This window comes from Schistocerca serialis, unplaced genomic scaffold, assembly GCF_023864345.2.
Source record: "Schistocerca serialis cubense isolate TAMUIC-IGC-003099 unplaced genomic scaffold, iqSchSeri2.2 HiC_scaffold_1362, whole genome shotgun sequence".
Classification (NCBI taxonomy): Eukaryota; Metazoa; Arthropoda; class Insecta; order Orthoptera; family Acrididae; genus Schistocerca; species Schistocerca serialis.
In genome coordinates, this window is record NW_026047583.1 from 44,856,785 (window position 1) to 45,000,963 (window position 144,179).

Here is a 144,179-nt window from a genome sequence, read left to right on the forward strand (position 1 = left end):
AATGGTCAGTAGGAAGAGTCAGTCTTCTTGCCCTTAAATCGGCATTGTGCCTTTTGTATTTAATTCCGATGCAATTTCTGTGTTTCATCGTCAATAAGAAGGCCCAAGGGATACAGTAAACCTGGTGTGAAGAATCGGAATCTATAACTAGTGTCACAGGAATGGTCAGTAGGAAGAGTCAGTCTTCGTGCCCTTAAGTCATCATTGTGCCTTTTGTATTTAATTCCGATGCAATTTCCGTGTTTCATAGTCAATAAGAAGGTCCAAGGGAAACAGTAAACCTGAAGTGAAGCATCGGAATCTATAACTAGTGTCACAGGAATGGTTCAAAACTTAGGCATTATTAAGAGTCAGTCTTCTTGTCCTTAAGTCGGCATTGTGCTTTTGTATTTAATTCAGATGCAATTTCTGTGTTTCATCGTCAATAAGAAGGTCCAAGGGATACAGTAAACCTGGAGTGTAGCATCGGAATCTATAACTAGTGTCACAGGAATGGTCAGTAGGAAGAGCCATTCTTCTTGTCCTTAAGTCGGCATTGTGCCTTTTGTATTTAATTCCGATGCAATTTCTGTGTTTCATCGTCAATAAGAAGGTCCAAAGGATACAGTAAACCTGAAGTGAAGCATCGGAATCTATAACTAGTGTGAAATGAATGGTTCAAAACATAGTCAGAAGGAAGTGTCGGTCTTCATGTACTTAAGTCGGCATTGTGCCTTTTGTATTTAATTCCGATGCAATGTCTGTGTTTCATCGTCAATAAGAAGGTCCAAGTTATACAGTAAACCTGAAGTGAAACATCGGAATCTATAACTAGTGTCACAGGAATGGTTCAAAACATAGTCAGTAAGAAGTGTCGGTCTTCATGTACTTACGTCGGCATTGTGCCTTTTGTATTTAATTCCGATGCAATTTCTGTGTTTCATCGTCAATACGAAGGTCCAAGGGATACAGTAAACCTGAAGTGAAGCATCGGAATATATAACTAGTGTCACAGGAATGGTCAGTAGGAAGAGTCAGTCTTCTTGTCCTTAAGTCGGCATTGAGCCTTTTGTATTTAATTCCGATGCATTTTCTGTGTTTCATCGTCAATAATAAGGTCCAAGGGATTCAGTAAACCTGAAGTGAAGCAACGGAATCCATAACTAGTGTTGCAGGAATTGCTCAAAACATAGTCAGTAAGAAGTGTCGGTCTTCATGTACTTATGTCGGCATTGTGCCTTTTGTATTTAATTCCGATGCCATTTCTGTGTTTCATCGTCAATAAGAAGGTCCTAGGTATACAGTAAACCTGAAGTGAAGCATAGGAATCTATAACTAGTGTCACAGGAATTCTAAGTAGGAAGAGTCAGTCTTCTTGTCCTTAAGTCGGCATTGTGCCTTTTGTATTTAATTCCGATGCAAATTCTGTGTTTCATCGTCAATAAGAAGGTCCAAGGGATACAGCAAACCTGAAGTGAAGCATCGGAATCTATAACTAGTGTCACAGGAATGTTTCAAAACATAGTCAGTAAGAAGTGTCGTACTTCATGTACTTAAGTCGGCATTGTGCCTTTTGTATTTAATTCCGATGCAATTTCGGTGTATCATCGTCAATAAGAAGGTCCAAGGGATACTGTAAACCTGAAGTGAAGCATCGGAATCTATAACTAGTGTCACAGGAATGGTCAGTAGGAAGTGTCAGTCTTCTTGCCCTTAAGTCATCATTGTGCCTTTTGTATTTAATTCCGATGCAATTTCCGTGTTTCATCGTCAATAAGAAGGTCCAAGGGAAACAGTAAACCTGAAGTGAAGCATCGGAATCTATAACTAGTGTCACAGGAATGGTTCAAAACTTAGGCATTATTAAGAGTCAGTCTTCTTGTCCTTAAGTCGGCATTGTGCCTTTTGTATTTAATTCCGATGCATTTTCTGTGTTTCATCGTCAATAAGAAGGTCCAAGGGATTCAGTAAACCTGAAGTGAAGCATCGGAATCCATAACTAGTGTTGCAGGAATTGCTCAAAACACAGTCAGTAAGAAGTGTCGGTCTTCATGTACTTATGTCGGCATTGTGCCTTTTGTATTTAATTCCGATGCAATTTCAGTGTGTCATCGTCAATAAGTAGGTCGACGGGATACAGTAAACCTGGTGTGAAGAAACGGAAACTATAACTAGTGTCACAGGAATGGTCAGTAGGAAGAGTCAGTCTTCTTGGACTTAAGTCGGCATTGTGCCATTTGTATTTAATTCCGATGGAATTTCTGTGCTTCATCGCCAATAAGAAGGTCCAAGGGATTCAGTAAACCTGAAGTGAAGAATCGGAATCTATTACTAGTGTCACAGGAATGGTTCGAAACCTAGACATTAGGAAGAGTCAGTATTCTTGTCCTTAAGTCGGCATTGTGCCTTTTGTATTTAATTCCGATGCAATTTCTGTGTTTCATCGTCAAAAAGAAGGTCCAAGGGATACAGTAAACCTGGAGTGAAGCATCGGAATCTATAACTAGTGTCACAGGAATGGTTCAAAACTTTGATAGTTGGAAGAGTCAGTCTTCTTGCACTTAACACGGCATTGTGCGTTTTGTATTTAATTCCGATGCAATTTCTGTGTTTCATCGTCGATAAGAAGGTCCAAGGGATACAGTAAACCTGGAGTGAAGCATCGGAATCTATAACTAGTGTTACAGGAATGGTCAGTAGGAAGAGTCAGATTTCTTGTCCTTAAGGCGGCATTGTGCTTTTGTATTTAATTCAGATGCAATTTCTGTGTTTCATCGTCAATAAGAAGGTCCAAGGGATACAGTAAACCTGAAGTGAAGCATCGGAATCTATAACTAGTGTCACAGGAATGGTCAGTAGGAAGAGTCATTCTTCTTGTCCTTAAGTCGGCATTGTGCCTTTTGTATTTAATTCCGATGCAATTTCTGTGTTTCATCGTCAATAAGAATGTCCAAGGGATACAGTAAACCTGAAGTGAAGCATCGGAATCTATAACTAGTGTCACAGGAATTTTTCAAATCATAGTCAGAAGGAAGTGTCGGTCTTCATGTACTTAAGTCGGCATTGTGCCTTTTGTATTTAATTCCGATGCAATTTCTGTGTTTCATCGTCAATAAGAAGGTCCAAGTTATACAGTAAACCTGAAGTGAAGCATCGGAATCCATAACTAGTGTCACAGGAATGGTCAGTTGGAAGAGTCAGTCTTCTTGTTCTTAAGGCGGCATTGTGCCTTTTGTATTTAATTCCGATGCAATTTCTGTGTTTCATCGTCAATAAGAAGGTCCAAGGGATACAGTAAACCTGGAGTGAAGCATCGGAATCTATAACTAGTGTCACAGGAATGGTCAGTAGGAAGAGTCAGTCTTCTTGTCCCTAAGTCGGTATTGTGCCTTTTGTATTTAATTCCGATGCATTTTCTGTGTTTCATCGTCAATAAGAAGGTCTAAGGGATACAGTAAACCTGAAGTGAAGCATCGAAATCCATAACTAGTGTTGCAGGAATGGTTCAAAACATAGTCAGTAAGAAGTGTCGGTCTTCATGTACTTAAGTCGGCATTGTGCCTTTTGTATTTAATTCCGATGCAATTTCTGTGTTTCATCGTCAATAAGAAGGTCCAAGGGATACAGTAAACCTGGAGTGAAGCATCGGAATCTATAACTAGTGTCACAGGAATGGTTAGTAGGAAGAGTCAGTGTTCTTGTCCTTAAGTCGGCATTGTGCTTTTGTATTTAATTCAGATGCAATTTCTGTGTTTCATCGTCAATAAGAAGGTCCAAGAGATACAGTAAACCTGAAGTGAAGCATCGGAATCTATAACTAGTGTCACAGGAACGGTCAGTAGGAAGAGTCATTCTTCTTGTCCTCAAGTCGGCATTGTGCCTTTTGTATTTAATTCCGATGCAATTTCTGTTTTTCATCGTCAATAAGAAGGTCCAAAGGATACAGTAAACCTGAAGTGAAGCATCGGAATCTATAACTAGTGTCACAGGAATGGTTCAAAACATTTTCAGAAGGAAGTGTCTGTCTTCATGTACTTAAGTCGGCATTGTGCCTTTTGTATTTAATTCCGATGCAATTTCTGTGTTTCATCGTCAATAAGAAGGTCCAAGTTATACAGTAAACCTGAAGTGAAGCATCGGAATCTATAACTAGTGTCACAGGAATGGTTCAAAACATAGTCAGTAAGAAGTGTCGGTCTTCATGTACTTAAGTCGGCATTGTGCCTTTTGTGTTTAATTCCGATGCAATTTCTGTGATTCATCGTCAATAAGAAGGTGCAAGGGACACAGTAAACCTGGAGTGAAGCATCGGAATCTATAACTAGTGTCACAGGACTGGTTCAAAACAAAGTCAGTAGGAAGATTCAGTCTTCTTGTCCTTAAGTCGGCATTGTGCCTTTTGTATTTAATTCCGATGCAATTTCTGTGTTTCATCGTCAATACGAAGGTCCAAGGGATACAGTAAACCTGAAGTGAAGCATCGGAATCTATAACTAGTGTCACAGGAATGGTCAGTAGGAAGAGTCATTCTTCTTGTCCTTAAGTCGGCATTGAGCATTTTGTATTTAATTCCGATGCATTTTCTGTGTTTCATCGTCAATAAGAAGGTCCAAGGGATTCAGTAAACCTAAGTGAAGCATCGGAATCCATAACTAGTGTTGCAGGAAGTACTCAAAACATAGTCAGTAAGAAGTGTCGGTCTTCTTGTACTTATGTCGGCATTGTGCCTTTTGTATTTAATTCCGATGCCATTTCTGTGTTTCATCGTCAATAAGAAGGTCCTAGGTATACAGTAAACCTGAAGTGAAGCATAGGAATCTATAACTAGTGTCACAGGAATGGAAAGTAGGAAGAGTCAGTCTTCTTGTCCTTAAGTCGGCATTGTGCCTTTTGTATTTAATTCCGATGCAAATTCTGTGTTTCATCGTCAATAAGAAGGTCCAAGGGATACAGTAAACCTGAAGTGAAGCATCGGAATCTATAACTAGTGTCACAGGAATGTTTCAAAACATAGTCAGTAAGAAGTGTCGTACTTCATGTACTTAAGTCGGCATTGTGCCTTTTGTATTTAATTCCGATGCAATTTCGGTGTATCATCGTCAATAAGAAGGTCCAAGGGATACAGTAAACCTGAAATGAAGCATCGGAATCTATAACTAGTGTCACAGGAATGGTCAGTAGGAAGAGTCAGTCTTCTTGCCCTTAAATCGGCATTGTGCCTTTTGTATTTAATTCCGATGCAATTTCTGTGTTTCATCGTCAATAAGAAGGCCCAAGGGATACAGTAAACCTGGTGTGAAGAATCGGAATCTATAACTAGTGTCACAGGAATGGTCAGTAGGAAGAGTCAGTCTTCGTGCCCTTAAGTCATCATTGTGCCTTTTGTATTTAATTCCGATGCAATTTCCGTGTTTCATAGTCAATAAGAAGGTCCAAGGGAAACAGTAAACCTGAAGTGAAGCATCGGAATCTATAACTAGTGTCACAGGAATGGTTCAAAACTTAGGCATTATTAAGAGTCAGTCTTCTTGTCCTTAAGTCGGCATTGTGCTTTTGTATTTAATTCAGATGCAATTTCTGTGTTTCATCGTCAATAAGAAGGTCCAAAGGATACAGTAAACCTGAAGTGAAGCATCGGAATCTATAACTAGTGTGAAATGAATGGTTCAAAACATAGTCAGAAGGAAGTGTCGGTCTTCATGTACTTAAGTCGGCATTGTGCCTTTTGTATTTAATTCCGATGCAATGTCTGTGTTTCATCGTCAATAAGAAGGTCCAAGTTATACAGTAAACCTGAAGTGAAACATCGGAATCTATAACTAGTGTCACAGGAATGGTTCAAAACATAGTCAGTAAGAAGTGTCGGTCTTCATGTACTTACGTCGGCATTGTGCCTTTTGTATTTAATTCCGATGCAATTTCTGTGTTTCATCGTCAATACGAAGGTCCAAGGGATACAGTAAACCTGAAGTGAAGCATCGGAATATATAACTAGTGTCACAGGAATGGTCAGTAGGAAGAGTCAGTCTTCTTGTCCTTAAGTCGGCATTGAGCCTTTTGTATTTAATTCCGATGCATTTTCTGTGTTTCATCGTCAATAATAAGGTCCAAGGGATTCAGTAAACCTGAAGTGAAGCAACGGAATCCATAACTAGTGTTGCAGGAATTGCTCAAAACATAGTCAGTAAGAAGTGTCGGTCTTCATGTACTTATGTCGGCATTGTGCCTTTTGTATTTAATTCCGATGCCATTTCTGTGTTTCATCGTCAATAAGAAGGTCCTAGGTATACAGTAAACCTGAAGTGAAGCATAGGAATCTATAACTAGTGTCACAGGAATTCTAAGTAGGAAGAGTCAGTCTTCTTGTCCTTAAGTCGGCATTGTGCCTTTTGTATTTAATTCCGATGCAAATTCTGTGTTTCATCGTCAATAAGAAGGTCCAAGGGATACAGCAAACCTGAAGTGAAGCATCGGAATCTATAACTAGTGTCACAGGAATGTTTCAAAACATAGTCAGTAAGAAGTGTCGTACTTCATGTACTTAAGTCGGCATTGTGCCTTTTGTATTTAATTCCGATGCAATTTCGGTGTATCATCGTCAATAAGAAGGTCCAAGGGATACTGTAAACCTGAAGTGAAGCATCGGAATCTATAACTAGTGTCACAGGAATGGTCAGTAGGAAGTGTCAGTCTTCTTGCCCTTAAGTCATCATTGTGCCTTTTGTATTTAATTCCGATGCAATTTCCGTGTTTCATCGTCAATAAGAAGGTCCAAGGGAAACAGTAAACCTGAAGTGAAGCATCGGAATCTATAACTAGTGTCACAGGAATGGTTCAAAACTTAGGCATTATTAAGAGTCAGTCTTCTTGTCCTTAAGTCGGCATTGTGCCTTTTGTATTTAATTCCGATGCATTTTCTGTGTTTCATCGTCAATAAGAAGGTCCAAGGGATTCAGTAAACCTGAAGTGAAGCATCGGAATCCATAACTAGTGTTGCAGGAATTGCTCAAAACACAGTCAGTAAGAAGTGTCGGTCTTCATGTACTTATGTCGGCATTGTGCCTTTTGTATTTAATTCCGATGCAATTTCAGTGTGTCATCGTCAATAAGTAGGTCGACGGGATACAGTAAACCTGGTGTGAAGAAACGGAAACTATAACTAGTGTCACAGGAATGGTCAGTAGGAAGAGTCAGTCTTCTTGGACTTAAGTCGGCATTGTGCCATTTGTATTTAATTCCGATGGAATTTCTGTGCTTCATCGCCAATAAGAAGGTCCAAGGGATTCAGTAAACCTGAAGTGAAGAATCGGAATCTATTACTAGTGTCACAGGAATGGTTCGAAACCTAGACATTAGGAAGAGTCAGTATTCTTGTCCTTAAGTCGGCATTGTGCCTTTTGTATTTAATTCCGATGCAATTTCTGTGTTTCATCGTCAAAAAGAAGGTCCAAGGGATACAGTAAACCTGGAGTGAAGCATCGGAATCTATAACTAGTGTCACAGGAATGGTTCAAAACTTTGATAGTTGGAAGAGTCAGTCTTCTTGCACTTAACACGGCATTGTGCGTTTTGTATTTAATTCCGATGCAATTTCTGTGTTTCATCGTCGATAAGAAGGTCCAAGGGATACAGTAAACCTGGAGTGAAGCATCGGAATCTATAACTAGTGTTACAGGAATGGTCAGTAGGAAGAGTCAGATTTCTTGTCCTTAAGGCGGCATTGTGCTTTTGTATTTAATTCAGATGCAATTTCTGTGTTTCATCGTCAATAAGAAGGTCCAAGGGATACAGTAAACCTGAAGTGAAGCATCGGAATCTATAACTAGTGTCACAGGAATGGTCAGTAGGAAGAGTCATTCTTCTTGTCCTTAAGTCGGCATTGTGCCTTTTGTATTTAATTCCGATGCAATTTCTGTGTTTCATCGTCAATAAGAATGTCCAAGGGATACAGTAAACCTGAAGTGAAGCATCGGAATCTATAACTAGTGTCACAGGAATTTTTCAAATCATAGTCAGAAGGAAGTGTCGGTCTTCATGTACTTAAGTCGGCATTGTGCCTTTTGTATTTAATTCCGATGCAATTTCTGTGTTTCATCGTCAATAAGAAGGTCCAAGTTATACAGTAAACCTGAAGTGAAGCATCGGAATCCATAACTAGTGTCACAGGAATGGTCAGTTGGAAGAGTCAGTCTTCTTGTTCTTAAGGCGGCATTGTGCCTTTTGTATTTAATTCCGATGCAATTTCTGTGTTTCATCGTCAATAAGAAGGTCCAAGGGATACAGTAAACCTGGAGTGAAGCATCGGAATCTATAACTAGTGTCACAGGAATGGTCAGTAGGAAGAGTCAGTCTTCTTGTCCCTAAGTCGGTATTGTGCCTTTTGTATTTAATTCCGATGCATTTTCTGTGTTTCATCGTCAATAAGAAGGTCTAAGGGATACAGTAAACCTGAAGTGAAGCATCGAAATCCATAACTAGTGTTGCAGGAATGGTTCAAAACATAGTCAGTAAGAAGTGTCGGTCTTCATGTACTTAAGTCGGCATTGTGCCTTTTGTATTTAATTCCGATGCAATTTCTGTGTTTCATCGTCAATAAGAAGGTCCAAGGGATACAGTAAACCTGGAGTGAAGCATCGGAATCTATAACTAGTGTCACAGGAATGGTTAGTAGGAAGAGTCAGTGTTCTTGTCCTTAAGTCGGCATTGTGCTTTTGTATTTAATTCAGATGCAATTTCTGTGTTTCATCGTCAATAAGAAGGTCCAAGAGATACAGTAAACCTGAAGTGAAGCATCGGAATCTATAACTAGTGTCACAGGAACGGTCAGTAGGAAGAGTCATTCTTCTTGTCCTCAAGTCGGCATTGTGCCTTTTGTATTTAATTCCGATGCAATTTCTGTTTTTCATCGTCAATAAGAAGGTCCAAAGGATACAGTAAACCTGAAGTGAAGCATCGGAATCTATAACTAGTGTCACAGGAATGGTTCAAAACATTTTCAGAAGGAAGTGTCTGTCTTCATGTACTTAAGTCGGCATTGTGCCTTTTGTATTTAATTCCGATGCAATTTCTGTGTTTCATCGTCAATAAGAAGGTCCAAGTTATACAGTAAACCTGAAGTGAAGCATCGGAATCTATAACTAGTGTCACAGGAATGGTTCAAAACATAGTCAGTAAGAAGTGTCGGTCTTCATGTACTTAAGTCGGCATTGTGCCTTTTGTATTTAATTCCGATGCAATTTCTGTGTTTCATCGTCAATACGAAGGTCCAAGGGATACAGTAAACCTGAAGTGAAGCATCGGAATCTTTAACTAGTGTCACAGGAATGGTCAGTAGGAAGAGTCAGTCTTCTTGTCCTTAAGTCGGTATTGAGCCTTTTGTATTTAATTCCGATGCATTTTCTGTGTTTCATCGACAATAAGAAGGTCCAAGGGATTCAGTAAACCTGAAGTGTAGCATCGGAATCCATAACTAGTGTTGCAGGAATTGCTCAAAGCATAGTCAGTAAGAAGTGTCGGTCTTCATGTACTTATGTCGGCATTGTGCCTTTTGTATTTAATTCCGAAGCCATTTCTGTGTTTCATCGTCAATAAGAAGGTCCTAGGTATACAGTAAACCTGAAGTGAAGCATAGGAATCTATAACTAATGTCACAGGAATGGAAAGTAGGAAGAGTCTGTCTTCTTGTCCTTAAGTCGGCATTGTGCCTTCTGTATTTAATTCCGATGCAAATTCTGTGTTTCATCGTCAATAAGAAGGTCCAAGGGATACAGCAAACCTGAAGTGAAGCATCGGAATCTATAACTAGTGTCACAGGAATGTGTCAAAACATTGTCAGTAAGAAGTGTCGTACTTCATGTACTTAAGTCGGCATTGTGCCTTTTGTATTTAATTCCGATGCAATTTCTGTGTTTCATCGTCAATAAGAAGGTCCAAGGGATACAGTAAACCTGAAGTGAAGCATCGGAATCTATAACTAGTGTCACAGGAATAGTCAGTAGGAAGAGTCAGTCGTCTTGCCCTTAAGTCGGCATTGTGCCTTTTGTATTTAATTCCGATGCAATTTCTGTGTTTGATCGTCAATAAGAAGGTCCAAGGGATACAGTGAACCTGGTGTGAAGAATCGGAATCTATAACTTGTGTCACAGGAATGGTCAGTAGGAAGAGTCAGTCTTCTTGTCCTTAAGTCATCATTGTGCCTTTTGTATTTAATTCCGATGCAATTTCTGTGTTTCATCGTCAATAAGAAGGTCCAAGGGAAACAGTAAACCTGAAGTGAAGCATCGGAATCTATAACTAGTGTCACAGGAATGGTTCAAAACTTAGGCATTATTAATAGTCAGTCTTCTTGTCCTTAAGTCGGCATTGTGCCTTTTGTATTTAATTCCGATGCAATTTCTGTGTTTAATCGTCAATAAGAAGATCCAAGGGATACAGTAAACCTGGAGTGAAGCATCGGAATCTATAACTAGTGTCACAGGAATGGTCAGTAGGAAGAGTCAGTGTTCTTGTCCTTAAGTCGGCATTGTGCCTTTTGTATTTAATTCCGATGCAATTTCTGTGTTTCATCGTCAATAAGAAGGTCCAAGGGATACAGTAAACCTGGAGTGAAGCATCGGAATCTATAACTAGTGTCACAGGAATGGTCAGTAGGAAGAGTCAGTGTTCTTGTCCTTATGTCGGCATTGTGCCTTTTGTATTTAATTCCGATGCAATTTCTGTGTTTCATCGTCAATAAGAAGGTCCAAGGGATACAGTAAACCTGAAGTGAAAGATAGGAATCTATAACTGGTGTCACAGGAATGGTCAGTAGGAAGAGTCAGTGTTCTTGTCCTTAAATCGACATTGTGCCTTTTGTGTTTAATTCCGATGCAATTTCTGTGCTTCATCGTCAATAAGGAGGTTTAAGGGATACAATAAACCTGAAGTGAAGCATCGGAATCTATAACTAGTGTCACGGGAATGGTCAGTAGGAAGCGTCAGCCTTCTTGTCCCTAAGTCGGTATTGTGCCTTTTTTATTTAATTCCGATGCATTTTCTGTGTTTCATCGTCAATAAGAAGGTCCAAGGGATACAGTAAACCTGAAGTGAAGCATCGGAATCGATAACTAGTGTTGCAGGAATGGTTCAAAACATAGTCAGTAAGAAGTGTTGGTCTTCATGTACTTAAGTCAGCATTGTGCCATTTGTAATTAATTCCGATGCAATTTCTGTGTTTCATCGTCAATAAGTAGGTCAAAGGGATACGGTAAACCTGGAGTGAAGCATGGAAATCTATAACTAGTGTCACAGGAATGGGTCAAAACATAGTCAGTAAGAAGTGTCGGTCTTCATGTACTTAAGTCGGCATTGTGCCTTTTGTATTTAATTCCGATGCAATTTCTGTGTTTCATCGTCAATAAGAAGGTCCAAGGGATACAGTAACCCTGAAGTGAAGCATCGGAATCTATAACTAGTGTCACAGGAATGGTTCAAAACATAGTCAGTCAGAAGCGTCCTTCTTCATGTACTTAAGTCGGCATTGTGCCTTTTGTATTTAATTCCGATGCAATTTCTGTGTTTTATCGTCAATAAGAAGGTCCTAGGTATACAGTAAACCCGAAGTGAAGCATAGGAATCTATAACTAGTGTCACAGGAATGGAAAGTAGGAAGAATCAGTCTTCTTGTCCTTAAGTCGGCATTGTGCCTTTTGTATTTAATTCCGATGCAATTTCTGTGTTTCATCGTCATTAAGAAGGTCAAAGGGATACAGTAAACCTGAAGTGAAGAATCGGAGTCTATAACTAGTGTCACAGGAATGGTCAGTAGGATGAGTCATTCTTCTTGTCCTTAAGTCGGCATTGTGCTTTTGTATTTAATTCAGATGCAATTTCTGTGTTTCATCGTCAATAAGAAGGTCCAAGGGATACAGTAAACCTGAAGTGAAGCATCGGAATCTATAACTAGTGTCACAGGAATGGTCAGTAGGAAGAGTCATTCTTCTTGTCCTTAAGTCGGCATTGTGCCTTTTGTATTTAATTCCGATGCAATTTCTGTGTTTCATCGTCAATAAGAAGGTCCAAAGGATACAGTAAACCTGAAGTGAAGCATCGGAATCTATAACTAGTGTCACAGGAATGGTTCAAAACATAGTCAGAAGGAAGTGTCGGTCTTCATGTACTTAAGTCGGCATTGTGCCTTTTGTATTTAATTCCGATGCAATGTCTGTGTTTCATCGTCAATAAGAAGTTACAAGTTATACAGTAAACCTGAAGTGAAACATCGGAATCTATAACTAGTCTCACAGGAATGGTTCAAAACATAGTCAGTAAGAAGTGTCGGTCTTCATATACTTAAGTCGGCATTGTGCCTTTTGTATTTAATTCCGATGCAATTTCTGTGTTTCATCGTCAATACGAAGGTCCAAGGGATACAGTAAACCTGAAGTGAAGCATCCGAATCTATAACTAGTGTCACAGGAATGGTCAGTAGGAAGAGTCAGTCTTCTTGTCCTTAAGTCAGCATTGAGCCTTTTGTATTTAATTCCGATGCATTTTCTGTGTTTCATCGTCAATAAGAAGGTGCAAGGGATTCAGTAAACCTGAAGTGAAGCATCGGAATCCATAACTAGTGTTGCTGGAATTGCTCAAAACATAGTCAGTAAGAAGTGTCGGTCTTCATGTACTTATGTCGGCATTGTGCCTTTTGTATTTATTTCCGATGCCATTTCTGTGTTTCATCGTCAATAAGAAGGTCCTAGGTATACAGTAAACCTGAAGTGAAGCATAGAAATCTATAACTAGTGTCACAGGAATTGAAAGTAGGAAGAGTCAGTCTTCTTGTCCTTAAGTCGGCATTGTGTCTTTTGTATTTAATTCCTAATGCAAATTCTGTGTTTCATCGTCAATAAGAAGGTCCAAGGGATACAGCAAACCTGAAGTGAAGCATCGGAATCTATAACTAGTGTCACAGGAATGTTTCAAAATATAGTCAGTAAGAAGTGTCGTACTTCATGTACTTAAGTCGGCATTGTGCCTTTTGTATTTAATTCCGATGCAATTTCGGTGTATCATCGTCAATAAGAAGGTCCAAGGGATACAGTAATCCTAAAGTGATGCATCGGAATCTATAACTAGTGTCACAGGAATGGTCAGTAGGAAGAGTCAGTCTTCTTGCCCTTAAGTCGGCATTGTGCCTTTTGTATTTAATTCCGATGCAATTTCTGTGTTTCATCGTCAATAAGAAGGCCCAAGGGATACAGTAAACCTGGTGTGAAGAATCGGAATCTATAACTAGTGTCACAGGAATGGTCAGTAGGAAGAGTCAGTCTTCTTGCCCTTAAGTCATCATTGTGCCTTTTGTATTTAATTCCGATGCAATTTCCGTATTTCATCGTCAATAAGAAGGTCCAAGGGAAACAGTAAACCTGAAGTGAAGCATCGGAATCTATAACTAGTGTCACAGGAATGGTTCAAAACTTAGGCATTATTAAGAGTCAGTCCTCTTGTCCTTAAGTCGGCATTGTGCCTTTTGTATTTAATTCCGATGCAATTTCTGTTTTTCATCGTCAATAAGAAGGTCCAAGGGATACAGTAAACCTGGAGTGAAGCATCGGTATCTATAACTAGTGTCACAGGAATGGTCAGTAAGAAGAGTCAGTGTTCTTGTCCGTAAGTCGGCATTGTGCCTTTTGTATTTAATTCCGATGCAATTTCTGTGTTTCATCGTCAATAAGAAGGTCCAAGGGATACAGTAAACCTGAAGTGAAAGATAGGAATCTATAACTGGTGTCACAGGAATGGTCAGTAGGAAGAGTCAGTGTTCTTGTCCTTAAATCGGCATTGTGCCTTTTGTATTTAATTCCGATGCAATTTCTGTGTTTCATCGTCAATAAGGAGGTTTAAGGGATACAATAAACCTGAAGTGAAGCATCGGAATCTATAACTAGTGTCACAGGAATGGTCAGTAGGAAGAGTCAGCCTTCTTGTCCCTAAGTCGGTATTGTGCCTTTTGTATTTTATTCCGATGCATTTATTGTGTTTCATCGTCAATAAGAAGGTCCAAGTTATACAGTAAACCTGAGGTGAAGCATCGGAATCCATAACTAGTGTTGCAGGAATGGTTCAAAATATAGTCAGTAAGAAGTGTCGGTCTTCATGTACTTAAGTCGGCATTGTGCCTTTTGTATTCAATTCCGATGCAATTTCTGTGTTTCATCGTCAATAAGTAGGTCCAAGGGATACGGTAAACCTGGAGTGAAGCATGGAAATCTATAACTAGTGTCACAGGAATGGGTCAAAACATAGTCAGTAGGAAGTGTCGGTCTTCATGTACTTAAGTCGGCATTTGGCCTTTTGTATTTAATTCCGATTCAATTTCTGTGTTTCATCGTCAATAAGAAGGTCCAAGGGATACAGTAATCCTGAAGTGAAGCATCGGAATCTGTAACGAGTTTCACAGGACTGGTTCAAAACATAGTCAGTCAGAAGTGTCCTTCTTCATGTACTTAAATCGGCATTGTGCCTTTTGTATTTAATTCCGATGCAAATTCTGTGTTTCATCGTCAATAAGAAGGTCCTAGGTATACAGTAAACCTGAAGTGAAGCATAGGAATCTATAACTAGTGTCACAGGAATGGTCAGTAGGAAGAGTCAGTCTTCTTGCCCTCAAGTCGGCATTGTGCCTTTTGTATTTAATTCCGATGCAATTTCTGTGTTTCATCGTCAATAAGAAGGTCCAAGGGATACAGTAAACCTGGTGTGAAGAATCGGAATCTATAACTAGTGTCAAAGGAATGGTCAGTAGGAAGAGTCAGTCTTCTTGTCCTTAAGTCATCATTGTGCCTTTTGTATTTAATTCCGATGCAATTTCTGTGTTTCATCGTCAATAAGAAGGTCCAAGGGAAACAGTAAACCTGAAGTGAAGCATCGGAATCTATAACTAGTGTCACAGGAATGGTTCAAAACTTAGGCATTATTAAGAGTCAGTCTTCTTGTCCTTAAGTCGGCATTGTGCCTTTTGTATTTAATTCCGATGCAATTTCTGTGTTTCATCGTCATTAAGAAGGTCCAAGGGATACAGTAAACCTGGAGTGAAGCATCGGAATCTGTAACTAGTGTCACAGGAATGTTCAGAAGGAAGAGTCAGTGTTGTTGTCCTTAAGTCGGCATTGTGCCTTTTGTATTTAATTCCGATGCAATTTCTGTGTTTCATCGTCAATAAGAAGGTCCAAGGGATACAGTAAACCTGGAGTGAAGCATCGGAATCTAAAACTAGTGTCACAGGAATGGTCAGTAGGAAGAGTCAGTGTTCTTGTCCTTATGTCGGCATTGTGCCTTTTGTATTTAATTCCGATGCAATTTCTGTGTTTCATCGTCAATAAGAAGGTCCTAGGGATACAGTAAACCTGAAGTGAAGCATCGGAATCCATAACTAGTGTTGCAGGAATGGTTCAAAACATAGACAGTAAGAAGTGTCGGTCTTCATGTACTTAAGTCGGCATTGTGCCTTTTGTGTTTAATTCCGATGCAATTTCTGTGATTCATCGTCAATAAGAAGGTGCAAGGGACACAGTAAACCTGGAGTGAAGCATCGGAATCTATAACTAGTGTCACAGGACTGGTTCAAAACAAAGTCAGTAGGAAGATTCAGTCTTCTTGTCCTTAAGTCGGCATTGTGCCTTTTGTATTTAATTCCGATGCAATTTCTGAGTTTCATCGTCAATAAGAAGGTCCAAGGGATACAGTAAACCTGAAGTTAAGCATCGGAATCTATAACTAGAGTCACAGGAATGGTCAGTAGGAAGAGTCAGTCTTCTTGCCCTTAAGTCGGCATTGTGCCTTTTGTATTTAATTCCGAGCAATTTTTGTGTTTCATCGTCAATAAGAAGGTCCAAGGGATAGAGTAAACCTGAAGTGAAGCATCGGAATCTATAACTAGTGTCACAGGAATGGTTCAAAACTAAGATAGTAGGAAGAGTCGGTCTTCTTGTACTTAAGGAGGCATTGTGCCTTTTGTATTTAATTCCGATGCAATTTCTGTGTTTCATCGCCAATAAGAAGGTCCAAGGGATACAGTAAACCTGAAGTGAAGCATCGGAATCTATAACTAGTGTCACAGAAATGGTTCAAACTTAGACAGTAGGAAGAGTCAGTCTTCTTGTACTTAAGTCGGCATTGTACCTTTTGTATTTAATTCCGATGCAATTTCTGTGTTTCATCGTCAACAAGATTGTCCAAGGGATACAGTAAACCTGAAGTGAAGTATCGGAATCTATAACTAGTGTCACAGGAAAGGTTCAAAACATAGACTGTAAGAAGAGCCAATCTCCTTGTACTTGAGTCGTCATTGTGCCTTTTGTATTTAATTCCGATGCAATTCCTGTGTTTCATCGTCAATAAGAAGGTCAGAGGGATACAGTAAACCTGAAGTGAAGCATCGGAATCTATAACTAATGTCACAGGAATGGTTCAAAGCATAACCAGTAAGAAGTGTCCGTTTTCTTATAATTAAGTCGGCATTGTGCCTTTTGTATTTAATTCCGATGCACTTTCTGTGTTTCATCGTCAATAAGAAAGTCAGAGGGATACAGTAAACCTGAAAAGAAGCATCGTAATCTATAACTACTGTCACAGGAATGGTTCAAAACCTAGACAGTAAGAAGAGTCAGTTCTCTTGTACTGAAGTCGGCATTGTGCTCTTTGTATTTAATACCGATGCAATTTTTGTTTTTCATCGTCAATAAGAAGGTCCGAGAGATACAGTAAACCTGAAGTGAAGAATCGGAATCTATAACTAGTGTCACAGAAATGGTTCAAAACATAGAGAGTAAGAAGAGTCAGTTTTCTTGTACATAAGTCGGCATTGTGCCTTTTCTATTTAATTCCGATGCAATTTCTGTGTTTCATCGTCAATAAGAATGTCAGAGGGATACAGTATACCTGAAGTGAAGCATCGGAATCTATATCTAGTGTCACAGGAGTGGTTCAAAACATAGACAGTAAGAACATCAGTCTTCTTGTCCTTAAGTCGGGATTGTGCCTTTTGTATTTATTTCCGATGCAATTTCTGAGTTTCATCGTCAATAAGAAGGTCCAAGGGAGACAGTAAACCTGAAGTGATGCATCGGAATACATAACTAGTGTCACAGGAATGGTTCAAAACATAGACAGTAAGAAGAGTCAGTTCTCTTGTACTTAAGTCGGCATTGTGCTCTTTGTATTTAATACCGATGCAATGTTTGTGTTTCATCGTCAATAATTAGGTCCGAGGGACACAGTAAACCTGAAGTGAAGAATCGGAATCTATAACTAGTGTCACAGGAATGGTTCAAAACATTGACAGTAAGAACAGTCAGTCTTCTTGTCCATAAGTCGGGATTGTGCCTTTTGTATTTAATTCTGATGCAATTTCTGAGTTTCATCGTCAATAAGAAGGTCCAAGGGAGACAGTAAACCTGAAGTGATGCATCGGAATACATAACTAGTGTCACAGGAATGGTTCAAAACATAGTCAGTAAGAAGTGTCGGTCTTCATGTACTTAAGTCGGCATTGTGTCTTTTGTATCTAATTCCGATGCAATTTCTCTGTTTCATCGTCAATAAGAAGGTCCAAGGGATACAGTAAACCTGGAGTGAATCATCGGAATCTATAACTACTGTCACAGGAATGGTCAGTAGGAAGAGTCAGTCTTCTTGTCCTTAAGTCGGCATTGTGCCTTTTGTATTTAATTTCGGTGCAATTTCTGTGTTTCATTGTCAATAAGAAGGTCCAAGGGATGCAGTAAACCTGAAGTGAAGCATCGGAATCTATAACTAGTGTCACAGGAATGATCAGTAGAAAGAGTCAGTCTTCTTGCCCTTAAGTCGGCATTGTGCCCTTTGTATTTAATTTCGATGCAATTTCTGTGTTTCATCGTCAATAAGAAGGTCCAAGTGATACAGTGAACCTGAAGTGAAGCATCGGAATCTATAACTAGTGTTACAGGAATGGTTCAAAACATAGTCAGTAAGAAGTGTCGGTCTTCATGTACTTAAGTCGGCATTGTGCCTTTTGTATTTAATTCCGATGCCATTTCTGTGTTTCATCGTCAATAAGTAGGTCCAAGGGATACAGTAAACCTGGAGTAAAACATGGAAATCAATAACTAGTGTCACAGGAATGGATCAAAACATAGTTAGTAAGAAGTGTCGGTCTTCATGTACTTAAGTCGGCATTGTGCCTTTTGTATTTAATTCCGATGCAGTTTCTGTGTTTCATCATCAATAAGAAGGTCCAAGGGATACAGTAAACCTGAAGTGAAGCATCGGAATCCATAACTAGTGTTACAGGAATGGTTCAAGACATAGTCAGTAAGAAGTGTCCTTCTTCATGTACTTACGTCGGCATTGTGCCTTTTGTATTTAATTCCGATGCAATTTCTGTGTTTTATCGTCAATAAGAAGGTCCAAGGGATACAGTAAACCTGAAGTGAAGCAACGGAATCTATAACTAGTGTCACAGGAATGGTCAGTAGGAAGAGTCAGTCTTCTTGTACTTAAGTTGGCATTGTGCCATTTGTATTTAATTCCGATGCAATTTCTGTGTTTCATCGTCAATAGGAAGGTCCAAGGGATACAGTAAACCTGAAGTGAAGAATCGGAATCTATAACTAGTGTCGCAGGAATGGTCAGTAGGAAGAGTCAGTCTTCTTGTCCTTAAGTCTGCAGTGTGCCTTTTGTATATAATTCCGATGCAATTTCTGTGTTTCATCGTCAATAAGAAGGTTCAAGGGATACGGTAAACCTGAAGTGAAGCATCGGAATCTATAACTAGTGTTACAGGAATGGTCCAAAACATAGTCAGTGAGAAGTATCGGTCTTCATGTACTTAAGTCGGAATTGTGCCTTTTGTATTTAATTCCGATGCAATTTCTGTGTTTCATCGTCAATAAGAAGGTCCAAGGGACACAGTAAACCTGGAGTGAAGCATGGAAATCTATAACTAGTGTCACTGGAATGGGTCAAAATATGGTCAGTAAGAAGTGTCGGTCTTCATTTACATGAGTCGGAATTGTGCCTTTTGTATTTAATTCCGATGCAATTTCTGAGTTTAATCGTCAATAAGAAGGTCCAAGGGATACAGTAAACCTGAAGTGAATCATCCGAATCTATAACTAGTGTCAGAGGAATGGTTCGAAACATAGACAGTAAGAAGAGTCAGTTCTCTTGTACTTAAGTCGGCATTGTGCTCTTTTTATTTAATACCGATGCAATTTTTGTGTTTCATCGTCAATAAGTAGGTCCGAGGGACACAGTAAACCTGAAGGGAAGAATCGGAATCTATAACTAGTGTCACAGGAATGGTTCAAAACATAGACAGTAAGAAGAGTCAGTCTTCTTGTCCATAAGTCGGCATTGTGCCTTTTGTATTTAATTCCGATGCAATTTCTCAGTTTCATCGTCAATAAGAAGGTCCAAGGGAGACAGTAAACCTGAAGTGATGCATCGGAATACATAACTAGTGTCACAGGAATGGTTCAAAACATAGTCAGTAAGAAGTGTTGGTCTTCATGTACTTAAGTCGGCATTGTGGCTTTTGTATTTAATTCCGATGCAATTTCTCTGTTTCATCGTCAATAAGAAGGTCCAAGGGATACAGTAAACCTGGAGTGAAGCATCGGAATCTATAACTACTGTCAAAGGAATGGTCAGTAGGGAGAGTCAGTCTTCTTGTCCATAAGTCGGCATTGTGCCTTTTGTATTTAATTCCGATGCAATTTCTGTGTTTCATTGTCAATAAGAAGGTCCAAGGGATGCAGTAAACGCGAAGTGAAGCTTCGGAATCTATAACTAGTGTCACGGGAATGGTTCAAAACATAGTCAGTAAGAAGTGTGTGTCTTCATGTACTTAAGTCGGGATTGTGCCTTTTGCATTTAATTCCGATGCAATTTCTGTGTTTCTTCGTCAATAAAAAGGTCCAAGGGATACAGTAAACCTGAAGTGAAGCATCGGAATCTATAACTAGTGTCACAGGAATGGTTCAAAACATAGTCAGTAAGAAGTGTCGTTCTTCATGTACTTAAGTCGGCATTGTGCCTTTTGTATTTAATTCCGATGCAATTACTGTGTTTCATCGTCAATAAGAAGGTTCAAGGGATGCAGTAAACCTGAAGTGAAGCATCGGAATCTATAACTAGTGTCACAGGAATGATCAGTAGGAAGAGTCAGTCTTCTTGCCCTTAAGTCGGCATTGTGCCTTTTTTATTTAATTTCGATGCAATTTCTGTATTTCATCGTCAATAAGAAGGTCCAAGGGATACAGTAAACCTGAAGTGAAGCATCGGAATCTATAACTAGTGTTACAGGAATGGTTCAAAACATAGTCAGTAAGAAGTGTCGGTCTTCATGTACTTAAGTCGGCATTGTGCCTTTTGTATTTAATTCCGATGCCATTTCTGTGTTTCATCGTCAATAAGTAGGTCCAAGGGATACAGTAAACCTGGAGTGAAACATGGAAATCAATAACTAGTGGCAGAGGAATGGTTCATAACTTAGACAGTAGGAAGAGTCAGTCTTCTTGTACTTAAGTCGGCATTGTGCCTTTTGTATTTCATTCCGATGCAATTTCTGTGTTTCATCGTCAATAGGAAGGTCCAAGGGGTACAGTAAACCTGAGGTGAAGCATCGGAATCTATAACTAGTGTCACAGGAATGGTTCAAACTTAGACAGTAGGAAGAGTCAGTCTTCTTGTACTTGAGTCGGCATTGTACCTTTTGTATTTAATTCCGATGCAATTTCTGTGTTTCATCATCAATAAGATTGTCCAAGGGATACAGTAAACCTGAAGTGAAGTATCGGAATCTATAACTAGTGTCACAGGAAAGGTTCAAAACATAGACTGTAAGAAGAGCCAGTCTCCTTGTACTTGAGTCGTCATTGTGCCTTTTGTATTTAATTCCGATGCAATTCCTGTGTTTCATCGTCAATAAGAAGGTCAGAGGGATACAGTAAACCTGAAGTGAAGCATCGGAATCTATAACTAATGTCACAGGAATGCTTCAAAGCATAAACAGTAAGAAGTGTCAGTTTTCTTATAATTAAGTCGGCATTGTGAATTTTGTATTTAATTCCGATGCACTTTCTGTCGTTCATCGTCAATAAGAAAGTCAGAGGGATACAGTAAACCTGAAAAGAAGCATCGGAATCTATAACTAGTGTCACAGGAATGGTTCAAATCATAGACAGTAAGGAGAGCCAGTTTTCTTGTACTTACGTCGGCATTGTGCTTCTCGTATTTAATTCCGATGCAATTTCTGTGTTTCATCGTCAATGAGAAAGTCAGAGGGATACAGTAGACCAGAAGTGAAGCATCGTAATCTATAACTACTGTCACAGGAATGGTTCAAAACCTAGACAGTAAGAAGAGTCAGTTCTCTTGTACTGAAGTCGGCATTGTGCTCTTTGTATTTAATACCGATGCAATTTTTGTTTTTCATCGTCAATAAGAAGGTCCGAGAGATACAGTAAACCTGAAGTGAAGAATCGGAATCTATAACTAGTGTCACAGAAATGGTTCAAAACATAGAGAGTAAGAAGAGTCAGTTTTCTTGTACATAAGTCGGCATTGTGCCTTTTCTATTTAATTCCGATGCAATTTCTGTGTTTCATCGTCAATAAGAATGTCAGAGGGATACAGTATACCTGAAGTGAAGCATCGGAATCTATATCTAGTGTCACAGGAGTGGTTCAAAACATAGACAGTAAGAACATCAGTCTTCTTGTCCTTAAGTCGGGATTGTGCCTTTTGTATTTATTTCCGATGCAATTTCTGAGTTTCATCGTCAATAAGAAGGTCCAAGGGAGACAGTAAACCTGAAGTGATGCATCGGAATACATAACTAGTGTCACAGGAATGGTTCAAAACATAGTCAGTAAGAAGTGTCGCTCTTCATGTACTTAAGTCGGCATTGTGCATTTTGTATTTAATTCCGATGCAATTTCTGTGTTTCATCGTCAATAACAAGGTCCAAGGGATACAGTAAACCTGGAGTGAAGCATCGGAATCTATAACTACTGTCACAGGAATGGTCAGTAGGAAGAGACAGTCTTCTTGTCCTTAAGTCGGCATTGTGCCTTTTGTATTTAATTCCGATGCAATTTCTGTGTTTCATTGTCAATAAGAAGGTCCAAGGGATACAGTAAACGTGAAGTGAAGCTTTGGAATCTATAACTAGTGTCACATGAATGGTTCAAAACATAGTCAGTAAGAAGAGTCTGTCTTCATGTACTTAAGTCGGCATTGTGCTTTTGCATTTAATTCCGAAGCAATTTCTGTGTTTCATCGTCAATAAGAAGGTGCAAGGGATACAGTAAACCTGAAGTGAAGCATCGGAATCTATAACAAGTGTTACAGGAATGGTTCAAAACATAGTCAGTAAGAAGTGTCGGTCTTTATGTACTTAAGTCGGCATTGTGCCTTTTGTATTTAATTCCGATGCAATTTCTGTGTTTCATCGTCAATAAGAAGGTCCAAGGGATACAGTAAACCTGAAGTGAAGCATCGGAATCTATAACAAGTGTTACAGGAATGGTTCAAAACATAGTCAGTAAGAAGTGTCGGTCTTTATGTACTTAAGTCGGCATTGTGCCTTTTGTATTTAATTCCGATGCAATTTCTGTGTTTCATCGTCAATAAGAAGGTCCAAGAGATACAGTAAACCTGAAGTGAAGCATCGGAATCTATAACTAGTGTCACAGGAATGGTTCAAAACATAGTCAGTAAGAAGTGTCGTTCTTCATGTACTTAAGTCGGCATTGTGCCTTTTGTATTTAATTCCGATGCAATTACTGTGTTTCATCGTCAATAAGAAGGTCCAAGGGATACAGTAAACCTGAAGTGAAGCATCGGAATCTATAACTAGTGTCACAGGAATGATCAGTAGGAAGAAGCAGTCTTCTTGCCCTTAAGTCGGCATTGTGCCTTTTGTATTTAATTTAGATGCAATTTCTGTGTTTCATCGTCAATAAGAAGGTCCAAGGGATACAGTAAACCTGAAGTGAAGCATCGGAATCTATAACTAGTGCTACAGGAATGGTTCAAAACATAGTCAGTAAGAAGTGTCGGTCTTCATGTACTTAAGTCGGCATTGTGCCTTTTGTAATTAATTCCGATGCCATTTCTGTGTTTCATCGTCAATAAATAGGTCCTACTGATACAGTAAATCTGGAGTGAAACATGGAAATCAATAACTAGTGTCACAGGAATGGATCAAAACATAGTTAGCAAGAAGTGTCGGTCTTCATGTACTTAAGTCGGCATTGTGCCTTTTGAATTTAATTCCGATGCAGTTTCTTTGTTTCATCGTCAATAAGAAGGTCCAAGGGATACAGTAAACCTGAAGTGAAGCATCGGAATCTATAACTAGTGTTACAGGAATGGTTCAAGACATAGTCAGTAAGAAGGGTCCTTCTTCATGTACTTAAGTCGGCATTGTGCCTTTTGTATTTAATTCCGATGCAATTTCTGTGTTTCGTCGTCAGTAAGAAGGTCGATGGGATACAATAAAACTGAAGTGAAGCAGCGGAATCTATAACTAGTGTCACAGGAATGGTCAGTAGGAAGAGTCAGTCTTCTTGTCCTTAAATCTGCATTGTGCCTTTTTATTTAATTCCGATGCAATTTCTGTGTTTCATCGTCAATAAGAAGGTCCAAGGGACACAGTAAACCTGGAGTGAAGCATGGAAATCTATAACTAGTGACACAGGAATGGGTCAAAACATTGTCAGTAAGAAGTGTCGGTCTTCACGTACTTATGTCGGCATTGTGCCTTTTGTATTTAATTCCGATGCAATTTCTGTGTTTCATCGTCAATAAGAAGGTCCAAGGGATACAGTAAACCTGAAGTGAATCATCGGAATCTATAACTAGTGTCAGAGGAATGGTTCAAATCTTAGACAGTAGGAAGAGTCAGTCATCTTGTACTTAAGTCGGCATTGTGCCTTTTGTATTTAATTCCGATGCAATTTCTGTGTTTCATCGTCAATAAGAAGGTCCAAGAGATGCAGTAAACCTGGTGTGAAGAATCGGAATCCATAACTAGTGTCGCAGGAATGGTCAGTAGGATGAGTCAGTCTTCTTGTCCTTAAGTCTGCATTGTGCTTTTTTTTTTTTAATTCCGATGCAATTTCTGTGTTTCATCGTCAATAAGAAGGTCCAAGGGATACAGTAAACCTGAAGTGAAGCATCGGAATCTATAACTAGTGTTGCAGGAATGGTTCAAAACATAGTCAGTAAGAAGTGTCGGTCTTCATGTACTTAAGTCGGCATTGTGCCTTTTGTATTTCATTCCAATGCAATTTCTGTGTTTCATCGTTAAGAAGAAGGTCCAAGGATACAGAAAACTTGAAGTGAAGCATAGGAATCTATAAGTAGTGTCACAGGAATGGTTCAAAACATAGTCAGTAAGAAGTGTCGTTCTTCATGTACTTAAGTAGGCATTGTGCTTTTTGTATTTAATTCCGATGCAATTTCTGAGTTTGATCGTCAATAAGAAGGTCCAAGGGATACAGTAAACCTGAAGTGAAGCATCGGAATCTATAACTAGTGTCACAGGAATTTTTCAAATCTAAGATAGTAGGAAGAGTCGGTCTTCTTGTACTTCATTCGGCATTGTGCCTTTTGTATTTAGTTCCGATGCAATTTCTGTGTTTCATCGTCAATAAGAAGGTCCAAGGGATACAGTAAACATGAGGTGAAGCATCGGAATCTATAACTAGTGTCACAGGAATGGTTCAAACTTAGACAGTAGAAGAGTCAGACTTCTTGTACTTAAGTCGGCATTGCACCTTTTGTATTTAGTTCCGATGCAATTTCTGTATTTCATCGTGAATAAGGTTGTCCAAGGGATACAGTAAACCTGAAGTGAAGTATCGGAATCTGTAACTAGTGCCACAGGAAAAGTTCAAATCATAGACAGTAAGGAAAGCCAGTTTTCTTGTACTTACGTCGGCATTGTGCCTTTCATATTTAATACCGATGCAATTTCTGTGTTTCATCGTCAATGAGAAAGTCAGAGGGATACAGTAGACCAGAAGTGAAGCATCGTAATCTATAACTACTGTCACAGGAATGGTTCAAAACATAGACAGTAAGAAGAGTCAGTTTTCTTGTACATAAGTCGGCATTGTGCCTTTTCTATTTAATTCCGTTGCAAATTCTGTGTTTCATCGTCAATAAGAAGGTCCAAGGGATACAGTAAACCTGGAGTGAAGCATCGGAATCTATAACTACTGTCACAGGAATGGTCAGTAGGAAGAGACAGTCTTCTTGTCCTTAAGTCGGCATTGTACCTTTTGTATTTAATTCCGATGCAATTTCTGTGTTTCATTGTCAATAAGAAGGTCCTAGGGATACAGTAAACCTGAAGTGAAGCATCGGAATACATAACTAGTGTCACAGGAATGGTTCAAAACATAGTCAGTAAGAAGTGTCGCTCTTCATGTACTTAAGTCGGCATTGTGCATTTTGTATTTAATTCCGATGCAATTTCTGTGTTTCATCGTCAATAACAAGGTCCAAGGGATACAGTAAACCTGGAGTGAAGCATCGGAATCTATAACTACTGTCACAGGAATGGTCAGTAGGAAGAGACAGTCTTCTTGTCCTTAAGTCGGCATTGTGCCTTTTGTATTTAATTCCGATGCAATTTCTGTGTTTCATTGTCAATAAGAAGGTCCAAGGGATACAGTAAACGTGAAGTGAAGCATCAGAATCTATAACTAGTGTCACATGAATGGTTCAAAACATAGTCAGTAAGAAGAGTCTGTCTTCATGTACTTAAGTCGGCATTGTGCTTTTGCATTTAATTCCGAAGCAATTTCTGTGTTTCATCGTCAATACGAAGGTCCAAGGGATACAGTAAACCTGAAGTGAAGCATCGGAATCTATAACAAGTGTTACAGGAATGGTTCAAAACATAGTCAGTAAGAAGAGTCTGTCTTCATGTACTTAAGTCGGCATTGTGCCTTTTGTATTTAATTCCGATGCAATTCCTGTGTTTCATCGTCAATAAGAAGGTCAGAGGGATACAGTAAACCTGAAGTGAAGCATCGGAATCTATAACTAATGTCACAGGAATGCTTCAAAGCATAAACAGTAAGAAGTGTCAGTTTTCTTATAATTAAGTCGGCATTGTGCCTTTTGTATTTAATTCCGATGCACTTTCTGTCTTTCATCGTCAATAAGAAAGTCAGAGGGATACAGTAAACCTGAAAAGAAGCATCGGAATCTATAACTAGTGTCACAGGAATGGTTCAAATCATAGACAGTAAGGAGAGCCAGTTTTCTTGTACTTACGTCGGCATTGTGCTTCTCGTATTTAATTCCGATGCAATTTCTGTGTTTCATCGTCAATGAGAAAGTCAGAGGGATACAGTAGACCAGAAGTGAAGCATCGTAATCTATAACTACTGTCACAGGAATGGTTCAAAACCTAGACAGTAAGAAGAGTCAGTTCTCTTGTACTGAAGTCGGCATTGTGCTCTTTGTATTTAATACCGATGCAATTTTTGTGTTTCATCGTCAATAAGAAGGTCCGAGAGATACAGTAAACCTGAAGTGAAGAATCGGAATCTATAACTAGTGTCACAGAAATGGTTAAAAGCATAGAGAGTAAGAAGAGCCAGTTTTCTTGTACATAAGTCGGCATTGTGCCTTTTCTATTTAATTCCGATGCAATTTCTGTGTTTCATTGTCAATAAGAATGTCAGAGGGATACAGTATTCCTGAAGTGAAGCATCGGAATCTATATCTAGTGTCACAGGAGTGGTTCAAAACATAGACAGTAAGAACATCAGTCTTCTTGTCCTTAAGTCGGGATTGTGCCTTTTGTATTTATTTCCGATGCAATTTCTGAGTTTCATCGTCAATAAGAAGGTCCAAGGGAGACAGTAAACCTGAAGTGATGCATCGGAATACATAACTAGTGTCACAGGAATGGTTCAAAACATAGTCAGTAAGAAGTGTCGCTCTTCATGTACTTAAGTCGGCATTGTGCATTTTGTATTTAATTCCGATGCAATTTCTGTGTTTCATCGTCAATAACAAGGTCCAAGGGATACAGTAAACCTGGAGTGAAGCATCGGAATCTATAACTACTGTCACAGGAATGGTCAGTAGGAAGAGACAGTCTTCTTGTCCTTAAGTCGGCATTGTGCCTTTTGTATTTAATTCCGATGCAATTTCTGTGTTTCATTGTCAATAAGAAGGTCCAAGGGATACAGTAAACGTGAAGTGAAGCTTTGGAATCTATAACTAGTGTCACATGAATGGTTCAAAACATAGTCAGTAAGAAGAGTCTGTCTTCATGTACTTAAGTCGGCATTGTGCTTTTGCATTTAATTCCGAAGCAATTTCTGTGTTTCATCGTCAATAAGAAGGTCCAAGGGATACAGTAAACCTGAAGTGAAGCATCGGAATCTATAACAAGTGTTACAGGAATGGTTCAAAACATAGTCAGTAAGAAGTGTCGGTCTGTATGTACTTAAGTCGGCATTGTGCCTTTTGTATTTAATTCCGATGCTATTTCTGTGTTTCATCGTCAATAAGAAGGTCCAAGGGATACAGTAAACCTGAAGTGAAGCATCGGAATCTATAACAAGTGTTACAGGAATGGTTCAAAACATAGTCAGTAAGAAGTGTCGGTCTTTATGTACTTAAGTCGGCATTGTGCCTTTTGTATTTAATTCCGATGCAATTTCTGTGTTTCATCGTCAATAAGAAGGTCCAAGGGATACAGTAAACCTGAAGTGAAGCATCGGAATCTATAACTAGTGTCACAGGAATGGTTCAAAACATAGTCAGTAAGAAGTGTCGTTCTTCATGTACTTAAGTCGGCATTGTGCCTTTTGTATTTAATTCCGATGCAATTACTGTGTTTCATCCACAATAAGAAGGTCCAAGGGATACAGTAAACCTGAAGTGAAGCATCGGAATCTATAACTAGTGCCACAGGAATGATCAGTAGGAAGAAGCAGTCTTCTTGCCCTTAAGTCGGCATTGTGCCTTTTGTATTTAATTTAGATGCAATTTCTGTGTTTCATCGTCAATAAGAAGGTCCAAGGGATACAGTAAACCTGAAGTGAAGCATCGGAATCTATAACTAGTGCTACAGGAATGGTTCAAAACATAGTCAGTAAGAAGTGTCGGTCTTCATGTACTTAAGTCGGCATTGTGCCTTTTGTAATTAATTCCGATGCCATTTCTGTGTTTCATCGTCAATAAGTAGGTCCTACTGATACAGTAAATCTGGAGTGAAACATGGAAATCAATAACTAGTGTCACAGGAATGGATCAAATCATAGTTAGCAAGAAGTGTCGGTCTTCATGTACTTAAGTCGGCATTGTGCATTTTGAATTTAATTCCGATGCAGTTTCTTTGTTTCATCGTCAATAAGAAGGTCCAAGGGATACAGTAAACCTGAAGTGAAGCATCGGAATCTATAACTAGTGTTACAGGAATGGTTCAAGACATAGTCAGTAAGAAGGGTCCTTCTTCATGTACTTAAGTCGGCATTGTGCCTTTTGTATTTAATTCCGATGCAATTTCTGTGTTTCGTCGTCAGTAAGAAGGTCCATGGGATACAATAAAACTGAAGTGAAGCAGCGGAATCTATAACTAGTGTCACAGGAATGGTCAGTAGGAAGAGTCAGTCTTCTTGTCCTTAAATCTGCATTGTGCCTTTTTATTTAATTCCGATGCAATTTCTGTGTTTCATCGTCAATAAGAAGGTCCAAGGGACACAGTAAACCTGGAGTGAAGCATGGAAATCTATAACTAGTACCACAGGAATGGGTCAAAACATTGTCAGTAAGAAGTGTCGGTCTTCACGTACTTATGTCGGCATTGTGCCTTTTGTATTTAATTCCGATGCAATTTCTGTGTTTCATCGTCAATAAGAAGGTCCAAGGGATACAGTAAACCTGAAGTGAATCATCGGAATCTATAACTAGTGTCAGAGGAATGGTTCAAATCTTAGACAGTAGGAAGAGTCAGTCATCTTGTACTTAAGTCGGCATTGTGCCTTTTGTATTTAATTCCGATGCAATTTCTGTGTTTCATCGTCAATAAGAAGGTCCAAGAGATGCAGTAAACCTGGTGTGAAGAATCGGAATCCATAACTAAAGTCGCAGGAATGGTCAGTAGGATGAGTCAGTCTTCTTGTCCTTAAGTCTGCATTGTGCTTTTTTTTTTTTAATTCCGATGCAATTTCTGTGTTTCATCGTCAATAAGAAGGTCCAAGGGATACAGTAAACCTGAAGTGAAGCATCGGAATCTATAACTAGTGTTGCAGGAATGGTTCAAAACATAGTCAGTAAGAAGTGTCGGTCTTCATGTACTTAAGTCGGCATTGTGCCCTTTGTATTTCATTCCAATGCAATTTCTGTGTTTCATCGTTAAGAAGAAGGTCCAAGGATACAGAGAACTTGAAGTGAAGCATAGGAATCTATAAGTAGTGTCACAGGAATGGTTCAAAACATAGTCAGTAAGAAGTGTCGTTCTTCATGTACTTAAGTAGGCATTGTGCTTTTTGTATTTAATTCCGATGCAATTTCTGAGTTTGATCGTCAATAAGAAGGTCCAAGGGATACAGTAAACCTGAAGTGAAGCATCGGAATCTATAACTAGTGTCACAGGAATTTTTCAAATCTAAGATAGTAGGAAGAGTCGGTCTTCTTGTACTTCAGTCGGCATTGTGCCTTTTGTATTTAATTCCGATGCAATTTCTGTGTTTCATCGTCAATAAGAAGGTCCAAGGGATACAGTAAACATGAGGTGAAGCATCGGAATCTATAACTAGTGTCACAGGAATGGTTCAAACTTAGACAGTAGAAGAGTCAGTCTTCTTGTACTTAAGTCGGCATTGCACCTTTTGTATTTAATTCCGATGCAATTTCTGTATTTCATCGTGAATAAGGTTGTCCAAGGGATACAGTAAACCTGAAGTGAAGTATCGGAATCTATAACTAGTGCCACAGGAAAAGTTCAAATCATAGACAGTAAGGAAAGCCAGTTTTCTTGTACTTACGTCGGCATTGTGCCTTTCATATTTAATACCGATGCAATTTCTGTGTTTCATCGTCAATGAGAAAGTCAGAGGGATACAGTAGACCAGAAGTGAAGCATCGTAATCTATAACTACTGTCACAGGAATGGTTCAAAACTTAGACAGTAAGAAGAGTCAGTTTTCTTGTACATAAGTCGGCATTGTGCCTTTTCTATTTAATTCCGATGCAATTTCTGTGTTTCATCGTCAATAAGAAGGTCCAAGGAATACAGTAAACCTGGAGTGAAGCATCGGAATCTATAACTACTGTCACAGGAATGGTCAGTAGGAAGAGACAGTCTTCTTGTCCTTAAGTCGGCATTGTACTTTTTGTATTTAATTCCGATGCAATTTCTGTGTTTCATTGTCAATAAGAAGGTCCTAGGGATACAGTAAACGTGAAGTGAAGCTTCGGAATCTATAACTAGTGTCGCATGAATGGTTCAAAACATAGTCAGTAAGAAGAGTCTGTCTTCATGTACTTAAGTCGGCATTGTGCTTTTGCATTTAATTCCGAAGCAATTTCTGTGTTTCATCGTCAATACGAAGGTCCAAGGGATACAGTAAACCTGATGTGAAGCATCGGAATCTATAACAAGTGTTACAGGAATGGTTCAAAACATAGTCAGTAAGAAGTGTCGGTCTTTATGTACTTAAATCGGCATTGTGCCTTTTGTATTTAATTCCGATGCAATTTCTGTGTTTCATCGTCAATAAGAAGGTCCAAGGGATACAGTAAACCTGAAGTGAAGCATCGGAATCTATAACAAGTGTTACAGGAATGGTTCAAAACATAGTCAGTAAGAAGTGTCGGTCTTTATGTACTTAAGTCGGCATTGTGCCTATTGTATTTAATTCCGATGCAATTTCTGTGTTTCATCGTCAATAAGAAGGTCCAAGGGATACAGTAAACCTGAAGTGAAGCATCGGAATCTATAACTAGTGTCACAGGAATGGTTCAAAACATAGTCAGTAAGAAGTGTCGTTCTTCATGTACTAAAGTCGGCATTGTGCCTTTTGTATTTAATTCCGATGCAATTACTGTGTTTCATCGTCAATAAGAAGGTCCAAGGGATACAGTAAACCTGAAGTGAAGCATCGGAATCTATAACTAGTGTCACAGGAATGATCAGTAGGAAGAGTCAGTCTTCTTGCCCTTAAGTCGGCATTGTGCCTTTTGTATTTAATTTAGATGAAATTTCTGTGTTTCATTGTCAATAAGAAGGTCCAAGGGATACAGTAAACCTGAAGTGAAGCATCGGAATCTATAACTAGTGCTGCAGGAATGGTTCAAAACATAGTCAGTAAGAAGTGTCGGTCTTCATGTACTTAAGTCGGCATTGTGCCTTTTGTATTTAATTCCGATGCCATTTCTGTGTTTCATCGTCAATAAGTAGGTCCAAGGGATACAGTAAATCTGGAGTGAAACATGGAAATCAATAACTAGTGTCACAGGAATGGATCAAAACATAGTTAGCAAGAAGTGTCATTCTTCATGTACTTAAGTCGGCATTGTGCCTTTTGAATTTAATTCCGATGCAGTTTCTGTGTTTCATCGTCAATAAGAAGGTCCAAGGGATACAGTAAACCTGAAGTGAAGCATCGGAATCTATAACTAGTGTTACAGGAATGGTTCAAGACATAGTCAGTAAGAAGTGTCCTTCTTCATGTACTTAAGTCGGCATTGTGCCTTTTGTATTTAATTCCGATGCAATTTCTGTGTTTCATCGTGAATAAGAAGGTCCAAGGGATACAGTAAACCTGAAGTGAAGCAGCGGAATCTATAACTAGTGTCACAGGAATGGTCAGTAGGAAGAGTCAGTCTTCTTGTCCTTAAATCTGCATTGTGCCTTTTGTATTTAATTCCGATGCAATTTCTGTGTTTCATCGTCAATAAGAAGGTCCAAGGGACACAGTAAACCTGGAGTGAAGCATGGAAATTTTTAACTAGTGTCACAGGAATGGGTCAAAACATTGTCAGTAAGAGGTGTCGGTCTTCACGTACTTAAGTCGGCATTGTGGCTTTTGTATTTAATTCCGATGCAATTTCTGTGTTTCATCGTCAATAAGAAGGTCCAAGGGATACAGTAAACCTGAAGTGAATCATCGGAATCTATAACTAGTGTCAGAGGAATGGTTCAAATCTTAGACAGTAGGAAGAGTCTGTCATCTTTTACTTAAGTCGGCATTGTGCCTTTTGTATTTAATTCCGATGCAATTTCTGTGTTTCATCGTCAATAAGAAGGTCCAAGAGATGCAGTAAACCTGGTGTGAAGAATCGGAATCCATAACTAGTGTCGCAGGAATGGTCAGTAGGATGAGTCAGTCTTCTTGTCCTTAAGTCTGCATTGTGCTTTTTTTTTTTAATTCCGATGCAATTTCTGTGTTTCATCGTCAATAAGAAGGTCCAAGGGATACAGTAAACCTGAAGTGAAGCATCGGAATCTATAACTAGTGTTGCAGGAATGGTTCAAAACATAGTCAGTAAGAAGTGTCGGTCTTCATGTACTTAAGTCGGCATAGTGCCTTTTGTATTTCATTCCAATGCAATTTCTGTGTTTCATCGTTAAGAAGAAGGTCCAAGGATACAGAAAACTTGAAGTGAAGCATTGAAATCTATAAGTAGTGTCACAGGAATGGTTCAAAACATAGTCAGTAAGAAGTGTCGTTCTTCATGTACTTAAGTCGGCATTGTGCTTTTTATATTGAATTCCGATGCAATTTCTGAGTTTGATCGTCAATAAGAAGGTCCAAGGGATACAGTAAACCTGAAGTGAAGCATCGGAATCTATAACTAGTGTCACAGGAATTTTTCAAATCTAAGATAGTAGGAAGAGTCGGTCTTCTTGTACTTCAGTCGGCATTGTGCCTTTTGTATTTAATTCCGATGCAATTTCAGTGTTTCATCGTCAATAAGAAGGTCCAAGGGATACAGTAAACATGAGGTGAAGCATCGGAATCTATAACTAGTGTCACAGGAATGGTTCAAACTTAGACAGTAGAAGAGTCAGTCTTCTTGTACTTAAGTCGGCATTGTACCTTTTGTATTTAATTCCGATGCAATTTCTGTATTTCATCGTGAATAAGATTGTCCAAGGGATACAGTAAACCTGAAGTGAAGTATCGGAATCTATAACTAGTGCCACAGGAAAGGTTCAAATCATAGACAGTAAGGAAAGCCAGTTTTCTTGTACTTACGTCGGCATTGTGCCTTTCATACTTAATACCGATGCAATTTCTGTGTTTCATCGTCAATGAGAAAGTCAGAGGGATACAGTAGAAGAGAAGTGAAGCATCGTAATCTATAACTACTGTCACAGGAATGGTTCAAAACATAGACAGTAAGAAGAGTCAGTTCTCTTGTACTTAAGTCGGCATTGTGCTCTTTGTATTTAATACCGACGCAAATTCTGTGATTCACCGTCAATAAGAAGGTCCGACGGATACAGTAAACCTGAAGTGAAGCATCGGTTTCTATAACTAATGTCACAGGAATGGTTCAAAGCATAAACAGTAAGAAGTGTCAGTTTTCTTATAATTAAGTCGGCATTGTGCCTTTTGTATTTAATTCCGATGCAATTTCTGTGTTTCATCGTCAATAAGAAAGTCAGAGGGATACAGTAAACCTGAAAAGAAGCATCGGAATCTATAACCAGTGTCACAGGAATGGTTCAAATCATGGACAGTAAGGAAAGCCAGTTTTCTTGTACTTACGTCGGCATTGTGCCTTTCATATTTAATACCGATGCAATTTCTGTGTTTTATCGTCAATGAGAAAGTCAGAGGGATACAGTAGACCAGAAGTGAAGCATCGTAATCTATAACTACTGTCACAGGAATGGTTCAAAACATAGACAGTAAGAAGAGTCAGTTCTCTTGTACTTAAGTCGGCATTGTGCTCTTTGTATTTAATACCGATGCAATTTCTGTGTTTCATCTCAATAAGAAGGTCCGAGGGATACAGTAAACCTGAAGTGAAGCATCGGAATCTATAACTACTGTCACAGGAATGGTCAGTAGGAAGAGTCAGTCTTCTTGTCCTTAAGTCGGCATTGTGCCTTTTGTATTTAATTCCGATGCAATTTCTGTGTTTCATTGTCAATAAGAAGCTCCAAGGGATAAAGTAATCGTGAAGTGAAGCTTCGGAATCTATAACTAGTGTCACAGGAAGGGTTCAAAACATAGTCAGTAAGAAGTGTCGGTCTTCATGTACTTAAGTCGGCATTGTGCCCTTTATATTTAATTCCGATGCAATTTCTGTGTTTCATCGTCAATAAGAAGGTCGAAGGGATACAGTAAACCTGGAGTGAAGCATCGGAATCTATAACTACTGTCACAGGAATGGTCAGTAGGAAGAGTCAGTCTTCTTGTCCTTAATTCGGCATTGTGCCTTTTGTATTTAATTCCGATGCAATTTCTGTGTTTCATTGTCAATAAGAAGGTCCAAGTGATACAGTAAACGTGAAGTGAAGCTTCGGAATCTATAACTAGTGTCACAGGAATGGTTCAAAACATGGTCAGTAAGAAGTGTCAGTCTTCATGTACTTAAGTCGGCATTGTGCCTTTTGTATTCAATTCCGATGCAATTTCTGTGTTTCATCGACAATAAGAAGGTCCAAGGGATACGGTAAACCTGAAGTGAAGCACCGGAATCTATAACTAGTGTCACAGGAATGGTCAGTAGGAAGAGTCAGTCTTCTTGTCCTTAAAACGGCATTGTGCCTTTTGTTTTTAATTCCGATGCAATTTCTGTGTTTCATCGTCAATAAGAAGGTCCAAGGGATACAGTAAACCTGAAGTGAAGCATCGGAATCTATAACTAGTGTCAGAGGAATGGTTCAAAACTTAGACAGTAGGAAGAGTCAGTCTTCTTGTACTTAAGTCGGCATTGTGCCTTTTGTATTTCATTCCGATGCAATTTCTGTGTTTCATCGTCAATAGGAAGGTCCAAGGGGTACAGTAAACCTGAGGTGAAGCATCGGAATCTATAACTAGTGTCACAGGAATGGTTCAAACTTAGACAGTAGGAAGAGTCAGTCTTCTTGTACTTAAGTCGGCATTGTACCTTTTGTATTTAGTTCCGATGCAATTTCTGTGTTTCATCGTCAATAAGCTTGTCCAAGGGATACAGTAAACCTGAAGTGAAGTATCGGAATCTATAACTAGTGTCACAGGAAAGGTTCAAAAAATAGACTGTAAGAAGAGCCAGTCTTCTTGTACTTGAGTCGTCATTGTGCCTTTTGTATTTAATTCCGATGCAATTCCTGTGTTTCATCGTCAATAAGAAGGTCAGAGGGATACAGTAAACCTGAAGTGAAGCATCGGAATCTATAACTAATGTCACAGGAATGGTTCAAAGCATAAACAGTAAGAAGTGTCAGTTTTCTTATAATTAAGTCGGCATTGTGCCTTTTGTATTTAATTCCGATGCACTTTCTGTCTTTCATCGTCAATAAGAAAGTCAGAGGGATACAGTAAACCTGAAAAGAAGCATCGGAATCTATAACTAGTGTCACAGGAATGGTTCAAATCATAGACAGTAAGGAGAGCCAGTTTTCTTGTACTTACGTCGGCATTGTGCTTTTCGTATTTAATTCCGATGCAATTTCTGTGTTTCATCGTCAATGAGAAAGTCAGAGGGATACAGTAGACCAGAAGTGAAGCATCGTAATCTATAACTACTGTCACAGGAATGGTTCAAAACATAGACAGTAAGAAGAGTCAGTTCTCTTGTACTGAAGTCGGCATTGTGCTCTTTGTATTTAATACCGATGCAATTTTTATGTTTCATCGTCAATAAGAAGGTCCGAGGGATACAGTAAACCTGAAGTGAAGAATCGGAATCTATAACTAGTGTCACAGAAATGGTTCAAAACATAGACAGTAAGAAGAGTCAGTTTCCTTGTACATAAGTCGGCATTGTGCCTTTTCTATTTAATTCCGATGCAATTTCTGTGTTTCATCGTCAATAAGAATGTCAGAGGGATACAGTAAACCTGAAGTGAAGCATCGGAATCTATAACTAGTGTCACAAGTAGGAAGAGTCAGTCTTCTTGCCTTTAAGTCGGCATTGTGCCCTTTGTATTTAATTTAGATGCAATTTCTGTGTTTCATCGTCAATAAGAAGGTCCAAGGGATACAGTAAACCTGAAGTGAAGCATCGGAATCTATAACTAGTATTACAGGAATGGTTCAAGACATAGTCAGTAAGAAGTGTCCTTCTTCATGTACTTAAGTCGGCATTGTGCCTTTTGTGTTTAATTCCGATGCAATTTCTGTGTTTCATCGTCAATAAGAAGGCCCAAGAGATGCAGTAAACCTGGTGTGAAGAATCGGAATCCATAACTAGTGTCGCAGGAATGGTCAGTAGGATGATTCAGTCTTCTTGTCCTTAAGTCTTCATTGTGCTTTTTTTTTTTTTAATTCCGATGCAATTTCTGTGTTTCATCGTCAATAAGAAGGTCCAAGGGATACAGTAAACCTGAAGTGAAGCATCAGAATCTATAACTAGTGTTGCAGCAATGGTTCAAAACATAGTCAGTAAAAAGAGTCGGTCTCCATGTACTTAAGTCGGCATTGTGCCTTTTGTACTTCATTCCAATGCAATTTCTGTGTTTCATCGTTAAGAAGAAGGTCCAAGGATACAGAAAACTTGAAGTGAAGCATAGGAATCTATAAGTAGTGTCACAGGTATGGTTCAAAACATAGTCAGTAAGAAGTGTCGTTCTTCATGTACTTAAGTCGGCATTGTGCTTTTTGTATTGAATTCCGATGCAATTTCTTAGTTTGATCGTCAATAAGAAGGTCCAAGTAATACAGTTAACCTGAAGTGAAGCATAAGAATCTATAACTAGTGTCACAGGAATTTTTCAAATCTAAGATAGTAGGAAGAGTCGGTCTTCTTGTACTTAAGTCGGCATTGTGCCTTTTGTATTTAATTCCGATGCAATTTCTGTGTTTCATCGTCAATAAGAAGGTCCAAGGGATACAGTAAACATGAGGTGAAGCATCGGAATCTATAACTAGTGTCACAGGAATGGTTCAAACTTAGACAGTAGAAGAGTCAGTCTTCTTGTACTTAAGTCGGCATTGTACCTTTTGTATTTAATTCCGATGCAATTTCTGTATTTCATCGTGAATAAGATTGTCCAAGGGATACAGTAAACCTGAAGTTAAGTATCGGAATCTATAACTAGTGCCACAGGAAAGGTTCAAATCATAGACAGTAAGGAAAGCCAGTTTTCTTGTACTTACGTCGGCATTGTGCCTTTCATATTTAATACCGATGCAATTTCTGTGTTTCATCGTCAATGAGAAAGTCAGAGGGATACAGTAGACCAGAAGTGAAGCATCGTAATCTATAACTACTGTCACAGGAATGGTTCAAAACATAGACAGTAAGAAGAGTCAGTCCTCTTGTACTTAAGTCGGCATTGTGTTCTTTGTATTTAATACCGATGCAATTTCTGTGTTTCATCGTCAATAAGAAGGTCCGAGTGATACAGTAAACCTGAAGTGAAGCATCGGAATCTATAACTACTGTCACAGGAATGGTCAGTAGGAAGAGTCAGTCTTCTTGTCCTTAAGTCGGCATTGTGCCTTTTGTATTTAATTCCGATGCAATTTCTGTGTATCATTGTCAATAAGAAGGTCCAAGGGATACAGTAAACGTGAAGTGAAGCTTCGGAATCTATAACTAGTGTCACAGGAATGGTTCAAAACATAGTCAGTAAGAAGTGTCGGTCTTCATGTACTTAAGTCGGCATTGTGCATTTTATATTTAATTCCGAAGCAATTTCTGTGTTTCATCGTCAATAAGAAGGTCCAAGGAATACAGTAAACCTGGAGTGAAGCATCGGAATCTATAACTACTATCACAGGAATGGTCAGTAGGAAGAGTCAGTCTTCTTGTCCTTAATTCGGCACTGTGCCTTTTGTATTTAATTCCGATGCAATTTCTGTGTTTCATTGTCAATAAGAAGGTCCAAGGGATACAGTAAACGTGAAGTGAAGCTTCGGAATCTATAACTAGTGTCACAGGAATGGTTCAAAACATAGTCAGTAAGAAGTGTCAGTCTTCATGTACTTATGTCGGCATTGTGCCTTTTGTATTCAATTCCGTTGCAATTTCTGTGTTTCATCGACAATAAGAAGGTCCAAGGGATACAGTGAACCTGAAGTGAAGCATCGGAATCTATAACTAGTGTCACAGGAATGGTCAGTAGGAAGTTTCAGTCTTCTTGTCCTTAAGTCGGCATTATGCCTTTTGTATTTAATTAGGATGCAATTTCTGTGTTTCATCGTCAATAAGAAGGTCCAAGGGATACAGTAAACCTGAAGTGAAGCATCGGAATCTATAACTAGTGTTACAAGAATGGTTCAAGACATAGTCAGTAAGAAGTGTCCTTCTTCATGTACTTAAGTTGGCATTGTGCCTTTTGTATTTAATTCCGATGCAATTTCTGTGTTTCATCGTCAATAAGAAGGTCCAAGGGATACAGTAAACCTGAAGTGAAGCAGCGGAATCTATAACTAGTGTCACAGGAATGGTCAGTAGGAAGAGTCAGTCTTCTTGTACTTAAGTTGGCATTGTGCCATTTGTATTTAATTCCGATGCAATTTCTGTGTTTCATCGCCAATAAGAAGGTCCAAGAGATGCAGTAAACCTGGTTTGAAGAATCGGAATCTATAACTAGTGTCGCAGGAATGGTCAGTAGGAAGAGTCAGTCTTCTTGTCCTTAAGTCTGCATTGTGCCTTTTGTATTTAATTCCGATGCAATTTCTGTGTTTCATCGTCAATAAGAAGGTCCAAGGGACACAGTAAACCTGGAGTGAAGTATCGGAATCTATAACTAGTGCCACAGGAAAGGTGCAAAACATAGACAGTAAGAAGAGCCAGTCTCCTTGTACTTGAGTCGTCATTGTGCCATTTGTATGTAATTCCGATGCAATTCCAGTGTTTCATCGTCAATAAGAAGGTCAGAGGGATACAGTAAACCTGAAGTGAAGCATCGGTTTCTATAACTAATGTCACAGGAATGGTTCAATGCATAAACAGTAAGATGTGTCAGTTTTCTTATAGTTAAGTCGGCATTGTGCCTTTTGTATTTAATTCCGATGCAATTTCTGTGTTTCATCGTCAATAAGAAAGTCAGAGGGTTAAAGTAAACCTGAAAAGAAGCATCGGAATCTATAACTAGTGTCACAGGAATGGTTCAAATCATAGACAGTAAGGAGAGCCAGTTTTCTTGTACTTACGTCGGCATTGTGCTTTTCGTATTTAATTCCGATGCAATTTCTGTGTTTCATCGTCAATGAGAAAGTCAGAGGGATACAGTAGACCAGAAGTGAAGCATCGTAATCTATAACTACTGTCACAGGAATGGTTCAAAACATAGACAGTAAGAAGAGTCAGTTCTCTTGTACTGAAGTCGGCATTGTGCTCTTTGTATTTAATACCGATGCAATTTTTATGTTTCATCGTCAATAAGAAGGTCCGAGGGATACAGTAAACCTGAAGTGAAGAATCGGAATCTATAACTAGTGTCACAGAAATGGTTCAAAACATAGACAGTAAGAAGAGTCAGTTTCCTTGTACATAAGTCGGCATTGTGCCTTTTCTATTTAATTCCGATGCAATTTCTGTGTTTCATCGTCAATAAGAATGTCAGAGGGATACAGTAAACCTGAAGTGAAGCATCGGAATCTATATCTAGTGTCACAGGAGTGTTTCAAAACATAGACAGTAAGAACAGTCAGTCTTCTTGTCCTTAAGTCGGCATTGTGCCTTTTGTATTTATTTCCGATGCAATTTCTGAGTTTCATCGTCTATAAGAAGGTCCAAGGGAGACAGTAAACCTGAAGTGATGCATCGGAATACATAACTAGTGTCACAGGAATGGTTCAAAACATAGTCAGTAAGAAGTGTCGCTCTTCATGTACTTAAGTCGGCATTGTGCATTTGGTATTTAATTCCGATGCAATTTCTGTGTTTCATCATCAATAAGAAGGTCCAAGGGATACAGTAAACCTGAAGTGAAGCATCGGAATCTATAACTAGTGTCACAAGTAGGAAGAGTCAGTCTTCTTGCCCTTAAGTCGGCATTGTGCCTTTTGTATTTAATTTAGATGCAATTTCTGTGTTTCATCGTCAATAAGAAGGTCCAAGGGATACAGTAAACCTGAAGTGAAGCATCGGAATCTATAACTAGTATTACAGGAATGGTTCAAGACATAGTCAGTAAGAAGTGTCCTTCTTCATGTACTTAAGTCGGCATTGTGCCTTTTGTGTTTAATTCCGATGCAATTTCTGTGTTTCATCGTCAATAAGAAGGTCCAAGGGATACAGTAAACCTGAAGTGAAGCAGCGGAATCTATAACTAGTGTCACAGGAATGGTCAGTAGGAAGAGTCAGTCTTCTTGTCCATAAATCTGCATTGTGCCTTTTGTATTTAATTCTGATGCAATTTCTGTGTTTCATCGTCAATAAGAAGGCCCAAGAGATGCAGTAAACCTGGTGTGAAGAATCGGAATCCATAACTAGCGTCGCAGGAATGGTCAGTAGGATGATTCAGTCTTCTTGTCCTTAAGTCTGCATTGTGCTTTTTTTTTTTAATTCCGATGCAATTTCTGTGTTTCATCGTCAATAAGAAGGTCCAAGGGATACAGTAAACCTGACGTGAAGCATCAGAATCTATAACTAGTGTTGCAGGAATGGTTCAAGACATAGTCAGTAAGAAGTGTCCTTCTTCATGTACTTAAGTCAGCATTGTGCCTTTTGTACTTCATTCCAACGCAATTTCTGTGTTTCATCGTTAAGAAGAAGGTCCAAGGATACAGAAAACTTGAAGTGAAGCATAGGAATCTATAAGTAGTGTCACAGGAATGGTTCAAAACATAGTCAGTAAGAAGTGTCGTTCTTCATGTACTTAAGTCGGCATTGTGCTTTTTGTATTGAATTCCGATGCAATTTCTGAGTTTGATCGTCAATAAGAAGGTCCAAGGGATACAGTAAACCTGAAGTGAAGCATCGCAATCTATAACTAGTGTCACAGGAATTTTTCAAATCTAAGATAGTAGGAAGAGTCGGTCTTCTTGTACTTAAGTCGGCATTGTGCCTTTTGTATTTAATTCCGATGCAATTTCTGTGTTTCATCGTCAATAAGAAGGTCCAAGGGATACAGGAAACATGAGGTGAAGCATCGGAATCTATAACTAGTGTCACAGGAATGGTTCAAACTTAGACAGTAGAAGAGTCAGTCTTCTTGTACTTAAGTCGGCATTGTACCTTTTGTATTTAATTCCGATGCAATTTCTGTATTTCATCGTGAATAAGATTGTCCAAGGGATACAGTAAACCTGAAGTTAAGTATCGGAATCTATAACTAGTGCCACAGGAAAGGTTCAAATCATAGACAGTAAGGAAAGCCAGTTTTCTTGTACTTACGTCGGCATTGTGCCTTTCATATTTAATACCGATGCAATTTCTGTGTTTCATCGTAAATGAGAAAGTCAGAGGGATACAGTAGACCAGAAGTGAAGCATCGTAATCTATAACTACTGTCACAGGAATGGTTCAAAACATAGACAGTAAGAAGAGTCAGTTCTCTTGTACTTAAGTCGGCATTGTGCTCTTTGTATTTAATACCGATGCAAATTCTGTGTTTCATCGTCAATAAGAAGGTCCGAGGGATACAGTAAACCTGAAGTGAAGCATCGGTTTCTATAACTAATGTCACAGGAATGGTTCAAAGCATAAACAGTAAGAAGTGTCAGTTTTCTTATAATTAAGTAGGCATTGTGCCTTTTGTATTTAATTCCGATGCAATTTCTGTGTTTCATCGTCAATAAGAAAGGCAGAGGGATACAGTAAACCTGAAAAGAAGCATCGGAATCTATAACTAGTGTCACAGGAATGGTTCAAATCATGGACAGTAAGGAAAGCCAGTTTTCTTGTACTTACGTCGGCATTGTGCCTTTCATATTTAATACCGGTGCAATTTCTGTGTTTCATCGTCAATGAGAAAGTCAGAGGGATACAGTAGACCAGAAGTGAAGCATCGTAATCTATAACTACTGTCACAGGAATGGTTCAAAACATAGACAGTAAGAAGAGTCAGTTCTCTTGTACTTAAGTCGGCATTGTGCTCTTTGTATTTAATACCAATGCAATTTCTGTGTTTCATCGCCAATAAGAAGGTCCGAGGGATACAGTAAACCTGAAGTGAAGCATCGGAATCTATAACTACTGTCACAGGAATGGTCAGTAGGAAGAGTCAGTCTTCTTGTCCTTAAGCCGGCATTGTGCCTTTTGTATTTAATTCCGATGCAATTTCTGTGTTTCATTGTCAATAAGAAGCTCCAAGGGATAAAGTAATCGTGAAGTGAAGCTTCGGAATCTATAACTAGTGTCACAGGAATGGTTCTAAACATAGTCAGTAAGAAGTGTCGGTCTTCATGTACTTAAGTCGGCATTGTGCTTTTTATATTTAATTCCGATGCAATTTCTGTGTTTCATCGTCAATAAGAAGGTCCAAGGGATACAGTAAACCTGGAGTAAAGCATCGGAATCTATAACTACTGTCACAGGAATGGTCAGTGGGAAGAGTCAGTCTTCTTGTCCTTAATTCGGCATTGTGCCTTTTGTATTTAATTCCGATGCAATTTCTGTGTTTCATTGTCAATAAGAAGGTCCAAGGGATACAGTAAACGTGAAGTGAAGCTTCGGAATCTATAACTAGTGTCACAGGAATGGTTCAAAACATAGTCAGTAAGAAGTGTCAGTCTTCATGTACTTAAGTCGGCATTGTGCCTTTTGTATTCATTTCCGACGCAATTTCTGTGCTTCATCGACAATAAGAAGGTCCAAGGGATACAGTGAACCTGAAGTGAAGCATCGGAATCTATAACTAGTGTCACAGGAATGGTCAGTAGGAAGTTTCAGTCTTCTTGTCCTTAAGTCGGCATTATGCCTTTTGTATTTAATTAGGATGCAATTTCTGTGTTTCATCGTCAATAAGAAGGTCCAAGGGATACAGTAAACCTGAAGTGAAGCATCGGAATCTATAACTAGTGTTACAGGAATGGTTCAAGACATAGTCAGTAAGAAGTGTCCTTCTTCATGTACTTAAGTTGGCATTGTGCCTTTTGTATTTAATTCCGATGCAATTTCTGTGTTTCATCGTCAATAAGAAGGTCCAAGGGATACAGTAAACCTGAAGTGAAGCAGCGGAATCTATAACTAGTGTCACAGGAATGGTCAGTAGGAAGAGTCAGTCTTCTTGTACTTAAGTTGGCATTGTGCCATTTGTATTTAATTCCGATGCAATTTCTGTGTTTCATCGCCAATAAGAAGGTCCAAGAGATGCAGTAAACCTGGTTTGAAGAATCGGAATCTATAACTAGTGTCGCAGGAATGGTCAGTAGGAAGAGTCAGTCTTCTTGTCCTTAAGACTGCATTGTGCCTTTTGTATTTAATTCCGATGCAATTTCTGTGTTTCATCGTCAATAAGATGGTCCAAGGGACACAGTAAACCTGGAGTGAAGTATCGGAATCTATAACTAGTGCCACAGGAAAGGTGCAAAGCATAGACAGTAAGAAGAGCCAGTCTCCTTGTACTTGAGTCGTCATTGTGCCTTTTGTATTTAATTCCGATGCAATTCCAGTGTTTCATCGTCAATAAGAAGGTCAGAGGGATACAGTAAACCTGAAGTGAAGCATCGGTTTCTATAACTAATGTCACAGGAATGGTTCAATGCATAAACAGTAAGATGTGTCAGTTTTCTTATAGTTAAGTCGGCATTGTGCCTTTTGTATTTAATTCCGATGCAATTTCTGTGTTTCATCGTCAATAAGAAAGTCAGAGGGTTACAGTAAACCTGAAAAGAAGCATCGGAATCTATAACTAGTGTCACAGGAATGGTTCAAATCATAGACAGTAAGGAGAGCCAGTTTTCTTGTACTTACGTCGGCATTGTGCCTTTCATATTTAATACCGATGCAATTTCTGTGTTTCATCGTCAATGAGAAAGTCAGAGGGATACAGTAGACCAGAAGTGAAGCATCGTAATCTATAACTACTGTCACAGGAATGGTTCAAAACATAGACAGTAAGAAGAGTCAGTCCTCTTGTACTTAAGTCGGCATTGTGCTCTTTGTATTTAATACCGATGCAATTTCTGTGTTTCATCGTCAATAAGAAGGTCCGAGTGATACAGTAAACCTGAAGTGAAGCATCGGAATCTATAACTACTGTCACAGGAATGGTCAGTAGGAAGAGTCAGTCTTCTTGTACTTAAGTCGGCATTGTGCCTTTTGTATTTAATTCCGATGCAATTTCTGTGTATCATTGTCAATAAGAAGGTCCAAGGGATACAGTAAACGTGAAGTGAAGCTTCGGAATCTATAACTAGTGTCACAGGAATGGTTCAAAACATAGTCAGTAAGAAGTGTCGGTCTTCATGTACTTAAGTCGGCATTGTGCCTTTTATATTTAATTCCGAAGCAATTTCTGTGTTTCATCGTCAATAAGAAGGTCCAAGGGATACAGTAAACCTGGAGTGAAGCATCGGAATCTATAACTACTGTCACAGGAATGGTCAGTAGGAAGAGTCAGTCTTCTTGTCCTTAATTTGGCATTGTGCCTTTTGTATTTAATTCCGATGCAATTTCTATGTTTCATTGTCAATAAGAAGGTCCAAGGGATACAGTAAACGTGAAGTGAAGCTTCGGAATCTATAACTAGTGTCACTGGAATGGTTCAAAACATAGTCAGTAAGAAGTGTCGGTCTTCATGTACATAAGTCGGCATTGTGACTTTTGTTTTTATTCCGATGCAATTTATGTGTTTCATCGTCAATAAGAAATTCCAAGGGATACAGTAAACCTGAAGTGAAGCATTGGAATCTATAACTAGTGTCACAGGAATGGTCAGTAGGAAGAGTCAGTCTTCTTGTCCTTAAAACGGCATTGTGCCTTTTGTATTTAATTCCGATGCAATTTCTGTGTTTCATCGTCAATAAGAAGGTCCAAGGGATACAGTGAACCTGAAGTGATGCATCGGAATCTATAACTAGTGTTGCAGGAATGGTTCAGAACATAGTCAGTTAGAAGTGTCGGTCTTCATGTACTTCAGTCGGCATTGTGCCTTTTGTATTTAATTCCGATGCAATTTCTGTGTTTCATCGTCAATATGAAGGTCCAAGGGATACAGTGAACCTGAAGTGAAGCATCGGAATCTATAACTAGTGTCACAGGAATGGTCAGTAGGAAGAGTCAGTCTTCTTGTCCTTAAGTCGGCATTATGCCTTTTGTATTTAATTAGGATGCAATTTCTGTGTTTCATCGTCAATAAGAAGGTCCAAGGGATACAGTAAACCTGAAGAGAAGCATCGGAATCCATAACTAGTGTTACAGGAATGGTTCAAGACATAGTCAGTAAGAAGTGTCCTTCTTCATGTACTTAAGGCGGCATTGTGCCTTTTGTATTTAATTCCGATGCAATTTCTGTGTTTCATCGTCAATAAGAAGGTCCAAGGGATACAGTAAACCTTAAGTGAAGCAGCGGAATCTATAATTAGTGTCACAGGAATGGTCAGTAGGAAGAGTCAGTCTTCTTGTACTTAAGTTGGCATTGTGCCATTTGTATATAATTCCGATGCAATTTCTGTATTTCATCGTCAATAAGAAGGTCCAAGAGATGCAGTAAACCTGGTTTGAAGAATCGGAATCTATAACTAGTATCGCAGGAATGGTCAGTAGGAAGAGTCTGTCTTCTTGTCCTTAAGTCTGCATTGTGCCTTTTGTATTTAATTCCGATGCAATTTCTGTGTTTCATCGTCAATAAGAAGGTCCAAGGGACACAGTAAACCTGGAGTGAAGCATGGAAATCTATAACTAGTGTCACAGGAATGGTTCAAAACATGGTCAGTAAGGAGTGTCGGTCTTCATTTACTTAAGTCGGCATTGTGCCTTTTGTATTTCATTCCAATGCAATTTCTGTGTTTCATCGTTAAGAAGAAGGTCCAAGGATGCAGAAAACTTGAAGTGAAGCATAGGAATCTATAAGTAGTGTCACAGGAATGGTTCAAAACATAGTCAGTAAGAAGTGTCGTTCTTCATGTACTTAAGTCGGCATTGTGCTTTTTGTATTTAATTCCGATGCAATTTCTGAGTTTCATCGTCAAAAAGAAGGTCCAAGGGATACAGAAAACCTGAAGTAAAGCATCGGAACCTATAACTAGTGTCACAGGAATTTTTCAAAACTAAGATAGTAGGAAGAGTCGGTCTTCTTGTACTTAAGTCGGCATTGTGCCTTTTGTATTTAATTCCGTGCAGTTTCTGTGTTTCATCGTCAATAAGAAGGTCCAAGGGATACAGTAAACATGAGGTGAAGCATCGGAATCTACAACTAGTGTCACAGGAATGGTTCAAACTGAGACAGTAGAAGAGTCAGTCTTCTTGTACTTAAGTCGGCATTGTACCTTTTGTATTTAATTCCGATGCAATTTCTGTGATTCATCGTCAATAAGATTGTCCAAGGGATACAGTAAACCTGAAGTGAAGTATCGGAATCTATAACTAGTGCCACAGGAAAGGTTAAAAACATAGACAGTAACAAGAGCCAGTCTCCTTGTACTTGAGTCGTCATTGTGATTTTTGTATTTAATTCCGATGCAATTCCTGTGTTTCATCGTCAATAAGACGGTCAGAGGGATACAGTAAACCTGAAGTGAAGCATCGGAATCTCTAACTAATGTCACAGAAATGGTTCAAAGCATAAACTGTAAGAAGTGTCAGTTTTCGTATAATTAAGTCGGCATTGTGCCTTTTGTATTTAATTCCGTTGCAATTTCTGTGTTTCATCGTCAATAAGAAAGTCAGAGGGATACAGTAAACCTGAAAAGAAGCATCGGAATCTATAACTAGTGTCACAAGAATGGTTCAAATCATAGACAGTAAGGAGAGCCAGTTTTCTTGTACTTACGTCGGCATTGTGCCTTTCATATTTAATACCGATGCAATTTCTGTGTTTCATCGTCAATGAGAAAGTCAGAGGGATACAGTAGACCAGAAGTGAAGCATCGTAATCTATAACTACTGTCACAGGAATGGTTCAAAACATAGACAGTAAGAAGAGTCAGTTCTCTTGTACTTAAGTCGGCATTGCGCTCTTTGTATTTAATAGCGATGCAATTTCTGTGTTTCATCGTCAATAAGAAGGTCCGAGGGATACAGTAAACCTGAAGTGAAGCATCGGAATATATAACTACTGTCACAGGAATGGTCAGTAGGAAGAGTCAGTCTTCTTGTCCTTAAGTCGGCATTGTGCCTTTTGTATTTAATTCCGATGCCATTTCTGCGTTTCATTGTCAATAAGAAGGTCCAAGGGATACAGTAAACGTGAAGTGAAGCTTCGGAATCTATAACTAGTGGCACAGGAATGGTTCAAAACATAGTCAGTAAGAAGTGTCTGTCTTCATGTACTTAAGTCGGCATTGTGCCTTTTGTATTCAATTCCGATGCAATTTCTGTGTTTCATCGTCAATAAGAAGGTCCAAGGGATACGGTAAACCTGAAGTGAAGCATCGGAATCTATAACTAGTGTCACAGGAATGGTCAGTAGGAAGAGTCAGTCTTCTTGTCCTTAAAACGGCATTGTGCCTTTTGTTTTTAATTCCGATGCAATTTCTGTGTTTCATCGTCAATAAGAAGGTATAAGGGATACAGTAAACCTGAAGTGAAGCATCGGAATCTATAACTAGTGTTGCAGGAATGGTTCAAAACATAGTCACTGAGAAGTGTCGGTCTTCATGTACTTAAGTCGGGATTGTGCCTTTTGTATTTAATTCCGATGTAATTTCTGTGTTTCATCGTCAATAAGAAGGTCCAAGGGATACAGTAAACCTGGAGTGAAGCATCGGAATCTATAACTAGTGTCACAGGAATGGTTCAAAACATAGTCAATAAGAAGTGTCGGTCTTCATGTACATAAGTCGGCATTATGACATTTGTTTTTAATTCCGATGAAATTTATGTGTTTCATCGTCAATAAGAAGTTCCAAGGGATACAGTAAACCTGAAGTGAAACATGGGAATCTATAACTGGTGTCATAGGAATGGTCAGTGGGAAGAGTCAGACTTCTTGTCCTTAAATCGGCATTGTGCCTTTTGTATTTAATTCCGATGCAATTTCTGTGTTTCATCGTCAATAAGTAGGTCCAAGGTATACAGTAAACCTGGAGTGAAGCATCGGAATCTATAACTAGTGTCACAGGAATGGTTCAAAACATAGTCAGTAAGAAGTGTCGGTCTTCATGTACTTAAGTCGGCATTGTGAATTTTGTATTTAATTCCGATGCAATTTCTGTGTTTCATCGTCAATAAGATGGTCCAAGGGATACAGTAAACCTGAAGTGAAGCATCGGAATCTATAACTAGTGTAACAGGAATGGTCAGTAGGAACAGTCAGTCTTCTTGTCCCTGAGTCGGCATTGTGAGTTTTGTATTTAATTCCAATGCAATTTCTGTGTTTCATCGTCAATAAGAAGGTCCAAGGGATACAGTGATCCTGAAGTGAAGCATCGGAATCTATAACTAGTGTCACAGGAATGGTTCAAAACATAGTCAGTAAGAAGTGTCGGTCTTCATGTACTTAAGTCGGCATGGTGCCTTTTGTATTTAATTCCGATGCAATTTCTGTGTTTCATCGTCAATAAGAAGGTCCAAGGGATACAGTAAACCTGAAGTGAAGCATCGGAATCTATAACTAGTATTACAGGAATGGTTCAAGACATAGTCAGTAAGAAGTGCCTAACTTCATGTACTTAAGTCGGCATTGTGCCTTTTGTGTTTAATTCCGATGCAATTTCTGTGTTTCATCGTCAATAAGAAGGTCCAAGGGATACAGTAAACCTGAAGTGAAGCATCGGAATCTATAACTAGTGTCACAGGAATGGTCAGTAGGAAGAGTCAGTCTTCTTGTCCATAAATCTGCATTGTGCCTTTTGTATTTAATTCTGATGCAATTTCTGTGTTTCATCGTCAATAAGAAGGTCCAAGGGACACAGTAAACCTGGAGTGAAGCATGGAAATCTATAACTAGTGTCACAGGAATGGGTCAATACATTGTCAGTAAGAAGTGTCGGTCTTCACGTACCTAAGTCGGCATTGTGGCTTTTGTATTTAATTCCGATGCAATTTCTGTGTTTCATCGTTAATAACAAGGTCCAAGGGATACAGTAAACCTGAAGTGAATCATCGGAATCTATAGCTAGTGTCAGAGGAATGGTTCAAATCTTAGACAGTAGGAAGAGTCAGTCATCTTGTACTTAAGTCGGCATTGTGCCTTTTGTATTTAATTCCGATGCAATTTCTGTGTTTCATCGTCAATAAGAAGGCCCAAGAGATGCAGTAAACCTGGTGTGAAGAATCGGAATCCATAACTAGTGTCGCAGGAATGGTCAGTAGGATGATTCAGTCTTCTTGTCCTTATGTCTGCATTGTGCTTTTTTTTTTTAATTCCGATGCAATTTCTGTGTTTCATCGTCAATAAGAAGGTCCAAGGGATACAGTAAACCTGAAGTGAAGCATCAGAATCTATAACTAGTGTTGCAGGAATGGTTCAAAACATAGTCAGTAAGAAGTGTCGGTCTCCATGTACTTAAGTCGGCATTGTGCCTTTTGTACTTCATTCCAATGCAATTTCTGTGTTTCATCGTTAAGAAGAAGGTCCAAGGATACAGAAAACTTGAAGTGAAGCATAGGAATCTATAAGTAGTGTCACAGGAATGGTTCAAAACATAGTCAGTAAGAAGTGTCGTTCTTCATGAACTTAAGTCGGCATTGTGCTTTTTGTATTGAATTCCGATGCAATTTCTGAGTTTGATCGTCAATAAGAAGGTCCAAGGGATACAGTAAACCTAGAGTGAAGCATCGGAATCTATAACTAGTGTCACAGGAATGGTTCAAAACATAGTCAGTTAGAAGTGTCGGTCTTCATTTACATAAGTCGGCATTGTGACTTTTGTTTTTAATTCCGATGCAAGTCGGCATTGTGCGTTTTGTATTTATTTCCGATGCAATTTATGTGTTACATCGTCAATAAGAAGGTCCAAGGGATACAGTGAAGCTGAAGTGACGCATCGGAATCTATAACTAGTGTCACAGGAGTGGTTCAAAACATAGTCAGTAAGAAGTGTCGGTCTTCATGTACTTAAATCGACATTGTGCCTTTTGTATTTAATGCCGATGCAATTTCTGTGTTACATCGTCAATAAGAAGTTCCAAGGGATACAGTAAACCTGAAGTGAAGCATCGGAATCTATAACTAGTGTCACAGGAATGGTCAGTAGGAAGAGTCAGTCTTCATGTACTTCAAACGGCATTGTGCCTTTTGTATTTAATTCCGATGCAATTTCTGTGTTTCATCGTCAATAAGAGGGTCCAAGGGATACAGTAAACCTGAAGTGAAGCATCGGAATCTATAACTAGTGTTGCAGGAATAGTTCAGAACATAGTTAGTTAGAAGTGTCGGTCTTCATGTACTTAAGTCGGCATTGTGCCTTTTGTATTTAATTACGATGCAATTTCTCTGTTTCATCGTCAATAAGAATGTCCAAGGGATACAGTAAACCTGGAGTAAAGCATCGGAATCTATAACTAGTGTCACAGGAATGGTCAGTAGGAAGAGTCAGTCTTCTTGTCCTTAAGTCGGCATTGTGAGTTTTGTATTTAATTCCAATGCAATTTCTGTGTTTAATCGTCTATAAGAAGGTCCAAGGGATACAGTGAACCTGAAGTGAAGCATCGGAATCTATAACTAGTGTCACAGGAATGGTTCAAAACATAGTCAATAAGAAGTGTCGGTCTTCATGTACTTAAGTCGGCATGGTGCCTTTTGTATTTAATTCCGATGCAATTTCTGTGTTTCATCGTCAATAAGAAGGTCCAAGGGATATAGCTAACCTGAAGTGAAGCATCGGAATCTGTAACTAGTGTCACAGGAATGGTTCAAAACATAGTCAGTAAGAAGTGTCGGTCCTCATGTACTTAAGTCGGCATGGTGCCTTTTGTATTTAATTCCGATGCAATTTCTGTGTTTCGTCGTCAATAAGAAGGTCCAAGGGATATAGTAAACCTGAAGTGAAGCATCGGAATCTATAACTAGTGTCACAGGAATGGTTCAAAACATAGTCAGTAAGAAGTGTCGGTCTTCATGTACTTAAGTCGGCATTGTGCATTTTGTATTTAATTACGATGCAATTTCTGTGTTTCATCGTCAATAAGATGGTCCAAGGGATACAGTAAACCTGAAGTGAAGCATCGGAATCTATAACTAGTGTCACAGGAATGGTCAGTAGGAAGAGACATCTTCTTGTCCGTAAGTCGGCATTGGGCCTTTTGTATTTAATTCCGATGCAATTTCTGTGTTTCATCGTCAATAAGAAGGTCCAAGGGATACAGTAAACCTGAAGTGAAGCATCGAAATCTACAGCTAGTGTCACAGGAATGGTCAGTAGGAAGAGTCAGTCTTCTTGTCCTTATGTCGGAATTGTGCCTTTTGTATTTAATTCCGATGCAATTTCTGTGTTTCATCGTCAATAAGAAGGTCCAAGGGATACAGTGAACCTGAAGTGAAGCATCGGAATCTATAACTAGTGTCACAGGAGTGGTTCAAAACATAGTCAGTAACTGGTGTCATAGGAATGGTCAGTGGGAAGAGTCAGTCTTCTTGTCCTTAAGTCGGCATTGTGCCCTTTGTGTTTAATTCCGATGCAATTTCAGTGTTTCATCGTCAATAAGAAGGTCCAAGGGATACAGTGAACCTGAAGTGAAGCATCGGAATCTATAACTCGTGTCACAGGAATGGTTCAAAACATAGTCAGTAAGAAGTGTCGGTCTTCATGTACTTAAGTCGGCATTGTGCCTTTTGTATTTAATTCCGATGCAATTTCCGTGTTTCATCGGCAATAAGAAGGTCCAAGGGACACAGTAAACCTGGAGTGAAACATCGGAATCTATAACTAGTGACACAGGAATGTATCAAAACATAGTCAGTAAGAAGTGTCGTTCTTCATGTACTTAAGTCGGCATTGCGCCTTTTGTATTTAATTCCGATGCAATTTCTGTGTTTCATCGTCAATAAGAAGGTCCAAGGGATACAGTAATCCTGGAGTGAAGCATGGAAATCTATAACTAGTGTCACAGGAGTGGGTCAAAACATAGTCAGTAAGAAGTGTCAGTGTTCATGTACTTAAGTCGTCATTGAGCCTTTTGTATTCAATTCCGATTCAATTTCTGTGTTTCATCGTCAATAAGAAGGTCCAAGGGTTACAGTAAACCTGAAGTGAATCATCGGAATCTATAACTAGTGTCACAGGAATGATCAGTAGGAAGAGTCAGTCTTCTTGCCCTTAAGTCGGCATTGTGCCTTTTGTATTTAATTCCGATGCAGTTTCTGTGCTTCATCGTCAATAAGAAGGTCCAAGGGATACAGTAATCCTGGAGTGAAGCATGGAAATCTGTAACTAGTGTCACAGGAGTGGGTCAAAACATAGTCAGTAAGAAGTGTCAGTGTTCATGTACTTAAGTCGTCATTGAGCCTTTTGTACTCAATTCCGATTCAATTTCTGTGTTTCATCGTCAATAAGAAGGTCCAAGGGTTACAGTAAACCTGAAGTGATTCATCGGAATCTATAACTAGTGTCAGAGGAATGGTTCAAAACTGAGACAGTAGGAAGAGTCAGTCTTCTTGTCCTTAAGTCGGTATTGTGCGTTTCGTATTTAATTCCGATGCAATTTCTGTGTTTCATCGTCAAAAAGATGGTCCAAGGGATACAGTAAACCTGGAGTGAAGCATGGGAATCCGTAACTAGTGTCACATAAATGGTTCAAAACTTAGATAGTAGGAAGAGTCAGTCTTCTTGTACTTAACTCGGCATTGCGCATTTTGTATTTAATTCCGATGCAATTTCTGTGTTTCATCGTCAATAGGAAGGTCCAAGGGATACAGCAAACCTGAAGAGAAGCATAGGAATCTATAACTAGTGGCACAGGAATGGTCAGTAGAAAGAGTCGGTCTTCTTGTACTTTAATCGGCATTGTGCCTTTTGTATTTAATTCCGATTCAATTTCTGTGTTTCATCGTCAATAAGAAGGTCCAAGGGATACAGTTAACCTGAAGTGAAGCATCGGAATCTATAACTAGTGTCTCAGGAATGGTTCTAAACATAGTCAGTAAGAAGTGTCGGTCTTCATGTACTTAAGTGGGCATTGTGCCTTTTGTATTTAATTCCGATGCAATTTCTGTGTTTCATCGTCAATAAGAAGGTCCAAGGGGTACAGTAAACCTGGAGTGAAGCATCGGAATCTATAACTAGTGTCACAGGAATGGTCAGTAGGAAGAGTCAGTGTTCTTGTACTTTAATCGGCATTGTGCCTTTTGTATTTAATTCCGATGCAATTTCTGTGTTTCATCGTCAATAAGAAGGTCCAAGGGATACAGTTAACCTGAAGTGTAGCATCGGAATCTATAACTAGTGTCACAGGAATGGTCAGTACGAAGAGTCAGTCTTCTTGTCCTTAAATCGGCATTGTGCCTTTCGTATTTAATTCCGATGCAATTTCTGTGTTTCATCGTCAATAAGAAAGTCCAAGGGATACAGTAAACCTGAAGTGAAGCATCGGAATCTATAACTGGTGTTGCAGGAATGGTTCAAAACTTAGTCAGTAAGAAGTGTCGGTCTTCATGTACTTAAGTCGGCATTGTGCCATTGGTATGTAATTCCGATGCAATTTCTGTGTTTCATCGTCAACAAGAAGGTCCAAGGGATACAGTAAACCTGAAGTGAAGCATCGGAATCTGTAACTAGTGTCATAGGAATGGTCAGTAGGAAGAGTCAGTGTTCTTGTCCTTAAGTCGGCATTGTGCCTTTTGTATTTAATTCCGATGCAATTTCTGTGTTTCATCGTCAATACGAAGGTCCAAGGGATACAGTAAACCTGAAGTGAAGCATCGGAATCTATAACTAGTGTCACAGGAATGGTTCAAAACATAGTCAGTCAGAAGTGTCGGTCTTCATGTACTTAAGTCGGCATGGTGCCTTTTGTATTTAATTCCGATGCAATTTCTGTGTTTCATCGTCAATAAGAAGGTCCAAGGGATATAGCTAACCTGAAGTGAAGCATCGGAATCTGTAACTAGTGTCACAGGAATGGTTCAAAACATAGTCAGTAAGAAGTGTCGGTCCTCATGTACTTAAGTCGGCATGGTGCCTTTTGTATTTAATTCCGATGCAATTTCTGTGTTTCGTCGTCAATAAGAAGGTCCAAGGGATATAGTAAACCTGAAGTGAAGCATCGGAATTTATAACTAGTGTCACAGGAATGGTTCAAAACATAGTCAGTAAGAAGTGTCGGTCTTCATGTACTTAAGTCGGCATTGTGCATTTTGTATTTAATTACGATGCAATTTCTGTGTTTCATCGTCAATAAGATGGTCCAAGGGATACAGTAAACCTGAAGTGAAGCATCGGAATCTATAACTAGTGTCACAGGAATGGTCAGTAGGAAGAAACAGTCTTCTTGTCCGTAAGTCGGCATTGGGCTTTTGTATTTAATTCCGATGCAATTTCTGTGTTTCATCGTCAATAAGAAGGTCCAAGGGATACAGTAAACCTGAAGTGAAGCATCGGAATCTACAGCTAGTGTCACAGGAATGGTCAGTAGGAAGAGTCAGTCTTCTTGTCCTTATGTCGGAATTGTGCCTTTTGTATTTAATTCCGATGCAATTTCTGTGTTTCATCGTCAATAAGAAGGTCCAAGGGATACAGTGAACCTGAAGTGAAGCATCGGAATCTATAACTAGTGTCACAGGAGTGGTTCAAAACATAGTCAGTAACTGGTGTCATAGGAATGGTCAGTGGGAAGAGTCAGACTTCTTGTCCTTAAATCGGCATTGTGCCTTTTGTGTTTAATTCCGAAGCAATTTCAGTGTTTCATCGTCAATAAGAAGGTCCAAGTTATACAGTAAACCTGAAGTGAAGCATCGGAATCTATAACCAGTGTCACAGGAATGGTTCAAAACATAGTCAGTAAGAAGTGTCGGTCTTCATGTACTTAAGTCAGCATTGTGCCTTTTGTATTTAATTCCGATGCAATTTCTGTGTTTCATCGTCAATAAGAAGGTCCAAGGGATACAGTGAACCTGGAGTGAAGCATCGGAATCTATAACTAGAGTCACAGGAATGGTTCAAAACATAGTCAATAAGAAGTGTCGGTCGTCATGTACTTAGGTCGGCATTGTGCCTTTTGTATTTAATTCCGATGCAATTTCTGTGTTTCATCGTCAATAAGAAGGTCCAAGGGATACAGTAAACCTGAAGTGAAGCATCGGAATCTATAACTAGTGTCACAGGAATGGTCAGTATGAAGAGTCAGTCTTCTTGTCCTTAAGTCGGCATTGTGCCTTTTGTATTTAATTCCGATGCATTTTCTGTGTTTCATCGTCAATAAGAAGGTCCAAGGGATACAGTAAACCTGAAGTGAAGCATCGGAATCTATAACTAGTGTTACAGGAATGGTTCAAAACATAGTCAGTTAGAAGTGTCGGTCTTCATGTACTTAAGTCAGCATTGTGCATTTTGTATTTAATTACGATGCAATTTCTGTGTTTCATCGTCAATAAGATGGTCCAAGGGATACAGTAAACCTGAAGTGAAGCATCGGAATCTATAACTAGTGTCACAGGAATGGTCAGTAGGAAGAGTCAGTCTTCTTGTCCTTAAGTCGTCATTGTGCCCTTTGTGTTTAATTCCGATGCAATTTCAGTGTTTCATCGTCAATAAGAAGGTCCAAGGGATACAGTGAACCTGAAGTGAAGCATCGGAATCTATAACTCGTGTCACAGGAATGGTTCAAAACATAGTCAGTAAGAAGTGTCGGTCTTCATGTACTTAAGTCGGCATGGTGCCTTTTTTATTTAATTCCGATGCAAATTCTGTGTTTCATCGTCAATAAGAGGGTCCAAGGGATATAGTAACCCTGAAGTGAAGCATCGGAATCTATAAATAGTGTCACAGGAATGGTCAGTAGGAAGAGTCAGTCTTCTTGTCCTTAAGTCGGCATTGTGCCTTTTGTATTTAATTCCCATGCAACTTCTGTGTTTCATCGTCAATAAGAAGGTCCAAGGGATACAGTAAACCTGAAGTGAAGCATCGGAATCTACAACTAGTGTTACAGGAATCATTCAAAACATAGTCAGTAAGAAGTGTCGGTCTTCATGTACTTAAGTCGGCATTGTGCCTTTTGTATTTAATTCCGATGCAATTTCCGTGTTTCATCGGCAATAAGAAGGTCCAAGGGACACAGTAAACCTGGAGTGAAACATCGGAATCTATAACTAGTGACACAGGAATGTATCAAAACATAGTCAGTAAGAAGTGTCGTTCTTCATGTACTTAAGTCGGCATTGCGCCTTTTGTATTTAATTTCGATGCAATTTCTGTGTTTCATCGTCAATAAGAAGGTCCAAGGGATACAGTAATCCTGGAGTGAAGCATGGAAATCTATAACTAGTGTCACAGGAGTGGGTCAAAACATAGTCAGTAAGAAGTGTCAGTGTTCATGTACTTAAGTCGTCATTGAGCCTTTTGTATTCAATTCCGATTCAATTTCTGTGTTTCATCGTCAATAAGAAGGTCCAAGGGTTACAGTAAACCTGAAGTGAATCATCGGAATCTATAACTAGTGTCACAGGAATGATCAGTAGGAAGAGTCAGTCTTCTTGCCCTTAAGTCGGCATTGTGCCTTTTGTATTTAATTCCGATGCAGTTTCTGTGCTTCATCGTCAATAAGAAGGTCCAAGGGATACAGTAATCCTGGAGTGAAGCATGGAAATCTATAACTAGTGTCACAGGAGTGGGTCAAAACATAGTCAGTAAGAAGTGTCAGTGTTCATGTACTTAAGTCGTCATTGAGCCTTTTGTATTCAATTCCGATTCAATTTCTGTGTTTCATCGTCAATAAGAAGGTCCAAGGGTTACAGTAAACCTGAAGTGATTCATCGGAATCTATAACTAGTGTCAGAGGAATGGTTCAAAACTGAGACAGTAGGAAGAGTCAGTCTTCTTGTCCTTAAGTCGGTATTGTGCGTTTCGTATTTAATTCCGATGCAATTTCTGTGTTTCATCGTCAAAAAGATGGTCCAAGGGATACAGTAAACCTGGAGTGAAGCATGGGAATCCGTAACTAGTGTCACATAAATGGTTCAAAACTTAGATAGTAGGAAGAGTCAGTCTTCTTGTACTTAACTCGGCATTGCGCATTTTGTATTTAATTCCGATGCAATTTCTGTGTTTCATCGTCAATAGGAAGGTCCAAGGGATACAGCAAACCTGAAGAGAAGCATAGGAATCTATAACTAGTGGCACAGGAATGGTCAGTAGAAAGAGTCAGTCTTCTTGTACTTTAATCGGCATTGTGCCTTTTGTATTTAATTCCGATGCAATTTCTGTGTTTCATCGTCAATAAGAAGGTCCAAGGGATACAGTTAACCTGAAGTGAAGCATCGGAATCTATAACTAGTGTCTCAGGAATGGTTCTAAACATAGTCAGTAAGAAGTGTCGGTCTTCATGTACTTAAGTGGGCATTGTGCCTTTTGTATTTAATTCCGATGCAATTTCTGTGTTTCATCGTCAATAAGAAGGTCCAAGGGGTACAGTAAACCTGGAGTGAAGCATCGGAATCTATAACTAGTGTCACAGGAATGGTCAGTAGAAAGAGTCAGTGTTCTTGTACTTTAATCGGCATTGTGCCTTTTGTATTTAATTCCGATGCAATTTCTGTGTTTCATCGTCAATAAGAAGGTCCAAGGGATACAGTTAACCTGAAGTGAAGCATCGGAATCTATAACTAGTGTCACAGGAATGGTCAGTACGAAGAGTCAGTCTTCTTGTCCTTAAGTCGGCATTGTGCCTTTCGTATTTAATTCCGATGCAATTTCTGTGTTTCATCGTCAATAAGAAAGTCCAAGGGATACAGTAAACCTGAAGTGAAGCATCGGAATCTATAACTGGTGTTGCAGGAATGGTTCAAAACTTAGTCAGTAAGAAGTGTCGGTCTTCATGTACTTAAGTCGGCATTGTGCCATTGGTATGTAATTCCGATGCAATTTCTGTGTTTCATCGTCAACAAGAAGGTCCAAGGGATACAGTAAACCTGAAGTGAAGCATCGGAATCTGTAACTAGTGTCACAGGAATGGTTCAAAACATAGTCAGTAGGAAGTGTCGGTCTTCGTGTACTGAAGTCGGCATTGTGCCTATTGTATTTAATTCCGAAGCAATTTCAGTGTTTCATCGTCAATAAGAAGGTCCAAGTTATACAGTAAACCTTACGTGAAGCATCGGAATCTATAACTAGTGTCACAGGAATGGTTCAAAACATAGTCAGTAAGAAGTGTCGGTCTTCATGTACTTAAGTCAGCATTGTGCCTTTTGTATTTAATTCCGATGCAATTTCTGTGTTTCATCGTCAATAAGAAGGTCCAAGGGATACAGTGAACCTGGAGTGAAGCATCGGAATCTATAACTAGAGTCACAGGAATGGTTCAAAACATAGTCAATAAGAAGTGTCGGTCATCATGTACTTAAGTCGGCATTGTGCCTTTTGTATTTAATTCCGATGCAATTTCTGTGTTTCATCGTCAATAAGAAGGTCCAAGGGGTACAGTAAACCAGGAGTGAAGCATCGGAATCTATAACTAGTGTCATAGGAATGGTCAGTAGGAAGAGTCAGTGTTCTTGTCCTTAAGTCGGCATGGTGCCTTTTGTATTTAATTCCGATGCAATTTCTGTGTTTCATCGTCAATAAGAAGGTCCAAGGGATATAGCTAACCTGAAGTGAAGCATCGGAATCTGTAACTAGTGTCACAGGAATGGTTCAAAACATAGTCAGTAAGAAGTGTCGGTCCTCATGTACTTAAGTCGGCATGGTGCCTTTTGTATTTAATTCCGATGCAATTTCTGTGTTTCGTCGTCAATAAGAAGGTCCAAGGGATATAGTAAACCTGAAGTGAAGCATCGGAATTTATAACTAGTGTCACAGGAATGGTTCAAAACATAGTCAGTAAGAAGTGTCGGTCTTCATGTACTTAAGTCGGCATTGTGCATTTTGTATTTAATTACGATGCAATTTCTGTGATTCATCGTCAATAAGATGGTCCAAGGGATACAGTAAACCTGAAGTGAAGCATCGGAATCTATAACTAGTGTCACAGGAATGGTCAGTAGGAAGAGACAGTCTTCTTGTCCGTAAGTCGGCATTGGGCCTTTTGTATTTAATTCCGATGCAATTTCTGTGTTTCATCGTCAATAAGAAGGTCCAAGGGATACAGTAAACCTGAAGTGAAGCATCGGAATCTACAGCTAGTGTCACAGGAATGGTCAGTAGGAAGAGTCAGTCTTCTTGTCCTTATGTCGGAATTGTGCCTTTTGTATTTAATTCCGATGCAATTTCTGTGTTTCATCGTCAATAAGAAGGTCCAAGGGATACAGTGAACCTGAAGTGAAGCATCGGAATCTATAACTAGTGTCACAGGAGTGGTTCAAAACATAGTCAGTAACTGGTGTCATAGGAATGGTCAGTGGGAAGAGTCAGACTTCTTGTCCTTAAATCGGCATTGTGCCTTTTGTGTTTAATTCCGAAGCAATTTCAGTGTTTCATCGTCAATAAGAAGGTCCAAGTTATACAGTAAACCTGAAGTGAAGCATCGGAATCTATAACCAGTGTCACAGGAATGGTTCAAAACATAGTCAGTAAGAAGTGTCGGTCTTCATGTACTTAAGTCAGCATTGTGCCTTTTGTATTTAATTCCGATGCAATTTCTGTGTTTCATCGTCAATAAGAAGGTCCAAGGGATACAGTGAACCTGGAGTGAAGCATCGGAATCTATAACTAGAGTCACAGGAATGGTTCAAAACATAGTCAATAAGAAGTGTCGGTCGTCATGTACTTAGGTCGGCATTGTGCCTTTTGTATTTAATTCCGATGCAATTTCTGTGTTTCATCGTCAATAAGAAGGTCCAAGGGATACAGTAAACCTGAAGTGAAGCATCGGAATCTATAACTAGTGTCACAGGAATGGTCAGTATGAAGAGTCAGTCTTCTTGTCCTTAAGTCGGCATTGTGCCTTTTGTATTTAATTCCGATGCATTTTCTGTGTTTCATCGTCAATAAGAAGGTCCAAGGGATACAGTAAACCTGAAGTGAAGCATCGGAATCTATAACTAGTGTTACAGGAATGGTTCAAAACATAGTCAGTTAGAAGTGTCTTTCTTCATGTACTTAAGTCAGCATTGTGCATTTTGTATTTAATTACGATGCAATTTCTGTGTTTCATCGTCAATAAGATGGTCCAAGGGATACAGTAAACCTGAAGTGAAGCATCGGAATCTATAACTAGTGTCACAGGAATGGTCAGTAGGAAGAGTCAGTCTTCTTGTCCTTAAGTCGTCATTGTGCCCTTTGTGTTTAATTCCGATGCAATTTCAGTGTTTCATCGTCAATAAGAAGGTCCAAGGGATACAGTGAACCTGAAGTGAAACATCGGAATCTATAACTCGTGTCACAGGAATGGTTCAAAACATAGTCAGTAAGAAGTGTCGGTCTTCATGTACTTAAGTCGGCATGGTGCCTTTTTTATTTAATTCCGATGCAAATTCTGTGTTTCATCGTCAATAAGAGGGTCCAAGGGATATAGTAAACCTGAAGTGAAGCATCGGAATCTATAAATAGTGTCACAGGAATGGTCAGTAGGAAGAGTCAGTCTTCTTGTCCTTAAGTCGGCATTGTGCCTTTTGTATTTAATTCCCATGCAACTTCTGTGTTTCATCGTCAATAAGAAGGTCCAAGGGATACAGTAAACCTGAAGTGAAGCATCGGAATCTACAACTAGTGTTACAGGAATCATTCAAAACATAGTCAGTAAGAAGTGTCGGTCTTCATGTACTTAAGTCGGCATTGTGCCTTTTGTATTTAATTCCGATGCAATTTCCGTGTTTCATCGGCAATAAGAAGGTCCAAGGGACACAGTAAACCTGGAGTGAAACATCGGAATCTATAACTAGTGACACAGGAATGTATCAAAACATAGTCAGTAAGAAGTGTCGTTCTTCATGTACTTAAGTCGGCATTGCGCCTTTTGTATTTAATTCCGATGCAATTTCTGTGTTTCATCGTCAATAAGAAGGTCCAAGGGATACAGTAATCCTGGAGTGAAGCATGGAAATCTATAACTAGTGTCACAGGAGTGGGTCAAAACATAGTCAGTAAGAAGTGTCAGTGTTCATGTACTTAAGTCGTCATTGAGCCTTTTGTATTCAATTCCGATTCAATTTCTGTGTTTCATCGTCAATAAGAAGGTCCAAGGGTTACAGTAAACCTGAAGTGAATCATCGGAATCTATAACTAGTGTCACAGGAATGATCAGTAGGAAGAGTCAGTCTTCTTGCCCTTAAGTCGGCATTGTGCCTTTTGTATTTAATTCCGATGCAGTTTCTGTGCTTCATCGTCAATAAGAAGGTCCAAGGGATACAGTAATCCTGGAGTGAAGCATGGAAATCTATAACTAGTGTCACAGGAGTGGGTCAAAACATAGTCAGTAAGAAGTGTCAGTGTTCATGTACTTAAGTCGTCATTGAGCCTTTTGTATTCAATTCCGATTCAATTTCTGTGTTTCATCGTCAATAAGAAGGTCCAAGGGTTACAGTAAACCTGAAGTGATACATCGGAATCTATAACTAGTGTCAGAGGAATGGTTCAAAACTGAGACAGTAGGAAGAGTCAGTCTTCTTGTCCTTAAGTCGGTATTGTGCGTTTCGTATTTAATTCCGATGCAATTTCTGTGTTTCATCGTCAAAAAGATGGTCCAAGGGATACAGTAAACCTGGAGTGAAGCATGGGAATCCGTAACTAGTGTCACATAAATGGTTCAAAACTTAGATAGTAGGAAGAGTCAGTCTTCTTGTACTTAACTCGGCATTGCGCATTTTGTATTTAATTCCGATGCAATTTCTGTGTTTCATCGTCAATAGGAAGGTCCAAGGGATACAGCAAACCTGAAGAGAAGCATAGGAATCTATAACTAGTGGCACAGGAATGGTCAGTAGAAAGAGTCAGTCTTCTTGTACTTTAATCGGCATTGTGCCTTTTGTATTTAATTCCGATGCAATTTCTGTGTTTCATCGTCAATAAGAAGGTCCAAGGGATACAGTTAACCTGAAGTGAAGCATCGGAATCTATAACTAGTGTCTCAGGAATGGTTCTAAACATAGTCAGTAAGAAGTGTCGGTCTTCATGTACTTAAGTGGGCATTGTGCCTTTTGTATTTAATTCCGATGCAATTTCTGTGTTTCATCGTCAATAAGAAGGTCCAAGGGGTACAGTAAACCTGGAGTGAAGCATCGGAATCTATAACTAGTGTCACAGGAATGGTCAGTAGGAAGAGTCAGTGTTCTTGTACTTTAATCGGCATTGTGCCTTTTGTATTTAATTCCGATGCAATTTCTGTGTTTCATCGTCAATAAGAAGGTCCAAGGGATACAGTTAACCTGAAGTGAAGCATCGGAATCTATAACTAGTGTCACAGGAATGGTCAGTACGAAGAGTCAGTCTTCTTGTCCTTAAGTCGGCATTGTGCCTTTCGTATTTAATTCCGATGCAATTTCTGTGTTTCATCGTCAATAAGAAAGTCCAAGGGATACAGTAAACCTGAAGTGAAGCATCGGAATCTATAACTGGTGTTGCAGGAATGGTTCAAAACTTAGTCAGTAAGAAGTGTCGGTCTTCATGTACTTAAGTCGGCATTGTGCCATTGGTATGTAATTCCGATGCAATTTCTGTGTTTCATCGTCAACAAGAAGGTGCAAGGGATACAGTAAACCTGAAGTGAAGCATCGGAATCTGTAACTAGTGTCACAGGAATGGTTCAAAACATAGTCAGTAGGAAGTGTCGGTCTTCATGTACTTAAGTCGGCATTGTGCCTTTTGTATTTAATTCCGAAGCAATTTCAGTGTTTCATCGTCAATAAGAAGGTCCAAGTTATACAGTAAACCTTACGTGAAGCATCGGAATCTATAACTAGTGTCACAGGAATGGTTCAAAACATAGTCAGTAAGAAGTGTCGGTCTTCATGTACTTAAGTCAGCATTGTGCCTTTTGTATTTAATTCCGATGCAATTTCTGTGTTTCATCGTCAATAAGAAGGTCCAAGGGATACAGTGAACCTGGAGTGAAGCATCGGAATCTATAACTAGAGTCACAGGAATGGTTCAAAACATAGTCAATAAGAAGTGTCGGTCATCATGTACTTAAGTCGGCATTGTGCCTTTTGTATTTAATTCCGATGCAATTTCCGTGTTTCATCGTCAGTAAGAAGGTCCAAGGGGTACAGTAAACCAGGAGTGAAGCATCGGAATCTATAACTAGTGTCATAGGAATGGTCAGTAGGAAGAGTCAGTGTTCTTGTCCTTAAGTCGGCATTGTGCCTTTTGTATTTAATTCCGATGCAATTTCTGTGTTTCATCGTCAATAAGAAGGTCCAAGGGATACAGTAAACCTGAAGTGAAGCATCGGAATCTATAACTAGTGTCACGGGAATGGTCAGTATGAAGAGTCAGTCTTCTTGTCCTTAAGTCGGCATTGTGCCTTTTGTATTTAATTCCGAAGCAATTTCAGTGTTTCATCGTCAATAAGAAGGTCCAAGTTATACAGTAAACCTTACGTGAAGCATCGGAATCTATAACTAGTGTCACAGGAATGGTTCAAAACATAGTCAGTAAGAAGTGTCGGTCTTCATGTACTTAAGTCAGCATTGTGCTTTTTGTATTTAATTCCGATGCAATTTCTGTGTTTCATCGTCAATAAGAAGGTCCAAGGGATACAGTGAACCTGGAGTGAAGCATCGGAATCTATAACTAGAGTCACAGGAATGGTTCAAAACATAGTCAATAAGAAGTGTCGGTCGTCATGTACTTAGGTCGGCATTGTGCCTTTTGTATTTAATTCCGATGCAATTTCTGTGTTTCATCGTCAATAAGAAGGTCCAAGGGATACAGTAAACCTGAAGTGAAGCATCGGAATCTATAACTAGTGTCACAGGAATGGTCAGTATGAAGAGTCAGTCTTCTTGTCCTTAAGTCGGCATTGTGCCTTTTGTATTTAATTCCGATGCATTTTCTGTGTTTCATCGTCAATAAGAAGGTCCAAGGGATACAGTAAACCTGAAGTGATGCATCGGAATCTATAGCTAGTGTTACAGGAATGGTTCAAAACATAGTCAGTTAGAAGTGTCGGTCTTCATGTACTTAAGTCAGCATTGTGCATTTTGTATTTAATTACGATGCAATTTCTGTGTTTCATCGTCAATAAGATGGTCCAAGGGATACAGTAAACCTGAAGTGAAGCATCGGAATCTATAACTAGTGTCACAGGAATGGTCAGTAGGAAGAGTCAGTCTTCTTGTCCTTAAGTCGTCATTGTGCCCTTTGTGTTTAATTCCGATGCAATTTCAGTGTTTCATCGTCAATAAGAAGGTCCAAGGGATACAGTGAACCTGAAGTGAAGCATCGGAATCTATAACTCGTGTCACAGGAATGGTTCAAAACATAGTCAGTAAGAAGTGTTGGTCTTCATGTACTTAAGTCGGCATGGTGCCTTTTTTATTTAATTCCGATGCAAATTCTGTGTTTCATCGTCAATAAGAGGGTCCAAGGGATATAGTAAACCTGAAGTGAAGCATCGGAATCTATAAATAGTGTCACAGGAATGGTCAGTAGGAAGAGTCAGTCTTCTTGTCCTTAAGTCGGCATTGTGCCTTTTGTATTTAATTCCCATGCAACTTCTGTGTTTCATCGTCAATAAGAAGGTCCAAGGGATACAGTAAACCTGAAGTGAAGCATCGGAATCTACAACTAGTGTTACAGGAATCATTCAAAACATAGTCAGTAAGAAGTGTCGGTCTTCATGTACTTAAGTCGGCATTGTGCCTTTTGTATTTAATTCCGATGCAATTTCCGTGTTTCATCGGCAATAAGAAGGTCCAAGGGACACAGTAAACCTGGAGTGAAACATCGGAATCTATAACTAGTGTTACAGGAATGTATCAAAACATAGTCAGTAAGAAGTGTCGTTCTTCATGTACTTAAGTCGGCATTGCGCCTTTTGTATTTAATTCCGATGCAATTTCTGTGTTTCATCGTCAATAAGAAGGTCCAAGGGATACAGTAATCCTGGAGTGAAGCATGGAAATCTATAACTAGTGTCACAGGAGTGGGTCAAAACATAGTCAGTAAGAAGTGTCAGTGTTCATGTACTTAAGTCGTCATTGAGCCTTTTGTATTCAATTCCCATTCAATTTCTGTGTTTCATCGTCAATAAGAAGGTCCAAGGGTTACAGTAAACCTGAAGTGAATCATCGGAATCTATAACTAGTGTCACAAGAATGATCAGTAGGAAGAGTCAGTCTTCTTGCCCTTAAGTCGGCATTGTGCCTTTTGTATTTAATTCCGATGCAGTTTCTGTGCTTCATCGTCAATAAGAAGGTCCAAGGGATACAGTAATCCTGGAGTGAAGCATGGAAATCTATAACTAGTGTCACAGGAGTGGGTCAAAACATAGTCAGTAAGAAGTGTCAGTGTTCATGTACTTAAGTCGTCATTGAGCCTTTTGTATTCAATTCCGATTCAATTTCTGTGTTTCATCGTCAATAAGAAGGTCCAAGGGTTACAGTAAACCTGAAGTGATTCATCGGAATCTATAACTAGTGTCAGAGGAATGGTTCAAAACTGAGACAGTAGGAAGAGTCAGTCTTCTTGTCCTTAAGTCGGTATTGTGCGTTTCGTATTTAATTCCGATGCAATTTCTGTGTTTCATCGTCAAAAAGATGGTCCAAGGGATACAGTAAACCTGGAGTGAAGCATGGGAATCCGTAACTAGTGTCACATAAATGGTTCAAAACTTAGATAGTAGGAAGAGTCAGTCTTCTTGTACTTAACTCGGCATTGCGCATTTTGTATTTAATTCCGATGCAATTTCTGTGTTTCATCGTCAATAGGAAGGTCCAAGGGATACAGCAAACCTGAAGAGAAGCATAGGAATCTATAACTAGTGGCACAGGAATGGTCAGTAGAAAGAGTCAGTCTTCTTGTACTTTAATCGGCATTGTGCCTTTTGTATTTTATTCCGATGCAATTTCTGTGTTTCATCGTCAATAAGAAGGTCCAAGGGATACAGTTAACCTGAAGTGAAGCATCGGAATCTATAACTAGTGTCTCAGGAATGGTTCTAAACATAGTCAGTAAGAAGTGTCGGTCTTCATGTACTTAAGTGGGCATTGTGCCTTTTGTATTTAATTCCGATGCAATTTCTGTGTTTCATCGTCTATAAGAAGGTCCAAGGGGTACAGTAAACCTGGAGTGAAGCATCGGAATCTATAACTAGTGTCACAGGAATGGTCAGTAGGAAGAGTCAGTGTTCTTGTACTTTAATCGGCATTGTGCCTTTTGTATTTAATTCCGATGCAATTTCTGTGTTTCATCGTCAATAAGAAGGTCCAAGGGATACAGTTAACCTGAAGTGAAGCATCGGAATCTATAACTAGTGTCACAGGAATGGTCAGTACGAAGAGTCAGTCTTCTTGTCCTTAAGTCGGCATTGTGCCTTTCGTATTTAATTCCGATGAAATTTCTGTGTTTCATCGTCAATAAGAAAGTCCAAGGGATACAGTAAACCTGAAGTGAAGCATCGGAATCTATAACTGGTGTTGCAGGAATGGTTCAAAACTTAGTCAGTAAGAAGTGTCGGTCTTCATGTACTTAAGTCGGCATTGTGCCATTGGTATGTAATTCCGATGCAATTTCTGTGTTTCATCGTCAACAAGAAGGTCCAAGGGATACAGTAAACCTGAAGTGAAGCATCGGAATCTGTAACTAGTGTCACAGGAATGGTTCAAAACATAGTCAGTAGGAAGTGTCGGTCTTCATGTACTTAAGTCGGCATTGTGCCTTTTGTATTTAATTCCGAAGCAATTTCAGTGTTTCATCGTCAATAAGAAGGTCCAAGTTATAGAGTAAACCTTACGTGAAGCATCGGAATCTATAACTAGTGTCACAGGAATGGTTCAAAACATAGTCATTAAGAAGTGTCGGTCTTCATGTACTTAAGTCAGCATTGTGCCTTTTGTATTTAATTCCGATGCAATTTCTGTGTTTCATCGTCAATAAGAAGGTCCAAGGGATACAGTGAACCTGGAGTGAAGCATCGGAATCTATAACTAGAGTCACAGGAATGGTTCAAAACATAGTCAATAAGAAGTGTCGGTCATCATGTACTTAAGTCGGCATTGTGCCTTTTGTATTTAATTCCGATGCAATTTCTGTGTTTCATCGTCAGTAAGAAGGTCCAAGGGGTACAGTAAACCAGGAGTGAAGCATCGGAATCTATAACTAGTGTCATAGGAATGGTCAGTAGGAAGAGTCAGTGTTCTTGTCCTTAAGTCGGCATTGTGCCTTTTGTATTTAATTCCGATGCAATTTCTGTGTTTCATCGTCAATAAGAAGGTCCAAGGGATACAGTAAACCTGAAGTGAAGCATCGGAATCTATAACTAGTGTCACGGGAATGGTCAGTATGAAGAGTCAGTCTTCTTGTCCTTAAGTCGGCATTGTGCCTTTTGTATTTAATTCCGATGCATTTTCTGTGTTTCATCGTCAATAAGAAGGTCCAAGGGTTACAGTAAACCTGAAGTGAAGCATCGGAACCTATAACTAGTGTTGCAGGAATGGTTCAAAACATAGTCAGTTTGAAGTGTTGGTCTTCATGTACTTAAGTCGGCATTGTGCCTTTTGTATTTAATTCCGATGCAATTTCTGTGTTTCATCGTCAATAAGAAGGTCCAAGGGATACAGTAAACCTGAAGTGAATCATCGGGATCTATAACTAGTGTTGCAGGAATGGTTCAAAACTTAGTCAGTAGGAAGTGTCGGTCTTCATGTACTTAAGTCGGCATTGTGCCTTTTGTATTTAATTCCGATGCAATTTCTGTGTTTCATCGTCAATGAGAAGGTCCAAGGGATACAGTGAACTTGAAGTGAAGCATCGGAATATATAACTAGTGTCACAGGAATGGTTCAAAACATAGTCAGGAAGAAGTGTCGGTCTCCATGTACTTAAGTCGGCATGGTGCCTTTTGTATTTAATTCCGATGCAATTTCTGTGTTTCATCGTCAATAAGAAGGTCCAAGGGATATAGTGAACCTGAAGTGAAGCATCGGAATCCAAAAATAGTGTCACAGGAATGGTCAGTAGGAAGAGTCAGTCTTCTTGTCCTCAAGTCGGCATTGTGCCTTTTGTATTTAATTCCCATGCAACTTCTGTGTTTCATCGTCAATAAGAAGGTCCAAAGGATACAGTAAACCTGAAGTGAAGCATCGGAATCTATAACTAGTGTTACAGGAATGTTTCAAAACATAGTAAGAAGTTTCGGTCTTCATGTACTTAAGTCGGCATTGTGCCTTTTGTATTTACTTCCTATGCAATTTCCGTGTTTCATCGGCAATAAGAAGGTCCAAGGGACACAGTAAACCTGGAGTGAAACATCGGAATCTATAACTAGTGTTACAGGAATGTATCAAAACATAGTCAGTAAGAAGTGTCGTTCTTCATGTTCTTAAGTCGGCATTGCGCCTTTCGTATTTAATTCCGATGCAATTTCTGTGTTTCACCGTCAATAAGAAGGTCCAAGGGATACAGTAAACCTGAAGTGAAGCATCGGACTCTATAACTAGTGTCACAGGAATGATCAGTAGGAAGAGTGAGTCTTCTTGCCCTTAAGTCGGCATTGTGCCTTTTGTATTTAATTTCGATGCAATTTCTGTGTTTCATCGTCAATAAGAAGGTCCAAGGGATACAGTAAACCTGAAGTGAAGCATCGGAATCTATAACGAGTGTTACAGGAATGGTTCATAACATAGTCAGTAAGAAGTGTCGGTCTACATGTACTTAAGTCGGCATTGTGCCTTTTGTATTTCATTCCGATGCCATTTCTGTGTTTCATCGTCAATAAGTAGGTCCAAGGCATACAGTAAACCTGGAGTGAAACATGGAAATCTATAACTAGTGTCACAGGAATGGATCAAAACATAGTCAGTAAGAAGTGTCGGTCTTCATGTACTTAAGTCGGCATTGTGCATTTTGTATTTAATTACGATGCAATTTCTGTGTTTCATCGTCAATAAGATGGTCCAAGGGATACAGTAAACCTGAAGTGAAGCATCGGAATCTATAACTAGTGTCACAGGAATGGACAGTAGGAAGAGTCAGTCTTCTTGTCCTTAAGTCGGCATTGTGCCCTTTGTATTTATTTCCGATGCAATTTCAGTGTTTCATCGTCAATAAGAAGGTCCAAGGGATACAGTAAGCCTGAAGTGAAGCATCGGAATCTATAACTAGTGTTACAGGAATGGTTCAAAACATAGTCAGTAAGAGTGTCGGTCTTCATGTACTTAAGTCGGCATTGTGCATTTTGTATTTAATTACGATGCAATTTCTGTGTTTCATCGTCAATAAGATGGTCCAAGGGATACAGTGAACCTGAAGTGAAGCATCGGAATCTATAACTAGAGTCACAGGAATGGTCAGTAGGAAGAGTCAGTCTTCTTGTCCTTAAGTCGGCATTGTGCCCTTTGTATTTAATTCCGATGCAATTTCAGTGTTTCATCGTCAATAAGAAGGTCCAAGGGATACAGTGAACCTGAAGTGAAGCATCGGAATCTATAACTCGTGTCACAGGAATGGTTCAAAACATAGTCAGTAAGAACTGTCGGTCTTCATGTACTTAAGTCGGCATGGTGCCTTTTGTATTTAATTCCGATGCTATTTCTGTGTTTCATCGTCAATAAGAGGGTCCAAGGGATATAGTAAACCTGAAGAGAAGCATCGGAATCTATAAATAGTGTCACAGGAATGATCAGTAGGAAGAGTCAGTCTTCTTGTCCTTAAGTCGGCATTGTGCCTTTTGTATTTAATTCCCATGCAACTTCTGTGTTTCATCGTCAATAAGAAGGTCCAAGGGATACAGTAAACCTGAAGTGAAGCATCGGAATCTATAACTAGTGTTACAGGAATGGTTCAAAACATAGTCAGTAAGAAGTGTCGGTCTTCATGTACTTAAGTCGGCATTGTGCCTTTTGTATTTAATTCCGATGCAATTTCCGTGTTTCATCGGCAATAAGATGGTCCAAGGGACACAGTAAACCTGGAGTGAAACATCGGAATCTATAACTAGTGTCACAGGAATGTATCAAAACATAGTCAGTAAGAAGTGTCGTTCTTCATGTACTTAAGTCGGCATTGCGCCTTTTGTATTTAATTCCGATGCAATTTCTATGTTTCATCGTCAATAAGAAGGTCCAAGGGATACAGTAAACCTGAAGTGAAGCATCGGAATCTATAACTAGTGTCACTGGAATGATCGGTAGGAAGAGTCAGTCTTCTTGCCCTTAAGTCGGCATTGTGCCTTTTGTATTTAATTCCGATGCAGTTTCTGTGTTTCATCGTCAATAAGAAGGTCCAAGGGATACAGTAAACCTGGAGTGAAGCATGGAAATCTATAACTAGTGTCACAGGAGTGGGTCAAAACATAGACAGTAAGAAGTGTCAGTCTTCATGTACTTAAGTCGGCATTGAGCCTTTTGTATTTAATTCCGATTCAATTTCTGTGTTTCATCGTAAATAAGAAGGTCCAAGGGATACAGTAAACCTGAAGTGAAGCATCGGAATCTATAACTAGTGTCACGGGAATGGTCAGTATGAAGAGTCAGTCTTCTTGTCCTTAAGTCGGCATTGTGCCTTTTGTATTTAATTCCGATGCATTTTCTGTGTTTCATCGTCAATAAGAAGGTCCAAGGGTTACAGTAAACCTGAAGTGAAGCATCGGAACCTATAACTAGTGTTGCAGGAATGGTTCAAAACATAGTCAGTTTGAAGTGTTGGTCTTCATGTACTTAAGTCGGCATTGTGCCTTTTGTATTTAATTCCGATGCAATTTCTGTGTTTCATCGTCAATAAGAAGGTCCAAGGGATACAGTGAACTTGAAGTGAAGCATCGGAATCTATAACTAGTGTCAGAGGAATGGTTCAAAACATAGTCAGGAAGAAGTGTCGGTCTCCATGTACTTAAGTCGGCATGGTGCCTTTTGTATTTAATTCCGATGCAATTTCTGTGTTTCATCGTCAATAAGAAGGTCCAAGGGATATAGTAAACCTGAAGTGAAGCATCGGAATCCAAAAATAGTGTCACAGGAATGGTCAGTAGGAAGAGTCAGTCTTCTTGTCCTCAAGTCGGCAATGTGCCTTTTGTATTTAATTCCCATGCAACTTCTGTGTTTCATCGTCAATAAGAAGGTCCAAGGGATACAGTAAACCTGAAGTGAAGCATCGGAATCTATAACTAGTGTTACAGGAATGTTTCAAAACATAGTAAGAAGTTTCGGTCTTCATGTACTTAAGTCGGCATTGTGCCTTTTGTATTTACTTCCTATGCAATTTCCGTGTTTCATCGGCAATAAGAAGGTCCAAGGGACACAGTAAACCTGGAGTGAAACATCGGAATCTATAACTAGTGTTACAGGAATGTATCAAAACATAGTCAGTAAGAAGTGTCGTTCTTCATGTTCTTAAGTCGGCATTGCGCCTTTCGTATTTAATTCCGATGCAATTTCTGTGTTTCACCGTCAATAAGAAGGTCCAAGGGATACAGTAAACCTGAAGTGAAGCATCGGACTCTATAACTAGTGTCACAGGAATGATCAGTAGGAAGAGTCAGTCTTCTTGCCCTTAAGTCGGCATTGTGCCTTTTGTATTTAATTTCGATGCAATTTCTGTGTTTCATCGTCAATAAGAAGGTCCAAGGGATACAGTAAACCTGAAGTGAAGCATCGGAATCTATAACGAGTGTTACAGGAATGGTTCATAACATAGTCAGTAAGAAGTGTCGGTCTACATGTACTTAAGTCGGCATTGTGCCTTTTGTATTTCATTCCGATGCCATTTCTGTGTTTCATCGTCAATAAGTAGGTCCAAGGCATACAGTAAACCTGGAGTGAAACATGGAAATCAATAACTAGTGTCACAGGAATGGATCAAAACATAGTCAGTAAGAAGTGTCGGTCTTCATGTACTTAAGTCGGCATTGTGCATTTTGTATTTAATTACGATGCAATTTCTGTGTTTCATCGTTAATAAGATGGTCCAAGGGATACAGTAAACCTGAAGTGAAGTATCGGAATCTATAACTAGTGTCACAGGAATGGACAGTAGGAAGAGTCAGTCTTCTTGTCCTTAAGTCGGCATTGTGCCCTTTGTATTTATTTCCGATGCAATTTCAGTGTTTCATCGTCAATAAGAAGGTCCAAGGGATACAGTAAGCCTGAAATGAAGCATCGGAATCTATAACTAGTGTTACAGGAATGGTTCAAAACATAGTCAGTAAGAAGTGTCGGTCTTCATGTACTTAAGTCGGCATTGTGCATTTTGTATTTAATTACGATGCAATTTCTGTGTTTCATCGTCAATAAGATGGTCCAAGGGATACAGTGAACCTGAAGTGAAGCATCGGAATCTATAACTAGAGTCACAGGAATGGTCAGTAGGAAGAGTCAGTCTTCTTGTCCTTAAGTCGGCATTGTGCCCTTTGTATTTAATTCCGATGCAATTTCAGTGTTTCATCGTCAATAAGAAGGTCCAAGGGATACAGTGAACCTGAAGTGAAGCATCGGAATCTATAACTCGTGTCACAGGAATGGTTCAAAACATAGTCAGTAAGAACTGTCGGTCTTCATGTACTTAAGTCGGCATGGTGCCTTTTGTATTTAATTCCGATGCTATTTCTGTGTTTCATCGTCAATAAGAGGGTCCAAGGGATATAGTAAACCTGAAGTGAAGCATCGGAATCTATAAATTGTGTCACAGGAATGATCAGTAGGAAGAGTCAGTCTTCTTGTCCTTAAGTCGGCATTGTGCCTTTTGTATTTAATTCCCATGCAACTTCTGTGTTTCATCGTCAATAAGAAGGTCCAAGGGATACAGTAAACCTGAAGTGAAGCATCGGAATCTATAACTAGTGTTACAGGAATGGTTCAAAACATAGTCAGTAAGAAGTGTCGGTCTTCATGTACTTAAGTCGGCATTGTGCCTTTTGTAATTAATTCCGATGCAATTTCCGTGTTTCATCGGCAATAAGATGGTCCAAGGGACACAGTAAACCTGGAGTGAAACATCGGAATCTATAACTAGTGTCACAGGAATGTATCAAAACATAGTCAGTAAGAAGTGTCGTTCTTCATGTACTTAAGTCGGCATTGCGCCTTTTGTATTTAATTCCGATGCAATTTCTGTGTTTCATCGTCAATAAGAAGGTCCAAGGGATACAGTAAACCTGAAGTGAAGCATCGGAATCTATAACTAGTGTCACTGGAATGATCGGTAGGAAGAGTCAGTCTTCTTGCCCTTAAGTCGGCATTGTGCCTTTTGTATTTAATTCCGATGCAGTTTCTGTGTTTCATCGTCAATAAGAAGGTCCAAGGGATACAGAAAACCTGGAGTGAAGCATGGAAATCTATAACTAGTGTCACAGGAGTGGGTCAAAACATAGACAGTAAGAAGTGTCAGTCTTCATGTACTTAAGTCGGCATTGAGCCTTTTGTATTTAATTCCGATTCAATTTCTGTGTTTCATCGTAAATAAGAAGGTCCAAGGGATACAGTAAACCTGAAGTGAAGCATCGGAAACTATAACTAGTGTCACAGGAATGGTTCAAAACTTAGACATTAGGAAGAGTCAGTCTTCTTGTCCTTAAGTCGGTATTGTGCGTTTCGTATTTAATTCCGATGCAATTTCTGTGTTTCATCGTCAAAAAGATGGTCCGAAGGAATCAGGAAACCTGGAGTGAAGCATGGGAATCCATAACTAGTGTCACAGAAATGGTTCAAAACTTAGATAGTAGGAAGAGTCTGTCTTCTTGTACTTAACTCGGCATTGCGCATTTTGTATTTAATTCCGATGCAATTTCTGTGTTTCATCGTCAATAAGAAGGTCCAAGGGATACAGCAAACCTGAAGTGAAGCATAGGAATCTATAACTAGTGGCACAGGAATGGTCAGTACGAAGAGTCAGTCTTCTTGTCCTAAGTCGGCATTGTGCCTTTCGTATTTAATTCCGATGCAATTTCTGTGTTTCATCGTCGATAAGAAGGTCCAAGGGATACAGTAAACCTGAAGTGAAGCATCGGAATCTATAACTAGTGTTGCAGGAATGGTTCAAAACTTAGTCAGTAAGAAGTGTCGGTCTTCATGTACTTAAGTCGGCATTGTGCCTTTTGTATGTAATTCCGATGCAATTTCTGTGTTTCATCGTCAATAAGAAGGTCCAAGGGATACAGAAAACCTGAAGTGAAGCATCGGAATCTGTAACTAGTGTCACAGGAATGGTTCAAAACATGGTCATTAGTAAGTGTCGGTCTTCATGTACTTAAGTCGGCATTGTGCCTTTTGTATGTAATTCCGATGCAATTTCTGTGTTTCATCGTCAATAAGAAGGTCCAAGGGATACAGTAAACCTGAAGTGAATCATCGGAATCTATAACTAGTGTCAGAGGAATGGTTCAAAACTGAGACAGTAGGAAGAGAGTCGACATTGTGCTTTTTGTTCTTAATTCCGATGCAATTTCTGTGTTTCACCGTCAATAAGAAGGTCCAAGGGATACAGTAAACCTGGTGTGAAGAATCGGAATCTATAACTAGTCTCACAGGAATGGTCAGTAGGAAGAGTCAGTCTTCTTGTCCTTAAGTCGGCATTGTGCCTTTTGTATTTAATTCCGAAGCAATTTCAGTGTTTCATCGTCAATAAGAAGGTCCAAGTTATACAGTAAACCTTACGTGAAGCATCGGAATCTATAACTAGAGTCACAGGAATGGTTCAAAACATAGTCAATAAGAAGTGTCGGTCTTCATATACTTAAGTCGGCATTGTGCCTTTTGTATTTAATTCCGATGCAATTTCTGTGTTTCATCGTCAATAAGAAGGTCCAAGGGGTATAGTAAACCTGGAGTGAAGCATCGGAATCTATAACAAGTGTCACTGGAATGGTCAGTAGGAAGAGTCATTGTTCTTGTCCTTAAGTCGGCATTGTGCCTTTTGTATTTAATTCCGATGCAATTTCTGTGTTTCATCGTCAATAAGAAGGTTCAAGGGATACAGTAAACCTGAAGTGAAGCATCGGAATCTATAACTAGTGTCACAGGAATGGTCAGTATGAAGAGTCAGTCTTCTTGTCCTTAGGTCGGCATTGTGCCTTTTGTATTTAATTCCGATGCATTTTCTGTGTTTCATCGTCAATAAGAAGGTCCAAGGGATACAGTAAACCTGAAGTGAAGCATCGGAATCTATAACTAGTTTTGCAGGAATGGTTCAAATCATAGTCAGTTTGAAGTGTTGGTCTTCATGTACGTAAGTCGGCATTGTGCCTTTTGTATTTAATTCCGATGCAATTTCTGTGTTTCATCGTCAATAAGAAGGTCCAAGGGATACAGTGAACCGGAAGTGAAGCATCGGAATCTGTAACTAGTGTCACAGGAATGGTTCAAAACTTAGTCATTAAGAAGTGTCGTTCTTCATGTACTTAAGTCAGCATGGTGCCTTTTGTATTTAATTCCGATGCACTTTCTGTGTTTCATCGTCAATAAGAAGGTCCAAGGGATATAGTAAACCTGGAGTGAAGCATCGGAATCTATGACTAGAGTCACAGGAATGGTTCAAAACATAGTCAATAAGAAGTGTCGGTCTTCATGTACTTAAGTCGGCATTGTGACTTTTGTATTTAATTCCGATGCAATTTCTGTGTTACATCGTCAATAAGAAGGTCCAAGGGGTACAGTAAACCAGGAGGTAAGCATCGGAATCTATAACTAGTGTCACAGGAATGGTCAGTAGCAAGAGTCAGTGTTCTTGTCCTTAAGTCGGCATTGTGCCTTTTGTATTTAATTCCGATGCAATTTCTGTGTTTCATCGTCAATACCAAGGTCCAAGGGATACAGTAAACCTGAAGTGAAGCATCGGAATCTATAACTAGTGTCACAGGAATGGTCAGTATGAAGAGTCAGTCTTCTTGTCCTTAAGTCGGCATTGTGCCTTTTGTATTTAATTCCGATGCATTTTCTGTGTTTCATCGTCAATAAGAAGGTCCAAGGGATACAGTAAACCTGAAGTGAAGCATCGGAATCTGTAACTAATGTTGCAGGAATGGTTCAAAACATAGTCAGTTTGAAGTGTTGGTCTTCATGTACTTAAGTCGGCATTGTGCCTTTTGTATTTAATTCGAATGCAATTTCTGTGTTTCATCGTCAATAGGAAGGTCCAAGGGATAATGTAAACCTGAAGTGAAGCATCGGAATCTATAACTAGTGTTGCAGGAATGGTTCAAAACTTAGTCAGTAGGATGTGTCGGTCTTCATGTACTTAAGTCGGCATTGTGCCTTTTGTATTTAATTCCGATGCAATTTCTGTGTTTCATCGTCAATAAATAGGTGCAAGGGATACAGTAAACCTGAAGTGAAGCATGGGAATCCATAACTAGTGTCACAGGAGTGATCAGTAGGAAGAGTCAGTCTTCTTGCCCTTAAGTCGGCATCGTGCCTTTTGTACTTAATTTCGATGCAATTTCTGTGTTTCATCGTCAATAAGAAGGTCCAAGGGATACAGTAAACCTGAAGTGAAGCATCGGAATCTATAACGAGTGTTACAGGAATGGTTCATTACATAGTCAGTAAGAAGTGTCGGTCTTCATGTACTTAAGTCGGCATTGTGCCTTTTGTATTTCTTTCCGATGCCATTTCTGTGTTTCATCGTCAATAAGTAGGTCCAAGGCATACAGTAAACCTGGAAGGAAACATGGAAATCAATAACTAGTGTCACAGGAATGGATCAAAACACAGTTAGTAAGAAGTGTCGGTCTTCATGTACTTAAGTCAGCATTGTGCCTTTTGTATTTAATTCCGATGCAGTTTCTGTGTTTCATCGTCAATAAGAAGGTCCAAGGGATACAGTAAACCTGGAGTGAAGCATGGAAATCTACAACTAGTGTCACAGGAGTGGGTCAAATCATAGTAAGTAAGAAGTGTCAGTCTTCATGTACATATGTCGGCATTGAGCCTTTTGTATTTAATTCCGATTCAATTTCTGTGTTTCATCGTCAATAAGAAGGTCCAAGGGATACAGTATACCTGAAGTGAATCATCGGAATCTATAACTAGTGTCAGAGGAATGGTTCAAAACTGAGACAGTAGGAAGAGAGTCGACATTGTGCTTTTTGTTCTTAATTCCGATGCAATTTCTGTGTTTCACCGTCAATAAGAAGGTCCAAGGGATACAGTAAACCTGGTGTGAAGAATCGGAATCTATAACTAGTGTCACAGGAATGGTCAGTAGGAAGAGTCAGTCTTCTTGTCCTTAAGTCGGCACTGTGCCTTTTGTATTTAATTCCGAAGCAATTTCAGTGTTTCATCGTCAATAAGAAGGTCCAAGTTATACAGTAAACCTTACGTGAAGCATCGGAATCTATAACTAGTGTCATAGGAATGGTTCAAAACATAGTCAGTAAGAAGTGTCGGTCTTCATGTACTTAAGTCAGCATTGTGCCTTTTGTATTTAATTCCGATGCAATTTCTGTGTTTCATCGTCAATAAGAAGGTCCAAGGGATACAGTGAACCTGGAGTGAAGCATCGGAATCTATAACTAGAGTCACAGGAATGGTTCAAATCATAGTCAATAAGAAGTGTCGGTCTTCATGCACTTAAGTCGGCATTGTGCCTTTTGCATTTAATTCCGCTGGAATTTCTGTGTTACATCGTCAATAAGAAGGTCCAAGGGGTACAGTAAACCAGGAGTGAAGCATCGGAATCTATAACTAGTGTCACAGGAATGGTCACTAGGAAGAGTCAATGTTCTTGTCCTTAAGTCGGCATTGTGCCTTTTGTATTTAATTCCGATGCATTTCTGTGTTTCATCGTCAATACGAAGGTCCAAGGGATACAGTAAACCTGAAGTGAAGCATCGGAATCTATAACTAGTGTCACAGGAAAGGTCAGTATGAAGAGTCAGTCTTCTTGTCCTTAAGTCGGCATTGTGCCTTTTGTATTTAATTCCGATGCATTTTCTGTGTTTCATCGCCAATAAGAAGGTCCAAGGGATACAGTAAACCTGAAGTGAGGCATCGGAATCTGTAACTAATGTTGCAGGAATGGTTCAAAACATAGTCAGTTTGAAGTGTTGGTCTTCATGTACTTAAGTCGGCATTGTGCCTTTTGTATTTAATTCCGATGCAATTTCTGTGTTTCATCGTCAATAAGAAGGTCCAAGGGATAATGTAAACCTGAAGTGAAGCATCGGAATCTATAACTAGTGTTGCAGGAATGGTTCAAAACTTAGTCAGTAAAAAGTGTCGGTCTTCATGTACTTAAGTCAGCATGGTGAATTTTGTATTTAATTCCGATGCGATTTCTATGTTTCATCGTCAATAAGAAGGTCCAAGGGATATAGTAAACCTGAAGTGAAGCATCGGAATCCAAAAATAGTGTCACAGGAATGGTCAGTAGGAAGAGTCAGTCTTCTTGTCCTTAAGCCGGCATTGTGCCTTTTGTATTTAATTCCCATGCAACTTCTGTGTTTCATCGTCAATAAGAAGGTCCAAGGGATACAGTAAACCTGAAGTGAAGTATCGGAATCTATAACTAGTGTTACAGGAATGTTTCAAATCATAGTAAGAAGTGTCGGTCTTCATGTACTTAAGTCGGCATTGTGCCTTTTGTATTTATTTCCGATGCAATTTCCGTGTTTCATCGGCAATAAAAAGGTCCAAGGGACACAGTAAACCTGGAGTGAAACATCGGAATCTATAACTAGTGTCACAGGAATGTATCAAAACACAGTCAGTAAGAAGTGTCGTTCTTCATGTACTTAAGTCGGCATTGCGCCTTTCGTATTTAATTCCGATGCAATTTCTGTGTTTCATCGTCAATAAGAAGGTCCAAGGGATACAGTAAACCTGAAGTGAAGCATCGGAATCTATAACTAGTGTTGCAGGAATGGTTCAAAACATAGTCAGTTTGAAGTGTTGGTCTTCATGTACTTAAGTCGGCATTGTGCATTTTGTATTTAATTCCGATGCAATTTCTGTGTTTCATCGTCAATAAGAAGGTCCAAGGGATACAGTGAACCTGAAGTGAAGCATCGGAATCTATAACTAGTGTCACAGGAATGGTTCAAAGCATAGTCATTAAGAAGTGTCGGTCTTCATGTACTTAAGTCAGCATGGTGCCTTTTGTATTTAATTCCGATGCACTTTCTGTGTTTCATCGTCAATAAGAAGGTCCAAGGGATATAGCAAACCTGAAGTGAAGCATCGGAATCCAAAAATAGTGTCACAGGAATGGTCAGTAGGAAGAGTCAGTCTTCTTGTCCTTAAGTCGGCATTGTGCCTTTTGTATTTAATTCCCATGCAACCTCTGTGTTTCATCGTCAATAAGAAGGTCCAAGGGATACAGTAAACCTGAAGTGAAGCATCGGAATCTATAACTAGTGTTACAGGAATGTTTCAAAACATAGTAAGAAGTGTCGGTCTTCATGTACTTAAGTCGGCATTGTGCCTTTTGTATTTAATTCCGATGCAATTTCTGTGTTTCATCGGCAATAAGAAGGTCCAAGGGACACAGTAAACCTGGAGTGAAACATGGGAATCTATAACTAGTGTCACAGGAATGTATCAAAACATAGTCAGTAAGAAGTGTCGTTCTTCATGTACTTAAGTCGGCATTGCGCCTTTCGTATTTAATTCCGATGCAATTTCTGTGTTTCATCGTCAATAAGAAGGTCCAAGGGATACAGTAAACCTGAAGTGAAGCATGGGAATCCATAACTAGTGTCACAGGAGTGATCAGTAGGAAGAGTCAGTCTTCTTGCCCTTAAGTCGGCATCGTGCCTTTTGTATTTAATTTCGATGCAATTTCTGTGTTTCATCGTCAATAAGAAGGTCCAAGGGATACAGTAAACCTGAAGTGAAGCATCGGAATCTATAACGAGTGTTACAGGAATGGTTCATAACATAGTCAGTCAGAAGTGTCGGTCTTCATGTACTTACGTCGGCATTGTGCCTTTTGTATTTCTTTCCGATGCCATTTCTGTGTTTCATCGTCAATAAGTAGGTCCAAGGCATACAGTAAAACTGGAAGGAAACATGGAAATCAATAACTAGTGTCACAGGAATGGATCAAAACATAGTTAGTAAGAAGTGTCGGTCTTCATGTACTTAAGTCAGCATTATGCCTTTTGTATTTAATTCCGATGCAGTTTCTGTGTTTCATCGTCAATAAGAAGGTCCAAGGGATACAGTAAACCTGGAGTGAAAAATGGAAATCTATAACTAGTGTCACAGGAGTGGGTCAAATCATAGTAAGTAAGAAGTGTCAGTCTTCATGTACTTATGTCGGCATTGAGCCTTTTGTATTTAATTCCGATTCAATTTCTGTGTTTCATCGTCAATAAGAAGGTCCAAGGGATACAGTAAACCTGAAGTGAATCATCGGAATCTATAACTAGTGTCAGAGGAATGGTTCAAAACTGAGACAGTAGGAAGAGAGTCGACATTGTGCTTTTTGTTCTTAATTCCGATGCAATTTCTGTGTTTCACCGTCAATAAGAAGGTCCAAGGGATACAGTAAACCTGGTGTGAAGAATCGGAATCTATAACTAGTGTCACAGGAATGGTCAGTAGGAAGAGTCAGTCTTCTTGTCCTTAAGTCGGCATTGTGCCTTTTGTATTTAATTCCGAAGCAATTTCAGTGTTTCATCGTCAATAAGAAGGTCCAAGTTATACAGTAAACCTTACGTGAAGCATCGGAATCTATAACTAGTGTCATAGGAATGGTTCAAAACATAGTCAGTAAGAAGTGTCGGTCTTCATGTACTTAAGTCAGCATTGTGCCTTTTGTATTTAATTCCGATGCAATTTCTGTGTTTCATCGTCAATAAGAAGGTCCAAGGGATACAGTGAACCTGGAGTGAAGCATCGGAATCTATAACTAGAGTCACAGGAATGGTTCAAATCATAGTCAATAAGAAGTGTCGGTCTTCATGCACTTAAGTCGGCATTGTGCCTTTTGTATTTAATTCCGATGCAATTTCTGTGTTACATCGTCAATAAGAAGGTCCAAGGGGTACAGTAAACCAGGAGTGAAGCATCGGAATCTATAACTAGTGTCACAGGAATGGTCACTAGGAAGAGTCAATGTTCTTGTCCTTAAGTCGGCATTGTGCCTTTTGTATTTAATTCCGATGCATTTCTGTGTTTCATCGTCAATACGAAGGTCCAAGGAATACAGTAAACCTGAAGTGAAGCATCGGAATCTATAACTAGTGTCACAGGAATGGTCAGTATGAAGAGTCAGTCTTCTTGTCCTTAAGTCGGCATTGTGCCTTTTGTATTTAATTCCGATGCATTTTCTGTGTTTCATCGCCAATAAGAAGGTCCAAGGGATACAGTAAACCTGAAGTGAAGCATCGGAATCTGTAACTAATGTTGCAGGAATGGTTCAAAACATAGTCAGTTTGAAGTGTTGGTCTTCATGTACTTAAGTCGGCATTGTGCCTTTTGTATTTAATTCCGATGCAATTTCTGTGTTTCATCGTCAATTAGAAGGTCCAAGGGATAATGTAAACCTGAAGTGAAGCATCGGAATCTATAACTAGTGTTGCAGGAATGGTTCAAAACTTAGTCAGTAGGATGTGTCGGTCTTCATGTACTTAAGTCGGCATTGTGCCTTTTGTATATAATTCCGATGCAATTTCTGTGTTTCATCGTCAATAAGTATGTCCAAGGGATACAGTGAACCTGAAGTGAAGCATCGGAATCTATAACTAATGTCACAGGAATGGTCCAAAGCATAGTCAGTAAGAAGTGTCGGTCTTCATGTACTTAAGTCAGCATGGTGCCTTTTGTATTTAATTCCGATGCGATTTCTATGTTTCATCGTCTATAAGAAGGTCCAAGGGATATAGTAAACCTGAAGTGAAGCATCGGAATCCAAAAATAGTGTCACAGGAATGGTCAGTAGGAAGAGTCAGTCTTCTTGTCCTTAAGCTGGCATTGTGCCTTTTGTATTTAATTCCCATGCAACTTCTGTGTTTCATCGTCAATAAGAAGGTCCAAGGGATACAGTAAACCTGAAGTGAAGTATCGGAATCTATAACCAGTGTTACAGGAATGTTTCAAATCATAGTAAGAAGTGTCGGTCTTCATGTACTTAAGTCGGCATTGTGCCTTTTGTATTTATTTCCGATGCAATTTCCGTGTTTCATCGGCAATAAAAAGGTCCAAGGGACACAGTAAACCTGGAGTGAAACATCGGAATCTATAACTAGTGTCACAGGAATGTATCAAAACATAGTCAGTAAGAAGTGTCGTTCTTCATGTACTTAAGTCGGCATTGCGCCTTTCGTATTTAATTCCGATGCAATTTCTGTGTTTCATCGTCAATAAGAAGGTCCAAGGGATACAGTGAACCTGGAGTGAAGCATCGGAATCTATAACTAGAGTCACAGGAATGGTTCAAATCATAGTCAATAAGAAGTGTCGGTCTTCATGCACTTAAGTCGGCATTGTGCCTTTTGTATTTAATTCCGATGCAATTTCTGTGTTACATCGTCAATAAGAAGGTCCAAGGGATACAGTAAACCTGAAGTGAAGCATGGGAATCCATAACTAGTGTCACAGGAGTGATCAGTAGGAAGAGTCAGTCTTCTTGCCCTTAAGTCGGCATCGTGCCTTTTGTATTTAATTTCGATGCAATTTCTGTGTTTCATCGTCAATAAGAAGGTCCAAGGGATACAGTAAACCTGAAGTGAAGCATCGGAATCTATAACGAGTGTTACAGGAATGGTTCATAACATAGTCAGTCAGAAGTGTCGGTCTTCATGTACTTACGTCGGCATTGTGCCTTTTGTATTTCTTTCCGATGCCATTTCTGTGTTTCATCGTCAATAAGTAGGTCCAAGGCATACAGTAAAACTGGAAGGAAACATGGAAATCAATAACTAGTGTCACAGGAATGGATCAAAACATAGTTAGTAAGAAGTGTCGGTCTTCATGTACTTAAGTCAGCATTATGCCTTTTGTATTTAATTCCGATGCAGTTTCTGTGTTTCATCGTCAATAAGAAGGTCCAAGGGATACAGTAAACCTGGAGTGAAAAATGGAAATCTATAACTAGTGTCACAGGAGTGGGTCAAATCATAGTAAGTAAGAAGTGTCAGTCTTCATGTACTTATGTCGGCATTGAGCCTTTTGTATTTAATTCCGATTCAATTTCTGTGTTTCATCGTCAATAAGAAGGTCCAAGGGATACAGTAAACCTGAAGTGAATCATCGGAATCTATAACTAGTGTCAGAGGAATGGTTCAAAACTGAGACAGTAGGAAGTGAGTCGACATTGTGCTTTTTGTTCTTAATTCCGATGCAATTTCTGTGTTTCACCGTCAATAAGAAGGTCCAAGGGATACAGTAAACCTGGTGTGAAGAATCGGAATCTATAACTAGTGTCACAGGAATGGTCAGTAGGAAGAGTCAGTCTTCTTGTCCTTAAGTCGGCATTGTGCCTTTTGTATTTAATTCCGAAGCAATTTCAGTGTTTCATCGTCAATAAGAAGGTCCAAGTTATACAGTAAACCTTACGTGAAGCATCGGAATCTATAACTAGTGTCATAGGAATGGTTCAAAACATAGTCAGTAAGAAGTGTCGGTCTTCATGTACTTAAGTCAGCATTGTGCCTTTTGTATTTAATTCCGATGCAATTTCTGTGTTTCATCGTCAATAAGAAGGTCCAAGGGATACAGTGAACCTGGAGTGAAGCATCGGAATCTATAACTAGAGTCACAGGAATGGTTCAAATCATAGTCAATAAGAAGTGTCGGTCTTCATGCACTTAAGTCGGCATTGTGCCTTTTGTATTTAATTCCGAAGCAATTTCTGTGTTACATCGTCAATAAGAAGGTCCAAGGGGTACAGTAAATCAGGAGTGAAGCATCGGAATCTATAACTAGTGTCACAGGAATGGTCACTAGGAAGAGTCAATGTTCTTGTCCTTAAGTCGGCATTGTGCCTTTTGTATTTAATTCCGATGCATTTCTGTGTTTCATCGTCAATACGAAGGTCCAAGGAATACAGTAAACCTGAAGTGAAGCATCGGAATCTATAAATAGTGTCACAGGAATGGTCAGTATGAAGAGTCAGTCTTCTTGTCCTTAAGTCGGCATTGTGCCTTTTGTATTTAATTCCGATGCATTTTCTGTGTTTCATCGCCAATAAGAAGGTCCAAGGGATACAGTAAACCTGAAGTGAAGCATCGGAATCTGTAACTAATGTTGCAGGAATGGTTCAAAACATAGTCAGTTTGAAGTGTTGGTCTTCATGTACTTAAGTCGGCATTGTGCCTTTTGTATTTAATTCCGATGCAATTTCTGTGTTTCATCGTCAATTAGAAGGTCCAAGGGATAATGTAAACCTGAAGTGAAGCATCGGAATCTATAACTAGTGTTGCAGGAATGGTTCAAAACTTAGTCAGTAGGATGTGTCGGTCTTCATGTACTTAAGTCGGCATTGTGCCTTTTGTATATAATTCCGATGCAATTTCTGTGTTTCATCGTCAATAAGTATGTCCAAGGGATACAGTGAACCTGAAGTGAAGCATCGGAATCTATAACTAATGTCACAGGAATGGTCCAAAGCATAGTCAGTAAGAAGTGTCGGTCTTCATGTACTTAAGTCAGCATGGTGCCTTTTGTATTTAATTCCGATGCGATTTCTATGTTTCATCGTCTATAAGAAGGTCCAAGGGATATAGTAAACCTGAAGTGAAGCATCGGAATCCAAAAATAGTGTCACAGGAATGGTCAGTAGGAAGAGTCAGTCTTCTTGTCCTTAAGCCGGCATTGTGCCTTTTGTATTTAATTCCCATGCAACTTCTGTGTTTCATCGTCAATAAGAAGGTCCAAGGGATACAGTAAACCTGAAGTGAAGTATCGGAATCTATAACTAGTGTTACAGGAATGTTTCAAATCATAGTAAGAAGTGTCGGTCTTCATGTACTTAAGTCGGCATTGTGCCTTTTGTATTTATTTCCGATGCAATTTCCGTGTTTCATCGGCAATAAAAAGGTCCAAGGGACACAGTAAACCTGGAGTGAAACATCGGAATCTATAACTAGTGTCACAGGAATGTATCAAAACATAGTCAGTAAGAAGTGTCGTTCTTCATGTACTTAAGTCGGCATTGCGCCTTTCGTATTTAATTCCGATGCAATTTCTGTGTTTCATCGTCAATAAGAAGGTCCAAGGGATACAGTGAACCTGGAGTGAAGCATCGGAATCTATAACTAGAGTCACAGGAATGGTTCAAATCATAGTCAATAAGAAGTGTCGGTCTTCATGCACTTAAGTCGGCATTGTGCCTTTTGTATTTAATTCCGATGCAATTTCTGTGTTACATCGTCAATAAGAAGGTCCAAGGGGTACAGTAAACCAGGAGTGAAGCATCGGAATCTATAACTAGTGTCATAGGAATGGTTCAAAACATAGTCAGTAAGAAGTGTCGGTCTTCATGTACTTAAGTCAGCATTGTGCCTTTTGTATTTAATTCCGATGCAATTTCTGTGTTTCATCGTCAATAAGAAGGTCCAAGGGATACAGTGAACCTGGAGTGAAGCATCGGAATCTATAACTAGAGTCACAGGAATGGTTCAAATCATAGTCAATAAGAAGTGTCGGTCTTCACGCACTTAAGTCGGCATTGTGCCTTTTGTATTTAATTCCGATGCAATTTCTGTGTTACATCGTCAATAAGAAGGTCCAAGGGGTACAGTAAACCAGGAGTGAAGCATCGGAATCTATAACTAGTGTCACAGGAATGGTCAGTAGGATGAGTCAATGTTCTTGTCCTTAAGTCGGCATTGTGCCTTTTGTATTTAATTCCGATGCAATTTCTGTGTTTCATCGTCAATACGAAGGTCGAAGGGATACAGTAAACCTGAAGTGAAGCATCGGAATCTATAACTAGTGTCACAGGAATGGTCAGTATGAAGAGTCAGTCTTCTTGTCCTTAAGCCGGCATTGTGCCTTTTGTATTTAATTCCCATGCAACTTCTGTGTTTCATCGTCAATAAGAAGGTCCAAGGGATACAGTAAACCTGAAGTGAAGTATCGGAATCTATAACTAGTGTTACAGGAATGTTTCAAATCATAGTAAGAAGTGTCGGTCTTCATGTACTTAAGTCGGCATTGTGCCTTTTGTATTTAATTCCGATGCAATTTCTGTGTTTCATCGTCAATAAGAAGGTCCAAGGGATACAGTGAACCTGAAGTGAAGCATCGGAATCTATAACTAGTGTCACAGGAATGGTTCAAAACATAGTCATTAAGAAGTGTCGGTCTTCATGTACTTAAGTCAGCATGGTGCCTTTTGTATTTAATTCCGATGCACTTTCTGTGTTTCATCGTCAATAAGAAGGTCCAAGGGATATAGTAAACCTGAAGTGAAGCATCGGAATCCAAAAATAGTGTCACAGGAATGGTCAGTAGGAAGAGTCAGTCTTCTTGTCCTTAAGTCGGCATTGTGCCTTTTGTATTTAATTCCCATGCAACCTCTGTGTTTCATCGTCAATAAGAAGGTCCAAGGGATACAGTAAACCTGAAGTGAAGCATCGGAATCTATAACTAGTGTTACAGGAATGTTTCAAAACATAGTAAGAAGTGTCAGTCTTCATGTACTTAAGTCGGCATTGTGCCTTTTGTATTTAATTCCGATGCAATTTCCGTGTTTCATCGGCAATAAGAAGGTCCAAGGGACACAGTAAACCTGGAGTGAAACATGGGAATCTATAACTAGTGTCACAGGAATCTATCAAAACATAGTCAGTAAGAAGTGTCGTTCTTCATGTACTTAAGTCGGCATTGCGCCTTTCGTATTTAATTCCGATGCAATTTCTGTGTTTCATCGTCAATAAGAAGGTCCAAGGGATACAGTAAACCTGAAGTGAAGCATGGGAATCCATAACTAGTGTCACAGGAGTGATCAGTAGGAAGAGTCAGTCTTCTTGCCCTTAAGTCGGCATCGTGCCTTTTGTATTTAATTTCGATGGAATTTCTGTGTTTCATCGTCAATAAGAAGGTCCAAGGGATACAGTAAACCTGAAGTGAAGCATCGGAATCTATAACGAGTGTTACAGGAATGGTTCATAACATAGTCAGTAAGAAGTGTCGGTCTTCTTGTACTTAAGTCGGCATTGTGCCTTTTGTATTTCTTTCCGATGCCATTTCTGTGTTTCATCGTCAATAAGTAGGTCCAAGGCATCCAGTAAACCTGGAAGGAAACATGGAAATCAATAACTAGTGTCACAGGAATGGATCAAAACATAGTTAGTAAGAAGTGTCGGTCTTCATTTACTTAAGTCAGCATTGTGCCTTTTGTATTTAATTCCGATGCAGTTTCTGTGTTTCATCGTCAATAAGAAGGTCCAAGGGATACAGTAAACCTGGAGTGAAGCATGGAAATCTATAACTAGTGTCACAGGAGTGGGTCAAATCATAGTAAGTAAGAAGTGTCAGTCTTCATGTACTTATGTCGGCATTGAGCCTTTTGTATTTAATTCCGATTCAATTTCTGTGTTTCATCGTCAATAAGAAGGTCCAAGGGATACAGTAAACCTGAAGTGAATCATCGGAATCTATAACTAGTGTCAGAGGAATGGTTCAAAACTGAGACAGTAGGAAGAGAGTCGACATTGTGCTTTTTGTTCTTAATTCCGATGCAATTTCTGTGTTTCACCGTCAATAAGAAGGTCCAAGGGATACAGTAAACCTGGTGTGAAGAATCGGAATCTATAACTAGTGTCACAGGAATGGTCAGTAGGAAGAGTCAGGCTTCTTGTCCTTAAGTCGGCATTGTGCCTTTTGTATTTAATTCCGAAGCAATTTCAGTGTTTCATCGTCAATAAGAAGGTCCAAGTTATACAGTAAACCTGAAGTGAAGCATCGGAATCTGTAACTAATGTTGCAGGAATGGTTCAAAACATAGTCAGTTTGAAGTGTTGGTCTTCATGTACTTAAGTCGGCATTGTGCCTTTTGTATTTAATTCCGATGCAATTTCTGTGTTTCATCGTCAATAAGAAGGTCCAAGGGATAATGTAAACCTGAAGTGAAGCATCGGAATCTATAACTAGTGTTGCAGGAATGGTTCAAAACTTAGTCAGTAGGATGTGTCGGTCTTAATGTACTTAAGTCGGCATTGTGCCTTTTGTAATTAATTCCGATGCAATTTCTGTGTTTCATCGTCAATAAGTAGGTCCAAGGGATACAGTGAACCTGAAGTGAAGCATCGGAATCTATAACTAATGTCACAGGAATGGTCCAAAGCATAGTCAGTAAGAAGTGTCGGTCTTCATGTACTTAAGTCAGCATGGTGCCTTTTGTATTTAATTCCGATGCGATTTCTATGTTCCATCGTCAATAAGAAGGTCCAAGGGATATAGTAAACCTGAAGTGAAGCATCGGAATCCAAAAATAGTGTCACAGGAATGGTCAGTAGGAAGAGTCAGACTTCTTGTCCTTAAGCCGGCATTGTGCCTTTTGTATTTAATTCCCATGCAACTTCTGTGTTTCATCGTCAATAAGAAGGTCCAAGGGATACAGTAAACCTGAAGTGAAGTATCGGAATCTATAACTAGTGTTACAGGAATGTTTCAAATCATAGTAAGAAGTGTCGGTCTTCATGTACTTAAGTCGGCATTGTGCCTTTTGTATTTATTTCCGATGCAATTTCCGTGTTTCATCGGCAATAAAAAGGTCCAAGGGACACAGTAAACCTGGAGTGAAACATCGGAATCTATAACTAGTGTCACAGGAATGTATCAAAACATAGTCAGTAAGAAGTGTCGTTCATCATGTACTTAAGTCGGCATTGCGCCTTTCGTATTTAATTCCGATGCAATTTCTGTGTTTCATCGTCAATAAGAAGGTCCAAGGGATACAGTAAACCTGAAGTGAAGCATCGGAATCTATAACTAGTGTTGCAGGAATGGTTCAAAACATAGTCAGTTTGAAGTGTTGGTCTTCATGTACTTAAGTCGGCATTGTGCATTTTGTATTTAATTCCGATGCAATTTCTGTGTTTCATCGTCAATAAGAAAGTCCAAGGGATACAGTGAACCTGAAGTGAAGCATCGGAATTAATAACTAGTGTCACAGGAATGGTTCAAAACATAGTCATTAAGAAGTGTCGGTCTTCATGTACTTAAGTCAGCATGGTGCCTTTTGTATTTAATTCCGATGCACTTTCTGCGTTTCATCGTCAATAAGAAGGTCCAAGGGATATAGTAAACCTGAAGTGAAGCATCGGAATCCAAAAATAGTGTCACAGGAATGGTCAGTAGGAAGAGTCAGTCTTCTTGTCCTTGAGTCGGCATTGTGCCTTTTGTATTTAATTCCCATGCAACCTCTGTGTTTCATCGTCAATAAGAAGGTCCAAGGGATACAGTAAACCTGAAGTGAAGCATCCGAATCTATAACTAGTGTTACAGGAATGTTTCAAAGCATAGTAAGAAGTGTCGGTCTTCATGTACTTAAGTCGGCATTGTGCCTTTTGTATTTAATTCCGATGCAATTTCCGTGTTTCATCGGCAATAAGAAGGACCAAGGGACACAGTAAACCTGGAGTGAAACATGGGAATCTATAACTAGTGTCACAGGAATCTATCAAAACATAGTCAGTAAGAAGTGTCGTTCTTCATGTACTTAAGTCGGCATTGCGCCTTTCGTATTTAATTCCGATGCAATTTCTGTGTTTCATCGTCAATAAGAAGGTCCAAGGGATACAGTAAACCTGAAGTGAAGCATGGGAATCCATAACTAGTGTCACAGGAGTGATCAGTAGGAAGAGTCAGTCTTCTTGCCCTTAATTCGGCATCGTGCCTTTTGTATTTAATTTCGATGCAATTTCTGTGTTTCATCGTCAATAAGAAGGTCCAAGGGATACAGTAAACCTGAAGTGAAGCATCGGAATCTATAACGAGTGTTACAGGAATGGTTCATAACATAGTCAGTAAGAAGTGTCGGTCTTCATGTACTTAAGTCGGCATTGTGCCTTTTGTATTTCTTTCCGATGCCATTTGTGTGTTTCATCGTCAATAAGTAGGTCCAAGGCATACAGTAAAACTGGAAGGAAACATGGAAATCAATAACTAGTGTCACAGGAGTGGGTCAAATCATAGTAAGTAAGAAGTGTCAGTCTTCATGTACTTATGTCGGCATTGAGCCTTTTGTATTTAATTCCGATTCAATTTCTGTGTTTCATCGTCAATAAGAAGGTCCAAGGGATACAGTAAACCTGAAGTGAAGCATCGGAATCTATAACTAGTGTCAGAGGAATGGTTCAAAACTGAGACAGTAGGAAGAGAGTCGACATTGTGCTTTTTGTTCTTAATTCCGATGCAATTTCTGTGTTTCACCGTCAATAAGAAGGTCCAAGTTATACAGTAAACCTTACGTGAAGCATCGGAATCTATAACTAGTGTCATAGGAATGGTTCAAAACATAGTCAGTAAGAAGTGTCGGTCTTCATGTACTTAAGTCAGCATTGTGCCTTTTGTATTTACTTCCGATGCAATTTCTGTGTTTCATCGTCAATAAGAAGGTCCAAGGGATACAGTGAACCTGGAGTGAAGCATCGGAATCTATAACTAGTGTCACAGGAATGGTCAGTAGGAAGAGTCAATGTTCTTGTCCTTAAGTCGGCATTGTGCCTTTTGTATTTAATTCCGATGCAATTTCTGTGTTTCATCGTCAATACGAAGGTCCAAGGGATACAGTAAACCTGAAGTGAAGCATCGGAATCTATAACTAGTGTCACAGGAATGGTCAGTATGAAGAGTCAGTCTTCTTGTCCTTAAGCCGGCATTGTGCCTTTTGTATTTAATTCCCATGCAACTTCTGTGTTTCATCGTCAATAAGAAGGTCCAAGGGATACAGTAAACCTGAAGTGAAGTATCGGAATCTATAACTAGTGTTACAGGAATGTTTCAAATCATAGTAAGAAGTGTCGGTCTTCATGTACTTAAGTCGGCATTGTGCTTTTTGTATTTAATTCCGATGCAATTTCTGTGTTTCATCGTCAATAAGAAGGTCCAAGGGATACAGTGAACCTGAAGTGAAGCATCGGAATCTATAACTAGTGTCACAGGAATGGTTCAAAACATAGTCATTAAGAAGTGTCGGTCTTCATGTACTTAAGTCAGCATGGTGCCTTTTGTATTTAATTCCGATGCACTTTCTGTGTTTCATCGTCAATAAGAAGGTCCAAGGGATATATTAAACCTGAAGTGAAGCATCGGAATCCAAAAATAGTGTCACAGGAATGGTCAGTAGGAAGAGTCAGTCTTCTTGTCCTTAAGTCGGCATTGTGCCTTTTGTATTTTATTCCCATGCAACCTCTGTGTTTCATCGTCAATAAGAAGGTCCAAGGGATACAGTAAACCTGAAGTGAAGCATCGGAATCTATAACTAGTGTTACAGGAATGTTTCAAAACATAGTAAGAAGTGTCAGTCTTCATGTACTTAAGTCGGCATTGTGCCATTTGTATTTAATTCCGATGCAATTTCCGTGTTTCATCGGCAATAAGAAGGTCCAAGGGACACAGTAAACCTGAAGTGAAGCATCGGAATCTATAACGAGTGTTACAGGAATGGTTCATAACATAGTCAGTAAGAAGTGTCGGTCTTCTTGTACTTAAGTCGGCATTGTGCCTTTTGTATTTCTTTCCGATGCCATTTCTGTGTTTCATCGTCAATAAGTAGGTCCAAGGCATACAGTAAACCTGGAAGGAAACATGGAAATCAATAACTAGTGTCACAGGAATGGATCAAAACATAGTTAGTAAGAAGTGTCGGTCTTCATTTACTTAAGTCAGCATTGTGCCTTTTGTATTTAATTCCGATGCAGTTTCTGTGTTTCATCGTCAATAAGAAGGTCCAAGGGATACAGTAAACCTGGAGTGAAGCATGGAAATCTATAACTAGTGTCACAGGAGTGGGTCAAATCATAGTAAGTAAGAAGTGTCAGTCTTCATGTACTTATGTCGGCATTGAGCCTTTTGTATTTAATTCCGATTCAATTTCTGTGTTTCATCGTCAATAAGAAGGTCCAAGGGATACAGTAAACCTTAAGTGAATCATCGGAATCTATAACTAGTGTCAGAGGAATGGTTCAAAACTGAGACAGTAGGAAGAGAGTCGACATTGTGCTTTTTGTTCTTAATTCCGATGCAATTTCTGTGTTTCACCGTCAATAAGAAGGTCCAAGGGATACAGTAAACCTGGTGTGAAGAATCGGAATCTATAACTAGTGTCACAGGAATGGTCAGTAGGAAGAGTCAGGCTTCTTGTCCTTAAGTCGGCATTGTGCCTTTTGTATTTAATTCCGAAGCAATTTCAGTGTTTCATCGTCAATAAGAAGGTCCAAGTTATACAGTAAACCTTACGTGAAGCATCGGAATCTATAACTAGTGTCATAGGAATGGTTCAAAACATAGTCAGTAAGAAGTGTCGGTCTTCATGTACTTAAGTCAGCATTGTGCCTTTTGTATTTAATTCCGATGCAATTTCTGTGTTTCATCGTCAATAAGAAGGTCCAAGGGATACAGTGAACCTGGAGTGAAGCATCGGAATCTATAACTAGAGTCACAGGAATGGTTCAAATCATAGTCAATAAGAAGTGTCGGTCTTCATGGACTTAAGTCGGCATTGTGCCTTTTGTATATAATTCCGATGCAATTTCTGTGTTACATCGTCAATAAGAAGGTCCAAGGGGTACAGTAAACCAGGAGTGAAGCATCGGAATCTATAACTAGTGTCACAGGAATGGTCAGTAGGAAGAGTCAATGTTCTTGTCCTTAAGTCGGCATTGCGCCTTTTGTATTTAATTCCGATGCAATTTCTGTGTTTCATCGTCAATACGAAGGTCCAAGGGATACAGTAAACCTGAAGTGAAGCATCGGAATCTATAACTAGTGTCACAGGAATGGTCAGTATGAAGAGTCAGTCTTCTTGTCCTTAAGTCGGCATTGTGCCTTTTGTATTTAATTCCGATGCATTTTCTGTGTTTCATCGCCAATAAGAAGGTCCAAGGGATACAGTAAACCTGAAGTGAAGCATCGGAATCTCTAACTAATGTTGCAGGAATGGTTCAAAACATAGTCAGTTTGAAGTGTTGGTCTTCATGTACTTAAGTCGGCATTGTGCCTTTTGTATTTAATTCCGATGCAATTTCTGTGTTTCATCGTCAATAAGAAGGTCCAAGGGATAATGTAAACCTGAAGTGAAGCATCGGAATCTATAACTAGTGTTGCAGGAATGGTTCAAAACTTAGTCAGTAGGATGTGTCGGTCTTCATGTACTTAAGTCGGCATTGTGCCTTTTGTATTTAATTCCGATGCAATTTCTGTGTTTCATCGTCAATAAGTAGGTCCAAGGGATACAGTGAACCTGAAGTGAAGCATCGGAATCTATAACTAATGTCACAGGAATGGTCCAAAACATAGTCAGTAAGAAGTGTCGGTCTTCATGTACTTAAGTCAGCATGGTGCCTTTTGTATTTAATTCCGATGCGATTTCTGTGTTTCATCGTCAATAAGAAGGTCCAAGGGATATAGTGAACCTGAAGTGAAGCATCGGAATCCAAAAATAGTGTCACAGGAATGGTCAGTAGGAAGAGTCAGTCTTCTTGTCCTTAAGCCGGCATTGTGCCTTTTGTATTTAATTCCCATGCAACTTCTGTGTTTCATCGTCAATAAGAAGGTCCAAGGGATACAGTAAACCTGAAGTGAAGTATCGGAATCTATAACTAGTGTTACAGGAATGTTTCAAATCATAGTAAGAAGTGTCGGTCTTCATGTACTTAAGTCGGCATTGTGCTTTTTGTATTTATTTCCGATGCAATTTCCGTGTTTCATCGGCAATAAAAAGGTCCAAGGGACACAGTAAACCTGGAGTGAAACATCGGAATCTATAACTAGTGTCACAGGAATGTATCAAAACATAGTCAGTAAGAAGTGTCGTTCTTCATGTACTTAAGTCGGCATTGCGCCTTTCGTATTTAATTCCGATACAATTTCTGTGTTTCATCGTCAATAAGAAGGTCCAAGGGATACAGTAAACCTGAAGTGAAGCATCGGAATCTATAACTAGTGTTACAGGAATGTTTCAAAACATAGTAAGAAGTGTCGGTCTTCATGTACTTAAGTCGGCATTGTGCCTTTTGTATTTAATTCCGATGCAATTTCCGTGTTTCATCGGCAATAAGAAGGTCCAAGGGATACAGTAAACCTGAAGTGAATCATCGGAATCTATAACTAGTGTCAGAGGAATGGTTCAAAATTGAGACAGTAGGAAGAGAGTCGACATTGTGCTTTTTGTTCTTAATTCCGATGCAATTTCTGTGTTTCACCGTCAATAAGAAGGTCCAAGGGATACAGTAAACCTGGTGTGAAGAATCGGAATCTATAACTAGTCTCACAGGAATGGTCAGTAGGAAGAGTCAGTCTTCTTGTCCTTAAGTCGGCATTGTGCCTTTTGTATTTAATTCCGAAGGAATTTCAGTGTTTCATCGTCAATAAGAAGGTCCAGGTTATACAGTAAACCTTACGTGAAGCATCGGAATCTATAACTAGTGTCATAGGAATGGTTCAAAACATAGTCAGTAAGAAGTGTCGGTCTTCATGTACGTAAGTCAGCATTGTGCCTTTTGTATTTAATTCCGATGCAATTTCTGTGTTTCATCGTCAATAAGAAGGTCCAAGGGATACAGTGAACCTGGAGTGAAGCATCGGAATCTATAACTAGAGTCACAGGAATGGTTCAAAACATAGTCAATAAGAAGTGTCGGTCTTCATGTACTTAAGTCGGCATTGTGCCTTTTGTATTTAATTCCGATGCAATTTCTGTGTTACATCGTCAATAAGAAGGTCCAAGGGGTACAGTAAACCAGGAGGTATGCATCGGAATCTATAACTAGTGTCACAGGAATGGTCAGTAGGAAGAGTCAGTGTTCTTGTCCTTAAGTCGGCATTGTGCCTTTTGTATTTAATTCCGATGCAATTTCTGTGTTTCATCGTCAATACGAAGGTCCAAGGGATACAGTAAACCTGAAGTGAAGCATCGGAATCTATAACTAGTGTTGCAGGAATGGTTCAAAGCTTAGTCAGTAGGATGTGTCGGTCTTCATGTACTTAAGTCGGCATTGTGCCTTTTGTATTTAATTCCGATGCAATTTCTGTGTTTCATCGTCAATAAGTAGGTGCAAGGGATACAGTGAACCTGAAGTGAAGCATCGGAATCTATAACTAATGTCACAGGAATGGTCCAAAACATAGTCAGTAAGAAGTGTCGGTCTTCTTGTACTTAAGTCAGCATGGTGCCTTTTGTATTTAATTCCGATGCGATTTCTGTGTTTCATCGTCAATAAGAAGGTCCAAGGGATATAGTAAACCTGAAGTGAAGCATCGGAATCCAAAAATAGTGTCACAGGAATGGTCAGTAGGAAGAGTCAGTCTTCTTGTCCTTAAGCCGGCATTGTGCCTTTTGTATTTAATTCCCATGCAACTTCTGTGTTTCGTCGTCAATAAGAAGGTCCAAGGGATACAGTAAACCTGAAGTGAAGTATCGGAATCTATAACTAGTGTTACAGGAATGTTTCAAATCATAGTAAGAAGTGTCGGTCTTCATGTACTTAAGTCGGCATTGTGCTTTTTGTATTTATTTCCGATGCAATTTCCGTGTTTCATCGGCAATAAAAAGGTCCAAGGGACAAGGTAAACCTGGAGTGAAACATCGGAATCTATAACTAGTGTCACAGGAATGTATCAAAACATAGTCAGTAAGAAGTGTCGTTCTTCATGTACTTAAGTCGGCATTGCGCCTTTCGTATTTAATTCCGATACAATTTCTGTGTTTCATCGTCAATAAGAAGGTCCAAGGGATACAGTAAACCTGAAGTGAAGCATCGGAATCTATAACTAGTGTTACAGGAATGTGTCAAAACATAGTAAGAAGTGTCGGTCTTCATGTACTTAAGTCGGCATTGTGCCTTTTGTATTTAATTCCGATGCAATTTCCGTGTTTCATCGGCAATAAGAAGGTCCAAGGGATACAGTAAACCTGAAGTGAATCATCGGAATCTATAACTAGTGTCAGAGGAATGGTTCAAAATTGAGACAGTAGGAAGAGAGTCGACATTGTGCTTTTTGTTCTTAATTCCGATGCAATTTCTGTGTTTCACCGTCAATAAGAAGGTCCAAGGGATACAGTAAACCTGGTGTGAAGAATCGGAATCTATAACTAGTCTCACAGGAATGGTCAGTAGGAAGAGTCAGTCTTCTTGTCCTTAAGTCGGCATTGTGCCTTTTGTATTTAATTCCGAAGCAATTTCAGTGTTTCATCGTCAATAAGAAGGTCCAGGTTATACAGTAAACCTTACGTGAAGCATCGGAATCTATAACTAGTGTCATAGGAATGGTTCAAAACATAGTCAGTAAGAAGTGTCGGTCTTCATGTACGTAACTCAGCATTGTGCCTTTTGTATTTAATTCCGATGCAATTTCTGTGTTTCATCGTCAATAAGAAGGTCCAAGGGATACTGTGAACCTGGAGTGAAGCATCGGAATCTATAACTAGAGTCACAGGAATGGTTCAAAACATAGTCAATAAGAAGTGTCGGTCTTCATGTACTTAAGTCGGCATTGTGCCTTTTGTATTTAATTCCGATGCAATTTCTGTGTTACATCGTCAATAAGAAGGTCCAAGGGGTACAGTAAACCAGGAGGTATGCATCGGAATCTATAACTAGTGTCACAGGAATGGTCAGTAGGAAGAGTCAGTGTTCTTGTCCTTAAGTCGGCATTGTGCCTTTTGTATTTAATTCCGATGCAATTTCTGTGTTTCATCGTCAAGAAGAAGTTCCAAGGGATACAGTAAACCTGGAGTGAAACATGGGAATCTATAACTAGTGTCACAGGAATCTATCAAAACATAGTCAGTAAGAAGTGTCGTTCTTCATGTACTTAAGTCGGCATTGCGCCTTTCGTATTTAATTCCGATGCAATTTCTGTGTTTCATCGTCAATAAGAAGGTCCAAGGGATACAGTAAACCTGAAGTGAAGCATGGGAATCCATAACTAGTGTCACAAGAGTGATCAGTAGGAAGAGTCAGTCTTCTTGCCCTTAAGTCGGCATCGTGCCTTTTGTATTTAATTTCGATGCAATTTCTGTGTTTCATCGTCAATAAGAAGGTCCAAGGGATACAGTAAACCTGAAGTGAAGCATCGGAATCTATAACGAGTGTTACAGGAATGGTTCATAACATAGTCAGTAAGAAATGTCGGTCTTCATGTACTTAAGTCGGCATTGTGCCTTTTGTATTTCTTTCCGATGCCATTTCTGTGTTTCATCGTCAATAAGTAGGTCCAAGGCATACAGTAAACCTGGAAGGAAACATGGAAATCAATAACTAGTGTCACAGGAATGGATCAAAACATAGTTAGTAAGAAGTGTCGGTCTTCATGTACTTAAGTCAGCATTGTGCCTTTTGTATTTAATTCCGATGCAGTTTCTGTGTTTCATCGTCAATAAGAAGGTCCAAGGGATACAGTAAACCTGGAGTTAAGCATGGAAATGTATAACTAGTGTTACAGGAGTGGGTCAAATCATAGTAAGTAAGAAGTGTCAGTCTTCATGTACTTATGTCGGCATTGAGCCTTTTGTATTTAATTCCGATTCAATTTCTGTGTTTCATCGTCAATAAGAAGGTCCAAGGGATACAGTAAACCTGAAGTGAATCATCGGAATCTATAACTAGTGTCAGAGGAATGGTTCAAAACTGAGACAGTAGGAAGAGAGTCGACATTGTGCTTTTTGTTCTTAATTCCGATGCAATTTCTGTGTTTCACCGTCAATAAGAAGGTCCAAGGGATACAGTAAACCTGGTGTGAAGAATCGGAATTTATAACTAGTGTCACAGGAATGGTCAGTAGGAAGAGTCAGTCTTCTTGTCCTTAAGTCGGCATTGTACCTTTTGTATTTAATTCCGAAGCAATTTCAGTGTTTCATCGTCAATAAGAAGGTCCAAGTTATACAGTAAACCTTACGTGAAGCATCGGAATCTATAACTAGTGTCATAGGAATGGTTCAAAACATAGTCAGTAAGAAGTGTCGGTCTTCATGTACTTAAGTCAGCATTGTGCCTTTTGTATTTAATTCCGATGCAATTTCTGTGTTTCATCGTCAATAAGACGGTCCAAGGGATACAGTGAACCTGGAGTGAAGCATCGGAATCTATAACTAGAGTCACAGGAATGGTTCAAATCATAGTCAATAAGAAGTGTCGGTCTTCATGCACTTAAGTCGGCATTGTGCCTTTTGTATTTAATTCCGATGCAATTTCTGTGTTACATCGTCAATAAGAAGGTCCAAGGGGTACAGTAAACCAGGAGTGAAGCATCGGAATCTATAACTAGTGTCACAGGAATGGTCAGTAGGAAGAGTCAATGTTCTTGTCCTTAAGTCGGCATTGTGCCTTTTGTATTTAATTCCGATGCAATTTCTGTGTTTCATCGTCAATACGAAGGTCCAAGGGATACAGTAAACCTGAAGTGAAGCATCGGAATCTATAACTAGTGTCACAGGAATGGTCAGTATGAAGAGTCAGTCTTCTTGTCCTTAAGTCGGCATTGTGCCTTTTGTATTTATTTCCGATGCATTTTCTGTGTTTCATCGCCAATAAGAAGGTCCAAGGGATACAGTAAACCTGAAGTGAAGCATCGGAATCTGTAACTAATGTTGCAGGAATGGTTCAAAACATAGTCAGTTTGAAGTGTTGGTCTTCATGTACTTAAGTCGGCATTGTGCCTTTTGTTTTTAATTCCGATGCAATTTCTGTGTTTCATCGTCAATAAGAAGGTCCAAGGGATAATGTAAACCTGAAGTGAAGCATCCGAATCTATAACTAGTGTTGCAGGAATGGTTCAAAACTTAGTCAGTAGGATGTGTCGGTCTTCATGTACTTAAGTCGGCATTGTGCCTTTTGTATTTAATTCCGATGCAATTTCTGTGTTTCATCGTCAATAAGTAGGTCCAAGGGATACAGTGAACCTGAAGTGAAGCATCGGAATCTATAACTAATGTCACAGGAATGGTCCAAAACATAGTCAGTAAGAAGTGTCGGTCTTCATGTACTTAAGTCAGCATGGTGCCTTTTGAATTTAATTCCGATGCGATTTCTGTGTTTCATCGTCAATTAGAAGGTCCAAGGGGTATAGTAAACCTGAAGTGAAGCATCGGAATCCAAAAATAGTGTCACAGGAATGGTCAGTAGGAAGAGTCAGTCTTCTTGTCCTTAAGCCGGCATTGTGCCTTTTGTATTTAATTCCCATGCAACTTCTGTGTTTCATCGTCAATAAGAAGGTCCAAGGGATACAGTAAACCTGAAGTGAAGTATCGGAATCTATAACTAGTGTTACAGGAATGTTTCAAATCATAGTAAGAAGTGTCGGTCTTCATGTACTTAAGTCGGCATTGTGCCTTTTGTATTTATTTCCGATGCAATTTCCGTGTTTCATCGGCAATAATAAGGTCCAAGGGACACAGTAAACCTGGAGTGAAACATCGGAATCTATAACTAGTGTCACAGGAATGTATCAAAACATAGTCAGTAAGAAGTGTCGTTCTTCATGTACTTAAGTCGGCATTGCGCCTTTCGTATTTAATTCCGATGCAATTTCTGTGTTTCATCGTCAATAAGAAGGTCCAAGGGATACAGTAAACCTGAAGTGAAGCATCGGAATCTATAACTAGTGTCACAGGAATGATCAGTAGGAAGAGTCAGTCTTCTTGCCCTTAAGTCGGCATTGTGCCTTTTGTATTTAATTTCGATGCAATTTCTGTGTTTCATCGTCAATTAGAAGGTCCATGGGATACAGTAAACCTGAAGTGAAGCATCGGAATCTATAACGAGTGTTACAGGAATGGTTCATAACATAGTCAATAAGAAGTGTCGGTCTTCATGTACTTAAGTCGGCATTGTGAATTTTGTATTTCTTTCCGATGCCATTTCTGTGTTTCATCGTCAATAAGTAGGTCCAAGGCATACAGTAAACCTGGAACGAAACATGGAAATCAATAACTAGTGTCACAGGAATGGATCAAAACATAGTTAGTAAGAAGTGTCGGTCTTCATGTACTTATGTCGGCATTGTGCCTTTTGTATTTAATTCCGATGCAGTTTCTGTGTTTCATCGTCAATAAGAAGGTCCAAGGGATACAGTAAACCTGGAGTGAAGCATGGTAATCTATAACTAGTGTCACAGGAGTGGGTCAAAACATAGTAAGTAAGAAGTGTCAGTCTTCATGTACTTATGTCGGCATTGAGGCTTTTGTATTTAATTCCGATTCAATTTCTGTGTTTCATCGTCAATAAGAAGGTCCAAGAGATACAGTAAACCTGAAGTGAATCATCGGAATCTATAACTAGTGTCAGAGGAATGGTTCAAAACTGAGACAGTAGGAAGAGAGTCGACATTTCCTTTTTGTATTTAATTCCGATGCAATTTCTGTGTTTCACCGTGAATAAGAAGGTCCAAGGGATACAGTAAACCTGGCGTGAAGAATCGGAATCTATAACTAGTGTCACAGGAATGGTCAGTAGGAAGAGTCAGTCTTCTTGTCCTTAAGTCGGCATTGTGCCTTTTGTATTTAATTCCGATGCAATTTCTGTGTTTCATCGTCAATAGGAAGGTCCAAGGGATACAGTAAACCTGAAGTGAAGCATCGGAATCTATAACTAGTGTTACAGCAATGGTTCAAATCAAAGTCAGTAAGGAGCGTCGGTCTTCATGTACTTAAGTCGGCATTGTGCCTTTTGTATTTATTTCCGATGCAATTTCCGTGTTTCATCGGCAATAAAAAGGTCCAAGGGACACAGTAAACCTGGAGTGAAACATCGGAATCTATAACTAGTGTCACAGGAATGTATCAAAACATAGTCAGTAAGAAGTGTCGTTCTTCATGTACTTAAGTCGGCATTGCGCCTTTCGTATTTAATTCCGATGCAATTTCTGTGTTTCATCGTCAATAAGAAGGTCCAAGGGATACAGTAAACCTGAAGTGAAGCATCGGAATCTATAACTAGTGTCACAGGAATGATCAGTAGGAAGAGTCAGTCTTCTTGCCCTTAAGTCGGCATTGTGCCTTTTGTATTTAATTTCGATGCAATTTCTGTGTTTCATCGTCAATTAGAAGGTCCATGGGATACAGTAAACCTGAAGTGAAGCATCGGAATCTATAACGAGTGTTACAGGAATGGTTCATAACATAGTCAGTAAGAAGTGTCGGTCTTCATGTACTTAAGTCGGCATTGTGAATTTTGTATTTCTTTCCGATGCCATTTCTGTGTTTCATCGTCAATAAGTAGGTCCAAGGCATACAGTAAACCTGGAACGAAACATGGAAATCAATAACTAGTGTCACAGGAATGGATCAAAACATAGTTAGTAAGAAGTATCGGTCTTCATGTACTTATGTCGGCATTGTGCCTTTTGTATTTAATTCCGATGCAGTTTCTGTGTTTCATCGTCAATAAGAAGGTCCAAGGGATACAGTAAACCTGGAGTGAAGCATGGTAATCTATAACTAGTGTCACAGGAGTGGGTCAAAACATAGTAAGTAAGAAGTGTCAGTCTTCATGTACTTATGTCGGCATTGAGGCTTTTGTATTTAATTCCGATTCAATTTCTGTGTTTCATCGTCAATAAGAAGGTCCAAGAGATACAGTAAACCTGAAGTGAATCATCGGAATCTATAACTAGTGTCAGAGGAATGGTTCAAAACTGAGACAGTAGGAAGAGAGTCGACATTTCCTTTTTGTATTTAATTCCGATGCAATCTCTGTCTTTCATCGTCAATAAGAAGGTCCAAGGGATACAGTAAACCTGAAGTGAAGCATCGAAATCTATAACTAGTGTCACAGGAATGGTCAGTATGAAGACTCAGTCTTCTTCTCCTTAAGTCGGCATTGTGCCTTTTGTATTTAATTCCGGTGCATTTTCTTTGTTTCATCGTCAATAAGAAGGTCCAAGGGATACAGTAAACCTGAAGTGAAGCATCGGAATCTATAACTAGTGTTGCAGGAATGGTTCAAAACATAGTCAGTATGAAGTGTTGGTCTTCATGTACTTAAGTCGGCATTGTGCATTTTGTATTTAATTCCGATGCAATTTCTGTGTTTCATCGTCAATAAGAAGGTCCAAGGGATACAGTAAACCTGGAGGGAAGCATCGGAATCTATAACTAGTGCCACAGGAATGGTTCAAAACATAGTCAGTAAGAAGTGTCGCTCTTCATGTACTTAAGTCGGCATTGTGCTTTTTGTATATAATTCCGATGCAATTTCTGTGTTTCATCGTCAATAAGAAGGTCCAAGGGATACAGTAAACCTGAAGTGAAGCATCGGAATCTATAACTAGTGTCACAGGAATGGTCAGTAGGAAGAGTCTGACTTCTTGTCCTTAAGTTGGTATTGTGCCTTTTGTATTTAATTCCGATGCAATTTCTGTGTTTCATCGTCAATAAGAAGGTCCAAGGGATACAGTGAACCTGGAGTGAAGCATCGGAATCTATAACTATTGTTACAGGAATGGTTCAAAACATAGTCAGTAAGAAGTGTCGGTCTTCATGTACTTAAGTTGGCATTGTGCCTTTTGCATTTATTTCCGATGCAATTTCTGTGTTCCATCGTCAATAAGAAGGTCAAAGGGATACAGTAAACATGAAGTGAAGCATGGAAATCTATAACTACTGTCACAGGAATGGTCAGTAGGAAGAGTCAGACTTCTTGTCCTTAAGTCGGCATTGTGCCTTTTGTATTTAATTCCGATGCAGGTTCTGTGTTTCATCGTCAAAAAGAAGGTCCAAGGTATACAGTAAACCTGAAGTGAAGCATCGGAATCTATAACTATTGATACAGGAATGGTTCAAAACATAGTCAGTAAGAAGTGTCGGTCTTCATGTACTTAAGTCGGGATTGTGCCTTTTGTATTTAATTCCGATGCAATTTCTGTGTTTCATCGTCAATAAGAAGGTCCAAGGGATACAGTAATTCTGAAGTGAAGCATCGGAATCTGTAACTAGTGTCACAGGAATGGTCAGTAGGAAGAGACAGTCTTCTTGTCCTTAAGTCGGCATTGTGCCTTTTGTATTTAATTCCGATGCAATTTCTGTGTTTCATCGTCAATAAGAAGGCCCAAGGGATACAGTAAACCTGAAGTGAAGCATCGGAATTTATAACTAGTGTCACAGGAATGGTTCGAGACATAGTCAGTAAGAAGTGTCGGTCTTCATGTACTTAAGTCGGCATTGTGGCTTTTGTATTTAATTCCGATGCAATTTCTGTGTTTCATCGTCAATAAGAAGGACCAAGGGAGACAGTAGACCTGAAGTGAAGCATCGGAATCTATAACTAGTGTCACAGGGATGGTCAGTAGGAAGAGTCAGTCTTCTTGTCCTTAAGTCGGCATTGTGCTTTTGTATTTAATTCCGATGCAATTTCTGTGTTTCATCGTCAATAAGAAGGTCCAAGGGATAATGTAAACCTGAAGTGAAGCATCGGAATCTATAACTAGTGTTGCAGGAATTGTTCAAAACTTAGTCAGTAAGAAGTGTCGGACTTCATGTACTTAAGTCGGGATTGTGCCCTTTGTATTTAATTCCGATGCAATTTCTGTGTTTCATCGTCAATAAGAAGGTCCAAGAGATACAGTAAACCTGAAGTGAAGCATCGGAATCTATAACTAGTGTCACAGGAATGGTTCAAAACATAGTCAGTAGGAAGTGTCGGTGGTTATGTACTTAAGTCGGCATTGTGCCTTTTGTATTTAATTCCGATGCAATTTCTGTGTTTCATCGTCAATAAGAAGGTCCAAGGGATACAGGAAACCTGAAGTGAAGCATCGGAACTTATAACTAGTGTCACAGGAATGGTTCAAGACATAGTCAGTAAGAAGTGTCGGTCTTCATGTACTTAAGTCGGCATTGTGGCTTTTGTATTTAATTCCGATGCAATTTCTGTGTTTCATCGTCAATAAGAAGGACCAAGGGATACAGTAAACCTGAAGTGAGGCATCGGAATCTATAACTAGTGTCACAGGGATGGTCAGTAGGAAGAGTCAGTCTTCTTGTCCTTAAGTCGGCATTGTGCCTTTTGTATATAATTCCGATGCATTTTCCGTGTTTCATCGTTAATAAGAAGGTCCAAGGGATACAGTAAACCTCAAGTGAAGCATCGGAATCTATAACTAGTGTTGCAGGAATGGTTCAAAACATAGTCAGTAAGAAGTGTCGGTCTTCATGTACTTAAGTCGGCATTGTGCCATTTGTATTTAATTCCGATGCAATTTCTGTGTTTCATCGTCAATAAGAAGGTCCAAGGGATACAGTAGACCTGGAGGGAAGGATCGGAATCTATAACTAGTGTCACAGGAATGGTTCAAAACATAGTCAGTAAGAAGTGTCGGTCATCATGTACTTAAGTCGGCATTGTGCCTTTTGTATTTATTTCCGATGCAATTTCTGTGTTTCATCGTCAATAAGAAGGTGCAAGGGATACAGTAAACATGAAGTGAAGCATGGGAATCTATAACTAGTGTCACAGGAATGGTCAGTAGGAAGAGTCAGACTTCTTGCCCTTAAGTCGGCATTGTGCCTTTTGTATTTAATTCCGATGCAGTTTCTGTGTTTCATCGTCAAAAAGAAGGTCCAAGGTATACAGTAAACCTGAAGTGAAGCATCGGAATCTATAACTAGTGTCACAGGAATGGTTCAAAACAAAGTCAGTAAGAAGTGTCGGTCTTCATGTACTTAAGTCGGCATTGTGCCTTTTGTATTTAATTCCGATGCAATTTCTGTGTTTCATCGTCAATAAGAAGGTCCAAGGGATACAGTAAACCTGAAGTGAAGCCTTGGAATCTATAACTAGTGTCACAGGAATGGTCAGTAGGAGGAGTCAGTCTTCTTGTCCTTAAGTCGGCAATGTGCTTTTGTATTTAATTCCGTTGCAATTTCTGTGTTTCATCGTCAATAAGAAGGTCCAAGGGATACAGTAAAAATGAAGTGATGCATCGGAACCTAAAACTAGTTTCACTGGAATGGTCAGTAGCAAGAGTCAGTCTTCTTGTCCTTAGGTCGGCATAGTGCTTTTTGGATTTAATTCCCATGCAATTTCTGTGTTTCATCGACAATAAGAAGGTCCAAGGGATACAGTAAACCTGAAGTGTAGCATCGGAATCTATAACTAGAGTTACAGGAATGGTTTAAAACATAGTCAGTAAGAAGTGTTGGTCTTCATGTACTTAAGTCGGCATTGTGCCTTTTGTATTTAATGCCGATGCAATTACTGTGTTTCATCGTCAATAAGAAGGTCCAAGGATACAGAAAACCTGATGTGAAGCATCGGAATCTATAAGTAGTGTCACAGGAATGGTTCAAAAGTTAGTCAGTAAGAAGTGTCGTTCTTCATGTACTTAAGACGGCATTGTGCTTTTTGTATTTAATTCCGATGCAATTTCTGTGTTTCTTCGTCAATAAGAAGGTCCAAGGAATACAGTAAAAGAGATGTGAAGCCTCGGAATCTATAACTAGTGTCACAGGAATGGTCAGTAGGAAGAGTCATTCTTTTTGCCCTTAAGTCGACATTGTGCCTTTTGTATTTAATTCCGAGCAATTTCTGTGTTTCATCGTCAATAAGATGGTCCAAGGGGTACAGCAAACCTGAAGTGAAGCATAGGAATCTATAATTAGTGGCACAGGAATGGTCAGTAGAAAGAGTCAGTCTTCTTGTCCTTAGGTCGGCATTGTGCCTTTTGTATTTAATTCCGATGCAATTCCTGTGTTTCATCGTCAATAAGAAGGTCCAAGGGATACAGGAAACCTGAATTGAAGCATCGGAATCTATAACTAGTGTCACAGGAATGGGAGCTAAACATAGTCAGTAAGAAGTAACGGTCTTCATGTACTTAAGTCGGCATTGTGCCTTTTGTATTTAATTCCGATGCAATTTCTGTGTTTCATCGTCAATAATAAGGTCCAAGGGATACAGTAAACCTGAAGTGAAGCATCGGAATCTATAACTAGTGTCAATGGAATGGTCAGTATGAAGAGTCAGTCTTCTTGTCCTTAAGTCGGCATTGTGCCTTTTGTATTTAAATCCGATGCATTTTCTGTGTTTCATCGTCAATAAGAAGGTACAAAGGATACACTAAACCTGAAGTGAAGCATCGGAATCTACAACTAGTGTTGCAGGAATGGTTCAAAACATAGTCAGTATGAAGTGTTGGTCTTCATGTACTTATGTCGGCATTGTGCCTTTTGTATTTAATTCCGATGCAATTTCTGTGTTCCATCGTTACTAAGAAGGTCCAAGAGATACAGTAGACCTGGAGGGAAGCATCGGAATCTATAACTAGTGTCACAGGAATGGTTCAAAACATAGTCAGTAAGAAGTGTCGCTCTTCATGTACTTAAGTCGGCATTGTGCTATTTGTATATAATTCCGATGCAATTTCTGTGTTTCATCGTCAATAAGAAGGTCCAAGGGATACAGTAAACCTGAAGTAAAGCATCGGAATCTATAACTAGTGTCACAGGAATGGTCAGTAGGAAGAGTCAGACTTCTTGTCCTTAAGTCGGTATTGTGAATTTTGTATTTTATTCCGATGCAATTTCTGTGTTTCATCGTCAATAAGAAGGTCCAAGGGATACAGTAAACCTGAAGTGAAGCATCGGAATCTATAACTATTGTTACAGGAATGGTTCAAAACATAGTCAGTAAGAAGTGTCGCTCTTCATGTACTTAAGTCGGCATTGTACCTGTTGTATTTAATTCCGATGCAATTTCTGTGTTTCATCATCAATAAGAAGGTCCAAGGGATACAGTGAACCAGGAGTGAAGCATCGGATTCTATAACTAGAGTCACAGGAATGGTTCAAAACATAGTCAGTAAGAAGTGTCGGTCTTCATGTACTTAAGTCGGCATTGTGCCTTTTGTATTTATTTCCGATGCAATTTCTGTGTTCCATCGTCAATAAGAAGGTCCAAGGGATACAGTAAACATGAAGTGAAGCATGGAAATCTATAACTAGTGTCACAGGAATGGTCCGTAGGAAGAGTCAGACTTCTTGTCCTTAAGTCGGAATATTGCCTTTTGTATTTAATTCCGATGCAATTTCTGTGTTTCATCGTCAAAAAGAAGGTCCAAGGTATACAGTAAACCTGAAGTGAAGCATCGGAATCTATAACTATTGTTACAGGAATGGTTCAAAACATAGTCAGTAAGAGTTGTCGGTCTTCAAGTACTTAAGTCGGGATTGTGCCTTTTGTATTTAATTCCGATGCAATTTCTGTGTTTCATCGTCAATAAGAAGGTCCAAGGGATACAGTAATTCTGAAGTGAAGCATCGGAATCTGTAACTAGTGTCACAGGAATGGTCAGTAGGAAGAGTCAGTCTTCTTGTCCTTAAGTCGGAATTTTCCCTTTTGTATTTAATTCCGATGCAATTTCTATGTTTCATCGTCAATAAGAAGGTCCAAGGGATACGGTAAACCTGAAGTGAAGCATCGGAATTTATAACTAGTGTCACAGGAATGGTTCAAGACATAGTCAGTAAGAAGTGTCGGTCTTCATGTAGTTAAGTCGGCATTGTGGCTTTTGTAATTAATTCCGATGCAATTTCTGTGTTTCATCGTCAATAAGAAGGACCAAGGGATACAGTAAACCTGAAGTGAAGCATCGGAATCTATAACTAGTGTCACAGGGATGGTCAGTAGGAAGAGTCAGTCTTCTTGTCCTTAAGTCGGCATTGTGCTTTTGTATTTAATTCCGATGCAATATCTGTGTTTCATCGTCAATAAGAAGGTCCAAGTGATACAGTAACAATGAAGTGAAGCATCGGAACCAATAACTAGTGACACTGGAATGGTCAGTAGGAATAGTCAGTCTTCTTGTCCTTTGGTCGGCATAGTGCCTTTTGTATTTAATTCCGATGCAATTTCTGAGTTACATCGTCAATAAGAATGTCCAAGGGATACAGTAAACCTGAAGTGAAGCATCGGAATCTATAACTAGTGTCACAGGAATGGTCAGTACGAAGAGTCATTCTTCTTGTCCTTAAGTCGGCATTGTGCCTTTAGTATTTAATTCCGATGCAATTTCTGCGTTTCATCGTCAATAAGAAGGTCCAAGGGATACAGTAAACCTGAAGTGAAGCATCGGAATCTATAACTAGTGTTGCAGGAATGGTTCAAAACTTAGTCAGTAAGAAGTGTCGGTCTTCATGCACTTAAGTCGGCATTGTGGCTTTTTGTATTTAATTCCGATACAATTTCTGTGTTTCATCGTCAATAAGAAGGTCCAAGGGATACAGTAAACCTGAAGTGAAGCATCGGAATCTATAACTAGTGTCACAGGAATGGTTCAAAACATAGTCAGTAGGAAGTGTCGGTGGTTATGTACTTAAGACGGCATTGTGCCTTTTGTATTTAATTCCGATGCAATTTCTGTGTTTCATCGTCAATAAGAAGGTCCAAGGGATACAGTAAACCTGAAGTGAAGCATCGGAATTTATAACTAGTGTCACAGGAATGGTTCAAGACATAGTCTGTAAGAAGTGTCGGACTTCATGTACTTAAGTCGGCATTGTGGATTTTGTATTTAATTCCGATGCAATTTCTGTGTTTCATCGTCAATGAGAAGGTCCATGGGTTACAGTGAACCTGGAGTGAAGCATCGGAATCTATAACTAGTGTCACAGGAATAGTTCAAAACATAGTCAGTAAGAAGTGTCGGCCTTTATGTACTTAAGTCGGCATTGTGCCTTTTGTATTTATTGCCGATGCAATTTCTGTGTATCATCGTCAATAAGAAGGTCCAATGGATACAGTAAACCTGAAGTGAAGCATCGGAATCTATAACTACTGTTACAGGAATGATTCAAAACATAGTCAGTAAGAAGTGTCGGTCTTCATGTACTTAAGTCGGCATTGTGCCTTTTGTATTTAATTCCGATGCAATTTCTGTGTTTCATCGTCAATGAGAAGGTCCATGGGTTACAGTGAACCTGGAGTGAAGCATGGGAATCTATAACTAGTGTCACAGGAATAGTTCAAAACATAGTCAGTAAGAAGTGTCGGCCTTTATGTACTTAAGTCGGCATTGTGCCTTTTGTATTTATTGCCGATGCAATTTCTGTGTATCATCGTCAATAAGAAGGTCCAAGGGGTACAGTAAACCTGAAGTGAAGCATCGGAATCTCTAACTAGTGTCACAGGAATGGTCAGTAGGAAGAGTCAGTCTTTTGTCCTTAAGTCGGCATTGTGCCTTTTGTATTTAATTCCGATGCAATTTCTGTGTTTCATCGTCAATAAGAAGGTCCAATGGATACAGTAAACCTGAAGTGAAGCATCGGAATCTATAACTATTGTTACAGGAATGATTCAAAACATAGTCAGTAAGAAGTGTCGGTCTTCATGTACTTAAGTCGGCATTGTGCCTTTTGTATTTAATTCCGATGCAATTTCTGTGTTTCATCGTCAATGAGAAGGTCCATGGGTTACAGTGAACCTGGAGTGAAGCATCGGAATCTATAACTAGTGTTGCAGGAATGGTTCAAAACATAGTCAGTAAGAAGTGTCGATCTTCATGTACTTAAGTCGGCATTGTGGCTTTTTGTATTTAATTCCGATGCAATTTCTGTGTTTCATCGTCAATAAGAAGGTCCAAGGGATACAGTAAACCAGAAGTGAAGCATCGGAATCTATAACTAGTGTCACAGGAATGGTTCGAAACATAGTCAGTAGGAAGTGTCGGTGGTTATGTACTTAAGACGGCATTGTGCATTTTGTATTTAATTCCGATGCAATTTCTGTGTTTCATCGTCAATAAGAAGGTCCAAGGGATACAGTAAATCTGAAGTGAAGCATCGGAATTTATAACTAGTGTCACAGGAATGGTTCAAGACATAGTCTGTAAGAAGTGTCGGACTTCATGTACTTAAGTCGGCATTGTGGCTTTTGTATTTAATTCCGATGCAATTTCTGTGTTTCATCGTCAATAAGAAGGACCAAGGGATACAGTAAACCTGAAGTGAAGCATCGGAATCTATAACTAGTGTCCCAGGAATGGTCAGTAGGAAGAGTCAGTCTTCTTGTCCTTATGTCGGCATTGTGCCTTTTGTATTTAATTCCGATGCATTTTCCGTGTTTCATCGTCAATAAGAAGGTCCAAGGGCTACAGTAAACCTGAAGTGAAGCATCGGAATCTATAACTAGTGTTGCAGGAATGGTTCAAAACATAGTCAGTAAGAAGTGTCGGTCTTCATGTACTTAATTCGGCATTGTGCCATTTGTATTTAATTCCGATGCAATTTCTGTGTTTCATCGTCAATAAGAAGGTCCAAGGGATACAGTAGATTTGGAGGGAAGCATCGGAATCTATAACTAGTGTCACAGGAATGGTTCAAAACATAGTCAGTAAGAAGATTCGCTCTTCATGTACTTAGGTCGGAATTATGCCTTTTGTATATAATTCCGATGCAATTTCTGTGTCTCATCGTCAATAAGAAGGTCCAAGGGATACAGTAAACCTGAAGTGAAGCATCGGAATCTCTAACTAGTGTCACAGGAATGGTCAGTAGGAAGAGTCAGTCTTCTTGTCCTTAAGTCGGCATTGTGCCTTTTGTATTTAATTCCGATGCAATTTCTGTGTTTCATCGTCAATAAGAAGGTCCAATGGATACAGTAAACCTGAAGTGAAGCATCGGAATCTATAACTATTGTTACAGGAATGATTCAAAACATAGTCAGTAAGAAGTGTCGGTCTTCATGTACTTAAGTCGGCATTGTGCCTTTTGTATTTAATTCCGATGCAATTTCTGTGTTTCATCGTCAATAAGAAGGTCCAAGGGATACAGTGAACCAGGAGTGAAGCATCGGAATCTATAACTAGTGTCACAGGAATGGTTCAAAACATAGTCAGTACGAAGTGTCGGTCTTCATGTACTTCAGTCGGCATTGTGCCTTTGGTATTTATTTCCGATGCAATTTCTGTGTTTCATCGTCAATAAGAACGTCCAAGGGATACAGTAAACATGAAGTGAAGCATGGGAATCTATAACTAGTGTCACAGGATTGGTCTGTTGGAAGAGTCAGACTTCTTGCCCTTAAGTCGGCATTGTGCCTTTTGTATTTAATTCCGATGCAGTTTCTGTGTTTCATCTTAAAAAAGAAGGTCCAAGGTATACAGTAAACCTGAAGTGAAGCATCGGAATCTATAACTAGTGTCACAGGAATGGTTCAAAACAAAGTCAGTAAGAAGTGTCGGTCTTCATGTACTTAAGTCGGCATTGTGCCTTTTGTATTTAATTCCGATGCAATTCCTGTGTTTCATCGTCAATAAGAAGGTCCAAGGGATACAGGAAACCTGAATTGAAGCATCGGAATCTATAACTAGTGTCACAGGAATGGGAGCTAAACATAGTCAGTAAGAAGTGTCGGTCTTCATGTACTTAAGTCGGCATTGTGCCTTTTGTATTTAATTCCGATGCAATTTCTGTGTTTCATCGTCAATAAGAAGGTCCAAGGGATACAGTAAACCTGAAGTGAAGCATCGGAATCCATAACTAGTGTCACAGGAATGGTCAGTATGAAGAGTCAGTCTTCTTGTCCTTAAGTCGGCATTGTGCCTTTTGTATTTAATTCCGATGCATTTTCTGTGTTTCATCGTCAATAAGAAGGTACAAAGGATACAGTAAACCTGAAGTGAAGCATCGGAATCTACAACTAGTGTTGCAGGAATGGTTCAAAACATAGTCAGTATGAAGTGTTGGTCTTCATGTACTTAAGTCGGCATTGTGCCTTTTGTATTTAATTCCGATGCAATTTCTGTGTTTCATCGTTAATAAGAAGGTCCAAGGGATACAGTAAACCTGGAGGGAAGCATCGGAATCTATAACTAGTGTCACAGGAATGGTTCAAAACATAGTCAGTAAGAAGTGTCGCTCTTCATGTACTTAAGTCGGCATTGTGCTATTTGTATATAATTCCGATGCAATTTCTGTGTTCCATCGTCAATAAGAAGGTCCAAGGGATACAGTAAACATGAAGTGAAGCATGGAAATCTATAACTAGTGTCACAGGAATGGTCCGTAGGAAGAGTCAGACTTCTTGTCCTTAAGTCGGAATATTGCCTTTTGTATTTAATTCCGATGCAATTTCTGTGTTTCATCGTCAAAAAGAAGGTCCAAGGTATACAGTAAACCTGAAGTGAAGCATCGGAATCTATAACTATTGTTACAGGAATGTTTCAAAACATAGTCAGTAAGAAGTGTCGGTCTTCATGTACTTAAGTCGGGATTGTGCCTTTTGTATTAATTTCCGATGCAATTTCTGTGTTTCATCGTCAATAAGAAGGTCCAAGGGATACAGTAATTCTGAAGTGAAGCATCGGAATCTGTAACTAGTGTCACAGGAATGGTCAGTAGGAAGAGTCAGTCTTCTTGTCCTTAAGTCGGCATTGTGCCTTTTGTATTTAATTCCGATGCAATTTCTATGTTTCATCGTCAATAAGAAGGTCCAAGGGATACGGTAAACCTGAAGTGAAGCATCGGAATTTATAACTAGTGTCACAGGAATGGTTCAAGACATAGTCAGTATGAAGTGTCGGTCTTCATGTAGTTAAGTCGGCATTGTGGCTTTTGTATTTAATTCCGATGCAATTTCTGTGTTTCATCGTCAATAAGAAGGACCAAGGGATACAGTAAACCTGAAGTGAAGCATCGGAATCTATAACTAGTGTCACAGGGATGGTCAGTAGGAAGAGTTTAGTCTTCTTGTCCTTAAGTCGGCATTGTGCTTTTGTATTTAATTCCGATGCCATATCTGTGTTTCATTGTCAATAAGAAGGTCCAAGTGATACAGTAAAAATGAAGTGAAGCATCGGAACCAATAACTAGTGACACTGGAATGGTCAGTAGGAATAGTCAGTCTTCTTGTCCTTTGGTCGGCATAGTGCCTTTTGTATTTAATTCCGATGCAATTTCTGAGTTTCATCGTCAATAAGAATGTCCAAGGGATACAGTAAACCTGAAGTGAAGCATCGGAATCTATAACTAGTGTCACAGGAATGGTCAGTACGAAGAGTCATTCTTCTTGTCCTTAAGTCGGCATTGTGCCTTTAGTATTTAATTCCGATGCAATTTCTGTGTTTCATCGTCAGTAAGAAGGTCCAAGGGATACAGTAAACCTGAAGTGAAGCATCGGAATCTATAACTAGTGTTGCAGGAATGGTTCAAAACTTAGTCAGTAAGAAGTGTCGGTCTACATGCACTTAAGTCGGCATTGTGGCTTTTTGTATTTAATTCCGACACAATTTCTGTGTTTCATCGTCAATAAGAAGGTCCAAGGGATACAGTAAACCTGAAGTGAAGCATCGGAATCTATAACTAGTGTCACAGGAATGGTTCAAAACATAGTCAGTAGGAAGTGTCGGTGGTTATGTACTTAAGACGGCATTGTGCCTTTTGTATTTAATTCCGATGCAATTTCTGTGTTTCATCGTCAATAAGAAGGTCCAATGGATACAGTAAACCTGAAGTGAAACATCGGAATCTATAACTATTGTTACAGGAATGATTCAAAACATAGTCAGTAAGAAGTGTCGGTCTTCATGTACTTAAGTCGGCATTGTGCCTTTTGTATTTAATTCCGATGCAATTTCTGTGTTTCATCGTCAATGAGAAGGTCCATGGGTTACAGTGAACCTGGAGTGAAGCATCGGAATCTATAACTAGTGTCACAGGAATAGTTCAAAACATAGTCAGTAAGAAGTGTCGCCCTTTATGTACTTAAGTCGGCATTGTGCCTTTTGTATTTATTGCCGATGCAATTTCTGTGTATCATCGTCAATAAGAAGGTCCAATGGATACAGTAAACCTGAAGTGAAGCATCGGAATCTATAACTATTGTTACAGGAATGATTCAAAACATAGTCAGTAAGAAGTGTCGGTCTTCATGTACTTAAGTCGGCATTGTGCCTTTTGTATTTAATTCCGATGCAATTTCTGTGTTTCATCGTCAATGAGAAGGTCCATGGGTTACAGTGAACCTGGAGTGAAGCATCGGAATCTATAACTAGTGTCACAGGAATAGTTCAAAACATAGTCAGTAAGAAGTGTCGGCCTTTATGTACTTAAGTCGGCATTGTGCCTTTTGTATTTATTGCCGATGCAATTTCTGTGTATCATCGTCAATGAGAAGGTCCAAGGGGTACAGTAAACCTGAAGTGAAGCATCGGAATCTCTAACTAGTGTCACAGGAATGGTCAGTAGGAAGAGTCAGTCTTCTTGTCCTTAAGTCGGCATTGTGCCTTTTGTATTTAATTCCGATGCAATTTCTGTGTTTCATCGTCAATAAGAAGGTCCAATGGATACAGTAAACCTGAAGTGAAGCATCGGAATCTATAACTATTGTTACAGGAATGATTCAAAACATAGTCAGTAAGAAGTGTCGGTCTTCATGTACTTAAGTCGGCATTGTGCCTTTTGTATTTAATTCCGATGCAATTTCTGTGTTTCATCGTCAATGAGAAGGTCCATGGGTTACAGTGAACCTGGAGTGAAGCATCGGAATCTATAACTAGTGTCACAGGAATAGTTCAAAACATAGTCAGTAAGAAGTGTCGGCCTTTATGTACTTAAGTCGGCATTGTGCCTTTTGTATTTATTGCCGATGCAATTTCTGTGTATCATCGTCAATAAGAAGGTCCAAGGGATACAGTAAACATGAAGTGAAGCATGGGAATCTATAACTTGTGTCACAGGAATGGTCAGTAGGAAGAGTCAGACTTCTTGTCCTTAAGTCGGCATTGTGCATTTTGTATTTAATTCCTATGCAATTTCTGTGTTTCATCGTCAATAAGAAGGTCCAAGGGATACAGTAAACCTGAAGTGAAGCATCGGAATCTATAACTAGTGTTGCAGGAATGGTTCAAAACATAGTCAGTAAGAAGTGTCGGTCTTCATGTACTTAAGTCGGCATTGTGGCTTTTTGTATTTAATTCCGATGCAATTTCTGTGTTTCATCGTCAATAAGAAGGTCCAAGGGATACAGTAAACCTGAAGTGAAGCATCGGAATCTATAACTAGTGTCACAGGAATGGTTCAAAACATAGTCAGTAGGAAGTGTCGTTCTTCATGTACTTAAGACGGCATTGTGCTTTTTGTATTTAATTCCGATGCAATTTCTGTGTTTCTTCGTCAATAAGAAGGTCCTAGGGATACAGTAAAAGAGATGTGAAGCCTCGGAATCTATAACTAGTGTCACAGGAATGGTCAGTAGGAAGAGTCAGTCTTTTTGCCCTTAAGTCGACATTGTGCCTTTTGTATTTAATTCCGAGCAATTTCTGTGTTTCATCGTCAATAAGATGGTCCAAGGGGTACAGCAAACCTGAAGTGAAGCATAGGAATCTATAACTAGTGGCACAGGAATGGTCAGTAGAAAGAGTCAGTCTTCTTGTCCTTAGGTCGGCATTGTGCCTTTTGTATTTAATTCCGATGCAATTCCTGTGTTTCATCGTCAATAAGAAGGTCCAAGGGATACAGTAAACCTGAAGTGAAGCATCGGAATCTATAACTAGTGTCACAGGAATGGTCAGTATGATGAGTCAGTCTTCTTGTCCTTAAGTCGGCATTGTGCCTTTTGTATTTAATTCCGATGCATTTTCTGTGTTTCATCGTCAATAAGAAGGTACAAAGGATACAGTAAACCTGAAGTGAAGCATCGGAATCTACAACTAGTGTTGCAGGAATGGTTCAAAACATAGTCAGTATGAAGTGTTGGTCTTCATGTACTTAAGTCGGCATTGTGCCTTTTGTATTTAATTCCGATGCAATTTCTGTGTTTCATCGTTAATAAGAAGGTCCAAGGGATACAGTAAACCTGGAGGGAAGCATCGGAATCTATAACTAGTGTCACAGGAATGGTTCAAAACATAGTCAGTAAGAAGTGTCGCTCTTCATGTACTTAAGTCGGCATTGTGCTATTTGTATATAATTCCGATGCAATTTCTGTGTTTCATCGTCAATAAGAAGGTCCAAGGGATACAGTAAACCTGACGTAAAGCATCGGAATCTATAACTAGTGTCACAGGAATGGTCAGTAGGAAGAGTCAGACTTCTTGTCCTTAAGTCGGTATTGTGCCTTTTGTATTTAATTCCGATGCAATTTCTGTGTTTCATCGTCAATAAGAAGGTCCAAGGGATACAGTAAACCTGAAGTGAAGCATCGGAATCTATAACTATTGTTACAGGAATGGTTCAAAACATAGTCAGTAAGAAGTGTCGCTCTTCATGTACTTAAGTCGGCATTGTACCTGTTGTATTTAATTCCGATGCAATTTCTGTGTTTCATCGTCAATAAGAAGGTCCAAGGGATACAGTGAACCAGGAGTGAAGCATCGGAATCTATAACTAGAGTCACAGGAATGGTTCAAAACATAGTCAGTAAGAAGTGTCGGTCTTCATGTACTTAAGTCGGCATTGTGCCTTTTGTATTTATTTCCGATGCAATTTCTGTGTTCCATCGTCAATAAGAAGGTCCAAGGGATACAGTAAACATGAAGTGAAGCATGGAAATCTATAACTAGTGTCACAGGAATGGCCCGTAGGAAGAGTCAGACTTCTTGTCCTTAAGTCGGAATATTGCCTTTTGTATTTAATTCCGATGCAATTTCTGTGTTTCATCGTCAAAAAGAAGGTCCAAGGTATACAGTAAACCTGAAGTGAAGCATCGGAATCTATAACTATTGTTACAGGAATGGTTCAAAACATAGTCAGTAAGAAGTGTCGGTCTTCATGTACTTAAGTCGGGATTGTGCCTTTTGTATTTAATTCCGATGCAATTTCTGTGTTTCATCGTCAATAAGAAGGTCCAAGGGATACAGTAATTCTGAAGTGAAGCATCGGAATCTGTAACTAGTGTCACAGGAATGGTCAGTAGGAAGAGTCAGTCTTCTTGTCCTTAAGTCGGCATTGTGCCTTTTGTATTTAATTCCGATGCAATTTCTATGTTTCATCGTCAATAAGAAGGTCCAAGGGATACGGTAAACCTGAAGTGAAGCATCGGAATTTATAACTAGTGTCACAGGAATGGTTCAAGACATAGTCAGTATGAAGTGTCGGTCTTCATGTAGTTAAGTCGGCATTGTGGCTTTTGTATTTAATTCCGATGCAATTTCTGTGTTTCATCGTCAATAAGAAGGACCAAGGGATACAGTAAACCTGAAGTGAAGCATCGGAATCTATAACTAGTGTCACAGGGATGGTCAGTAGGAAGAGTCAGTCTTCTTGTCCTTAAGTCGGCATTGTGCTTTTGTATTTAATTCCGATGCAATATCTGTGTTTCATCGTCAATAAGAAGGTCCAAGTGATACAGTAAAAATGAAGTGAAGCATCGGAACCAATAACTAGTGACACTGGAATGGTCAGTAGGAATAGTCAGTCTTCTTGTCCTTTGGTCGGCATAGTGCCTTTTGTATTTAATTCCGATGCAATTTCTGTGTTTCATCGTCAATAAGAAGGTCCAAGGGACACAGTAAACCTGAAGTGAAGCATCGGAATCTATAACTAGTGTCACAGGAATGGTTCAAAACATAGTCAGTAGGAAGTGTTGGTGGTTATGTACTTAAGACGGCATTGTGCCTTTTGTATTTAATTCCGATGCAATTTCTGTGTTTCATCGTCAATAAGAAGGTCCAAGGGATACAGTAAACCTGAAGTGAAGCATCGGAATTTATAACTAGTGTCACAGGAATGGTTCAAGACATAGTCTGTAAGAAGTGTCGGACTTCATGTACTTAAGTCGGCATTGTGGCTTTTGTATTTAATTCCGATGCAATTTCTGTGTTTCATCGTCAATGAGAAGGTCCATGGGTTACAGTGAACCTGGAGTGAAGCATCGGAATCTATAACTAGTGTCACAGGAGTAGTTCAAAACATAGTCAGTAAGAAGTGTCGGCCTTTATGTATTTAAGTCGGCATTGTGCCTTTTGTATTTATTGCCGATGCAATTTCTGTGTATCATCGTCAATAAGAAGGTCCAATGGATACAGTAAACCTGAAGTGAAGCATCGGAATCTATAACTATTGTTACAGGAATGATTCAAAACATAGTCAGTAAGAAGTGTCGGTCTTCATGTACTTAAGTCGGCATTGTGCCTTTTGTATTTAATTCCGATGCAATTTCTGTGTTTCATCGTCAATGAGAAGGTCCATGGGTTACAGTGAACCTGGAGTGAAGCATCGGAATCTATAACTAGTGTCACAGGAATAGTTCAAAACATAGTCAGTAAGAAGTGTCGGCCTTTATGTACTTAAGTCGGCATTGTGCCTTTTGTATTTATTGCCGATCTAATTTCTGTGTATCATCGTCAATAAGAAGGTCCAAGGGGTACAGTAAACCTGAAGTGAAGCATCGGAATCTCTAACTAGTGTCACAGGAATGGTCAGTAGGAAGAGTCAGTCTTCTTGTCCTTAAGTCGGCATTGTGCCTTTTGTATTTAATTCCGATGCAATTTCTGTGTTTCATCGTCAATAAGAAGGTCCAATGGATACAGTAAACCTGAAGTGAAGCATCGGAATCTATAACTATTGTTACAGGAATGCTTCAAAACATAGTCAGTAAGAAGTGTCGGTCTTCATGTACTTAAGTCGGCATTGTGCCTTTTGTATTTAATTCCGATGCAATTTCTGTGTTTCATCGTCAATGAGAAGGTCCATGGGTTACAGTGAACCTGGAGTGAAGCATCGGAATCTATAACTAGTGTCACAGGAATAGTTCAAAACATAGTCAGTAAGAAGTGTCGGCCTTTATGTACTTAAGTCGGCATTGTGCCTTTTGTATTTATTGCCGATGCAATTTCTGTGTATCATCGTCAATAAGAAGGTCCAAGGGATACAGTAAACATGAAGTGAAGCATGGGAATCTATAACTTGTGTCACAGGAATGGTCAGTAGGAAGAGTCAGACTTCTTGTCCTTAAGTCGGCCTTGTGCCTTTTGTATTTAATTCCTATGCAATTTCTGTGTTTCATCGTCAATAAGAAGGTCCAAGGGATACAGTAAACCTGAAGTGAAGCATCGGAATCTATAACTAGTGTTGCAGGAATGGTTCAAAACATAGTCAGTAAGAAGTGTCGGTCTTCATGTACTTAAGTCGGCATTGTGGCTTTTTGTATTTAATTCCGATGCAATTTCTGTGTTTCATCGTCAATAAGAAGGTCCAAGGGATACAGTAAACCTGAAGTGAAGCATCGGAATCTATAACTAGTGTCACAGGAATGGTTCAAAACATAGTCAGTAGGAAGTGTTGGTGGTTATGTACTTAAGACGGCATTGTGCCTTTTGTATTTAATTCCGATGCAATTTCTGTGTTTCATCGTCAATAAGAAGGTCCAAGGGATACAGTAAACCTGAAGTGAAGCATCGGAATTTATAACTAGTGTCACAGGAATGGTTCAAGACATAGTCTGTAAGAAGTGTCGGACTTCATGTACTTAAGTCGGCATTGTGGCTTTTGTATTTAATTCCGATGCAATTTCTGTGTTTCATCGTCAATGAGAAGGTCCATGGGTTACAGTGAACCTGGAGTGAAGCATCGGAATCTATAACTAGTGTCACAGGAATAGTTCAAAACATAGTCAGTAAGAAGTGTCGGCCTTTATGTACTTAAGTCGGCATTGTGCCTTTTGTATTTATTGCCGATGCAATTTCTGTGTATCATCGTCAATAAGAAGGTCCAATGGATACAGTAAACCTGAAGTGAAGCATCGGAATCTATAACTATTGTTACAGGAATGATTCAAAACATAGTCAGTAAGAAGTGTCGGTCTTCATGTACTTAAGTCGGCATTGTGCCTTTTGTATTTAATTCCGATGCAATTTCTGTGTTTCATCGTCAATGAGAAGGTCCATGGGTTACAGTGAACCTGGAGTGAAGCATCGGAATCTATAACTAGTGTCACAGGAATAGTTCAAAACATAGTCAGTAAGAAGTGTCGGCCTTTATGTACTTAAGTCGGCATTGTGCCTTTTGTATTTATTGCCGATGCAATTTCTGTGTATCATCGTCAATAAGAAGGTCCAAGGGATACAGTAAACATGAAGTGAAGTATGGGAATCTATAACTTGTGTCACAGGAATGGTCAGTAGGAAGAGTCAGACTTCTTGTCCTTAAGTCGGCATTGTGCCTTTTGTATTTAATTCCTATGCAATTTCTGTGTTTCATCGTCAATAAGAAGGTCCAAGGGATACAGTAAACCTGAAGTGAAGCATCGGAATCTATAACTAGTGTTGCAGGAATGGTTCAAAACATAGTCAGTAAGAAGTGTCGGTCTTCATGTACTTAAGTCGGCATTGTGGCTTTTTGTATTTAATTCCGATGCAATTTCTGTGTTTCATCGTCAATAAGAAGGTCCAAGGGATACAGTAAACCTGAAGTGAAGCATCGGAATCTATAACTAGTGTCACAGGAATGGATCAAAACATAGTCAGTAGGAAGTGTCGGTGGTTATGTACTTAAGACGGCATTGTGCATTTTGTATTTAATTCCGATGCAATTTCTGTGTTTCATCGTCAATAAGAAGGTCCAAGGGATACAGTAAACCTGAAGTGAAGCATCGGAATTTATAACTAGTGTCACAGGAATGGTTCAAGACATAGTCTGTAAGAAGTGTCGGACTTTATGTACTTAAGTCGGCATTGTGGCTTTTGTATTTAATTCCGATGCAATTTCTGTGTTTCATAGTCAATAAGAAGGACCAAGGGATACAGTAAACCTGAAGTGAAGCATCGGAATCTATAACTAGTGTCACAGGGATGGTCAGTAGGAAGAGTCGGTCTTCTTGACCTTAAGTCGGCATTGTGCTTTTGTATTTAATTCCGATGCAATTTCTGTGTTTCATCGTCAATAAGAAGGTCCAAGGGATACAGTAAAAATGAAGTGAAGCATCGGAACCAGTAACTAGTGTCACTGCAATGGTCAGTAGGAATAGTCGATCATCTTGTCCTTAGGTCGGCATAGTGCCTTTTGTATTTAATTCCGATGCAATTTCTGAGTTTCATCGACAATAAGAATGTCCAAGGGATACAGTAAACCTGAAGTGAAGCATCGGAATCTATAACTAGTGTCCCAGGAATGGTCAGTAGGAAGAGTCAGTCTTCTTGTCCTTATGTCGGCATTGTGCCTTTTGTATTTAATTCCGATGCATTTTCCGTGTTTCATCGTCAATAAGAAGGTCCAAGGGATACAGTAAACCTGAAGTGAAGCATCGGAATCTATAACTAGTGTTGCAGGAATGGTTCAAAACATAGTCAGTAAGAAGTGTCGGTCTTCATGTACTTAATTCGGCATTGTGCCATTTGTATTTAATTCCGATGCAATTTCTGTGTTTCATCGTCAATAAGAAGGTCCAAGGGATACAGTAGATTTGGAGGGAAGCATCGGAATCTATAACTAGTGTCACAGGAATGGTTCAAAACATAGTCAGTAAGAAGATTCGCTCTTCATGTACTTAGGTCGGAATTATGCCTTTTGTATATAATTCCGATGCAATTTCTGTGTCTCATCGTCAATAAGAAGGTCCAAGGGATACAGTAAACCTGAAGTGAAGCATCGGAATCTCTAACTAGTGTCACAGGAATGGTCAGTAAGAAGAGTCAGTCTTCTTGTCCTTAAGTCGGCATTGTGCCTTTTGTATTTAATTCCGATGCAATTTCTGTGTTTCATCGTCAATAAGAAGGTCCAATGGATACAGTAAACCTGAAGTGAAGCATCGGAATCTATAACTATTGTTACAGGAATGATTCAAAACATAGTCAGTAAGAAGTGTCGGTCTTCATGTACTTAAGTCGGCATTGTGCCTTTTGTATTTAATTCCGATGCAATTTCTGTGTTTCATCGTCAATAAGAGGGTCCAAGGGATACAGTGAACCTGGAGTGAAGCATCGGAATCTATAACTAGTGTCACAGGAATGGTTCAAAACATAGTCAGTACGAAGTGTCGGTCTTCATGTACTTAAGTCGGCATTGTGCCTTTGGTATTTATTTCCGATGCAATTTCTGTGTTTCATCGTCAATAAGAACGTCCAAGGGATACAGTAAACATGAAGTGAAGCATGGGAATCTATAACTAGTGTCACAGGAATGGTCAGTTGGAAGAGTCAGACTTCTTGCCCTTAAGTCGGCATTGTGCCTTTTGTATTTAATTCCGATGCAGTTTCTGTGTTTCATCGTCAAAAAGAAGGTCCAAGGTATACAGTAAACCTGAAGTGAAGCATCGGAATTTATAACTAGTGTCACAGGTATGGTTCAACACAAAGTCAGTAAGAAGTGTCGGTCTTCATGTACTTAAGTCGGCATTGTGCCTTTTGTATTTAATTCCGATGCAATTTCTGTGTTTCATCGTCAATACGAAGGTCCAAGGGATACAGTAAGCCTGAAGTGAAGCATCGGAATCTGCAACTAGTGTTACAGGAATGGTCAGTAGGAAGAGTCTTTCTTCTTGTCCTTAAGACGGCATTGTGCCTTTTGTATTTAATTCCAATGCAATTTCTGTGTTTCATCGTAAATAATAAGGTCCAAGGGATACAGTAAACCTGAAGTGTAGCATCGGAATCTATAACTAGTGTCACAGGAATGGTTCAAGACATAGTCAGTTAGAAGTGTCGGTCTTCATGTACTTAAGTCGGCATTGTGCCTTTTGTATTTAGTTCCGATGCAATTTCTGTGTTTCATCGTCAATAAGAAGGTCCAAGGGATACAGTAAACCTGAAGTGAAGCCTCGGAATCTATAACTAGTGTCACAGGAATGGTCAGTAGGAAGAGTCAGTCTTCTTGTCCTTAAGACGTCATCTTGCTTTTGTATTTAATTCCGTTGGAATTTCTGTGTTTCATCGTCAATAAGAAGGTCCAAGGGATACAGTAAAAATGAAGTGATGCATCGGAACCTAAAACTAGTGTCACTGGAATGATCAGTAGGAAGAGTCAGTCTTCGTGTCCTTAGGTCGGCATAGTGCCTTTTGAATTTAATTCCCATGCAATTTCTGTGTTTCATCGTCAATAAGAAGGTCCAAGGAATACAGTAAACCTGAAGTGAAGCATCGGAATCTATAACTAGAGTTACAGGAATGGTTTAAAACATAGTCAGTAAGAAGTGTCGGTCTTCATGTACTTAAGACGGCATTGTGCCTTTTGTATTTAGTTCCGATGCAATTTCTGTGTTTCATCGTCAATAAGAAGGTCTAAGGGATACAGTAAACCTGATGTGAAGCCTCGGAATCTATAACTAGTGTCACAGGAATGGTCAGTAGGAAGAGTCAGTCTTCTTGCCCTTAAGTCGGCATTGTGCCTTTTGTATTTAATTCCGAGCAATTTCTGTGTTTCATCGTCAATAAGAAGGTCCAAGGGATACAGTAAACCTGAAGTGAAGCATCGGAATCTATAACTAGTGTCACAGGAATGGTCAGTAGGGAACAGTCAGTCTTCTTGTCCTTAAGTCGGCATTGTGCCTTTTGTATTTAATTCCGATGCAATTTCTGTGTTTCATCGTCAATAAGAAGGTCCAAGGGATACAGTAAACCTGAAGTGAAGCCTCGGAATCTATAACTAGAGTTACAGGAATGGTTTAAAACATAGTCAGTAAGAAGTGTCGGTCTTCATGTACTTAAGTCGGCATTGTGCCTTTTGTATTTAATTCCCAAGCAATTTATGTGTTTCATCGTCTAAAAGAAGGTCCAAGGGATACAGTAAACCTGAAGTGAAGCATCGGAATCGATAACTAGTGTTGCAGGAATGGTTCAAAACATAGTCAGTAAGAAGTGTCGGTCTTCATGTACTTAAGTCGGCATTGTGACTTTAGTATTTAATTCCGATGCAATTTCTGTGTTTCATCGTAATTAAGAAGGTCCAAGGGATACAGTAAACCTGAAGTGAAGCATCGGGATCTATAACTAGTGTCACAGGAATGGTCAGTAGGAAGAGTCAGTCATCTTGTCCTTAAGTCGGCATTGTGCCTTTTGTATTTAATTCCGAGCAATTTCTGTGTTTCATCGTCAATAAGAAGGTCCAAGGGATACAGTAAACCTGAAGTGAAGCATCGGAATCTATAACTAGTGTCACAGGAATGGTCAGTAGGGAACAGTCAGTCTTCTTGTCCTTAAGTCGGCATTGTGCCTTTTGTATTTAATTCCGATGCAATTTCTGTGTTTCATCGTCAATAAGAAGGTCCAAGGGATACAGTAAACCTGAAGTGAAGCCTCGGAATCTATAACTAGTGTCACAGGAATGGTTCAAGACATAGTCAGTTAGAAGTGTCGGTCTTCATGTACTTAAGTCGGCATTGTGCCTTTTGTATTTAGTTCCGATGCAATTTCTGTGTTTCATCGTCAATAAGAAGGTCCAAGGGATACAGTAAACCTGAAGTGAAGCCTCGGAATCTATAACTAGTGTCACAGGAATGGTCAGTAGGAAGAGTCAGTCTTCTTGTCCTTAAGACGTCATCTTGCTTTTGTATTTAATTCCGTTGGAATTTCTGTGTTTCATCGTCAATAAGAAGGTCCAAGGGATACAGTAAACCTGAAGTGAAGCATCGGAATCTATAACTAGTGTCACAGGAATGGTCAGTAGGGAACAGTCAGTCTTCTTGTCCTTAAGTCGGCATTGTGCCTTTTGTATTTAATTCCGATGCAATTTCTGTGTTTCATCGTCAATAAGAAGGTCCAAGGGATACAGTAAACCTGAAGTGAAGCATCGGAATCTATAACTAGTGTCACAGGAATGGTCAGTATGAAGAGTCAGTCTTCTTGTCCTTAAGTCGACATAGTGCCTTTTGTATTTAATTCCGATGCATTTTCTGTGTTTCATCGTCAATAAGAAGGTACAAGGGATACAGTAAACCTGAAGTGAAGCATCGGAATCTATAACTAGTGTTGCAGGAATGGTTCAAGACATAGTCAGTATGAAGTGTTGGTCTTCATGTACTTAAGTCGGCATTGTACCTTTTGTATTTAATTCCGATGCAATTTCTGTGTTTCATCGTTAATAAGAAGGTCCAAGGGATACAGTAAACCTGGAGGGAAGCATCGGAATCTATAACTAGTGTCACAGGAATGGTTCAAAACATAGTCAGTAAAAAGTGTCGCTCTTCATGTACTTAAGTCGGCATTGTGCTATTTGTATATAATTCCGATGCAATTTCTGTGTTTCATCGTCAATAAGAAGGTCCAAGGGATACAGTAAACCTGAAGTAAAGCATCGGAATCTATAACTAGTGTCACAGGAATGGTCAGTAGGAAGAGTCAGACTTCTTGTCCTTAAGTCGGTATTTTGCCTTTTGTATTTAATTCCGATGCAATTTCTGTGTTTCATCGTCAATAAGAAGGTCCTAGGGATACAGTAAACCTGAAGTGAAGCATCGGAATCTATAACTATTGTTACAGGAATGGTTCAAAACATAGTCAGTAATAAGTGTCGCTCTTCATGTACTTAAGTCGTCATTGTGCCTGTTGTATTTAATTCCGATGCAATTTCTGTGTTTCATCGTCAATAAGAAGGTCCAAGGGATACAGTGAACCTGGAGTGAAGCATCGGAATTTATATCTAGAGTCATAGGAATGGTTCAAAACATAGTCAGTAAGAAGTGTCGGTCTTCATGTACTTAAGTCGGCATTGTGGCTTTTTGTATTTAATTCCGATGCAATTTCTGTGTTTCATCGTCAATAAGAAGGTCCAAGGGATACAGTAAACCTGAAGTGAAGCATCGGAATCTATAACTAGTGTCACAGGAATGGTTCAAAACATAGTCAGTAGGAAGTGTCGGTGGTTATGTACTTAAGACGGCATTGTGCCTTTTGTATTTAATTCCGATGCAATTTCTGTGTTTCATCGTCAATAAGAAGGTCCAAGGGATACAGTAAACCTGAAGTAAAGCATCGGAATTTATAACTAGTGTCACAGGAATGGTTCAAGACATAGTCTGTAAGAAGTGTCGGACTTTATATACTTAAGTCAGCATTGTGGCTTTTGTATTTAATTCCGATGCAATTTCTGTGTTTCATCGTCAATAAGAAGGACCAAGGGATACAGTAAACCTGAAGTGAAGCATCGGAATCTATAACTAGTGTCACAGGGATGGTCAGTAGGAAGAGTCGGTCTTCTTGACCTTAAGTCGGCATTGTGCTTTTGTATTTAATTCCGATGCAATTTCTGTGTTTCATCGTCAATAAGAAGGTCCAAGGGATACAGTAAAAATGAAGTGAAGCATCGGAACCAGTAACTAGTGTCACTGGAATGGTCAGTAGGAATAGTCGGTCATCTTGTCCTTAGGTCGGCATAGTGCCTTTTGTATTTAATTCCGATGCAATTTCTGAGTTTCATCGACAATAAGAATGTCCAAGGGATACAGTAAACCTGAAGTGAAGCATCGGAATCTATAACTAGTGTCCCAGGAATGGTCAGTAGGAAGAGTCAGTCTTCTTGTCCTTATGTCGGCATTGTGCCTTTAAATTTAATTCCGATGCATTTTCCGTGTTTCATCGTCAATAAGAAGGTCCAAGGGATACAGTAAACCTGAAGTGAAGCATCGGAATCTATAACTAGTGTTGCAGGAATGGTTCAAAACATAGTCAGTAAGAAGTGTCGGTCTTCATGTACTTAATTCGGCATTGTGCCATTTGTATTTAATTCCGATGCAATTTCTGTGTTTCATCGTCAATAAGAAGGTCCAAGGGATACAGTAGATTTGGAGGGAAGCATCGGAATCTATAACTAGTGTCACAGGAATGGTTCAAAACATAGTCAGTAAGAAGATTCGCTCTTCATGTACTTAGGTCGGAATTATGCCTTTTGTATATAATTACGATGCAATTTCTGTGTCTCATCGTCAATAAGAAGGTCCAAGGGATACAGTAAACATGAAGTGAAGCATGGGAATCTATAACTAGTGTCAGAGGAATGGTCAGTAGGAAGAGTCAGTCTTCTTGTCCTTAAGACGTCATCTTGCTTTTGTATTTAATTCCGTTGGAATTTCTGTGTTTCATCGTCAATAAGAAGGTCCAAGGGATACAGTAAAAATGAAGTGATGCATCGGAACCTAAAACTAGTGTCACTGGAATGGTCAGTAGGAAGAGTCAGTCTTCGTGTCCTTAGGTCGGCATAGTGCCTTTTGAATTTAATTCCCATGCAATTTCTGTGTTTCATCGTCAATAAGAAGGTCCAAGGGATACAGTAAACCTGAAGTGAAGCATCGGAATCTATAACTAGAGTTACAGGAATGGTTTAAAACATAGTCAGTAAGAAGTGTCGGTCTTCATGTACTTAAGACGGCATTGTGCCTTTTGTATTTGGTTCCGATGCAATTTCTGTGTTTCATCGTCAATAAGAAGGTCTAAGGGATACAGTAAACCTGATGTGAAGCCTCGGAATCTACAACTAGTGTCACAGGAATGGTCAGTAGGAGGAGTCAGTCTTCTTGCCCTTAAGTCGGCATTGTGCCTTTTGTATTTAATTCCGAGCAATTTCTGTGTTTCATCGTCAATAAGAAGGTCCAAGGGATACAGTAAACCTGAAGTGAAGCATCGGAATCTATAACTAGTGTCACAGGAATGGTCAGTAGGGAACAGTCAGTCTTCTTGACCTTAAGTCGGCATTGTGCCTTTTGTATTTAATTCCGATGCAATTTCTGTGTTTCATCGTCAATAAGAAGGTCCAAGGGATACTGTAAACCTGAAGTGAAGCCTCGGAATCTATAACTAGAGTTACAGGAATGGTTTAAAACATAGTCAGTAAGAAGTGTCGGTCTTCATGTACTTAAGTCGGCATTGTGCCTTTTGTATTTAATTCCCAAGCAATTTCTGTGTTTCATCGTCTATAAGAAGGTCCAAGGGATACAGTAAACCTGAAGTGAAGCATCGGAATCTATAACTAGTGTTGCAGGAATGGTTCAAAACATAGTCAGTAAGAAGTGTCGGTCTTCATGTACTTAAGTCGGCATTGTGACTTTTGTATTTAATTCCGATGCAATTTCTGTGTTTCATCGTAAATAAGAAGGTCCAAGGGATACAGTAAACCTGAAGTGAAGCATCGGAATCTATAACTAGTGTTGCAGGAATGGTTCAAAACTTAGTCAGTAATAAGTGTCGGTCTTCATGTACTTAAGTCGGCATTGTGGCTTTTTGTATTTAATTCCGATGCAATTTCTGTGTTTCATCGTCAATAAGAAGGTCCAAGGGATACAGTAAACCTGAAGTGAAGCATCGGAATCTATAACTAGTGTCACAGGAATGGTTCAAATCATAGTCAGTAGGAAGTGTCGGTGGTTATGTACTTAAGTCGGCATTGTGGCTTTTTGTCTTTAATTCCGATGCAATTTCTGTGTTTCATCGTCAATAAGAAGGACCAAGGGATACAGTAAACCTGAAGTGAAGCATGGGAATCTATAACTAGTGTCACAGGGATGGTCAGTAGGAAGAGTCAGTCTTCTTGACCTTAAGTCGGCATTGTGCTTTTGTATTTAATTCCGATGCAATTTCTGTGTTTCATCGTCAATATGAAGGTCCAAGGGATACAGTAAAAATGAAGTGAAGCATCGGAACCAGTAACTAGTGTCACTGGAATGGTCAGTAGGAATAGTCGGTCATCTTGTCCTTAGGTCGGCATAGTGCCTTTTGTATTTAATTCCGATGCAGTTTCTGAGTTTCATCGTCAATAAGAATGTCCAAGGGATACAGTAAACCTGAAGTGAAGCATCGGAATCTATAACTAGTGTCACAGGAACGGTCAGTAGGAAGAGTCAGTCTTCTTGTCCTTATGTCGGCATTGTGCCTTTTGTATTTATATCCGATGCATTTTCCGTGTTTCATCGTCAATAAGAAGGTCCAAGGGATACAGTAAACCTGAAGTGAAGCATCGGAATCTATAACTAGTGTTGCAGGAATGGTTCAAAACATAGTCAGTAAGTGGTGTCAGTCTTCATGTACTTAATTCGGCATTGTGCCATTTGTATTTAATTCCGATGCAATTTCTGTGTTTCATCGTCAATAAGAAGGTCCAAGGGATACAGTAGACTTGGAGGGAAGCATCGGAATCTATAACTAGTGTCACAGGAATGGTTCAAAACATAGTCAGTAGGAAGATTCGCTCTTCATGTACTTAGGTCGGAATTATGCCTTTTGTATATAATTCCGATGCAATTTCTGTGTCTCATCGTCAATAAGAAGGTCCAAGGGATACAGTAAACCTGAAGTGAAGCATCGGAATCTCTAACTAGTGTCACAGGAATGGTCAGTAGGAAGAGTCTGTCTTCTTGTCCTTAAGTCGGCATTGTGCCTTTTGTATTTAATTCCGATGCAATTTCTGTGTTTCATCGTCAATAAGAAGGTCCAATGGATACAGTAAACCTGAAGTGAAGCATCGGAATCTATAACTATTGTTACAGGAATGGTTCAAAACATAGTCAGTAAGAAGTGTCGGTCTTCATGTACTTAAGTCGGCATTGTGCCTTTTGTATTTAATTCCGATGCAATTTCTGTGTTTCATCGTCAATAAGAAGGTCCAAGGGATACAGTGAACCTGGAGTGAAACATCGGAATCTATAACTAGTGTCACAGGAATGGTTCAAAACAGAGTCAGTACGAAGTGTCGGTCTTCATGTACTTAAGTCGGCATTGTGCCTTTTGTATTTATTTCCGTTGCAATTTCTGTGTTTCATCGTCAATAAGAACGTCCAAGGGATACAGTAAACATGAAGTGAAGCATGGGAATCTATAACTAGTGTCACAGGAATGGTCAGTAGGAAGAGTCAGACTTCTTGCCCTTAAGTCGGCATTGTGCCTTTTGTATTTAATTCCGATGCAGTTTCTGTGTTTCATCGTCAAAAAGAAGGTCCAAGGTATACAGTAAACCGGAAGTGAAACATCGGAATCTATAACTAGTGTCACAGGTATGGTTCAAAACAAAGTCAGTAAGAAGTGTCGGTCTTCATGTACTTAAGTCGGCATTGTGCCTTTTGTATTTGATTCCGATGTAATTTCAGTGTTTCATCGTCAATACGAAGGTCCAAGGGATACAGTAAGCCTGAAGTGAAGCATCGGAATCAGCAACTAGTGTTACAGGAATGGTCAGTAGGAAGAGTCTTTCTTCTTGTCCTTAAGACGGCATTGTGCCTTTTGTATTTAATTCCGATGCAATTTCTGTGTTTCATCGTCAATAATAAGGTCCAAGGGATACAGTAAACCTGAAGTGTAGCATCGGAATCTATAACTAGTGTCACAGGAATGGTTCAAGACATAGTCAGTTAGAAGTGTCGGTCTTCATGTACTTAAGTCGGCATTGTGCCTTTTGTATTTAGTTCCGATGCAATTTCTGTGTTTCATCGTCAATAAGAAGGTCCAAGGGATACAGTAAACCTGAAATGAAGCCTCGGAATCTATAACTAGTGTCACAGGAATGGTCAGTAGGAAGAGTCAGTCTTCTTGTCCTTAAGTCGGCATTGTGCTTTTGTATTTAGTTCCGTTGCAATTTCTGTGTTTCATCGTCAATAAGAAGGTCCAAGGGATACAGTAAAAATGAAGTGATGCATCGGAACCTAAAACTAGTGTCACTGGAATGGTCAGTAGGAAGAGTCAGTCTTCGTGTCCTTAGGTCGGCATAGTGCCTTTTGAATTTAATTCCCATGCAATTTCTGTGTTTCATCGTCAATAAGAAGGTCCAAGGGATACAGTAAACCTGAAGTGAAGCATCGGAATCTATAACTAGAGTTACAGGAATGGTTTAATACATAGTCAGTAAGAAGTGTCGGTCTTCATGTACTTAAGACGGCATTGTGCCTTTTGTATTTAGTTCCGATGCAATTTCTGTGTTTCATCGTCAATAAGAAGGTCCAAGGGATACAGTAAACCTGATGTGAAGCCTCGGAATCTATAACTAGTGTCACAGGAATGGTCAGTAGGAAGAGTCAGTCTTCTTGCCCTTAAGTCGGCATTGTGCCTTTTGTATTTAATTCCGAGCAATTTCTGTGTTTCATCGTCAATAAGAAGGTCCAAGGGATACAGCAAACATGAAGTGAAGCATCGGAATCTATAACTAGTGTCACAGGAATGGTCAGTAGGGAACAGTCAGTCTTCTTGTCCTTAAGTCGGCATTGTGCCTTTTGTATTTAATTCCCACGCAATTTCCGTGTTTCATCGTCTATAAGAAGGTCCAAGGGATACAGTAAACCTGAAGTGAAGCATCGGAATCTATAACTAGTGTTGCAGGAATGGTTCAAAACATAGTCAGTAAGAAGTGTCGGTCTTCATGTACTTAAGTCGGCATTGTGATTTTTGTATTTAATTCCGATGCAATTTCTCTGTTTCATCGTAAATAAGAAGGTCCAAGGGATACAGTAAACCTGAATGAAGCATCAGGATCTACAACTAGTGTCACAGGAATGGTCAGTAGGAAGAGTCAGTCATCTTGTCCTTAAGTCGGCTTTGTGCCTTTTGTATTTAATTCCTATGCAATTTCTGTGTTTCATCGTCAATAAGAAGTTCCAAGGGATACAGTAAACCTGAAGTGAAGCATCGGAATCTATAACTAGTGTTGCAGGAATGTTTCAAAACATAGTCAGTAAGAAGTGTCGGTCTTCATGTACTTAAGTCGGCATTGTGCCTTTTGTATTTAATTCCGATGCAATTTCTGTGTTTCATCGTCAATGAGAACTTCCATGGGTTACAGTGAACCTGGAGTGAAGCATCGGAATCTATAACTAGTGTCACAGGAATAGTTCAAAACATAGTCAGTAAGAAGTGTCGGTCTTTATGTACTTAAGTCGGCATTGTGCCTTTTGTATTTATTGCCGATGCAATTTCTGTGTATCATCGTCAATAAGAAGGTCCAAGGGATACAGTAAACATGAAGTGAAGCATGGGAATCTATAACTTGTGTCACAGGAATGGTCAGTAGGAAGAGTCAGACTTCTTGTCCTTAAGTCGGCATTGTGCCTTTTGTATTTAATTCCGATGCAATTTCTGTGTTTCATCGTCAATAAGAAGGTCCAAGGATACAGAAAACTTAAAATGAAGCATCGGAATCTATAACTAGTGTCACAGGAATAGTTCAAAACATAGTCAGTAAGAAGTGTCCTTCTTCATGTACCTAAGTCGGCATTGTGATTTATGTATTTAATTCCGATGCAATTTCCGTGTTTCATTGTCAATAAGAAGGTCCAAGGGATACAGCAAACCTGAATTGAAGCATCGGAATCTATAACTAGTGTCACAGGAATGGTTTAAAACTTAGACAGTAGGAAGAGTCAGTCTTCTTGTACTTAAGACGGCATTGTGCTTTTTCTATTAAGTTCCGATGCAATTTCTGGGTTTCATCGTCAATAAGAAGGTCCAAGGGATACAGTAAACCTGAAGTGAAGCATCGGAATCTATAACTAGTGTCACAGGAATGGTTCAAACCGTAGACATTAGGAAGAGTCAGTCCTCTTGTACTTAAGTCGGCATTGTGCTTTTGTATTTAATTCCGATGCAATTTCTGTGTTTCATCGTCAATAAGAAGGTCCAAGGGATACAGTAAACCTGGAGTGAAGCATCGGAATCTATAACTAGTGTCACAGGAATGGTTCAAAACTTAGACAGTAGGAAGAGTCAGTCTTCTTGTACTTAAGTCGGCATTGTGCCTTTTGTATTTAATTCCGATGCAATTTCTGTGTATCATCGTCAATTGGATGGTCCAAGGGATACAGAAAACCTGAAGTGAAGCATCGGAATCTATAACTAGTGTCACAGGAATGGTTCAAAACATAGACAGTAGGAAGGGTCACGCTTCTTGTACTTAAGTCGGCAATGTGCCTTTTGTATTTAATTCCGATGCAATTTCTGTGTTTCATCGTCAATAAGAAAGTCCAAGGGATACGGTAAACCTGGAGTGAAGCATCGGAATCTATAACTAGTGTCACAGGAATGGTCCAAAACGTAGTCAGTAAGAAGTGTCGGTCTTCATGTACATAAGTCGGCATTGTGCCTTTTGTATTTAATTCCGATGCAATTTCTGTGTTTCATCGTCAATAAGAAGGTCAAAGGGATACAGTAAACCTGAAGTGAAGCATCGGAATCTATAACTAGAGTCATAGGAGTGGTCAGTATGAAGAGTCAGTCTTCTTGTCCTTAAGTCAGCATTGTGCTTTTTGTATTTAATTCCAATTCAATTTCTGTGTTTCATCGTCAATAAGAAGGTCGAAGGGATACAGTATACGTGAAGTGAAGCATCGGAATCTATAACTAGTGTCACAGCAATGGTTCAAAACGTAGTCAGTAAGAAGTGTCGGTCTTCATGTACTTAAGTCGGCATTGTGCCTTCTGTATTTAATTCCGATGCAATTTCTGTGTTTCATCGTCAATAAGATGGTCCAAAAGATACAGTAAACCTCGTGTGAAGAATCGGAATCTATAACTAGTGTCACAGGAATGGTCAGAAGGAAGAGACAGTCTTCTTGTCCTTAAGTCGGCATTGTGCCTTTTGTATTTAATTCCGAAGCAATTATTGTGTTTTATCGTCAATAAGAGGGTCCAAGGGATACAGTAAACCTGAAGTGAAGCATCGGAATCTATAACTAGTGTTACAGGGATGGTTCAAAACATAGTAAGACGTGTCGGTCTTCATGTACTTAAGTCGGCATTGATTCTTTTGTATTTAATTCCGATGCAATTTCTGTGTTTCATCGTCAATAAGAAGGTCCAAGGTATACAGTAAACCTGAAGTAAAGCATCGGAATCTATAACTAGTGTCACAGGAATGGTTCAAAACATAGTCGGTAAGATGTGTCGGTCTTCATGTACTTAAGTCGGCATTGTGCCTTTTGTATTTAATTCCGATGCAATTTCTGTGTTTCATCGTCAATACGAAGGTCCAAGGGATACAGTAAAAATTAAGTGAAGCATCGGAACCTATAACTAGTGTCACTGGAATGGACAGTAGGAAGATTCAGTCTTCTTGTCCGTAGGTCGGCATAGTTCCTTTTGTATTTATTTCCCATGCAATTTCTGTGTTTCATCGTCAATAAGAAGTTCCAAGGGATACAGTAAACCTGGAGTGAAGCATCGGAATCTATAACTGGTGTCACAGGAATGGTTCAAAACTTAGACATTAGGAAGAGTCAGTCCCCTTGTACTTAAGTCGCAATTTTGCTTTTGTATTTAATTCCGATGCAATTTCTGCGTTTCATCGTCATAAGACGGTCCAAGGGATACAGTAAACCTGGAGTGAAGCATCGGAATCTATAACTAGTGTCACAGGAATGGTTCAAAACTTAGACAGTAGGAAGAGTCAGTCTTCTTGTACTTAAGTCGGCAATGTGCCTTTTGTATTTAATTCCGATGCAATTTCTGTGTTTCATCGTCAATAAGAAGGTCCAAGGGATACAGTAAACCTGAAGTGAAGCATCGGAATCTATAACTAGTGTCACAGGAATTGTTTAAAACTTAGACAGTAGGAAGAGTCAGTCTTCTTGTACTGAAGTCGGCATTGTGCCTTTTGCATTTATTTCCGATGCAATTACTGTGTTTCATCGTCAATAAGAAGGTCCAAGGGATACAGTAAACCTGGAGTGAAGCAACGGAATCTATAACTAATGTCACAGGAATGGTTCAAAAATTAGACAGTAGGAAGAGCCAGTCTTCTTGTCCTTAAGTCCTCATTGTGCCTTTTGTTTTTAATTCCGATGAAATTCCTGTGTTTCTTCGTCAATAAGAAGGTCCAAGGGATACAGTAAACCTGAAGTGAAGCATCGAAATCTATAACTAGTGTTACAGGAATGGTTCAAAACATAGTCAGTAAGAAGTGTCGGTCTTCATGTACATAAGTCGGCATTGTGACTTTTGTATTTAATTCCAATGCAATGTCTGTGTTTCATCGTCAATAAGAAGGTCCAAGGGATACGGTAAACCTGGAGTGAAGCATCGGAATCTATAACTAGTGTCTCTGGAATGGTTCAAAACAAAGTCAGTAAGAAGTGTCGGTCTTCATGTACTTAAGTCGGCATTGTGACTTTTGTATTTAATTCCGATGCAATTTCTGTGTTTCATCGTCAATAAGAAGGTCCAAGGATACAGTAAACCTGAAGTGAAGCATCGGAATCTATAACTAGTGTCACAGGAATGGTTCAAATCGTAGTCAGTAAGAAGTGTCGGTCTTCATGTACATAAGTCGGCATTGTGCCTTTTGTATTTAATTCCGATGCAATTTCTGTGTTTCATCGTCAATAAGAAGGTCCAAGGGATACAGTAAACGTGAAGTGAGGCATCGGAATCTATAACTAGTGTCACAGGAATGGTCAGTAGGAAGAGTCAGTCTTCTTGTCCTTAAGTCGGCATTGTGCCTTTTGTATTTAATTCCGATTCAATTTCTGTGTTTCAACGTCAATTAGAAGGTCCAAGGGATAGAGTAAACCTGAAGTGAAGCATCGGAATCTACAACTAGTGTCACAGGAATGGTTCAAAACATAGTCAGTAGGATGTGTCGGTCTTCATGTACTTAAGTCGGCATTATGCCCGTTGTATTTAATTCCGATGCAATTTCTGTGTTTCATCGTCAATAAGATGGTCCAAGGGATACAGTAAACCTGGTGTGAAGAATCGGAATCTATAACTAGTGTCACAGGAATGGTCAGTAGGAAGAGTCAGTGTTCTTGTCCTTAAGTCGGCATTGTGCCTTTTGTATTTAATTCCGATGCAATTTCTGTGTTTCATCGTCAATAAGAAGGTCTAAGGGATACAGTAATCCTGAAGTGAAGCATCGGAATCTATAACTAGTGTTATAGGAATGGTTCAAAGCATAGTAAGATGTGTCGGTGTTCATGTACTTAAGTCGGCATTGATCCTTTTGTATTTAATTCCGATGCAATTTCTGTGTTTCATCGTCAATAAGAAGGTCCAAGGGATACAGTAAACCTGAAGTGAAGCATCGGAATCTATAACTAGTGTCACAGGAATGGTTCAAAACGTAGACTTTAGGAAGAGTCAGTGTTCTTGTACTTAAGTCGGCATTGTGCCTTTGTATTTAATTCCGATGCAATTTCTGTGTTTCTTCGTCAATAAGAAGGTCCAAGGGATACAGTAAACCTGGAGTGAAGCATCGGAATCTATAACTAGTGTCACAGGAATGGTTCAAAACTTAGACAGTAGGAAGAGTCAGTCTTCTTGTACTTAGGTCGGCATTGTGCCTTTTGTATTTAATTCCGATGCAATTTCTGTGTTTCATCGTCAATAAGATGGTCCAAGGGATACAGTAACCTGAAGTGAAGCATCGGAATCTATAAATAGTGTCTCAGGAATGGTTCAAAACTTAGACAGTAGGAAGAGTCAGTCATCTTGTACTTAAGTCGGCTTTGTGCCTTTTGTATTTAATTCCGATGCAATTTCTGTGTTTCATCGTCAATAAGAAAGTCCAAGGGATACGGTAAACCTGGAGTGAAGCATCGGAATCTATAACTAGTGTCACAGGAATGGTCCAAAACGTAGTCAGTAAGAAGTGTCGGTCTTCATGTACATAAGTCGGCATTGTGCCTTTTGTATTTAATTCCGATGCAATTTCTGTGTTTCATCGTCAATAAGAAGGTCAAAGGGATACAGTAAACCTGAAGTGAAGCATCGGAATCTATAACTAGAGTCATAGGAGTGGTCAGTATGAAGAGTCAGTCTTCTTGTCCTTAAGTCAGCATTGTGCTTTTTGTATTTAATTCCAATTCAATTTCTGTGTTTCATCGTCAATAAGAAGGTCGAAGGGATACAGTATACGTGAAGTGAAGCATCGGAATCTATAACTAGTGTCACAGCAATGGTTCAAAACGTAGTCAGTAAGAAGTGTCGGTCTTCATGTACTTAAGTCGGCATTGTGCCTTCTGTATTTAATTCCGATGCAATTTCTGTGTTTCATCGTCAATAAGATGGTCCAAAAGATACAGTAAACCTCGTGTGAAGAATCGGAATCTATAACTAGTGTCACAGGAATGGTCAGAAGGAAGAGACAGTCTTCTTGTCCTTAAGTCGGCATTGTGCCTTTTGTATTTAATTCCGATGCAATTATTGTGTTTTATCGTCAATAAGAGGGTCCAAGGGATACAGTAAACCTGAAGTGAAGCATCGGAATCTATAACTAGTGTTACAGGGATGGTTCAAAACATAGTAAGACGTGTCGGTCTTCATGTACTTAAGTCGGCATTGATTCTTTTGTATTTAATTCCGATGCAATTTCTGTGTTTCATCGTCAATAAGAAGGTCCAAGGTATACAGTAAACCTGAAGTGAAGCATCGGAATCTATAACTAGTGTCACAGGAATGGTTCAAAACATAGTCGGTAAGATGTGTCGGTCTTCATGTACTTAAGTCGGCATTGTGCCTTTTGTATTTAATTCCGATGCAATTTCTGTGTTTCATCGTCAATACGAAGGTCCAAGGGATACAGTAAAAATTAAGTGAAGCATCGGAACCTATAACTAGTGTCACTGGAATGGACAGTAGGAAGATTCAGTCTTCTTGTCCGTAGGTCGGCATAGTTCCTTTTGTATTTATTTCCCATGCAATTTCTGTGTTTCATCGTCAATAAGAAGTTCCAAGGGATACAGTAAACCTGGAGTGAAGCATCGGAATCTATAACTGGTGTCACAGGAATGGTTCAAAACTTAGACATTAGGAAGAGTCACTCCCCTTGTACTTAAGTCGGAATTTTGCTTTTATATTTAATTCCGATGCAATTTCTGCGTTTCATCGTCATAAGACGGTCCAAGGGATACAGTAAACCTGGAGTGAAGCATCGGAATCTATAACTAGTGTCACAGGAATGGTTCAAAACTTAGACAGTAGGAAGAGTCAGTCTTCTTGTACTTAAGTCGGCAATGTGCCTTTTGTATTTAATTCCGATGCAATTTCTGTGTTTCATCGTCAATAAGAAGGTCCAAGGGATACAGTAAACCTGAAGTGAAGCATCGGAATCTATAACTAGTGTCACAGGAATTGTTTAAAACTTAGACAGTAGGAAGAGTCAGTCTTCTTGTACTGAAGTCGGCATTGTGCCTTTTGCATTTATTTCCGATGCAATTACTGTGTTTCATCGTCAATAAGAAGGTCCAAGGGGTACAGTAAACCTGGAGTGAAGCAACGGAATCTATAACTAATGTCACAGGAATGGTTCAAAAATTAGACAGTAGGAAGAGCCAGTCTTCTTGTCCTTAAGTCCTCATTGTGCCTTTTGTTTTTAATTCCGATGAAATTCCTGTGTTTCTTCGTCAATAAGAAGGTCCAAGGGATACAGTAAACCTGAAGTGAAGCATCGAAATCTATAACTAGTGTTACAGGAATGGTTCAAAACATAGTCAGTAAGAAGTGTCGGTCTTCATGTACATAAGTCGGCATTGTGACTTTTGTATTTAATTCCAATGCAATGTCTGTGTTTCATCGTCAATAAGAAGGTCCAAGGGATACGGTAAACCTGGAGTGAAGCATCGGAATCTATAACTAGTGTCTCTGGAATGGTTCAAAACAAAGTCAGTAAGAAGTGTCGGTCTTCATGTACTTAAGTCGGCATTGTGACTTTTGTATTTAACTCCGATGCAATTTCTGTGTTTCATCGTCAATAAGAAGGTCCAAGGATACAGTAAACCTGAAGTGAAGCATCGGAATCTATAACTAGTGTCACAGGAATGGTTCAAATCGTAGTCAGTAAGAAGTGTCGGTCTTCATGTACATAAGTCGGCATTGTGCCTTTTGTATTTAATTCCGATGCAATTTCTGTGTTTCATCGTCAATAAGAAGGTCCAAGGGATACAGTAAACGTGAAGTGAGGCATCGGAATCTATAACTAGTGTCACAGGAATGGTCAGTAGGAAGAGTCAGTCTTCCTGTCCTTAAGTCGGCATTGTGCCTTTTGTATTTAATTCCGATTCAATTTCTGTGTTTCAACGTCAATTAGAAGGTCCAAGGGATAGAGTAAACCTGAAGTGAAGCATCGGAATCTACAACTAGTGTCACAGGAATGGTTCAAAACATAGTCAGTAGGATGTGTCGGTCTTCATGTACTTAAGTCGGCATTATGCCCGTTGTATTTAATTCCGATGCAATTTCTGTGTTTCATCGTCAATAAGATGGTCCAAGGGATACAGTAAACCTGGTGTGAAGAATCGGAATCTATAACTAGTGTCACAGGAATGGTCAGTAGGAAGAGTCAGTGTTCTTGTCCTTAAGTCGGCATTGTGCCTTTTGTATTTAATTCCGATGCAATTTCTGTGTTTCATCGTCAATAAGAAGGTCTAAGGGATACAGTAATCCTGAAGTGAAGCATCGGAATCTATAACTAGTGTTATAGGAATGGTTCAAAGCATAGTAAGAAGTGTCGGTGTTCATGTACTTAAGTCGGCATTGATCCTTTTGTATTTAATTCCGATGCAATTTCTGTGTTTCATCGTCAATAAGAAGGTCCAAGGGATACAGTAAACCTGAAGTGAAGCATCGGAATCTATAACTAGTGTCACAGGAATGGTTCAAAACGTAGACTTTAGGAAGAGTCAGTGTTCTTGTACTTAAGTCGGCATTGTGCCTTTGTATTTAATTCCGATGCAATTTCTGTGTTTCTTCGTCAATAAGAAGGTCCAAGGGATACAGTAAACCTGGAGTGAAGCATCGGAATCTATAACTAGTGTCACAGGAATGGTTCAAAACTTAGACAGTAGGAAGAGTCAGTCTTCTTGTACTTAGGTCGGCATTGTGCCTTTTGTATTTAATTCCGATGCAATTTCTGTGTTTCATCGTCAATAAGATGGTCCAAGGGATACAGTAACCTGAAGTGAAGCATCGGAATCTATAAATAGTGTCTCAGGAATGGTTCAAAACTTAGACAGTAGGAAGAGTCAGTCATCTTGTACTTAAGTCGGCTTTGTGCCTTTTGTATTTAATTCCGATGCAATTTCTGTGTTTCATCGTCAATAAGAAGGTCCAAGGTAAACAGTAAACCTGAAGTGAAGCATCGGAATCTATAACTAGTGTCACAGGAATTGTTCAAAACTTAGACGGTAGGAAGAGTCAGTCTTCTTGTACTGAAGCCGGCATTGTGCCCTTTGCATTTATTTCCGATGCAATTACTGTGTTTCATCGTCAATAAGAAGGTCCAAGGGATACAGTAAACCTGGAGTGAAGCATCGGAATCTATAACTAATGTCACAGGAATGGTTCAAAACTTAGACAGTAGGAAGAGTCAGTCTTCTTGTCCTTAAGTCGGCATTGTGCCTTTTGTATTTAATTCCGATGCAATTTCTGTGTTTCATCGTCAATAAGAAGGTCAGAGGGATACAGTAAAACTGGAGTGAAGCATCGGAATCTATAACTAGTGTCACAGGAATGGTTCAAAACTTAGACAGTAGGAAGAGTCAGTCTTCTTGTACTTAAGTCGGCATTGTGCCTTTTGTATTTAATTCCGATGCAATTTCTGTGTTTCATCGTCAATAAGAAGGTCCAAGGGATACAGTAAACCTGAAGTGAAGCATCGGAATCTATAACTAGTGTCACAGGAATTGTTCAAAACTTAGACAGTAGGAAGAGTCAGTCTTCTTGTACTGAAGTCGGCATTGTGCCTTTTGCATTTATTTCCGATGCAATTACTGTGTTTCATCGTCAATAAGAAGGTCCAAGGGATACAGTAAACCTGGAGTGAAGCATCGGAATCTATAACTAATGTCACAGGAATGGTTCAAAAATTAGACAGTAGGAAGAGTCAGTCTTCTTGTCCATAAGTCGGCATTGTGCCTTTTGTATTTAATTCCGATGCAATTTCTGTGTTTCATCGTCAATAAGAAGGTCCAAGGGTTACAGTAAACCTGGAGTGAAGCAACGGAAACTATAACTAGTGTCACAGGAATGGTTCAAATCTTAGACATTAGGAAGAGTCAGTCTTCTTGTCCTTAAGTCCTCATTGTGCCTTTTGTTTTTAATTCCGATGAAATTCCTGTGTTTCTTCGTCAATAAGAAGGTCCAAGGGATACAGTAAACCTGAAGTGAAGCATCGGAATCTATAACTAGTGTTACAGGAATGGTTCAAAACATAGTCAGTAAGAAGTGTCGGTCTTCATGTACATAAGTCGGCATTGTGACTTTTGTATTTAATTCCAATGCAATGTCTGTGTTTCATCGTCAATAAGAAGGTCCAAGGGATACAGTAAACCTGGAGTGAAGCATCGGAATCTATAACTAGTGTCTCTGGAATGGTTCAAAACAAAGTCAGTAAGAAGTGTCGGTCTTCATGTACTTAAGTCGGCATTGTGACTTTTGTATTTAATTCCGATGCAATTTCTGTGTTTCATCGTCAATAAGAAGGTCCAAGGATACAGTAAACCTGAAGTGAAGCATCGGAATCTATAACTAGTGTAACAGGAATGGTTCAAAACATAGTCAGTAAGAAGTGTCGTTCTTCATGTACTCAAGTCGGCATTGTGCTTTTTGCAATTAATTCCGATGCAATTTCTGTGTTTCTTCGTGAATAACAAGTTCCAAGGGATACAGTAAACCTGATGTGAAGCATCGGAATCTATAACTAGTGTCACAGGAATGGTCAGTAATAAGAGTCAGTCTTCTTGCCCTTAAGTCGGCATTGTGCCTTTTGTATTTAATTCCGATGCAACTTCTGTGTTTCAACGTCAATAAGAAGGTCCAAGGGATACAGTAAACTTGGAGTGAAGCATCGGAATCTATGACTAGTGTCACAGGAATGGTTCAAATCGTAGTCAGTAAGAAGTGTCGGTCTTCATGTACATAAGTCGGCATTGTGCCTTTTGTATTTAATTCCGATTCAATTTCTGTGTTTCATCGTCAATAAGAAGGTCCAAGGGATACAGTAAACGTGAAGTGAGGCATCGGAATCTATAACTAGTGTCACAGGAATGGTCAGTAGGAAGAGTCAGTCTTCTTGTCCTTAAGTCGGCATTGTGCCTTTTGTATTTAATTCCGATTCAATTTCTGTGTTTCAACGTCAATAAGAAGGTCCAAGGGATACAGTAAACCTGAAGTGAAGCATCGGAATCTACAACTAGTGTCACAGGAATGGTTCAAAACATAGTCAGTAGGATGTGTCGGTCTTCATGTACTTAAGTCGGCATTATGCCCGTTGTATTTAATTCCGATGCAATTTCTGTGTTTCATCGTCAATAAGATGGTCCAAGGGATACAGTAAACCTGGTGTGAAGAATCGGAATCTATAACTAGTGTCACAGGAATGGTCAGTAGGAAGAGTCAGTGTTCTTGTCCTTAAGTTGGCATTGTGCCTTTTGTATTTAATTCCGATGCAATTTCTGTGTTTCATCGTCAATAAGAAGGTCCAAGGGATACAGTAAACCTGAAGTGAAGCATCGGAATCTATAACTAGTGTTATAGGAATGGTTCAAAGCATAGTAAGAAGTGTCGGTGTTCATGTACTTAAGTCGGCATTGATCCTTTTGTATTTAATTCCGATGCAATTTCTGTGTTTCATCGTCAATAAGAAGGTCCAAGGGATACAGTAAACCTGAAGTGAAGCATCGGAATCTATAACTAGTGTCACAGGAATGGTTCAAAACGTAGACATTAGGAAGAGTCATCGTTCTTGTACTTAAGTCGGCATTGTGCCATTGTATTTAATTCCGATGCAATTTCTGTGTTTCTTCGTCAATAAGAAGGTCAAAGGGATACAGTAAACCTGGAGTGAAGCATCGGAATCTATAACTAGTGTCACAGGAATGGTTCAAAACTTAGACAGTAGGAAGAGTCAGTCTTCTTGTACTTAAGTCGGCATTGTGCCTTTTGTATTTAATTCCGATGCAATTTCTGTGTTTCATCGTCAATAAGATGGTCCAAGGGATACAGTAACCTGAAGTGAAGCATCGGAATCTATAAGTAGTGTCACAGGAATGGTCAGTAGGAAGAGTCAGTCTTCTTGTCCTTAAGTCGGCATTGTGCCTTTTGTATTTAATTCCGATTCAATTTCTGTGTTTCAACGTCAATAAGAAGGTCCAAGGGATACAGTAAACCTGAAGTGAAGCATCGGAATCTACAACTAGTGTCACAGGAATGGTTCAAAACATAGTCAGTAGGATGTGTCGGTCTTCATGTACTTAAGTCGGCATTATGCCCGTTGTATTTAATTCCGATGCAATTTCTGTGTTTCATCGTCAATAAGATGGTCCAAGGGATACAGTAAACCTGGTGTGAAGAATCGGAATCTATAACTAGTGTCACAGGAATGGTCAGTAAGAAGAGTCAGTGTTCTTGTCCTTAAGTTGGCATTGTGCCTTTTGTATTTAATTCCGATGCAATTTCTGTGTTTCATCGTCAATAAGAAGGTCCAAGGGATACAGTAAACCTGAAGTGAAGCATCGGAATCTATAACTAGTGTTATAGGAATGGTTCAAAGCATAGTAAGAAGTGTCGGTGTTCATGTACTTAAGTCGGCATTGATCCTTTTGTATTTAATTCCGATGCAATTTCTGTGTTTCATCGTCAATAAGAAGGTCCAAGGGATACAGTAAACCTGAAGTGAAGCATCGGAATCTATAACTAGTGTCACAGGAATGGTTCAAAACGTAGACATTAGGAAGAGTCATCGTTCTTGTACTTAAGTCGGCATTGTGCCATTGTATTTAATTCCGATGCAATTTCTGTGTTTCTTCGTCAATAAGAAGGTCAAAGGGATACAGTAAACCTGGAGTGAAGCATCGGAATCTATAACTAGTGTCACAGGAATGGTTCAAAACTTAGACAGTAGGAAGAGTCAGTCTTCTTGTACTTCAGTCGGCAT